We start from the raw sequence: 113,364 nt of genomic DNA, 5'->3' as shown, positions 1-113,364 counted from the left end.
ATTGATACACTAGTCTGATACGGCAATTTCACCAACTGTACTTCCAGTAGGTGAATGTAACTCAGCTGAAAGAAACAACAACCCTGGGAAATTAAGCTCAGTCCCATGCTGGAGCAGGTGGACGCCTGAGAGGGGCCCGTGACCTCATGGGAAGTTCACACTGGAGGAAGGACCTGCAGACCTGCGGAGAAAGGAGCCCATGCTGCAGCAGCTTTCCTGGTAGGACTTGTGACACCGTGGGAGACCCACACTGGATCAGCCTGTCTTTGGAGGACTGCACCCCATGGAAGAGTGACCCACACTGCAGCAGTTCACAGAGAGCGTTGCCCATGGGATGGACTCACGTTGGAGAAGTTCATGGAGAACTGTCTCCCATGGGAGGGACCCCGTATGTTGGAGCAGGGGAAAGATTCCTCTCCATGAGCAGGAACAATTGTGTGAGGAGCTGACCATAACCTCCATTCCCTGTCTCTGTGTGCCACTGGGGGAGGAGGTAGAGCTGGGAAGGAGAGACAGATGTGGGAAAGGTGTTTTTAAGGTCTTATTTTACTTCTCATCCTGCTCTCATTTTTTTAGTGATAAATTCAATTCATATCTCTAATTAGAGCCTGCTTAGCCCATGATGGTATTTCATGAGTGATCTCTTCTGGTCCTTATCTCAACCCATGGACCCTTCATTATATTTTCTCTCCCCTGTGCAGCTGCAGAGCTGAGTGAGAGAGCAGCTTTGGTGGCTGCCTGGCATCCAGCTACGGTCAACACACAATGGAATTGTAAATAAGTAATTTATAGTCACACTATGAGTTTTATTTTTACATTAATACTGGCACATCTACAACCTTTCATGACACTAGGAAAACTCTATGACACTTCCTTTTTAAACAAATGCCAAGGCAACTTTTGAGGCTAAGCCAACTAACTTATTTTTTTCAAGCACCTAAGAGTAGCTGACTTTTTGCTATGTAATGCTTATGTAAAAATAGATGTTTTTAAGACACACACAATGACAAGGTAATACTTAGATTCTACACTTTATTGAATCAGAGATACAAACTAAAAAAGGGAGAGGTGTTCACTTTCTAAACAGCAGTTGGCAGACTTACGCTCCCTCAGCTGCTTTTATGTCTTTCCTACTAGAAGTTCCCATGTCTGTCAACAGAACAGCTCATGCTGAATGCTCACTGACCCACTTTGAAAAAGTTGACTGAATCAATTTACAGTCTGAACTAGTCCAGCTGATTTGGTCCAAAGCAGATAAGGGAACACTGACATGAATTCAAATGACAGAGCTGTGGGTACAGTGGCATCTGACAAAGAAACAGATAAGCAGGTAGAGATGGTGTAATCATCCCAGCAATTCTGGAAATAGGAAAGCATATTCTGAACTGAGCTTGGGCATCTAATACATACCATGTATAGATTTGTTTGTTTAAAAAACAAGCAAATCCCCATACAGTTGAACAAGAAAACAGATGCTTCTACAGCAGCCACTTCTTTAAAAGACCTTGCAGTTAAAAAAGCAGTTTATATTTCCTACAGGGCTTGGCATTGTTTGTATAACTTCTAAGAAATATGCTGTTATAATAAATTATTTGTCTGAAAATATTTAATTATAATAAATGCCTTTAAAAATTTGGTGTGAACAGAAAAAATCTCAACAGAGCATTTTAAATATTTGCACTTACATTCCTCTTTCCACATATGCACTACAGAATACACTTTATTCAGAAATACAAAGTAATTTAAAAGAGAAAGATAGCTAAACAATAAGAAGGTTCATTATCTTGTATTTGCACATAATTCATTATTATTGCACCATGAAACCTTTTATTTAGAGTAAATTTAGTGCTACTCACTGGTAACAATTTCAAACTGTAAAGAAGTTTTCAGTCCCTTTGGAAAGGCCAAAGATCAAACAACATTTGTCTGAGTATCCTGGAGGAATCCTTTCAATCAACAGATTTTTAAACATTTTCTAAATAAGTGAAGTCGTTGTTTATCTCACCGCGACGAGTCCTTCAGATCTGGTCAATCAATTCTTACTGAAGTAATTTTCAGTAACAATGAAAGCTTGATAGTGCACTAAGTTCTTGTTCTTATCCTGTGTAACTGCGAGACAAACACATTTTTGTGTCCACTACGAAGACAGACATTAGGTGAAATCAAGCAACTCAAGTCTTCTTTGTTATCACACAGTTAATCTCATAATTTTATTTTTACAATAGGGAAAACGGAAGTTCAGGTGTGGGAAGAGGGCCTTCAGCAAGTACAGTGGGGCACCCTAGCTAATGATTCCTGTGTATTCTAGGGACCTAAATCAAAGTGCTAGCACATTCTGATTCTTGGAAACAAGTGGGGGAAAAAAGTATTATTCTCCAAAGAAAATAAAATAAAGGAAAAGAAAAAACACTTCATTTTACCTCTTCTTCTATCTCAGACATCATGTTGTTGTTACACAGATATGGAATGATTCCAAAATGACAGGTACCTGAATCCAGCCTACTGCCAATGCTAAATTCACTTGCAGTCATAAAACTATGAAATGCTTCATATAGAACATGTTGCTACACAATCATTTAAAAAACATTTTGATTGTATGTTTGGAATTGCTTGACTTGGTTTTTTTTGATACTGACTGTGAAGCTGTTAGTCCAGACCTAGGGTTAAACAAAGGGGGAGGAAAAAAAAAGCCAGTAAGAGGTTAAAATACACAATGCATACCAGCACAGGTTTTATAATGCTGAATATTTTTCTAGACTTCAGTATTTTAAAATAAGTTGATACTCAAACTTCCAAAAAACACTTACCTTTTTGTTCCTTGTGATGGATTTGTGCATACCTGTCCTTTACTTAAACCTCCTTAAAAGTAATTGAAAACAACCAAAATTAGTTACTTAAATAAAGAATGCTTCAGAAATTAAATATAATCTATCTCAAGAAGCAGATAACATTTTATTATCTGCAACTTGAATACTATAGTTTATATTACCATTTTTAAAAAAGAAAACCAAAAAGCCTTTATGTTATTGAATTATAAGGGATTACTTTGAACCTTGTAACCTTGTAATTTCAGAAATATTTCAGCATAACGTAGTTGATTTTCAAGGTGGCAGTTAAAAATCATGGTTTTAATTTTTTTATCCTGCAGGGGGCACAAAAGAAACTTCACCTAACCTAAGTCTTCCATTTAAATTAAAGCATGTTTGCACATGTAATAGCAATATCACTTTGAAAATTTTCTTGCAAAATATTCTTATTTCAAGTCTTAATTGTTTTCTGAAAATGCACTAGCATTTTAATTTCCTTTTATAAGGTTCTCAAAATAGATTAGGGACTACTTTAAGCAGATGCTTTACCACCTGCACATGCAATCTAATCTGGCCGAAGATGAACTCTTTGTTAAAAAGAGAAACTACTTCAGAAAACACGAATAATACTGCTGTGGCATGTTATAGGTGAAGTTACGTGATATATTTTATTAGCTATAAAACAGAATTGGACGTTTCTTCCTTTAGGCTCTAGTTCTCATCTCTATTTTTGCCAGCACATGACATAATGAAGCCACTCTGTTAACTGAATCTGAAACAATAAAGGTTGAAGATGTTTTCATTGATCTTCACTTTAATCTCAGTGGCCTCACAAACACCTTTCTGAATATGGTTGGGTGTAACCATACAATTTCCAGAAATGAGCAGTAATTTCTGTGTCACCTTTGTGGGAAATGGGAGGGCACTGACAAACTAACTTCAGATTCATAAATCTAGTTTGTCATGAAAATAAATTTGATATTTTTAAAATAAAAATTTTCACTCCTATATAGGCCTTACTTAAATAAGCTTGTTGAGAAAAAAATTTCAAAATACCCAGAAGTTCAAAGTACACCATTGCCAAAGTATCTTAATTGCAAAAGCAGACAATTTGAATAATTAAACATATACTAATGCATATACTTACCAGAGAAAACTCTGTTTGAGTTTTCCATATTATAAGTCTTCATAGGAAAATCCTCTTTTTCTGTCAGCTCCTGGATAAGGTCTTTATTTAAGCAGACATCAACATGTCTGTTAAATGACATAAGATTGGTGGTTTTCTGTTCTGAATTACAAACTGGACAAACAAGAACACTATCTTCTTTGGCTTCAAAGAAACAGGATGAACTAGCTCCTTCTGTATCTTCAGTCTTGTCAAAATGGTCTTCATTGTCTTGTGATATTTGTTTGGGGAAGAGACACTGTTTCATACATACGTTTCTAGTAATGTGACTGAGATTGTTAAGCTGTCGTTCTCCGGGAGATTTATCAGGTATTATCTGACCAAATCTTTCGGTGCTATTGTCAGTAGAGCTGTCAGATACACTTGCAGACTGGTCTGTTCCTGATAATTGATCTGTTCTATTTTTTTGACATTTATCAACCCACTCATTTTTAAGTTGTGGAAGAAAGTTAGATGTATTTTCTCTTAAACTGTCATTCTTGGATATTTCCACAGTATCTTTAACACACATTCCACTGAGGCACTCATCAATGTGTCTATTAAGTTCTTCCAAATTATTGCTGCTTTGCTTCTCAAAGCAAACAGGACAGGTGAAGATCTTACAAACATTAGAATCCTGTAAATCTGTGACTTTCTTTGTCTCTTCAAAATTTGCTGATGATTTATCATCATGAAAGAGCTGCTTACCACTGGTTTCATTTGGAGAAATATTCTCACTGTTTAGTTGTCTTGCTGCTCGCTTTTGATCGAAAAAACTCCCTCTATGAGCTTCTGAATTTTTTGTGAAATACTCTTGGTTGGACTTCTCTGGCTGAAGCCTAAGGAAAGCAGTTTCTTTTCCTGATTTTAAGAAACTTGTAATGCTTTTTTGTTGGTATTTCTTTTCTTCTTCAGTTAGAAATCCTGATACTCGTACACCTAATAATGAAAAAGAAACTTATTATAAGAATTCTATGAAACTTGATACTAACTCCTAATTAACATCTTTTGAGGTATACATTCACTCAATAAAGGTAAAATTTATCTCTAAAAAGATGCTAGACTACTTCCAAATGCATCTCAATGTCAATACAATTTTATCAGACCCAAGCATTAGTCCAACAATATTAATTTTAATTTAATTTAATTAAAATTAAATATTAATTAAATTAATATTTTTATTAATTTAAAATAAAAATTTAAAATTTTAAGTTAAAATTTTAAAATTTATTATTAATATAAACAAAATTAATATTAACAATATTTGATTTTAGTAGTCTGAAGTTTTAGCTCATTGCATGATAACACAGAGTTATAAATACTCTTACATAGAATTCAGTCTGAAAGTTTTGCATGAACTCCACCCATCAAAACATATTTTTCTTCAGCACTTTCTAGTACCTTAGACAAGTAAATTTTATATACTGCTCAATGCTTCAAGCAGAACACATAAGCACCTGAAACACATCTCAGGGTCAAAACACAGAGTTTACTGTCAACAGAAATGTTCACGTCTCCGGCAGAACTCTGCACTTTCAGATCTGTAAGCACTTCTGTTGTTGTGGTGCAAAGCAGATTTAAAAGCTCATTTAAAGCAGCAGAATTAAGCGCTGCTATGACTCAAGTTCCTACTGTCATGATGATGTGATAGCTGTTGCATAAAAAAAGTACCACCTCAATTGAAAAACTTCCTAAGTCACCATTCAGCACTCATTAGTAAAACTTCCTAAATTACTCACTCAGCACAGATCTGTTCACTTTGCAAAAATTACCAGGGTAATAGAAAAAAGATTAATGCATTAACACCAGTTTTACTTAAAAATATGGTGTGTTATTTCAAAACACTATCAGATTTCCTAACTCTGAAAAGGAAGAATGAATTTGAAATATCTTACCCATAAGTCTTATCCGTAGAGGGTGAGGAGCAACACTATCAATTTCTGTTCCTAACAAATCTTTAGCAACAGTAAATATTTCCTCCTCAGTAGAAACTGAAGACAGCACAGTCAAAGCTCTTGTTTTAACTTCGAAATTCACATTCTTAAGCTTCAATGTAACAGTTTTACCCTAGAAAAAAATACAATTAAAAAAAGGTTTACACTGTATGTCATATATGGCACAGAAACAATTATTATGTAGCATCTATATAAGAGCTCCTAAGCCATAGTCAAGTATGCTTATAGTCACTGTGTGCTTATCTGTGCACAGCAAGGGGTACTCCCAAGAATTTGTCTGCAAGATTCTGTACTTGCCCCTAAATTCTGTACTTGGCCCTAAACTTCTGCCGAAGTCGAATTCTCTGAACTGGATCATTTGACTGCAGTTCTCAGCAGACCATCTGCCACTAGTGCATGGTCAATTGAGTTCACATTTTGGCTACAGATGCAACTTCTACCCCATCTAAAAAAAATTATTTCCTCATATGGAAATTTTCAGTGCCAGATGTCCTAACTATGAAGAACACAAAAGTGATACTCTATTACAGATTCATAGAAAAATTACTTCCTCCTGCACAGTACTATCACAACCACAGACAGTATTTGTGTTTGGCACTGGTATTTCCCTGGCACCACCTCCCAAACAATTTGTGTGATTGATAATGTCCATCCAAATGTAAGTAACTAGCACTCCCTTTGGTGCTTTTGTAACCTTATCCCTTTGTCCTCCTTAGCTGATCACATCCCTTTCAACCTGTCAACTTTTGAGACAATCTTTTATGGCTGAAGAAGATTAACAACAATTATTTTAGGTCTTAAATATAATCCCTTGCATTACCATAAGACCTTCAAAGCAAATATTTACTCTTTCCAAGTAAAAAACAGGTATCTGGGGAGAAGGAATAAAGTGACTGTTTCTACTGTTGATACCACTGAATGGTCTGAATAACTTGTCAGCAAGTATGGCACAGGTGAAGTTCTTAAACTAAAAAACTGGCTATTGACTGGATCCTGTATGTATACAGGAGAGAAACAGTGTTTTGAATACATTAATATTCCACAATTGACCAAAGCATGGCTTATGGACAATCAGCTCTATTATTCCCTTACAAACATTGCTTTTAGCATAAAATGTTGACATGCCAAACAACTTAATTTTTCATATTTCAAAACTCAATTTAATTTTTATCCTACACACATTGCTAGATAGCCACTTGCACAACAACAAAATGCTGCCTAAGTCATCCTAAACATCTGAGAATTAAAGAATGAAGACTTCTGAAGATAGATTACATGGTATGATGCCGCTGAAAGCATTTATTCTAAAGCTGCATAGAATGATTGGAGTACAAAGTTTCTTTTTGCAAGTAACCTGAATAACATAAATACCTTAAGTCCCTCTTTCTGTAACTCTTGAGCAAGGTCCCTGCAGAGCTCTCGACACAAACTGTACTGGTCTTCTGCTGTGTTTATTTCACTGAATGTTCTAAGACAAAAAGATGATATTTTTCAGTATGAATCCCATAGTATGTTCACTGTCTGCAATCTAGAAGTATTTTTTATACAGTTAAACAATACTATAATCAAAAGAATGTAATATAGGTTAAAATTCTTACTTCAAGGCACAATGATTATTAATAGGAATATTTTGTTTGCAAAATGCTTGAAAGGCCCTTCAAATAATGAAATAATTTGGTTTTAATTTTTCATGCACTATTTGAAGATGATTCAAATTTAACGTCATTAATGCTTAAGTATTTGCAAGACAGAATACTAACAGTAAGTGAATTCATAGAGCCAGCCATGTTATTTGCATTTAATCTCATTTGTACACACTGTATAACATCAGAAGAAAGCCAGGAACTGGAAGTCAACATCAGAGCCAAATATCAGAAATAATGCAGATGCGAAGAAAAAGATGCCAACTAGGACAATTATGTCTAGTCTCAGAGGAGGAAAAGCTATCTTTCTGCCAAAAATTATGCCAATTTCCTTTGCTAGAGCTTCTTGGGACAGAAATTACAGTGTTATCTTTTTGTTGTACATTTGCTTTTCAGTAGTAAGATCACAGGAAAAGCAACCTTCAGTTGTTTCAAGAGAAATGGAAAGCAAAACTTACAGACAACACATGCTTTGGAAAAGTCTCACAGACAGATTGTTCCATGTCAAGCTTTATATTTACAAATGTAAGGTCAATAAAATTATAGTGGATTTTGCATCTCTAAGTTATAATCAGTTTTACCTGATTGTACTGAAAAGATATCCTCTATTATGATTCACGTTTCCCTAAGAATGTTTGCATGCTGTCAAACTAATAGGATGAATATTTCACTGTGGGTCCCATACCGCTATCCAGGGAGTAACTCATACTGTTTAGACAATACTGCAGTGATTGAGAAGTTGTAAAAGTCCAAGGCTTGAAAGGGACAGGATAGAGAGAATGCTATTTCAGGCTTGTCTTTTCCCCCATATAAACTAGTTTCATGATCTCAGAAGCCTGTAGACTTTTCTGGTCTAAAACTGTTCTCTTTGAGGAAAAAAAGAAAGGAAGAAAGCAATACAGAAAGATACTATAAAGATGTCCAAAATATCTGATTGCAAGGCAGCACAGCACTAAAGCCATACATTTTTCAGCTTCAATGGTACCAAAATCATATTGGGCTTATTTAAGCTGCTCACAGTTATTAAGTCACAAAATGACAGGACTAAGCATTTTTTCTTACCACCATTTCTAAGAAAACACATGATGATAGGGATAATTATTACAGTGCTTTATAGATTCTCCTGGCAGAACTAATTTTTAAAAAATTAACTACCTTCCTAAGGAACTTTACTCTTAAGTTAGGAAATACATGTGACTGCAGACTACTACACTGCTATTGACATTAAGCTTAAACAGATAAAAAAATGTTAAGCCCTTATATATTTCCATCTTATCTTACGGTTTAAAGATCACTTTGATGCATTAAAGGCACTAGCAGAATTGGATGATGAGAGACTACTCAAACTGACAAATATACCTTCATGGAGCTCTGGAGCCAAGAACAAAAAATAATGCAAGCTTGAATCTGATTTAGTGAGCTTGTTGTATATGTGCATGTCTAAATAAATACACAATAAAATTATATGACTAATGGAAGTATACATTACTTGGTATTTAGTGCTTCCAATGGTTAATATAATTTTTTCAATATTAAAGAAGCATACCTTTCAGTGCTCATACTTTTTCTTTCTCCATCCCTTTAAAGAGAAAAAAGGTTATTATACTTTCTTGATGTAGAAATGTTATCTTTTCAATAAACTCAGAGTCAAGCAATCATGCTCAAATAACTAACAGCAGTCTTTTCTATGCAGTCTGGATGTTAACTTTTTCTACAAATCTTGTACATCAAGTTTAAGCAAGTGTAAAAAGGACAATTAAAAATACTGTCGATTAAGTAAAGACATGGATCAGACATAGATGTCTTTTTTTAAAAAAAAGTTTAAAAAACCAACCAAAAAAAAGATTCCCTCAGAACTCACCTATTATATCAGAGGGAGTCTGATTCAAAAAGAAAACAAACTGCAAATCCTATGCTGTCTCAGCTATAACTGTGAAGCACAGCTATTAGAATCCCATACATACACGTATATTTGAATATTTCCTTTAACTGAGGAAATATTTTGCTTTCAGTCTAAAAGATTATTCAGCTTATTAAAGTTGATGTGTTAAAGCTTTTTTTGTTTGTTGCTTTCTTTCTTCTTAGTGTTAATTGAGTATCCTTTAACAACTCTTCTGCATATAAGGAGATACCTCAGAGCAATTTCAGGTCATTCTTCTGTTTTTAAGTATTGGAAATAACAAATTTGGTATTGTCAGATTTTCTTAAGAGAAGGTAGTCAGACACAATAACTATAAGATGAACTATTTCCTGAATACACAGGTTTTAATATATTAAGTGCTTGCTTTCTCTACACTAAAGTCACTGAAATCAAGTTGGAGCTGAACAAAAAAAGAAAACAAAAAAATTCTTAGACATTAAAACCATTAAAACTCCTAACCTTTGAAATGCTCCTTTTTTTTTCAAAATGTACTGGGAGATATCCCAGGCTGTAAAACACTGAACTAGGGTAAATAAGAAGAAAGAGTGTAATGATTATTAAAAGACTATCCAAGGTCTGTTTATATATTAACAGAAAAAAATATTTTGAAAACTGTGTTTTATCTTTTATCAAGTCACCTTCACCAAGTCAATCTTACTGCATATTTTCAAAAATATTTTTATACTCTGAATAGAAAAAAAAGAACAACACAAAAATTTGTGCTATCACATTACTAGGCTAGCTACATCTATTATTTTGTAGGCAAATGATAAAAAGAGAAGATTATTGTCAGAGAAGTTACAGATATAATACAGAATAGGTCTTTCAGAAATGCATAAGACACTCTGGAACTTCTAATAAAATCAAACAATTAACAAGCTACTTTAAAATAGAATTTCATTACTGTGGAAAGGAATATATTTTAAAAAAGAATTAATACTTAATTAAGGCTCTTAGTTAAACAAACAGTAAAATGTTACGTTTTCAGTCTTTTTAAAAGAACATGTTTGCCTCCAGGGCAGGCTCAGAAATGACAAATATTGTTGAAAAGATATATGCACTGCTAAGACGGAATTTTCCCATCCTATAAAGGAGGCTAAAAGCCATTAAAGTACAGTCAACCTTAAAAGAACATATATTAAGAAGGATATAATAAACTTGAGTTCTATTCCACCAATAGATGGTGGAATAGAAATTCACATGTTGATATTACAAATACATAATACTGATAAGAGACAAAGAAACTTCCCTGACAATACACCACCAGAGAAAATCAAATACCTTTGTGATTTTCATTATCATCCAATAATCATAAACACTAATGAATGTGCATTGTTTTTGAAGAAAAAGGAGTGTACAACTCTTCTCAGAACATCTCAGTTATGTTCAGCTATTTTTATAATTATAATTATACCTTGATTTCTTGACATACACTTATGTACAACTTCCCTGACAAGATTTTTTGGATTTCATATTTAGATATGGCTGTACAAACCTCTGTTCTCTCATGTTTGGCTACTGCATCTTAGACATAAATATATCAATAACAGGCATCAGACATTTAAAAAAATATATTAAACAAGTGTATTTCCATAATATTTGCCAATTAAATAATATATTCAGTATGTAACATACACAAGGAAACATTCAGAAAAATGTTAACACAGAAGGAAGAAACCCCCATGGCTTACTTTTCCAAATGTGTTGAGCCCAAACCAAGGGAAATATCCAAGAAATTACGCCAAGATACCTCTGAAAAAAGAAGAGAAAGCAGCGCCCTCTGCTTGTAAAGTTCTGAGCAAGTCACAATTCCAAGGGCTTTTAACATCTTCTCTGTTACTTTTCCAATACCTGGCACCTAGAAAAGAGTATTTAACATTACAGTGAAAAATTTCCATTTGTAGATCCATTACTAAGAAAATTTGAATCAAGCACAACATGGAAGATTACCTAGAAAATTCTAACTTTTCAGTAAAAGTCTTGCTTCTAGAACATAAAAACATTACATGACAATAGTAAATGTCCTTGTGTCTCTTACCTTTCTAATGGGCAAATCTTTTAAGAAGTCTAGCACTGCTAGTCTCTCAGGAGAAATTCTGTATTGGCCGTTAGGTTTATTACGATCACTGCACATTTTTGCCAACATTGTATTTGGTGCTATTCCTTAAAAACAAACAAAAAACATGGTAATTTAAAAAAACGTAAGACAAAGTTTAATTTCAACTATCCAATATTTATAAACCAAAGAGTAGCCCTGACACTTGGCAAAGACTAAAATAAGGAAAAGAATTATGATTACTGATAACCACATTTGATACAATTCTGCAAAGAAATTTTGCAACCATCATTAAAGAACATAAACATGTGCAACATAAAATATAACATAAATTAAGTGTACTTCCTATTTTTAGATAGTCAAGAGTAACACAACAAGCACTAGTAAGTCAAGAGGGGTTAAATACCAAATCCTTAAAAATAACATCAGTTACATGAGTCAACATTTATATGATGGTGATTATGGGAAGAAAGAAAATGCTTACAATGGTAGTTACAATGAACTCTTAAGTAAGGAGACCTTTCTTCCTTGTATTTCAGCAAAAAGACTTTTTGAGAGAATTTAACAAATTCTATTATTTTGTGGACTACCACTGGAATGTAGTAATTTATAAATTTATATATATTTCACAGACATCATAGGAATTAGGAGGGATGGCTCTTTTCTATCAAAGTAACTGTTTCTACAAAGTAACTCTGGAATTTGTTTAGCAAAAGAAAGAATAACTTTGTCCTACAGCCCTAGAAGTCTAAGTTTACATTTGCTCACTGATATAACTTATTATTCAAGATGGCAGAAATAACTCTACTTATTATTCATTATCAGTATTTTTTCAGTTACCCTTCTAATAATTTTTAATTTTTGGGCTTAAGAGCCTGTTTGCACATGTAAAAGCTATGCCTGTTTTCTACACACTATCTTATCCTTAAGAAGACAAAACTTCAGTAAACAAAACTGTTATTCTGCTATTATTCATGAGATAACATACATGGGAGGGGGTTTCATCCTGCTTCTTCTTACTAGCTGTTTATCCACCTCTGCTCACATTCCACACCCTGACCCTCTGCAGCTGCTCCATAAAGCTCACCATTGCCTGATGCCTCACTGACCTGGTTCATAAAGCAGTTAGAATGGCATCCAAACTAAGTGGTTAGAGATATACACTGGTTTTAGTCAATCAAAATAGCTGAGATTTAAAAAGTGAGTCGTCTGAAGTCAAGACAAAGAACTTGATTGATAAATATTAAAAAGCTATTGAAGAGTTCATTAACTTCAACATATATTTTCTCTAGGACTAACATTTTCATGAATTTTGGTATTGTTTTAAGCAAGGAACAGTTCGAAGTTAGAAACGCTTAACAGCACACATCTGCTATTCAAATTAAAAGCAGTAGAGAAATCAGTGGTAGATTTCACTATGACACACTGCCTGACAAAAACAATTTGCATATTGCACATGACACAGAATAACCATCTGTGCTAAGATTAGCTCAAGTGCACTGGTCATTCTTCCTCACTGCTTACTCTTATTTCAAGTAGAAAGAAGCAAAAAGATGACATAACTGTTTCAATTATTAAAAAAAGAGCAAAATGAAAATAAACAGTAGTGACTTGGATATTTATGACATCTCTTGGAATAATTAGAAGTCACATTCTTTGCAGACCTTCAAAGACAGCATATTTTTTTGTTGCAGAAGAAGGGTGTGGCAAGGGTACATTTTTAATTAATGACCTCTGAGATGAAAGTAGAAGACATTATGGAAATACAAAGATTAATTATTATTCCTATGTATCTGGATACCTGCACTAGCAGTCAGTTGAGTTTTCTGCTCAATCCTAAAGCGAATTTCCTTCACAACTTCCTCTGCAGAAGTTCCAAAGACAACTGAGTTTTCCACTGACAGACCTCTTTGTTCAAGGTTGACATCCATCAGAGATGTGTTGTCTTCAAACAGTACTGGTGAAGAAGAGACTTCACCTTCATTAAATTTGGCAGACATATAGATACAATCTTTATCTAAGTTAGACAGAAACACAAACAATTAATATGTCCATATAGACTGATTTCCTTCTTCAGTGGCTTCAGTACTCATAAGCAGTTTTATTTCTTTCTATCTTTATTTAGAGAAAGCAGTTACTTGGTTTTTTTTTAAAGATTGGAGAGATGTAACTGCTTTGTTTTTGCTATGATTTAAGCTTGGCTGAGATTGAAGGAATTGACTGGTAGACTGGATAGAACTTCCAGAAAAGCAAAAAGGTAATGGCCTGTTGGTGTAGCAAAACCATTCAGATTTTATAATTATTTTTGTTTTATATCAGATTGAAGGCCAGATGCTCTTTTCCACAGAATTTTTTGTCCATATTCACCATATAAAATTAGGGTTCTGCAATATCTAGTTCTAGAATGATCAGCATGGTGAGCTTCTCATTTTCAACTGCAGTCATAGTAGAACAAGTAATGTCAGCAGCCCTTTATCTGACTCTACAAACATTACTATTACAGTTTCACACTTTGAGCATTTGTTTATGTTTCAGAGGAACAAAGATATCACATAAGTGTGAAGAAGCACATGACTACATATCAGTGACATTGATTTTGTAAAGACTATGCCAGTTTGTTGCTTTCTATTTTATTAATGCTATTCTGTAGCAGTGTATGCTTATCCTCTTAATGACTGTTAGAAATTTTGAATACAGGTAGCATAAATATTCCAGTTTGTGCATCATTCAACTACTTGTATGACTATTTCTCTTCTGTTATTCCCAAGTGGATATACAAGTGAAATCCAGTAATATCTTGAACATTCCTAAAACCCTGCTGTGTTCCTTCTACTAATCTCCAAAATTATCAAGCTGAATTGTAATGCAGACCTAAACCATCCCATCTGGTTTAGAAAATCTACCATCACTTTTCAAACATTTTATTCATATTAAAAGAAATTCTCCAAGTCCAAGTCATTAGCAGTGTACATTTTATTCACAGATGAGCAGTAGAGAAAGTTAATCTGCAAACTAACTAAATTGGATGTAGAGAATATATGAAAAGACAAATTATGGAAGGACTGAAGTATCTACACTTTCAGTGGGTGCAGCTTATCTGAAGCTTATAAGCACATGACTGACAACCCCTGCTCCCAACCCCATGTGGTCAGCATGTCTTATGCCATTTCATAAGGCAAGCAGCCTGCTGCCATGTTCACTCTGCTCCTTGCCCTCCTGCATGTCCCCAACACCTGGCCAGCTCAGTGCTGTGGCCCTGTTGCAGCACTGGGAAGCTGTAGCTCCCAGAGCACTGTCTGCCTGCAGCCCCCAGAGCACTGCCTGCCTCCAGCCCCCCAGAGCATTGCCTACCTGCACCCCCCAGAGCAGTGTCTGCCTGCAGCCCCCCAGAGCACTGCCTGCCTCCAGCCCCCCAGCACTGCCTGCCTCCAGCCCCCCAGCACTGCCTGCCTGCAGCCCCAGAGGCATCTCTCTGTCACCTTTGACAGGTCCTGAAGAGGAACTGGGACCAGAGGTGTCACTGGACAGTGAGACCTGGGACATCCCAATGGCCAGGGACACCTGTGCCTTCATCTGCTTCCACTGAGGATTGAGGGAGTGACTCATGTTCTTTTATATGATTTTTGAGTCTAGATTATGATTGTTATATTGATACAGCAAACTGTGTGCTATTCACACAGTCCAAGTCATATTATATTATAAATTCTTTATTTTGCTACTTACAGATTGCACTGCACTGATTCTGCTTGTAGAAGTCCTGTGCTATTCAAATTATAAATTCTGTATTATTGTAGTAAAGTAATCCTACTAAGGAAAATAAAGCTTAAATTCTAACTGTAATTTAATGCTTTCATGGTTCTGCCTAAGATCTCTAAAAGAAACACTCAGTGTCAGGTGACCTCATGAAAAGTGAGTAATTTGCTTACCTATTCCTGTAGTGCTTTCTCTATTAAAAAAGAACCTTCTTCTATGTTCAGGCCAGTTCAGCCTTTCCTCCAAGTGGTCTGTTATGTTCAAGTAGGCTTCATCTAGGCCCATAGGCATAAAATTGGGATCATATTCAGCCAGTATTTCTCTAACCTTCAAAAACATATAGTAAAAGCTTAAAGTTATGCTGCTGTAAGAGCAGATCTTGACACAAAATTGGGACATGAACAAATGTACTCTGAAACTTCCAGATGATCAATAAATATTAAAGATGCTGACAATACAAATTATTTCTTGATACTGTAAAATTACAGCAATTCTTCTTCAAGTAGTGAGATATTAATAGTAAGTGAGAACTAAACAGATTTTGAGCAGTGTATTTGACAGCAAAGGGCACTAAGATAAGTGAGTAAGGACTGCACAGCCACAGGTTCACTGACACTAGAGCAATCATCTGAATACAACTCTGAGGACCTGGAAACTCAGCAAAGCGGATAAATTGATGCAGTTTTCTCTGCTCAGTGTGTCAGATATCACATATACAAAGGTTAAAGAAATCCACTAGCAACAACAAAATCCTAAAATTACATTGAACTGAAGTTACAGAAAATATTTCAGAGCAGAGGTTAATGCTACAGGCAAAAGCTGTTGGGAAAACCTTAGTTATAAGTCCATTTTCCTAGAAGGAAACATAATAAAATAAACAGTCAAAATAAAAGCTCTACCTTCTCTCTCTTTTTTTTAAACCTGGAGGAAAATCTGACTGTGTTATGTTTTTTGCTACGTTTTTTCCTATCAGTTTGAGTCAAGTTCTTAGGTATTACAACATTTGTCCACACGCACTTCATCTTTCTGAAAGTGAATGAAGATAGGATTCACTATGAACTTCAAAAGACAAAATGAAATAAATTTAAATATTTTCAATCCAAATCCCAAGAGAAAAACATAACTAAAAATCCAGACCAAGCAAAATCTCTAATACTTTAATACTTTACCCTATCAAACAACAAATGAAATACGCATTGTGAAATGCACATCATGAAATCCAAGATCCTTAAGTTCAAACCCATTCTGAAATATGGCATATTTATATACACCTTTTTTATTTTTTTTTCAGAAGTGAAAAAAAATCAACTAATATCTTACTTTATATTTGTATATTTGTTGCTTCATAAAAATAAAGAAGGCCTGATACAATTTTTATAAAGTCAGGAGACTTGTGTCATGCACTAGTTTGATCTAAAATGTACAAAAGACCTCTTATCCTTTTTTTAAACAGGCTTTTATCTACCATAACTATTTCCTCTGACACTAAGTGAAACTACTTCCATTAATGCAAAACATTATTTCTTTTCTCCATATTTCTTTTGCTCTATGAAGTCCCTTTTTCTTAAAAAAAAATCTGCATTTATAATTCACTAATGCTCTTTTGTTTTTCTCTCCAGTAATTAGTATTCAAAAGTATGATTACACATTGCATGAAATTATCATCTCCATGTCTCCTATGTACTTGCAACTTCCTAGTAACTAGATTACATTTCATGATTTTTAACTTTTAAGAATAATAAAACTCAAGTGGTTTTCAAAATTTCTATCAGCAACACTACTAACTTCAGCAGAATTGACAGATTGGGTACGTGCAGTGCTTTTTAATCTCCTTGTCCAAAAGTACCAATATTTTGTTAGACCTACGTTTAAAGCTGCATTACTGAAGAATTTAATATTTAAATTATCACTTTTCATACTATCTAGAACTGATGTAATTGACACAGTCTAAAAACAAATACACTCACTTTTTGTTAGAGACCACTTTCAGACTTACCTCTTTACTCACTTTGCCATACTTTTCAAAGTTTAGTGGTACTATGGTTAGATGAGGACATAGCCTTTTAGCAATAAATCCAGGCATGGCTGCACGCACCCCAAATCTCCTAGCATGGTAATTTGAGGTGGACTTAAGAGAGATTAAGTAAGTTTAGTGTTCAGTAATAAAACTTTTCTTTAAGTTTAGAATTAAATAATAAAGTTCTAATCACATATCTCCATACAAAAAAGACTGACAAAGCCAAGAGTTTATACACATTTTCACTCCCCCTCCTCCTGCCTTTCAATCTGCTTATATACTTTAAATTTTAATTACTACACTTTTTACTGAAAAATCCAGCTTACATGGTCAAGTCTAAGAACTGCTTTATTATTTTGGGGTTTTCCACACTTCATAGGAAACAGTGTCATTATATTTCTGCTATTGTTTTATGGTGTATTAGGCTTAAGATTCATACAGTTGATTTCTGTATTAGTTTAACATTCAGCCTTACCAACATACTCATTGATCCCACTGCTATAGGTTTTTCCTTCAGCTCTGGATTGTCTCTCATTTCCACAGCTGCATAGAAAGCATCCATATCGATGTGTACAATTGTACTGCTAAGGTCACGGTTCTGTTCCAGTTCTACCACAAGTTTGTCCACCTGAACAGAATAAACCAGTAATTGAAATACTACTAACCTGGCAGAAGTGCAAGAGTATAGACGATCCTAAAACTCAAATGAATATTGCATATAGTTAGAGAAAAAAACCTCAACAAATCCAATCCCCACCAAACCAGTACCAACAAAAAAACCCCAACAAAGATTTGGAGGGAACTTGCTCTCAGAGAGAATGCTGCTACAGCAATTGGTGCAAAAAAACCACCCCAAAACCCAGTGGAAAAAACCACAGCTGTTGTGGTTTAGCCCTAGCTAACAATTAAGCTCCTGCAGTCACTCAATCCCTCATAGTGGAAGAGTCTGAAGAATGAGAAAACCCATGGGTTGAAATAAAGACAATTTATCACAGAAAGCAAAAGCTGTGTATGCAAGCAAATCAAAATAAGGAATTCATTCACTGCTTCCCATGGGCAGGCAGGTGTTCAGCCATTTCCAAAAAAACCAGCTTAATCATATGTAGGAGCTAATTGGGCAGACAAATGCCATAGCTGCAAAAGTCTGTCCTTCATTCATCTACACCCCACTTTGTAGGCTAAGCCTGATGCTATATGGTCTGGAATATCCCTATGGTCAGCAGGGGTCAGCTGTCCTGGCTGTGTCCCCTCACAGCCCTTGTGCACCCCCAGCCTCCTAATTGGTGGGGAGGCAAGAGGAGCAGAAAAGGCCTTGGCTCTGTGCAAGTGTTACTCAGCAATGGCTAAGCATCTCTTCATTATCAACACTGCTTTCAGCAGAAAACCAAAATACTGCCCCATACCAGCAGCTGTGAAGAAAATTAACTCTATCCCAGCCAAAATCAGCAGAAAATCCATCCACCAGACAACAAAACTCCACATAACATGACAAAAAAAGGATGTATTTGATTTAAACAAACTCTGTAAGACCCTTGAGTATGAAACTTTACTTAAAGCACTTAATTTTAGAAATGCAAGTTATTTTAAAAAAATGAAAACGTGCTATTAAAGAATTTCCAATATTCCTAAATAAAGCTATCACACTTCAAAAAATTGGCCTAGAATGGTGAAGAGAAGATCAGCAGCTCACAGGACACATCAATCTATTTTGTCTTGCCAGAAATAAGGTCTCAAACACCCACGTTCCAATTACTACAAAGTAAGCTACTGTCAATCCCTCAATAAAAGTCCTTAATTAAAGTCAATAACAGTCCTCAATTTTTGTCACAGGAACCCATACCATATAAGGTTAGATCGCTAGGAACAATGCAAGTTATTTACAGAATAGCCTATACACAAAGTGTGTTTCACTCCAAATGTTAAAGATGTATGTCTATGTGAGCAGTACTGCTTCATCAGCTCCAAGGCAGATTGCTCTACAAAGTACTTTGACTGTGCTTGTGTTTTTACCAAAACACAAGATCATGTGCTTGTTCCTGAAATACTGTTGACCTATGAATGAGCTATGAGTGTGCTGTCATGAAAAATTGTGAAATATTTGACATGGGAGTTTTATGATGACTATGTTGGCACAGCATCACACATCATTCTAGAAGTAATAGAAAATACAGGAAAAAACCCCAAAAGAATGTGCTATCAAAACAAGATTTCCTAACCATACTGATGGCTAGTCAACCTCAATCTACACAATAAAAGGCTGCTACTGCTAGTAAGAAGTCCAGATAGCCTTCACAACAAGATAACACAATAAGAAATGCAATTAGCAAAAAGGAACCAAAGTTCCTTTGCTTGCTGGCCCAAGGACACACACACTCTTTTGACATAAGGGTACCAGTACAGAAATGTCTCTCTGACTATAATACATTTATGGTCCTGGAGAGGAATGTTTACATGCAATTTGCATGGTTCTTCTATTTTTTACTTCCTTCAACAGAACTGCTTAATAAAAAAAGAACTGCTTAATAAAAAAAGAACCGTCTTTGAGCTCAAAACACTTGAACCAAGGCAAGTGAGCTTGAAATGTTCTATTAAAATTGCTGGTTAATGATTTACAAAGCCTTTTCTTTGTTTTTTTTCCAAGTTGCCATGAGGGATGAAATTCTAGACCAGAGCTTTAAACTAGGCTACCCAAAACAGAAGAGCACAGTATGTTCTCTGATGCTGAGGAAACTAGTTCAGACAAATTAAAAGCACAAGTGGGAAGCCATTCAAAGAAACAAACAAAAACCAACCAAACAAACAGAAGTGGGGTATTTATATTATTATATATATATAATTATATAATATATTAAATAAAGGTATATAATTATATATATTTAATATATATATTATATATATTAATTCAAAAGGATTCATGTCACACTTAATTCATCAAAAGCATCCTTATTTTAAATTCTACTTTACAGATAATTTCCAGGTACCTCTCAAATTCAAATTGTTTAATTAATACTATCAAGTGCTGCTCTAGGAGCATAACTTCTGTATTTCAATTTATCACATTTATAACAAAATTCTGTTCTGCTTTTTCTCCCTAAATATATTGCTAACATTATACTTACCGATGAGTTAACATACACATCTAAAGAATGAAGCAAAATTAAAGTAATAGTAAGAAATACAAAAAAATTACTCTTCGAAAGAAACTGATACAAGTAAAACAAAACACAACCAGATCTACTCAGAGAATTCTTGGCACCTACAAAATCTCTCCTTAAAATTTGTGGAGTAATTCCTTACATCCAAGCCAGGCTGACAAGTTTTTAAAAGCTACTTTCAATAAACTTTTGTACAGTAGAGATACTTTTAAATATATACTTCTAAGCTAGATTAAAAAAAAAACAAAACAAAACAAAAACCACCAAACAACCAAAAAATACAAATTATAATCAGAAGTTTAATTTTCCTTATAATCCCTTATCGATAATTTGAAGAGTAACTTCTCATTTTTTTCTTATCCCGCAGTAGAATATATAAGTTTTCAAAGTAAGACCGAAACATCAATAAAAGCAAGACAATGGTAACTATTTACAGAATAAACATCTGGGATAAACCCAACATAGATGAAAAAAACCAGCAAACATCAGTACAGCAGTTTCCAAATCTGGTAGCAGCTGCACACTTTTTAATTTATTACAAATTACTGCTGAACCTCAAGGAGTTCCACACATTCTAATGGCAAAAACAACAGTATTGTGTTGCAGACTGTACATTTTATTCATATTACTGTTCCCACCATGTAACCAGGATTTTGTCCAAAAATCCAAGATGTGGAGACATTTTTGTTTGGTTTTACCTTACAGGACTTAAATCAACTGCCAGCTTAGGAAACCATACCTGAGCCTCTAACCATCCTACAAACAAGATTCATTTGCAGATGAGATGAGCTGAGATGAGATGAGAACATGCAGTGTTCATGGAGGTAGATATACAGATATTTTTCTAATTTCAGAATACGTCCCACTTAAAATTTTAGCATAACAAGTTCTCTTATCAGAAGGCAGTACTAAAAAAAAGAATTAAAAACTCAATAGATAAGAACAATAGAGAAGCTGACAATAAGGACTGACTATATCCATAACTGAATGGAGCTGATTAAACAATACACAACAATTATTAAGAAAACAAAACAAGACAAAGATTTGCAAAGCAAAAGGTGGAGGCCTGGGGAGATGTAGCTGGCAGGTAAGAAACAGAAAAAGGGCAAGGTATTTAGAATATCAAATAGAGAGAAGACTGGCTTCAAGTCCACAAATTTCAATGAGGACTCTGGGACAAGGACTGTTTTGTAAAGCAGACTGATGGTGATCTGTGGATGTGGGACATGAAAGGAAAATTCAGGATATGACAAATTAAAAGAAAGCAGAGGAGAGAGCAAAATGGTGAGAATTTGTGCTGGGAGAATGAGGGCAAAAACAATCATAAACCAGAGTTTATGTGCACACAGAGAATAGAGCAAAAATCCAATGCTTCAAGATGTTTTTACAGCAGCAAAGATCTCAAACTAGCCAGCAAAAAGGTGTGCCTACTCTACCCTTCTAATGACATTTCTCATGCAGTATGACAGTGGACTTTACGGTTTATCTATTGGAAATAAAGATGACTGTTATTTCAGCAAGCAGCATAAAGATTTCAAGCACGGAATTTGAAACTCAGGTCCCAGTAAAACCCACATGAGAGAATTTATCTTCTTAGGTTTCTTTTTTCCTGTAGAACCAGTTTTCATAAGAAACATTAAAAGATTATAAAATTATATTGCAATATCAAGGAATCAATTTACGAAAAGGACAACATGAAAGTAGACAAAGCAATAGAAATTTTTTTGTTTCCACAAAGTGCACTACATATTCTCTCATTACATAACTATACAATAACATTAACATTGCTAAAATTTGTGTTATTCATGTAATTCGTTCTATAAGAAAGACTATTCTCTGTAAAATAAATAGTTCTTTGGTGAAGGTAGGATGGAAATAGAAGCATTTTTCTGTAATTATATTACTTAAAAGCTGCCTTAGTTAACTGAAAAAAACTTGGACAAGTGGAGTCATAACTAATCCATGCTAAAGATTCATTAAAAACAATTGTGATATACAGGCTTACAACAAACTTTTCAGAGGTACTTAGAATGGCGAACTTTTCTTGGAACAAATTTGAAACACTGGCATCTAAAGTGATTTGCAAACCTGAAATGAACAAAAAAGGTTGTACACCAAAAAGAGCTCAACCTCTAATTCTCACACTGGCACTGAAAATTAAAGGATGTGTTTAATCTTCATGTGCTTCAGCTCTCCATCTACAAACAAAAAAAGTATCAGTCTACTTTGCTCAAATATTGCAAGAATTAAGAATTCACAGTATGTGGTGTACAACATAAAAAACACTGTTAGAAAACCAGTAATTTAGCAAACTGGATTAGACTAGAGTTCAACAAATAAAGCTTGGGGCCACCAATCTACATAAAGGACAACAGTAAATATTGAATAATTTACCCCTCAGTGAACACAGTCTGCTATGCGCCGAGAATAAAACAGGAATCCTGTCAAGGAAAACTAGCAATCATTTAAAGACTGAATCACAACAAAAATGAAAATGGAAAGGAATTCAGCTCCTATAAACAATTTTAATTCTGTTGTGCCTAGTGATGTTTGGTGTGCAACCTTTCTTTTAACATTTCATTCACTGTAATACTTTGAAGACTACTATCTACCATTAGCATTTGAAAAGAAAAATAGCATCTTCATCTGTCTAGTTCAGGACACTTGCATTTCTTGTGACTGCTTGCCATTATGATTTTCATTAATTAGCTTAAAAAAGGCATATTATTGACAACTCTGATCTTTCTCAATCCATTGCAGGCCACTGAACACAAATATACGTAAATTCTAAACTCAATAGTGATATGATGCTTATTAGCAAAGTATTTAACAAACTTTTACATAAATCATAACTTCAAACTCATCAGACTTGGAAACATATGAATTGTTTCATTTTACACATTTAGAGAACATTTCAAAGTAATTTTACAAACTATTCTTCTAGCAAGTTTATATTAAGATGACACCATCAAAATATTGTGCGCTTTTTCTTGTACATCTAACATCAAATGATAGTTTAACATTGTGCCTATCGGCAGAATTTAATGCAATAAACAAGAACACACCAAAATGTTTATGATCCAACATTTATTCCAATAAGTCTTTAGAAAATTAGTACCTGCATCTGTGCTTTCAAGAGCTGTTGTGCTGTAATTTTCTCTTTTAGCTGCATCATTTTTTCAATTCGTTGGTTAACTTGTTGATCTTTCTTAAGTTCATTTTCATAAAATTTGGAACCCTGGAAGAAAAAAAAAAATCACAAAAAACATATGTTTTTCTTTTTGTCTTTAAGCAACGACATTTGATCTTTAAATACAGAAAACATCAAACACAGAGATGATTTCTAATGCATGCTTTGGATTTTCATATAAAAATACACAAAAAATACCATTGGTTCTTTACATCTCTTCAAATGATACACATATATTTCTTCAGCACAAAGGAGTTTAGAGATTTTTGTATGTTTATTTAGTCTAACGCCTAACAATAAAATTTTTGAAAGAGTAGATAAAAGTCAAACTATTCTTTGCAATACCTCCAAGATGTGGAGTACAAAACTCTAATAACTATTTATTTTAGCATTTTTTCAGACTTCCACATAGCTCAATAAATATGGAAATATATAATAACGTTGTGTAAGTCAAATTCGCTTGTAATGTTGAGTATTTTGTTGGCCATTTAATCTTGAAGGACACTGCAGAATCAGAAGCTATTTGGAAGAGGATGATGAAAAATAAATGAGTATAAAAAAGCCCTGTTGCTCTCCCATATGCAATTGTCCCTTCAAAAAAAGGCATGAATACAAGGAGATATAATAAAAATACAATAATCATGCACAGAATGTATAATGTGACTTTCACTCCTGACTCAGAACAAAGAAAGGAGGACATATAATGAAGTAGAAAAGATAAAAATTCTAAACTAGGAAATAAAATATTTTTCTTGCAACATGTCTTAGCTTATCAGTGAAATAATATTTGCAAGAAAAGGCTTTTGTTGAACTACTTGGTAAAATCTGCAAAAATGAACACATCTTTTAGGTCAAAGTGTCTGACCACCAAAATGTCTTGATACCAAGAATTCAGCCATAGCCAAGTCAGATTCAAGCATTTATATAAAAGCAAAAATATCCACTTTCATAATAACTATAAAAAGGATGATGGCAGAGCTGTAATATGTCATATTTCATTAGAAGAAATATCTAATTAGAAAAAATTAGGGTGTGTTTTCTTTGAATGTCAGACGTGCCCTTTATCTTTTCTCCCCTATGCCATCAAATATGACTTGCTGAGGCTCACTGAAAGAAATGAATACCAAAATGTAGGTGTAGAAAGCAACACAATTCTTGAGATTATTAGTAAGTTTTTAAATTTTTTTTTTCCATTTCTTGCAGTGTTTCACAGTTGAAATGCCATAAACCTTCTTGCAGTAGAGCTGTGGGTAGTGTCTGTAGGTGTCATTTTAAAGATTAGAGAAAGGATTAAGGAAAAGAATCAATGCTTCTTTTCAGGTTTCTTGATGTGTATCTGGCAATTATAAACTCTTGCACTTTTTGGACAGAAATATATTGTAGTAGTTAGATGCCTGTATGTCAGTTTTGAAAGCCTTTTTTACAGTTTATTCTATGTCATACCAGGAAATGAAACAGTAATTGCTATAACAAAATAATTTATGTAAATATCATTATCTAGGATATGTCTGACAAAGCCCTGTTTTCCAGAAAGAGTGAACAAAATATATAGAGGAAACAACTTATCAATAACAAGCTTGATAGCATATAAAGTACCATCAATGTGAAACTGCAAGCAAAAAAAGGAAAAACCTTGCTACATAAGAACTGTTTGCAGCATGTTTTCTCTCTTTCTCCTCCTTTCTCCCTCTGCCCCACCACTGCAGATCACTACAGAGCAATATTAGTCAATACAGAATGCATGAGGAAAATATCAAAACACAATCTCAGGCCATGGTGACACCAAATAAAATACACACTTGTGCAAGGAAAAGTAAGAAAACCCTGAGTTTCTCAGATAAAGTGTTATCCCTATATTGTTCTATTGGAACTCTCCAATAACAACTAGGATGACAAATATTTCAACGGTTTGAAGAATTGTGAGGGCATCTGCAGATCTTTAGTATAAAGCTGCACACTACTGGCCACTCTCTTGAATACTGAGAAGACAGTCACAAAGACAGACAGTAAAAACTAGATTATAGAAAAACTCGATTACCTCGAATTCATCAGTTAAAGGAAGGTGACCAAAAGAAGCAAATTTGCATGGCTGGTTAATGATGGGTTGGACAAAAGGAATGGAAAGGGGGAGAAAAACAGGAAGCTGCAGCCTTCACAATTACATCTGGAAAATGCTGTAGTATTTATGTACTGCTTTGGACAAAAAGGGAACAATTAAGCATATACTCAGTTGTCCTCCTAGATGTCCTTGTGGATGAATTCAACTATACTCTAAAGTGCACTAAACTTTTGCCCCTCTCCCTCCTCCCCACATATGAATTTCTTCTAAGATACTATCTATGTACACATGTGAGGGATAAACCTTCAGGAAGGGAGGAAAAGGGTCTTAAAATACTGGACAACAAATAAAGCATCAGGAAAAAAGTAACCAAACCAACCTTGGTAGCTTCCATGATGATTTTATTGATTTTCTCCTTATCCAAACCCTGCATTCCAGCTTTGTTATCATTAAGGCCCATTCTAAGTAGAACTCCATCACTGGAAGAGTTGTTAGAAACTTTTTTCATGTCATCCATTGTTATTTCTTGAAAACAAGTACCTGTTTTATGACTTAATATCTGAAAAAAAGTAATCAAATATTTATGTTTCAGCTGAACAATAATTAGATTTTGTAATTAGTTTTATTTATCATAAATATGAAGACTTATATTCCTACAAAGTGACTGACTTGTCACACACACCACATCAAACTACCTATAACTCTATCAGTGTTTGGAGACAGTAAGACTCTCTTTTCTTATTAAATTAAAACAATTTTCCTTTAAAACTCCCCTTACAGAAATTGAGCACAAACCAGCCTCAGGTAAAGGCTAGTACCTTTATATGAAGTGGATTATATACCTTTATATGAATGGACATTCACTATACCTTACATATGAACATGACATTTGTGCCCGTACATTATCCTGTCAGATGAAACATTACCACGTTAAACACAAAATACTGCTCACTATTACATTAAAAGAAAAAAAAATTGCAATATCTTGAAATGGAAGAAAACCAGCACTCATTTGGTCATCATCCCTGCTTGATTCAACCTCTAAAATACTTCCCAGTAATTTCTAGCTCAAATTCAGAACCTTGTTTGTATCAAAACTCGTATTTTAAAAACAGATGGCTTCGATTAAAAGTTTTAAATAAAACCCTAATTCAGGATAAAACTGGTGCATTTTTTTTTTTTTGCCATTAATGTGTTGAGCCATGATATCCAACTAGTGGAACTTACCAAGCCCTTACTACTCAACTACAGTCATCTGTAATTTCTTATACACGCAGATACTTCTCGTATGTGAACTTCTGACATCTTCCCTTGTTCTTTATGAAAGTGAATTGCTGAATCCTCAATAGGCTCTTATTATACGGTGAACTGTTTAGTTACTACTTGCCATCAGATGTTTCCAGCAAAGGGGCCTCCACCACTTCTCTGGGCAACCTGTCCCAGTGTTGCACCACTCTCACTTGTGGTAGTCTGTGTTTCTATGTTTCATGCGTTTTTACAATTGCTTAGTTAGTTATGTAATGTTAGTCGGTTCAGTTGGTTTGTTCCATGTACCCCTAGTCTTGTCCCGCACAGCTGGTTTCTCCCAAGATGTTTTCCCCAAAGCTTCCTGCCTTTGCCTGTCCCTCAACCTGCCAATCTCCCCGCTCCTCCCCAGTTATCCTCATATAATTATGCCAATCTGAGTAGTACAACCCACCTCCTATGTCAATCAGTATTCCCCTCTTCCAGTTTTTTCGAGAATGTTCCCTGTCAGTTACCCTTTACCCTACAGGTGATTTGTCACTGAAACCTTGTCCCTCCCTTGTTTATTCCCCATTGGCTGTTATGAGCTCTGCACTCCTCCCCAAGTTTTCCCTCATTGGTTGTTCTTAGTGTACTCCTATGTACACCCACACTCTTTATAAGTTACTGCCAAGGATTGGTTAGCTGACACTTGTCCCTGGAAGGGACAAAGTTTGCTTGGCAAACCAGACAAGTATCCTCTCCCTTGTTTTTTTCGTTTTGGGATTCCTCATCATTCCTACAGGCAGCTTAACCCACACAGCTTCCCACACCACTACCAGTTGGTCTTGCCCAAGACTCTTGAGTGGCCACTCCTGTGGCTCTCCCCGGCCACTGAAGGAGATTTCCTAGCTGGTGTCATACCATCTCCACAGCTGCATCCACGGAGACTGTCCTTCTAACTATCTGCTCAACTCTGCTTAGCCACATGGGTTTGATTTTTACTAGAGGCTTGGCTTCTGAATAGCCCTGAGAAGACACCTGTCAGTTCTAATCCTGTAGTGATGTACAAGAGAAGGACTGGCAGAAGGAACTGCACAACAGTGTTGTCAGCATTTAATACATATACACTTAACATACATGGTGTTAACCACATAGATTTCTAGCTAGTCTGTTCAAAACTACTGTTTCACTATTCTCCCTCTCTCAAAATATAACACAAACAAGTTCCTTAGAAAAAAGAATCTTCCAGTAAAGATGTAGTATCTTTACAAATATAATAAGCCAGAGCATATGATTAATACTGAGCAGAAAACAGCCAGAATTCATGGAAGTAAAAATTCCAAGTGCTCAAGCTGACACATATGAGACAGCTTTTACAGTAGCAGATGACTTGGCATTTTACAAAAATGTAGATCCCATACAAGCACCTGGAATTAGCCCTGAAAAAACTAGAATTATGTCTTCTGTATAATCACTGACTTTAAGATGCAACAAATTATAGGCAAATCCATATTTTTAAACATTAAATAATTCACACTTTAAATAAACAGTTAATAGAGACTGCTTCTGACAATGTTAAAAAATAAATGTCAAAATATTTTACACCAATCACTAAACTCTCTGAATAATTCTTTGCTAATGTAAAGAGTGACACAAGTAAAACAAGTGGAATACTCACACCCTATCAATTTTCTGTAGGGAAGATGCAAAGCAATTCTGTTCTAAATTCTGCTTTCAGTTTATCTGTCAAAAAATCCTCATGTCTTTAGAACATCTAAGTTTATTTGAAGGGTAAAGAACCATGGTATCTTCTTCTGCCTCTGTTCAATATTTAAAAGGACCTTTTCAACTCAAAGATTTATCTCGAGTCTTTAACTAAGTTTTCCTCGCACTTCTAGACTACTGAAAACAACGGTTTTGTAGTTTAATCCATAAAGAAAATAATGAAGGAACTGAACACTCAGCAGTAAAAACTACACTAGAGGTAGTGCAGTTATCTGCAACCTGGCTTCTACAGACATATTTAGTGCCAACAGATTCATATATGGTTGGTTGTTTGTTTTTTTTACTTCGAAACAAAAGCCTAATACAGTTATTCACTGAGAGCAAAACTGTTTTAGGATAAAGTGTCTGAATCATTATGAGCCTATGCTATTAGGCAATATGCTGTGGCATAACAAAGCTCCTTTAAGGATCCTCCTAAGAAAAATAGTCTTAAATTTCAGAACAAACATAATGGTAAGCATGAACACACTAGAAAATGATGGAGATTCTGTTCTAAAAACATAATATGAACACCCTAAAATAGAAGGTATGGGAGTGTAAAAAAGATACATAAAAAGGGAGAAGAAAAAAAATAAAGGCATTTATAAAGTTACCCACTTGACAGTGCTTATTATCACTGACATTCCAAGCAGCAAAACTCAACACTCTCAATTTTTGTACCACAAGTAGGATACTCAACAGTAATACAGAACACTGTACCGCTGTTCTAAAAAAGGTGAGGACTATTTCCACTTAAAACAGTAGCTTGCAAACTTCTTGCAATCCCTAAGACTCAAGAAGGGGTACAGACTGAGTACAGGGACACTTGATATTAAAGAACAAACACAGCAATAAATCTCAAAACAAAGGTTAAGTAGAAAAGGTATAGAAGGAGGTAAAGAGAAGCGAGTGCATCTGGATACCAGTATGATTTTCTACATTTCCTATGCTTTGGTTTGCATCCTACATTGGCTTTGGTTTGCACCCTACATTGGTCTTGGCACAGGCAAACCTGATTCTTTTCAAATGATACATAACTGGAAGACTGCTCTTCCAGAGCACACCTGCTAAACCACAATCGTTAATGTAGTGCTGTCCAAGGGATCAAACTACTATAGTCTGAAAAAAACACCTTTCAAAACATGTGTAAGAAGAACTTAAAGTCCTCAGCACTAAACCTTTCCTTTACAAATCTACTCCCACTGTACCCATGGTTGCTGAAAAGGATATGGCCTTATCTCAGTAACAGACAGTACGTTATGTTTCTAAAAAAAACGGTCAGAACATTGGAAAGAAAGGGTAATTTACATAAGGTATTCACAATTGCAATACAACTTTTGGAAGAACATAAGCTGGTGACACGGTGTTGAAAAACAAGATACACTGGGAGCATGTGGCAGATGTAAACAAAATTCTATTACCTAGCACAGCCAATGCATTCTATGAAAAGCTGAAAATGCAAACCTTTAAGCATTCAGTATTTTTTCACTTAAAGTTTGCAAAATGCTAGCCACAATTAATAAACAAAACAATTACTCTCTCTAAAAAGGATGGGCATGTTTGTTGAACAACCTGAAGAAATATCTACCCAATGCATTTTTAGTATGTAACACTTTATTGATTCAATGTTCTGGAGGGGAAAAAGAAAAAGCAAGCTTCCTCTGTAACTAAGTGAATAGTTTCAGATCAAAAGCATGACAGTAAATGTCTGTGTACATGCTACTGCCATTGCTAAAAGGACTTGCTCAGACATGTCTCTTCAGCTCCTGCTCCTGAAAAGAAGTTCATTCATAATTTAATTGGGAAAACACAAGTAGCTTTACAGGTAATGCCAACTAACTTCAACAGCATATTGCAGAGAAGAACTTTAAATTATTCTCATACATATCAATACTTACAAAGCCTGCTTGACAAATACAAAACATTGAAACCAACACTAAGGAGAAAAAAATGCACTTGGTTTCTTCCTAAACATGTAGTGAATCAAAAAATATTGTTTTTTGGCAAATTATCTAAAGTAGCACTCACAGTAGACTTCTGTAAAAGTTTTTTCCTGTACATTGCAGTGATTAAACAAATATTAAGATGTCTATGACTATTTTTTACTTCTAATAATTTAGGACAATGATGCTGCCTTTTGAATCATCCTCAGTTCTGCATTCATTGTAAATATCTTTATATCCGTGAAAAATGCATATTTTATGATTGGCTTTTCGCAAATATTAAATTGAATACTATATGTATTATGTTATATTGATTAGAAGTGATATATTGACATTTTAATAGTATGGTAAATGTAGTTTTGTAGTTAAAATAGAAACTATGTGTGTGTTTTTTTTTTTTTTTAATGAAATACTTGCTTCAAGATAACAGTCACAGAATACCTAAATCTTCCAGAGAAGATGAAATTATGGTTTTTTTTATCAGAAGAAGCTAATTTCTTCAGGCCTTGCTCAGACTCGAAGATGCCGTGGGGATTAAAAGAAGGAGCTGACATATTCCAGACAGAGTTTCTTATTTTAAATAGAATGTATGTATAACCATGAAGTACGTATGACTGTGCAACAGTGTGTGGTTTTTAAGGGTTATTCCTTTGTTCACAAAACATGCTTGTCAGGACTTAAGTGCCCAAGAGCATCCGGACGTCCATAATTCTTTGCTTTTTATTGTCTTGTAATTGTCCTAACTCTAAATTTTTATTACTCTAATTGTATTACTATTTTTATAACCATTTTATTATTATTAAAATTTAAAAATTTTAAAAACGAAGTGATTGGCGTTTTTCACATATCTGAGACTTTGAGCAGGTATGAATATTATTTAACTGTTAGCTGCTATATATAGAGAATGCATATAAGTAGATGTGTCAATGTTCTTTCAAAAAAAAAAAAACAACCCTCAATGGAAACTTTCAAACAGCCTAACAAGGGAAAATTGCACAATGATTTATCATAAGGAAAAAGTCAGAGGAAACAGAATTGTGCACCACTGCTCTTACAACAATAATAGAAGTGTATTTCCCAACCCGAAATTTACTCAATCAACATTCTTTAACACGCTTTTCCCCCGCCCAAGAAATCAAGAGAAAGGACATGAGTTAGTACAAACCTTAAGTCTTTCCCAAACCACTATATTCGATGTTCACAAGCTGTGAATTGACAGGTACAATAGGGTGTTGTTTTTTTTTTTTCCCATTCTACAAATATGTATCTCCACACATAAATATCGACGAAGACACGTATTTCAGACTAAGTCTAAGAAAAAAAAAAAATCACCGTTTCTTTCCCTAAACTACGAAAGCAGTTTAATAAATGGAAGACAGGACACGCGTAGTACCTGGCAGCCGAAGCGGAACGCTGACCCATCACTGCCTGCTCTGCTCACCCCACGCCTTTGCGCGCCGCTGGAGAAGCAGAACCCGGACGCGTCCTAACGACTCACCCTCCCCTCTCGTTTCACTCAGAGCCGGCACCATCTCCCGCCCCTTCCCGCTGCCTCCACCATATTTGATGAGGGAAAAATTTGGAGCTCAACCCCTTCAGTTGTCCTCCCGAGTCCCGCCGGTTTGAGGCGAGGAATAAAGGCTACAGCTCCTCGCCCTTGAAAGCAAGCAGAGCCGGAGAGACGCTTCGCCTCGCTAAAGATAAAGCGAATACCTCTGCACAAAAGACAAAGCAAACATCGCCGCCCCGGGCAGCACCGTCGCCCTTGGTACCGGAGTTCCCCTCAGCCGGGGTCACTGAGGCGATACCCGCCGGCGCAGGAACGACGAAACCAAGATGGCGGCCGTGCTCCGTCAGAGTGAGACTACATCTCCCAGCACGTCCTGCGGCATGAGCGAGGGGTAATGGCGCTCGGACTCACGGCCGTGTGGGGCAGGACTACAGCTCCCGCGGGGCGGGGTGCTTATCGATGGTGGCATTGAGCGCCCGCCTCACCTAAAATGGCGGCGGCGGGAGCGCGCTGAGCGGGTGCCCGGCTGGCGGACGCGCGCTCGCCCCTCCTCCCCTCGCTGTCCCGGTGTTGTGGCTCTGGCCACGGGCGGGGTCTGAGGGGCCGCGGCGAGGGGATCCCGGGGCTGCGAGCCTGGTTGCCGGCCGGTCGCTGGCAGGGGCGGGCGGCGCTCGGCGGCGGCACCCGCTCGAGTAGAGCCCGGCGCTCCAGTCCCTTCGGCAAAAGGCTGCTGTGGGCGGGGGCCGCTCCGGCTCTTTCCCAGCTCGGCGGTGGCTGCGGCTCCGGTCTCCATGTCGGACAACCAGAGCTGGAATTCCTCCGGCTCCGAGGAGGACCCTGAGACGGAGCTCGGACTGCCTGTTGAGCTCTGCGGGGTGCTCAGCAAGGTAAGCCGCCTCTACCCCATTCCTGCGCCCTGCCGCCCCCCACCCTCCTCGCTGTCAGGCCCGACCGCCCCGGGGGCACGGGCCGAGGGGCCCGGTGGCGGGTGGGGCCGGGCGGCTCCACGGGCGGCGCTGGCACGGCCGGGGCACCGCCACCTGACGGCGGAGCCGCTGCCAGGCAGAGCCGCGGCGGAACGAGGCGCCCCCTTCGTCAGCCCCGCCGCCCCCTGCGGCCGGGGGGAGCCTTTCTTCGAGCAGAGTCGCGGTCCCCGCCGCCCCCCGAGCCCGCCGGCCGCACGCCGCGGGCTCCGGCAGCCGCGCAGGGAGGGCGTCTCCCCCGCGCCTCGGGCTCCGGCCGGAGCGGCCCCGGGCCTGGGTGTCGCGGCTACCCGGGAGCTCCCAGAGGCGCCCGCAGCCTCTCCTCGGGAGCAGGCACGGCTTTGAGTGCAAGTATCAAAACAGGGCATTGAAATACTCCTGCGGCAAGAGATAACGGGAGGAGCGGAAAAGGAAAATGGCTATACGGCTTATAAAAAATAACCATAGTTATTTTCTCTTTTTTCGCTGAAAAGAAGGTGGCTTCCGAGCATGTGTCGGTTTATACTGGAAAATTTTATTTTCAGAAGTACTTCAGAGTCGCATATTGAATGACTTAGTTTTCATACGGATATTTTATTTTTTTATTACAGAAAGTATATTCAGAATAATGTTGAAATATCTGTAAGATTAAAGCACTGTGTTTTGAATTTTTTTTTCTTGTCCTACGCAATAAGGCTAGGCACAAGCCAACGTAGGAGGCACGGGATATAGAGATCTTACACTGCCCTGAATGCGTAGAAAACAGCCATGACTGAATTTACACTGTTGCGAGGGACTTTGTGAACTCCTTCCAGCCTGGAAATTTTTCTAACCTCAGAGATAAGAGGAATGGTTAGGAGAAGAGAAGGATCTCTGTTCTCATTTGTAGGATCTTACCTAATAGTGGATGGGGGAAGGGGGGGATGAGATGGATGTGAGATAGTGTTAGAGCAGTTACAGTAAGAGATTTTTGTTTGGCTTATTTTTGGTGTTTTGCTTGCATTTTTTTCACAGCAAAACTTTCCTTGGGTAAGATGCTTCTGTCGTTAGAAGGGAAGTAATTTGTGGGATGTAATTAATTTTTATGTTAGCGAATTGAATACAAAGTCCAGGTGCTGTTTCTCAGTGGTGTAGCAGGTGAAGCTGTAGCTTCCGACATTCTAGCTGAGGTATGTGCAAACTTTTTGCTTTTCTGGATGATTATGCTGAGTGTAGCAGAGAGTGTCTTTCCCATGAGGACCCGGAATTTAATATGAATAGTGAAGTATGGCAAAACCCGTCTTAATGAATATGTTTGAGGGGTAAGGTTACCTGTTGTTAGTTGATACTTCAGTAATTATTAAGGTAAACTAATTAAAATAGAACGGTAGCATACTGAACTTTCTACTAAGGAAATACCTATTTTTAATAACTTACTGTGTATAATTAAGTTCTAAAATCATAGAAGTAGGCTGCAGTTCACTGTGTGAGTAGTAGTTTTAGTAGTTCTTGCCTTCAGTAAAGAGAAAAGCTGTGAAGGTAATGGAGGAATTTGGTAAGAGAAACTTATTAGAAGTATATCCTGCTGGTCTTTTGAAATGTTTTGTAACCATAGGCTTTTTTCCATTGTATTTCCTGCTAATGATTTTAAGGTGGATACAAAGAAAGAACTTCAGTGGAAGAGGCTTTCAGGAAGCATGAAAATCTAGATGCTTGGAAAAACACTGGTCTTTTCTCTGCCAAAACCTCGTGCCTACCTAAATATACTTTAAGAATTCTCTTAATTCATGGCACATTTCGATTGCAACAGCAGATGCAATTGCAAGCTTTGATTGCAACAGCAGATGCAAGATTCACTGCTGTATATATTTCTGTTAACTTTTTCAGAGAAGGAAAGGTCGTTTTCTTTGTTTTTTTTTTTCCCCCCAAGATAACTTTGGACTCTGCCTTGCACATCTTGGGAGGAGTTGGGAACATGAGAGATAGGAAAAGAGGAAGGCAGGAAATAATACACCTCTGACTGCTTGTGCTACCACTTCATGCGCTAAGCACACTTGAGGCTTTCTTTAAGTAATGTTGTATTTAGCAATTAGATGTATTAAGAGATGAAAAAAGGCTTTATATGTTAAGAGCAAATCAAGGTCTTGCCTACATTTGAAAATTGTTAAGAATTTCTTAGTTGTAATTTTTTTCTTTAGACCTCATCATCTTATTACTAAAGTTAATATGTAATTATGGAATGTGTGTTAATTAATGTATGTAGTATGAAGTGGTAACGAGACTGTTAGTTGACCTTTCCCCTTCATTTTTTAGACTACAAAGTAATGAATGATGGATAGACCTCAATGTTAACCAGAGTTTTTCATCAAAGAACATTTGTCAAAATCAAATAAATGCTTTCATGATAAGATTTATTTCAATGCTTTTGTTTCTGTTTTTATCAAATGTATGACATTTGCACCATGATTGATTAATAAATATTAGTGTACTGTCAGAATTATAGGGTAGTCCTGATTTTCTGTTAGTGTCAGATGATTCTATGAATTTCATATGATTCTACAAAGTGCAGTCAGAAAAAATGTAGCAAATGTAGGAATAGTAATCAGAACTTTTGGTCACGTCTTACTAGATGCCTCAAGAATTAATTTGGAATTTGTTCACAGAATATTGTTTTTATTCAGTATGTGAATGTGGAATCCCTAAAAAAATCTGAATAGCAAAAACATGATTGGATGTCTGCTGATAACCAAGTATTGTCTTAGTGAAAGTAGTTAGAATTAAAGCAGTATCTATGGGCAATATTAAATCATTAAAGCACTGAGTCCCCTAGGCACTGCAATAGTTATTTACTGGGATAATGGCATGTTTGTATTTATATGAAGATAACTTTATATCATATTTTATATAAAATAAATATTCCATGTTCTGTCCACTTGAGTCGTTTGGCCTAGCTCCAGATTTTAAATCAGGTGCCTAGTCATTAATGTTTGATTTTTTTTTCCCCTCCCCTGTTTTCCTCAATTTGTGTCAGTATGTTTATTGCCTTTATTGTGACTGGCCTTGGCAGTGCAGTTGGAGTCCAGACATCTGTTGTCTTATTGGCCCTTCAAAACAACTGCTTTTTGGTTGTTTTGGGAGTTTGTAAAATTATTCTAGGAGCTCTGAGGAGAAAAGTAGTTTTCATTTAGGAAGTACTTGTAAAAATAAGTTGCCTTTTTCTTCAGGTGCTCAAAAGCCTAGAAAATATCCATCATTATTTTATTCTTGTCTTTCCATTGGCTGATATCAGGACATTTTTTTTACAGTGGACCAACTACATTCATGGATGGCAGGATCGATGGGTAGTTCTGAAAAGCAACACACTCAGTTATTACAAGTCTGAGGATGAAACAGAGTATGGCTGCAGAGGCTCTATCTGTCTGAGCAAGGCTGAGATTACAGTAAGTGCAATTTTATTATTGACATCATTCATGTTTTGAGGTGCTATATATTTGTGTGTGGTGAAAGTAAACATGGGTATGGCAAATTCTTTAAGGTCATCTACTTATGACAGTGGCATCAATGGAACACTGTGGAGCAGGGCAAGGAATTCGAAATGCTAAACCAAGCTCTTTTAATTTGTGTCTTCGGCAAGCAACTTTTCATTCCTTACATTAGAGAGTTTTGTGGGTGAAAAGACTGTCTGCCTCTGAAGGGTGCAAAGTTTTTTCCATGGGTCAATTTAAGACCCCAGACCAACTTCCCAGAGGAGATACCATCCTTCACAGTCTTTGCTCTACAAAGAATATAGTGTTTCTTTGACTGTAGTTCTTGACTTTCTGAACACAACTCTGTAGGTTTCCAAAATAAAATGTTCTTCTCTGTGCTTCTTTATCTGAACAAGTTAGTGTGTTGCTGTTTTTGTCAAATGCTAAAAGAAGGTTTGGAATAGACTGGTAAGAATAAAGAACCTATATATAAATGAGCATAAGTGTTATGAGGAGTGGGTGAGGGGGCTGGGGTTGCTTAGGCTGGAAAAGAGGAGGCAGAGGGGGGACCTTATGGCCCTCTTAAACTATCTGAAAGGAGGTTGTAGCAAATTGTATTTCAGTCTCTTCTTCCAGGTAGGAAGTGGACGGATGAGAGTAAATGCCCTCAAGTTGTCTCAGTGAAGGTTTAGATTACACGGTAAAAATGCTTCACAGAAGGGGCTGCAAAACATTGAAACAGGATGCCCAGGGTAGCAGTGGAGTTACCATCCCTGCAAGTGTCCAAAAAAAGCATGGATATGGCACTTGATGGCATAGTTTAATGGTGAATATGGTGGTGCTGGGTTGATGGTTGGACTTGATAACATTAGAGTTTTTTCCCAACCTTTATGACTCCATGAAGAGTTAAAAAGAATAATTGGCCTTAGAAGATAAAGAAAAAAATCTGCTTTTTTGGCTTTCAGAATTACGATACACATGATGACTAATGGTTGTCAAAAAACATGCTGTAGTCTTTCTGCAATACTGTTAAATAGTCTATCCAGTAATGTGATTTAGAGTAAAAATAGCTGGACTTTCATATAGCACACAAATTCCTAAAGTAGCCATGTTAAACCTTAGCATGTATGTTCACAAATTCCTAAAGTAGTAGTGTTAAATATTAGCATGTATGTTCTTATTCCACCAAATATGTATAGTTTTTTCAAGTTAAATTAAGAATGAAGAACGAGAAGTATTCTTTCTTTCTGATAATCAGCTTACAAAGAGAATTTTATTTAGCACTTCTTGGTTAAAGAAAAAAAAGACTGGATTGATTACGTCAACCGGATGTATTTTGGAGAGAAGTTTGTGAAGAAAAGGAGGTTTTTACATTTAGATGTCTGGCAAGTATTGTAGTCATCTAAAAATTTAGACAGATTGTGTAATGTGTTTCATTTTTTTTTTAACTATTTGAGCTTCTAGAACTTCCTCAAGGTGTGGCTTAATCAGGAATTGATTGTATATGACAGTCTCTAGGAGTTCTCGCTGAGGTGTATCTTTGGCATTCTGTTGAGCCTATGATCAGAACTTCCAAAAATCTCTCAAGAGGCAAGAGCCTAGCATGCCAACCAGGCAGCGACAGGAAGGTGCTGGCAAGGATGTAGTCAAACGGCATCTGCAGGCATGCTGTACAGCACATCTCAGCCGCCTGAATTACAGCTGTGGTGGTGGAGTGAGAAGTTATAGGGATACCACCATTGCTGCTGGAATGTTTTGATTCATTGCAGTTTACAAAGGGAAGCTGGCAAGCATGTCTTCAGACTAGGATGTATGTAACACTGGAACTTCTTACAGGTACCTTTTTTCTTTTTCTCTCTGGCGCTTGTTAGATCTGGTAACTTGGAGTTGAATTGATGCATCTATTTTTAAGTTCTTGAACTTCTTGAATATATGGAAAAAGCATTAAAAGCATCCACAGTTCTAAAGGTTAATCGGATATTGTAGTTCCATTTTTGTTCAGGCTCGTGCTTTGCAAATGGTATTTGACAGTTCAGTTGGTAGATGGTATTCCTGAGAGCTAGTAAGTTCCAGTTAGTTATATCTAGCTTCAATTAAAGTTATTGTTGTGGAAATTTTAGAAGTTGAGGAATACTACTGTATCATTAATGTCTCTAGAATATAGAAATATACTTTTGAAAGTGTCTTGTAATTATTCTCTGTTTTTCAGAGGTTGTAGTTTAAAGCCAGAGTTTTAGCATTGATGCTTCTGTTGCTTCTGCAACATCAATAGTTGTTTAGTAGCAAATTGAATATTGTATTTTTTTAACTTAAGTTTTCAATTGAAAATGGATTATGCGCAAAGATAAATGTTTAAGATAGTCTTCCTGAGGTACATAGTTGATCTTTACTACTGTATCCTCATAACGTCTTCAGTACTTATAAGCTTTCCAGCATGTATTTAAATGCATAGGAAAACACCAATAGCTGATAAAATAAGTGTTGAAATGATAATGTGTGGAAACTACCTTTGCTCTCAGTGGATCTTACTATTTACTGAATGATTGGTAATTAATTTGGTAAGTAGGGGATGTCAGGTTTCTTACTGTCTTAATTCAGTTGCACTGATTCGATATAGTTGACATCTTTAATATTTTTAAACAGTCTTTCACTATACTCTTAAGTTCAGTTTCCCTTGATCTTGCTGATCCAGAGTCAGATGCATTAACTACTTCTATCTTAACCTGTTGTATTTCAGTGAAGTTTTCTGTAGTGTGAGATGGTGTTGATAACTGTAATGTTCCCTTCTAGGAAAGGGTAGCTGGATTTTCATAAAGCTTTCTTGTAGACATTTGAATTAGATATGCATGTTTGAATCCAATGGGGAATGTAATGATTTTTTATGCATAATTAATTCTACTGTTCCTGTAGAATGACCACATTTTGTTAATATATAAGCATGAATTTGGAAGGTTGCTGTCACGGAGTAGTATTACTATACTTCCAGCAATGAGGATGAGTCCAGTTATAAGTCATAGTATTAATTGAGACATGATATTGTATGCAGAAACCCACAGTTGCTTCCACTCTTGTTATATGATTTGTATTGCACTGGGTAGGGATTGATAAATAATTTTACAGGAATATTTTGTAAGATACTCATCTCTTCCCTTTATTTGGTGATAGAATACTAGTTAAATTTATGCTTATTAGCACAGCTTTTTTGTGTGTTTCAAGTACAGAATTATATTGTCATACATCCAGAATAGGTATGGCTGTGTGACAGTAATCTTTCATTGGATGAAAACTATGGGATCTGGGTAGACTACTGGGACTGAAAAGAGATGATTTCTCTGGAATAGATGAATAAAGGATGAATATTTATTGAATACTCACTGGATTACATCAAGTAATGAACTGGCCATATGAATTAAGCTTAGGGAAGGATGATGAAAGTCATTATATGATGCTAGGTGACTTGCTTTTAGCCGCATAAGACAAAACACCTCAAAGATGTTTAATTGGTTTATAACAAGCTGGAGGCTGAAACTGAAGATGAAAGTTCTGCTGTGTGGTCAGTGGATGAAATTTTGCATATTATAAGAAGTTCATATATGGACAAACTTAAGCTTTGTTATATTAATCTAGCCTGTGCATACTAAATTACTGCTGTTGATGGTAGTCAGTGCTAGTTGGTCTTTATTAAGAATACCCTTCTTTATCTTAAAGCTATATAGTTAATTCATTCTTGAAGTCAAACTTCCAGTGGGGAATTCTGTGTACGAGGTTAAGAATGGATGTTCATGCCAGTTGTGTATATGTGGATCCCTGGAGCGTGGTTTTGGAGTTGGAAGGTCTAGGGTCTGTTATTAAAAGAACAAAAAGAAAATGCCCTGTAGATCTGGAAGTCCAACTTTCAGGCAGCCTGGTCCATGAGCTTGTACTGTCTCTGCTTTGATGGCTGTTCCTGTTCTTACAGTGCCATCACCACTGTTGTACAGAGTGACTTGCACTAATTCATGTAGTCATAGCATGATAAATCAAGAGTAACATGGGCTCTGCCCCCACTTCAGGCAATCTAAGACATAGGCCAACATTAATTTGATCATGGTAAGAATTTAATAGAGTCTAAAATCTCTTTATAGAATTCTTAATATCAAAGTGTTTATCTGATGAATTCTAGGGGATTTTGCCTGGGAAGAGTAGCTCTTCTTCATGGATCTATATGGAGGATATTAAAAAATGTTTAGAGAAATGTAATGCTTGGTAAGATTTTAAGAATGCTTAAACTCAGCTATGTGTGAACTTTGTATTTTCTGTCCCTAGAGGTGACTACCTACACAGGAAGAGTTCCAGAAGCTTATGTTCCAACTTAAAACTTCAGCTTTTCTACTGATAGAATCTATATTTGCCATGTTACTTTAATCCAGTATTGATATTCATCTTCTTTCCTGTGTATATTATTTATGTAGAAAAACCTTTTGGTTTTAGTTGCTTAAACCAGATGCAACAGCTGTGATGCAATGGTTTTCCTTGGCTTTGGTTATATTGCAATGATGTATATGCATACCAAAACTTTTATGGAAACTTGCTATTGGTTTCTAGTTTGGGGTTTTTGGAGTACTTTGTTTTTTTATTGTGCTGTAAAGAGGTAAGTAGACAGCTTTGTGGAAATGCCTGAACTAGAACTGCGCAATAAATTCAGTTTGCATAATGGAGATACTTTCAAGTAAACACATTTGTTGGGGATTTTTTCTTCCAGAAACAGCAATTGGAAAGCACAGTTGCTTAATGAAGGCAGTAATGACATTTTATATTAATAGAAAATTGCAAGTCAGCCATTTAGCTTTAGAATGAACTTCTAAAAAGTGTGGGGGTTGAGCATCTATTGTGAATATCTGGAGCTCAGGAAAAGCAAGAAGATAGAAAATGGAAGTCTGTCTGAGGGACAGCTTAGTGAGTTGTCTTAGCTTTTTTCCTTCCTAAGTAGTAGCAAATTGTTGTTGTAAAGAACTTCATAAATATTCATTTTATAAATTAGGAGGTATGTTACTTTCAGTTTACAGAATTAACAAGAACATTGTACATGAAAGAGCTAAACTGGCAGTTTTCAATTTTAAATTTCTTATTTCCTTATATATAGTCTGAAGGGAGACTGACATGTTTGTATCCAGTAATCAACCACTAAAAATAAAAATCTTACTCCACTTTTCAAAGATATGGTTAGTTGAACAGCCACCTTTCTTCAGTCTAGTAGTATTTCTGTTTTATTTATAGAGTGATACTGACCATTGTTAATGGGTACTTGTGAGAGGAAATACAGACTGACATTTTTTCAAGTAGATTGGCTGGTTAACAGAAAATGCTTCATGAGTTTATCAATTAAAACACATTTCCACAGAAACGTCAAACCCTACGAATCTCTAAGTTTTATAATAAAGATGTGTATTTTTAATTGAAGGAGATGTCAGTGCTAGAGAAATGTTCTTAGTCATGTCTTGCAAAACAGACTTTCAAAATGTGATCTTGACATTAAGAATATACTGATGTGTTTCTTTCACACTTTATACAATGTGAAATCTAACAGTATTTTGGACTTAGTTGATGTGGTAGTGTGTAGAAGTGGTATAGAGGAAATAAAGTTTGGATTTACTTTTTTTTCTAGCTACTACATCAAAATTTGATCTTGCTAAGATACCTGCTTATGATAAAAGAATGCTGTAATTGCAGTTTGTATCTATTGTTAGGTTTGCTTGAGTTTGTTGCTAATTAAGTTGAATGGGAACTGATAGGTTTTAGTTTGTGGAAGTTTTTATTAAAAAGGCTAAGCCATAAGACCATGCCCTGGGCAGAAATGCTAGCAGTAAATTTGTAGTAATTACTAATTGCTTGGGTAAATATTGTTTCCACTGTCTGAGGCTGCAAAACAATCTGGTGTAGCATGACATGATGGGCATTTAATTGAATAATTAATTTTCTGTAATTTGATAAAGTGCCTTCTCAGCCTTAGTTGCTACTAAAAAAATGACCTGAGTAAACTAAGACTTGTAATACAAGCCCTAACTAGGCTGGGGTTTATTTAGGCCATGTGGCAGTTAGTACTCTTTGGCTTTGGTGTGTGTCTCAATCAAGTAGTTAGATCAAGACTGGTGGGAGATTTTGGCTAAATAGGAAATGGACATTCTAAAGAGTGGCGAATGTGTTTAGGAATACTTACTTATATGTGGAAGGCCTGAGGTGATTTTGTTTTGGAGAGGAAAATGCCAAAGGGCAACAGGATAGGGAAGAAGGGAAAGGGAGAAATGCCTAGGAGATAATGACACTGGGCTGCTGCTGGTGCGGTACGTGGAAATGCCTTGAAATACAGGATTTTCCTGGACAATTAGTTTTGGCACTCATGTCCTATATACAAATTTATGTATGCCTCTGAGTTATCTGAACCAGCCATTGATGGGTTGATCTGAAATGAAAATGTGTGTATATATCAAACTTTTATAAAGGGCTAATATCCTGGTCAAGCAAAAAAGAATTATTTGGCATGGTGGAGAAATGAATGATTTCTTCTGTAGTGTGTATTGAAGAAATTAAGTCAGAAATGGAAAAATACACATCCAGATCAGCTCAGTGAGGCTGTTCTTTGTACTATGATGCAGGTTCTAAAATGAGTAATACGTAAAAAACCATCTACAATATACATTAAACAAATATCCTACCCTTACTTAATATTGCTGAAGAATTAGTTTTTAGTATTTGAATGCAATCATGTGTTACCACACTCTTGAACCTAGGGCTGTAATCCAGCAGTATTTCTGTTGTTTTATTATCAGTGAGAATATAGTTCCCCAACATGACTTTTTTTATTAAGATAATTAATTTTTAACACTGTTCATTATTTGACATACACTTCAGGGTCATAATTCTTGCCTGTGGAGCAGTATATTGGAGCAGTTTCATGCTGTGGAGTATTTCTTGCAGATGTATACCAAGTTTTGAATAATTTCAGTGTTTAGGTATTAAAGCTATGATTTTGTAGCTCAGCAAATTTTTCTGTGCTATTTGTAATCCTTATTCTTGCTCAATCTGAATTTCTATGCATTTTTGTAAGATTGATTTATAGTTGATTTCTTGTTCACTTATATGGTTGGTTTGTATGTCACCCCATCCAGGGCTGTACTGTTGCTCAACAGTCCTCGACTTGCTGTTTATTATCTGATGTGTTTTGTGATAGCTGTTAATGACATTTTCAACAGCTCTGTTGAGGTTTTGTACAATATTAGACCTCACTTTTGGATATGCATTCACAGAATACTAAGTCATAAAACTTTTCATCTAGTAATATGCAGCTGCAGCTGGCCATCTCTTTTTTAGATGCTTCCTGAATCTTAACTGTGCTTTCTGTTCATACAACCAAAATAGTTTCTTAGATGACTGCTTGAGTGTTGTTTTCTCCCAGTTCATCTTCTTGCCTCTTCCTTTAGCTGTATACTTTAGTTGCTATTTTCCCATATTCATGTTGAATTCTAGTTAGGGGGAAATCGGTCAAATAGTGTGGCCAACTTCACCAATTTTTAAATCTATTTGATGTGTTTTTCCTCTCAAATGAAGCCCATCATTCCTTAATTAAGAGGACTAGTTGGAATAGAACTTACTACTGCAGGTCTCCAGGTATTTTACTGAGGTTGTACTGTAACTGGTGTCTAATATGTTCTTAAGGCTTGTTAAGTTGCTGTCTTTTAAGGACAAGTATTGCTCCTTTTTAAGCTCTCTTTTACAGCTCTTTCAAAACTAATGATGTGTTCATATATAGATCTATATGTATGCACATGCAAATATATATAAAAAATAATAAGAGATAGCTGTGATGGCAGACTTTAGACTGACAATTCAGATCAATTTTAAACTTTAAAATGAAAGCTTTTAGACTGACATTCATTAGAAACATACCTTGTCCTTTTAATTAGTGTTTATAAATTGTTAATTATTGCTATACGTTACTTATTACACAGTAACCATTATCATCTTGTATTCAAAGCAGCCACTTATATCTGACTTACATCCTAAATAATCTGTAACTGTGCAGTACCATGGAGCCACTCCCATATTTCTAGCCTGATATCTTTGTTCTTGATGATCCTCATTGCTAAGGTAAAGGTAACCTAACTGGAGAACTCCTCAGTGAGGGATGGGGAGGGTTGGATGACAGGACAGATATCGAACTGCAGCATGCATCTTTTGCCAAAACACACAGGGGTCCAAATTAGGATCTTTTGTAAGCATCTTTTAATATATGTTTGGGGCACTGCGATTCTGGAGAGGTGGTCCTTTTCCAGGCTGCAGCCTGGTGGCTTCCTTGCCCTGTTGCTCAGCTGTTTGGGTTTTTTTTCTTTTAAGTAGCTACTGCTATAGAGAGCAAAAACAGCCTTCCCAGCTGTGGAGGTTGTATGTTTTCACTAACTGGTATTTGACCATTAAGAAATTGTTTATGGATCTGGGGCTGTGGCTTTTCATCTGTGTCCATAGTTTCAGGGTCTGTGATACCTCATGCTTAAATTTTGTATCATAACAAGAGACACCTGGTTTCAAGGTCTAATTGATAGAGCCATTTTTCATAACAAGTTAATGAGATGAGCTCAGGACTGGGAATTGCGTAGTTATCATAAGTTCTGTTGCTAATAATGTTCATACTGCATTTATAGAAATGCTTATACAGTTGTACTGTGTTAAGTTGCTTATGTTTGGATTCAAACCAAGCTAATCTTCCACAGGTACATCAGGCCCCTATTCTAGCTGGAATGCCACTGATTTCCCAGAACCAGAATTTCCATTCCCATCACCATGACTCTAAGTCCAGAATGTTCTACTCTATATGTCAGCTCAATACAGTTCTGTGAAGCATGGCTTTTCTCTTAGGATAGAGTACCTTCTCTGGATATTGACTCATTATTTCTTGTGAAATTCATACTGTTCTCTTGCCACTGATGTATGTAAGAGTGTTCATGTGCCACACTGCAGTACACTGTGTGAGGTACAACTAAATCAATATATTAATACTTAGGAGTGCAGCAGTGTGAATGTGATTCCTGCTCCTATATTTGGCTGTCCAATAAAATTAACCTTTAAAAAAAGTGGCTCAGACAGTGTTTTCTGCATTTTCTAAAGTTGATACAAAATTGCTTGGCTTTGTTCCTGATTAATAACTCTAGTTTCTTGCTGTATATTATGTGGTTCCTAAGAAGTTTAACATGGTAATTTGTAATCAATTCTACATTTATGTTTTTCTATAGTATAATTCTCTTGGGGTTTTTTTCCTGTGGCTGATGCATGTTGTTGGTGGATAATGCAAATATTTTATTCCAACTGGAAACCTGAGGAGTATCATATGAATTTGTTTTCAGGGGATTCACTTAGACTTGGTTCTCACCAAAGCAATAACATGTATGTTTCCATTTCCATAGCTTACAGTTAGCTCTAAAGGTAAGTTTTATGAGTTAGACCAAGTTTAAAGTTCTTCAGACTGTGTTTAAACAGGACAGGCCCATTAGTTATATCCTGATTTCTCTCTCTGTGTCCCTAAATCTGTCAATACCAATTTGCTAATCCACTGAGCTTTTACATGTATCTGTAGTCGCTAGTAGATCACTTTAGGTGACAGCTGCAAGCACACGCTGGTTTACAACTATTTCAGCCTTGCCCTCTTTCTTCTAGTAACACAGTGCCATTCCATGTCTTTGACTAATTTTTAGCTGACATTTCAAATACACGTTTGTTATACTCTAGGTGTTGCTATTAAGTAATTGTTTTTTCAGTAGGCGCTTGAGAATAGCAGTGTCAGGGTTATGTTTACATATAAACCAATACAGCATGACTACCTAATTCCACTTCATTAACACAGAAATATTTTATAAAATACTAATCTAAAAAATTATATACTGTAAGATGCTGTCCTGTAGGATAGATTAATTCCTCACAAATAAATATGAAAATTGTTTTTATAGGATCAATTTCTGCATCCGAATCTATTCGGCAGGTGTGCAGAAAACCAGATTGACCAGGTTTACACCTGAGATCTGTAATTTCAAATTTTAAGTGTGGTTTCAATGCTTAAGTAACACACTGTATACTTGATCCAGACTTTAAAGGACAGTTTCCCATGAGAGAGCTTCTTTGCAACAGATCAAACCAAGCTAATTTTAAATTTGCATGCTGTGCTAACAAACTAATTTTAAATTCTGCTTACATGCTTCTGCTTTCACTGGCCTCTACTTTAGCTAGGTTTTGAAAAGATAAGATCATTATTTAAAAGAAAATTTAGTGTTTAAAGGCATTTTGAGAAGAAAATATCCTGACTCAAGGTCTGAAGTGGGATATTTGGGTAGTAGCAAATAATGTAAAAACATTTAATAGGCTTTTGTATTTTTAAGCCTATTTTCTTTGAGGTTTTTTTCCTACGTGTGCAAATATGCCGTTATGAGAAAGTTTTCTTTTTAATGTGCTAATGAGCAAGAAGTTAGATATCCCATATTTTGCCCCTAAAGGTTTATCACTTTCAATAGGCATAGAACTACCTTATTTACTTGCTTGTTTGTAGTAAGGTTTTCCTATACTGTAGTAAAAAAAAATACAGTACAAATAAATGTAAAAAGAATACAGCTGGTCAATGTAACTAAAACGTGGGTTCTTATTGCTTAAGAATAACAATAAGGAAAGGCAAGACATTGTAGTCCAGTGTTTCTATGAGGTTTTGACTGGATTTTAGAACTAAGAAAGGGAAACCAGAATTTTGTGTTGTGACTCTTTTAGACCGTAATTCACCAGATTTGTGGATCTGCTTGGCTTTTCTCAAGGGGCAAATATTGCAAATATAAAAAATTAGAACTTGTAATGTCTTTTGGGACTTCAGTACATTATTAATAAAATGTATTATAAGCAATGAAATATAATGCTTTCCTTAAGTTTTTCCCTCCTGAGACTTAGATCCAGGATAGATATTGATATTAAAAAAGTCCTTGCAAAATTAATTACTTTAATGTTTGTAGTTCTAAAGCCAAGTGTCTTCAAAAATAAGTCATAGTGACAGAAGGATCTTGATGAGCTTTTATGATTGCACTGAGTGGATCATAAAAGATGATCCACTTTTTTGGATGAGGTCCATCCATAAAAGTCGTGGGGTTGGGGTCTGGGGTCATGGGGCTGGGGTCTGCAGTGCAGCCTCTGTGAGGAGACTTCTGGTTGTCCTGCACAGAACCTGGTCAACTTCAGTGGACACAATGCAGGGCACAGCTGAGCCTCACAGCCACTGTGTGATATCTCAAGGTAAACAGAGTTAAATGGCAAAAATGCTGCTCAGCAGTGGGTAAGAAAGAGAGGAGTGAGGAAAAGGTGTGAGAAACAGCTGTCTGGGCAGGAAGAGATGCTCCAGCCACAGAATGAGATCCCCTGCAGCCTGTAGAGGAGAGCATTGTGCAGGCATTTTTGATGTAACCTGTGCAGAGAATCACACCAGACCACACAACCACACTGCAACCTGTTTAGAACCCAACTGTGGCTGTGGGATGTCTTAGCAGGGGCTGCAGCCTCCAAAGAGCCCATGCTGTAACAGGCTTAGCCTGAAGAATTGCAGTGATGGATACAATCCTTGCTGGAGCATGTGAAACATGAGGAAGGAGTGGCAGAACTGAAGTGTTAGACCATAGCCCTCATTCCCAATCCTCCTGTACTTCTCTTACTTCTCACCATCCAGCTCTACTTTGCAATAAATGAAGTCAGTTTTCCCTAAGTCAGACCATGTTGTTAGACCATGCTGGCAGTAGGTCAGTGGTCTCTCTGTCTTTATCTTGACCCATGAGCTTTTCAGTGACTCTGGAGAGAAATACACTAACTTGAAAAATACTGCTGTTTAGTATTTAATGAGGCACAAATGACAATGTTTTGACTGATTTTGTCTGGTAGAATCTTAACCATGTTATAATATTCATAATCTTCATGTCATAATCTTTACCATATTATTTGGTGAAATACATATTGTGATTCAGCTGATAGGATTTTTCCATTAACGACTTTTAAGTAATATTCACCATATAGAATACAACTTTAAAATCATGTGAGTGGTACCTAATTTCACTACCTTTCTGTTCACAGTTTTTTCAAAAGTTAGCATGTTTTCAGCCATTTTACATTTTGGAAGCAGGGGACAAGTTCTTCACAGTTTGGCTCTCCTGAATTAAATACTTTCAAAAATAATTTTAAGACGTGCACTTTTTCAAACTTATCTGAGATTTTTCAAATGAAAAATCTTTTCATTTGAAAGCTTTTTTCTAGTTAACTAATGGTAGCCTTTGCCAGTTCCAAACTGGTTTTACATGGGAGCTGAAATACAGTTTTCATGTCTGCTTTTAGAACTAATTCCTTCAGTCACACAGCACAGATCTTAAAGTAAACTTTTTATTTTTAGGGTTTTGTTAGCACCTCAACATAGGTACATGTACAATGTGTTCATATAACTTTTTTTTTCCTGGTATCAAATAGGTTCTTTTTTTCCTTTATTCTCATAGTCAAAGTATGTACTTCAGTGTTAGCCTCAATTCCCAGTAACTGCAATGTTTTTCTTGCTTTGATACATGCTGCTTAATGAGAATCATGGAATGATTTTTTAGTTTTCTATATTTAATGCTGTTACCTGCTATATTGCATTGCTTTCCCTTTTTCTATTCCATCAGGTTAACTAATTTTTAAGGTGCTCATTATCTTATTTCTATAGCTCATCATCTTGTGCCTTCTCTTTTTTTAACATTGGATACTGGTGTTGTCCATTGCATCCTAAATTATCACATGCACATCTCTCCCTTTGACCAGTTTACTGATGTGAGTTTTCCTTGCTTATGGGTGAATACAGTGTTCTTTTGAACTTCTGGCCGTTTCAAAAGTAGTACCACGTTACAGATGCAATTTATTTTATTCTGATCATGGCTTGTGCCCCCTGTCCTTTCTTGTCCTATCCATATTATCCTGGAGTGATCTGCTGAATTTCCTGTTGAAAACTTGAGAGGATAGAGGTGGTTTTGGCATTTGAGTGAATACATCCAGGTCCAGAACATATTGAATGATCTGTGAAAACAAATAAGCAAATCTGTAGGTTGATGGTAACTGCTCTGAACATTTGGGTTTTTTGTGGAGGAGGTGGTAGTTTGTTCAGGTACTGGTAGTTTGTTCAGGTACTTTGTAACTGGAGGATTTTAGGAAGTTGAAGAACAGTGCAAAAAGGATGCTTTTTCCTGAATGCCATGGGAATTATAAAAAGCTAACCAGTAGATAAATTGTACCTTGCATGGTAGGACAGTGACGCTGTTCACATGGGAAAAGTTGTGTGTTCAGCTCTCTTGAGCTGGAAAAGTTGTTTATGAATAGTTATAGTCTGGCTTGTATCTCATTTTCCAGGGTATAACTTCTCATGTCTACTTTTATAAGAGCTATTTAAGTTGAAACTGGTGAAGTTTGCTATCTTAAAAAAGATTTACGGGCCTATTAACAGGAAGATGCTTGCCTATAGACGTCAGAGTTGCAGTCTGGTGTTTCAGGATTTCCTCATCAGATGAAGCAAAGGGCAGAATGCACCAAGCTGTATTCCAAGTGGAAAATAAGTGATTGCTGGGTGGTTTGTCTCTATACACATGCTACATGCAAAAAAAAAAAATCTGCAGGCATGAGTTACAGCATTTGCATCAGTGAAATATATGCAAAATACTTACGTCAGTTGTACTTGATAAGGCTCTTTTTTTGTTTCTTAAAAGCTGAGTATTTGATTTTAATGGCTTCAGGTACTCTGATATAAGGCATATATGTGTAGGTTGTTTTTCAAAGAAAAAACCTGAAGTTTGATTACCAGAACTTGGATTTGTTTTCTCGATTTTCAGTTAAGTAACTTCTGATTGACACCATACTCAAACCCACTCAGAAAAAAGAATGTGAAGTTCTCTTAACTTGCTTTGAGTTGCACTAAAAGAAGCAAAGGGGGAATATCAGGTTTCGTGTCTTATGTTAGGCTAGATGACAGCCTCTGTTGAATTTATGCTAGTGACATTCACGTCTGAGATCTAAGGAATTGTAGTTTTCATTTTCTGTAGGCTTCTGTTGTTTGTCTTATGTCCTAATTCCCAGCTTGGGATTTTCTTAATAAGAAAAACCTTCAAAATTTTAAAATAATCTCATCTTAGGTAAGTTTTAGTTCTGCAATGAGAATAGCGGCGCAAGCACACTTTAATAATAGTAATATGCAGGCTTGAGTTGTATCTGCTATGAACCACCCTGGCTTTCCTCTGTAAGGAAAGGACAAAATGCCATTAACACCATTTGGAGTAATGAGAGAGGTCAAGCAAAAGTTTTTTCATTCAAGGTTTGGTTTTGGGTTTTTTTTTTCTGATATGGAGTACTCTTGAAGGTTATAAAGTATATAAAAACACTTAATCTTTCCTGTGTAATTTGCCTTAAGCACCTGAGCCAGTATTTTTCAAGCAGATACTGCTCTGAAGTTTGTTTTATGAATACCTCAGGCTTGACAGCTGTATAGCAGGAAGGATTTTGTGGCAGTGCAGTCAGCTATGACTCATGAGGCCTGAGCTGGCTACCGACTTCCTCAGTAACTGTAGCCAAGTGAGTGTTTTTTTCATGTAAACTCTTCTTGCTTAGAAATGTTCAGAATTTATGAACTAGTGTCCATTGGTATTGGGAATATCTAGGATGCTCGAATACCTGGAATTGTCTTTGTTTCTGCAGGATTCTCTGCAGGTGCCTTGAGAAAAAGCTTAGAAGTTCTACAGAAAGGGTGTTTGTGGATCCTGGAGGCATATTTCTTGCAGCATGTTCTTAAATGGAATTATGATATAGCTGTGGGGGCTTTTTGTTGGTTTTGTTTATTTTTTAATGTGGGCTCTCGAAGGCTCCCTTGGTGTACACAGAGATTACCTCTGCCACAGACGCTTAAAACTCAGCTTTGAAAATGCTGTAAATGTTTTCAGGTGCCCCCATTCAGTGTCTTGATGTGGGTTTTACTCCCCAGTGCTCTCTCAATTTATGTATGTTGCTTCAGACTGCTGCAGGTTGGGAAAAAGCAGCTGAAGTTCTCCAAGGTGCTTTAAATACAGAGGATAGATAGTGAACTCCTACTTGCTTCCAGTTCACTGCATAACATTCCTCTTTCTAGCCCTATCTTTCTTGTGAAAGGTCATTAGGACATATCCTGGCCTCAGCACATGTCCTGAGCTTGTTACAGATGAAAATCCCTGTTTATCCTTCAAGGTCCTGTCATGTGATGCTAGGAACTGTACCATTTTAAAACAGCTTCTGAGTGTAAAAAAGGGAAAAGCAGCACAAGGCTAGAAATAGTGAACCTCAGAAAGAAATGAGACCTAAATTAAATTAGTTGTGGTCTACAGGAAAAAAAGTGTAGAGAAACAGAAAAACTTCCAGGAAGCATAAAGGAATCAAACTAGTCTTATGAGAATGTTAGAAGAATAAAGGACAGACCTGAGAAGTTGTGAATAACACTTTGTGGTCTTTGCTAGATGCAGGTACAGAAAATAATATAAGCAGTTGTAGCCAGAGATAAACCAAGGAAGTTTGTCTGTAGCTTGGGGGGGAGGAGAATGTAACAGGTGCTGCCTATTACATACGGTTACATACAGAATATGTAAAGTAACATACAGAAGTCTGCCAAGTTATCAGTGAAAATGAAATATGAGCTCCATACTGGTGGAGAAGGGGGTTAATTGACAACAACCTGATTTGTTCTATGTTAAGAAAAGAGCACATCACATGATTCAGGTGATTTGTCTTTTGTGTTCAGTTAATTCAGGGTTCTTCCAATGAAGCATGTTTTCCAAACAAACAAACAAACAAAACAAAAGCCAAAAAAAAAACAGAGGAGGAGGAGATAAACAATTATTTCAGTTGCCAAAAATATGGAAAATAGGCAAATGATACATACTATTAAAATAGGTAAATAGCAGATCATGTATCACCTGCCTAATTTCCTTTTGAAGCATATTTAACCTTGTTAGTGGTTATTTCTTTTCTTTAAGCAACTTTGTTTAACAGGATCACCTGATCAGCTGTACTTTTTTATAACATGGAACTGCATGGTGAGTTGAGTATAACCCTAAACCTGATTTACAGAATCACAGAATATGCTGAGTTGTAAGGGATGCACTAGGGTCACTGAGTCGAGCTGTTGGTCCTGTGCAGGAGAGCTTCAAGAGTCCCACCATGTCCCTGAGGGCATTGTCCAAACGCTTCTTGAACTCTTATCAGGCTTGGTGTTGTGACCACTTCTCTGGGGAGCCTCTTCCAGTGCTCAGCAACTCTCTGGGTGAAAAACTTACTCTCCATATCCAAACTAAACCTCCCCTGACTCAGCTTCGTTCCTCAGGTTCTATCGCTGGTCATGAGAGTGAAGAGATCAGTGCCTGCTCCACTACTTCTTGTAAGGATGTTGAAGATCCACAGTGAATTCTCCCCTCAGTCTCCTCCAGGCTGAAATGATCAAGTGACCTCAGCCTTTCATAAGGCTTCCCTTTCAGACCCTTTACCATCTTTGTGGCCCTCCTTTGGATGCTGTCTAGTAGCTTTATGTCTTTCTTATATTTCTATGCCTAAACCTGTACACAGTGCTCAAGGTGAGGGCACCTCAGTGCAGACCAGATCGGGACAATCCCTTCCTTTGACTGACTGGTCAATTTTATATATATGTGTGTGTATATACACACACACACGCGCGCATATATATAGATATCTTAGTCTCTTAATTACACGTAATACAGAATTACGTACACAGTAAATGGTGGAGAAAGGTGTTTAAAGTATTCTCTAGACCTCGGAAAAAACATCTTTCCTTGTCTTCACAACAAGGCATGAATTTTCAAACATATTAGAAGCTGTTTTGGAAAGAAGGGGAGTACAGAAACGTGTCTTTTGAAAAGAAGAGAGGTAATAGTCTTAAGTTGCATTAGAAGATGTTTGGGTTAGATATGAGATGTGGGGGAAAGCAAGGATGATGGTGAACTGAAGTAAGTGCACCATATGGAAGTGTGAGATGAGTAGCGCTGCAGGCTTTTAAGATGAATTTTGGGAAGTTTTTCTATTCGCATACAATATAATTGCCTGTAACTCTTCCCAAAAGACTTCAAGAATGAGAGATCAAGCTGAGGAATGGTGTCATGTCAGGAAAAAGCCTTGATAGCTAATCTTTCTAGATTTTCTGTTTGGGTGATTTTTTGGAGTATCCCTGGTTGTTGTAGATCATCACATGACTAAATGAGGGCCTGTCAGAAGAGTGGCTGGGAACAGGCATATAAGCATGACACATTGCCTTGACAAGTTTGCTGTTCTAAAGCAGATAAACTTCTTTCACATATATAATAATAATACTAGTAATAGAAAATTCAGCTTGAAGAGGGATCTGGACTAGAAGACTTGTATTGTCCTGTGTTGGGTCTGTGTGGCAAGTTTTGATTGTGGCGGCTACAGATGTGGCTTCTCTGTGCAGATGCAGAAGTTGCCTCTATATCTCACAAACCCATCTCTATCTGGATCCAAGATGGACCTACCAAAACTGAGTTCATCAGAGATGATGGTATACTGGCTCTATGATAACATACCTAAGAAAGTGTAAAAACTGCTGTGCAACATGTATTGGGAGAGAGGGCTGAGAGTATTTGAGAGTGACAACTCTGCAGACACAGAGATCCATGAGGAAGGAAGGGGAACACATGAGCAAGTGCTGGAGCATAGATTCCCCTGCAGCCCTTAGGGGAACCCATGGTAGAGCAGATTGTCTCCCTGTACCCACGAGCATCCATGGGGTGTGGGAAACCCGTGCTGGACCAGCCTTCTAGCAGGACCTGTGGCCCCATGGAGACAGGAGCCTATGGTGTAGAAGGTTTGCTGGCAGGACTTGTGGCCCCCTGGGAAACCTACGCTGGAGCAGGCTGTGTCTGAAGGACTGTGCCCTGTGGAAAGGACCCACACTGGAGCAGTTAAGGAAGAGCTGCAGCCCCTGGAAAGGACACATGTTGGAGAAGATCACAGAGGTCTCTGTGCCATGAGAAAGTTCTTACGCTGAACAGGGAAAGAACATGAGGAAGGAGTGACAGAAAATGTTTGAACTGACTGCAGCTCCTATTCCCTGTTGCCCTGCAGTGTTTGGAGGGATGAAGTAGAGGAAAATAGGTAGTGGAGTTGAGCCTAGTAAGGAGGAGTGGGGTGCCTTTAAAATTTTTATTATCCTACTCTGATTTAACTGGTAATAAATTAAAACTATTTTCCCTGAGTCAAGTCTGTTTCACTTGTGGCAGTAACTGGTGAGTGATCTCCCTGTCCTTATCTCAGTTCATGACTCTTCCAACATAATCTCTCTCCCCTATCTGGTTGAGGAGGGTAGTGACTAAGACTTTGGTGGGCACCTGGCATCCAGCCAGGGTCAAACAACCTCATGTCCCTTTTTACACCCTTTTGTCTGGTTCAGTGAAGGCAAGGGAGTGTATAGAACCAGTTTTGAAAGTTGGTTGAATTTAATTAACTTGAGATGGTCAGGTATTAGGTAATTAGTAGCTGTAGTTGTTTGACTTGATTTTCAATTCTTACAGTTACTGGAAATTTTTCCTATGGGAAGTTTAAATTTCTTTAACACTGAACACTCAGATGCCTGGCAAAGTATATGAAGCTTTAAGCTTACACTTTGGTTTTTTTATGTACTTTTGTTAAACTCTTTCTAGTTCATTCTTTTATTTGTAATTTCTATTCTGTTACACTTTTCTTCTTCCTTAGTATATTAAAAACAGAAAAAGAGAAAGTAATTTGCTTGTTTATGTGTAAGTAGCTTCTGGTTTCCAAATTCTTTGAAAAAAAAATTCTCACACTTGAATGGTGTGCATGACAACAAATGAGACTTACTTCTAGGTTTTCTTTTGTGGAGTGTTTAGTCAGTGATTAGCAGTGTTTTAGTTTGCAAGATAAATGTATTAGCAGTATGGTCCTTGTGTTGTAAAGAATATTCATAACACTTGTCTTCAGCATCTGAAGCAATATTTGTGGTCCTTCAGACTGTGTCACTAGCCTTTATCCTGGAGCCTGTTAGCCTCCTGCAGTTATTTTCATATATATTTTTTCTTCGTATTCAATTTCAAAAAGGTGTTCAGCTACATCTGTATTACATGTCTTTAAAAATGGCTTTCAAAGATGAAGGGTGTGGGGGAATATTGGGCTCAGTTGGATGTTTGCTAAGGAGTAACTTTGACTTGACAATGTCAGGGTACAGGGCAGATTAGATCATTGTTTTCTTTCCTGTACTTTCCTTAACAGCTTTATTGTTGCGTTAGTAAAAGCTTACTAGTATTTAAGGCATGTGAACTGAAAGTTAGATATAGTTGAGTGGAGATGTGTGAAAGGATTGCATGTAGCTTCCAATTATCTGTGAAATATTCATGGTGAAAATAGTTGAGGCAGAACATGTTACAGCTTGTAAGTTCCAGCTCTGACCTGTCATTTAGATATAGTCTGCTTTTATGGTTCTATTCTGGTATTTTTTTTGCTATGATGTGTGTATTTAATCTAAAATTAATACTGGTAGCAGTAATGTTATGGAGTTCTTGTCCTGTTTTGAAATTAAAATGTATATGTAGGAATATTTTCCGGTATGGTAGATATTTTGCTGAAGGATTTGTTTCAAAGTATTGAAAATATGGAACTTATTATGTATGGAATTTATTTATGAAAAATTTATTTAATAAGAATATATTACACAGGCTTTCCTATTCCAGAAGACCAGAATCTTTCCTTATGACAATATATGTTCATTATTAGAGACAGCTACACAATACAGAATTTAGAATCTAGGATGAGTTTAAGACAATATAGACAGGTTTTCTAATTAGTGTTTGAGTGTCAAAATAATCTGTGAGGTAACTTTGATCATGTTGCTAATTTTAACTACTCTTACACTCTCTTCTGTCACAGCCCCATGACTTTGATGAATGCAGATTTGATATCAGCGTGAATGATAGTGTTTGGTACCTCCGGGCTCAGGATCCAGACCACAGACAACAATGGGTAGATGCAATAGAACAACATAAGGTATGTAATTCTCCATTTTCTAATTTCCATTCTCATTCCCTCATTAGATCAAGCATAGTGCTTGCAGAGAGTTTAAGCTTCCCTGTTCCGTCATTAAAATACTCATGGTATTTATGACAGGTAAAAGCTCAAGATTGAAGCGCTGTGTTAAATATGTTTCAAAGGAATTGACTTGTTCTTCACAGATAAGACTTTACTAGGGGCTAACAACTGTAAGCCTTTCTTGAGCTCTCTAGCTTGAAACAAAAAAAGCTTTTATTATGTTTGAGTGATGTTTTCAAGGTTTTGTCCATCCTCTCCCTGATCATTGAATTGCTTCTTATCTGTCTTGTTAGTCTTAGAGTCAGTTCTCTAGGTTATCAATTCTGGTTTTGGGCTCCTTTTTTTCATCATTTGACCACTTTTACTGTATCTGACTTCTGTCTCTTTGTCTTTTAAGGCATTATTCTTTGTATTTTGGTTCAGCTTTCTTGATCTGTTCTGTATATCTTCCAATGAACTCAATTAATTTCATTTAAAAATACAAGCCCTTTAGGTCAGGTAGAAGGTACACAAAACATGCATTATGTTTTCAGGTACAAGATAGGCACTGTCCCAAGGTATAGCATTAAACTACAATACCTAGCCCAATGCAGCCTCTCAATCTGGGACACAGGTATTACAGGAATACAAATTGAAATAGATACCCAAGTAGGTATGAATTTTTACCTTGAGCTTCTTGTCTGTATACATACTGTGTGTAATTAAGAGATTTTACCTTTTATTGGCCATTCCTTGCACTAAGCAGTACATGTTCTTAAATTTAAAGTGCTGCCTTTGGATAATGCTTCTCTAGAAAAAAATCATCTCAACTGGACTATTCAACCCTTTGTAGCTTGGCATTTTGCCTTCATTTTGATACAGAGGTAATATTAAAGCATAAGAAATTAAGTTGCAAAGCCAGGATTCTTTCCTGTACTCTAAAGAAAAAACATAAAGTTAACAGTGGCGTGTCCTTGAGACAACAATACCGCAATTTACTCCTAGTGCAATACCTGAGAGAAGTTTCTCATGAGGATACACTGGAGAAGTTACTGGATTGCATATCTGTAGAACTGGCATTTCAGAAACTGGTAGGCTTGGGGGGTCTTCAGATGTGGTTTAGTGTAGTCATGGAACTTGCTAGCCCTAGGCTAAAATTTAGACTTAAGTTTCATGAATGATTTAGCTGGTGAAATGCAGAACTTTAACCTGAAGCTGAATAAGCTGAAATGCAGTCTGTGTCATTGAATGCTGCCCTGTAGGAATGAGTGATGAAAAAACCCAGATCCTGTCTTAAACTCTGCCCATCACTACCTCAAACCTTTTTCATGCTATTTTTCTATTCCCTTTTGTAAGACTCATCTTAACTGTTGCTGAGTTCTGAGCTGCAACTTTATGGTATCCCCAACTCATAATACAAAATTATTGAATGGTAGAAGTTTGCCATTGGAAGTGTTGATTTGGCATTGTTTCTCTGTACTACTTAAAAAAAAATCTTGTGTTTTTCAACACTGATTTTTTATCTGCATTAGTACTCAGCCCCTATCAAGAGGTATCTGTTTTTCTTTGTCTGTCTGGTATTATTGGTAAGCTTAAGTTGCCTTATTCAACCTCCTTTTCAGATCATGAATGAATATTGAGGGGTACAAATTCTAGCATTCCAAAAGTGATCTCTCTTTATAAAGAAGCCTGATTAATTGTACAGTTTTCAGCTTTAAAAATAATCTTTTTATATAATTTAGGTTTAGATAGTTTAGACTTCCATTCTTTGCAAGAATTTGGTAGTTATTTAAATAAATAAATTGTACCAGTTCTCTGCCTTTATGCTTAAATAAGAAGAATGAAGGGTTGATTATTTACACTTCTCATTTTTTTCTGGTATTTAGAATTAGTATAGAAATAGGGATAAGACAGTGTTTTTCATTATTTAATAAAGTTACTTTTCAGTTTCTTTTTTAAAGAATGAGGGCATTCTGGAATATTGTAAAAACAGAAGAAAAGTATGTCCACAAGTAGGAAGTGGTAATAAGTCCTTCTGCATATGCTGAACTGGCAAGAAACAGTTCAGTTTGCATCTTGCTATCCTAAGGCAATAACACTGGACTTGACTGTTCTGAATCTTACAGCTTTTACAGTATGTGCAGTTTGCAGTTTCATGGCTATTTGACATTTCTCAGTTTCTTTCATACTCCTTTTTACTCTCTAGTGTTAACAGTATTTAAAGCAAATAGCAGTTGTTTTCATTCTTAAATGGAGTTGAAAATACTATGGCACATGACTTCTAAATAAGCTATCAAAACATTTAATATGTTAAAGTAATACATTATTTTACATACATATTTACAGTACATATTTTTATTTTAAAACATTCATTTTGTATTATACAACTAAATATCAAGAATATCATGATCAAAACATAGCAAGGAAAACAGCAGAAGTTACTGCAGTCTAGTAATAATAGCTTAGACTAAGTTGAAAGTATATAATGAAATATCAGAATTACTAATGTCTTCTTTGCAGTGCAATATTCTGTTGTCTTCATAGCAGAGTAGGAGTTTTGTGTGATAAATGTAGATGTACAGGTGCATCTGTTGCTTCTAATGATTTTAGAAAAATAAACAGTAATCTTATGACCAGAAACCTTGGAAATTTTGACCAGCACTTGGAAATGTGGTGTATTTACATAAATAGGTGTTTGGTAGAATTAAACACAACACGCAAGTGTCCAAATCCAGTCTTCAGTCTGATAATTATTAGTGCTTCTTAAGGAATATGTCTCCAAATGTCTTGTTTCTGTACTTTTATTGAGGGGTTAGTGCTATATTATATTTTAATATAAGTTTGTATGGAAAATATTTAAGAAACAGTACATTTATCCAATGTAACTTTGATAGGAAACTTTGAAAGAAAGTATTTTTATGGAATCTGGAAGTCAATCCCATATTTTGTTCAAATTTGTATGAACAACATTTAAGTGAACCTTGGAGTAACTCTTCATTCATCGTTTAATTCACTTCAGCTCATGCTTGACTTGGAGTAGGGGAAGATGGGCAAAATATGTCATTGCACTGAAAAGTTCAGATTTCTGTCAGCTTACTCTGACATTTTCTGAAGGAGCTTTCTGGTCAGGTTACCAAACCTCATGCAAAAGTTCCTTCTGGGTAAAAAACATTTTTGTTTGAGAAACAGGTTCTTCAAATGGCACATAATAATTTGAGTAAAATCAAGAGAGGAAATTATTTCCTGTACTGAACAGTCATTTTTCTTAACATCAGTCTACTGCTGCATAAAGTGCTTTTTTGTTTGTTTTTGAAGTTCTTTGTTGCTTACTGAGTGGGTAGGTAGTTCTGGTAGGCTGCTGAAGCTATTTGCTAACAAAAGTGTGTTTGTGAGACTTAATGGAGCATGTCACAAGGTTGTTGATCTTTAGAGTAAGAAAAACAGACAGAAACTTTGACTGTGTTTCATTGTGCTCCAAACAAAGAGAGCACTGATTTAAAATTAACTTTATATTAAATAGGAGTATAAGCAGATATAGAAAAACTTAGCAGAACCAATGAGTAGCTGATGGCTGAGAAATGTAAAATAGCTTATGCTCAGGCATAAAAACCATTAGATTTTCAGAGGGGTTTATAATTTTACTTTTTTTCTTATATTGAGGTTCCTGAATCCTTACCACATTAAGTGTTTCAAGTATAGCTCAAAATGTTCATTCATTGTCCTGAACTGGAGAAGGGATAAATCTAAAACTACTATAAAGCCATTAGTGAGGCAAATGAGGAAGTAGTTCATGTGTAACCAGGAGTCCATCCTTCTACTCAAATGTTTCATTAGATGTATTGATCAGGCATTTCTCTGGTGTCAAAATATTGATGGTCCTTGAGCACCACAGTGCTGGTCTGTTTGGAAAGTTACTCTCTTCTTAATAATAATTTGAAAGACTGCCTCCTCCAGGTCTCTCCCATGGTTTCAAAATGGAATATGGAATTCTAACCTAATACTAGATAAACTGGCTTAAATGTTGTTAGTTCAGTGCTGTGAGAAAATGAGAGTGAATTGCTGTTTGTTGTGAGAAACATCTGTATAAGTAAACTTATTTTGAGCAAATGAACTCCTGAGATCAAGACAATGATTTCTTGTAATGTTAATCTACCACCTGAGTTGAGAACTTCATGAGAATTTATTTAGAAATGAATACTTTATGAGAAATTTTGCATCAGTTTAGGTCTGTCCCATTTTGTTCCATCGTAGTTTTTGTTTTCTGCCCATAGACTCGTAATGTCTTCATTATTGACTTTATGACTCTTCAGCAATATAAATTGATAGGTTTTTTTGTTTTGTATTCACAAAATCTTTTGTTTGTTAAATTGAAATAAGGCTTCCTGAACTTCTTACAATATCTGATTTTGCTGTTTCAGACTTGAAAATGTAATTTTTCAGAGGAGTACCTAGATACCCAGCAAATTGGCATGTAGGGAGTGGGTAGGCTTTCTTTTTAATTTTGAAGTGATGATGTACAAGGTGTTCATATCTAGAGTAGGAGGCATGAATCTCAAAGTTTGACTGTGAAAAGCATCAGGTGGCTATTTCCAAACCTAATTGACATGTCCCTTTTTTGGGGATGAAGGGACCTATCCCCTTACTGTCTCCCTCAGTAAAAATTTTCCTTGAAGGAGTGGCTACTGCTTGTTGTTTTCACTCTTGATTAGGCACTGTGGAAGGAGTTAGCTGGTTAGAACAGGGTTATACAGAAACATCAAGAAGAGTAAAACTTACATCTCCTGTTTTTTAGCGATTTCTCCCCAAATGGGGAGAAGACATGGCAACCTGGGGGTCAAAGATAATTTAGCTTTTAAGTAATTCTAATTTGTGCAATTTTTGTTTTGTATACTACAACTTGTTCCTTAAAATACCAGTTGTCAAACGAAGTAAGATGCTTTAGATACCATTTTTGCATTGTTTAAGTGCAGATCTAGTTTAAATGGTCTGAAAAGCTGAAAAAAAAGTGTTAAGAATCATTAATTTCATTTTTAAGGTAATCTGCCTGTTTTGTTTTCCCTTGTCAATGTACTGTTCTAAAAGACTTACTGAATATGCTGTTACACATTGAAAAATATTGCTAGAACAGTAATGGTGGTGTTGAAGCAGGAAGTCAGGTGGAGAGGACAAGGGGTAGAGGTGGGCTTTTTGCTAGTCTAACATGACTGCAAAACCATTCAAAAGCAAAAGTCCCAATGGATGAAACCAGAGCATCAGAAGATTTTGCACTTGAGAAGCATCTTAATAACAAAAGCAACCCGTAGAGTACCTACCCAGAGCTAACAGATCCCCCCTCTGCCTGCTCTAATTGTTCCTGTTCTGAATGGTTGAGCTAGTTGCTTAAATCTGTTGGTAATACAAATCAGCTTCTGGACTGAGGCGAAGGACTTCAGGTAAAATATTGCAGTATTTATAAATTAAAATAGCTTTCTATCTTTGTGTTAGTTCTCTTATGAACTTAAGTATAAGAGGTTATGCATGAGTAATTTTTATTAAACTCAGAGGAAGCCTTAAATTTAACTTCAGACTTGACTATAAGCATCTGGAGTTTCTCAGTTCCTAGTTTTTGTTCTGTAATTGGAATGTGTCACCTTCAGACTGAGATCCAAGTGCATCCAAGTTCCTTCAACCTACAATGCCTTAAGAAATTTCACATTAACCATACTTAAAGTCAAGCTTTTGTTTGAATACTGTATGTAAATATTGATCTATGAGATTATTTTTATTTAGCTGTTATATGAAAACATTGAAAAATGCAAATAGAGGTAACTTTCTCATAGTAATATTTTACTAGCAGTGGATGTCAGAGCAAAAAAATTAATCAGGTCAGAAACCAATATTAGAGTTTCAATTCATAAAATAATGAGCTCGGGTTGTCAACAAGAAGGGGTGAGTACAGAAAGGTAGCACATGTCTAACTTGTCCACAGGCTTTCAGCAATTTTAAGCAATGTTAAGCTGTAACATTCCGTGAAGACAGGGTAGTTTTCTCCTTTTTTGCACATGTCTAACTCTGCCCTTGAATGGGTTTAATATACGGATAATGGCAATAAAGACGTACCAGTAAATCATTCCAAATCTGTTGCCAGTGTGGGCTGAAATTAGTAAGATAATTTAAAATGAATGGTATATGCAGAGAAATGATACAGAAATATTTTCACTCAGCATACTAATGTAACAAACTTTTAAAATAGGTACTAAATGAGAAGTATAAATTTCTGCCATCAGTAAATAGTTTTGTACATTAAATTTAGTGTTCCTGTTTTCTGGCAGACCATCGAGGAGCTGCTAGACCAAGTAGTTTAGATGTTTGTGTAGACTGTATTTAAATGCATATAGAAGTGCTGCAAATAGTCTTCAGAAGTCTATTTTGATGTTGCAACCTTTATAAATATATTTCTTTCATCAGCTTACTATATTACTGACAGCTAGTCACTGTCAATTTCTAGCAATGGTATATATTCTGATGAGTGAATGTTAATTATAAATACAGTCTTCTTAATTATTTTAAAATAAAAACTTTGCAGTAGTGTGACTTCAGGTACATCATATAGCAGGGAGTAACAGGAAGAGTGTCCGTTGCCATTTCTCCCTCTACTTCCTCTCCTGAAATTCGGCTGTTTCAATAATGTGTGGTGTTTAAAGTATGTGCTTCCTCAGCATTTATTGCTGAGGTCTGAAAAGAACTGTGGCTCCCTAACGTTTTAATTTTTTAGCATTTCATAGTAATAAAGGTTCCTCTGGCCATACTTCTACCTGTACCCATTCACAAGTAAGACTGACACAAGTGGAAGCAACAGTGCAGATGAAGGAAAGCATGGGATATATGGGAGTAGATATATATTGTTCAACTTTGGTTTTATTCATCAAGTTCATAAAGAGGATTGTAGGAGTGTGATGATGAGACCTCCTTTTGCCTATGTTAGTATCCATGTCCTTCATGTTGGATCAAGTTTCTTAAGTAATCTTGATGTCAACTATTGTTTCTTATTAAGCTGATTTGGATTTCCTTGTTCTTTTGTCTGGTGCTCTGCAGCATGCAACAAACTCTAAATAGTTCTGTTCGATGCTTACATGGATTGTATAACACACACTCTTACTGGTTTTGTGGTAATGCATTTTGCTTCAGAAGACAATGACCCACTCTCCCACTGTGGCATTGTGAGGCTCTGGCTTGCAGCAGTAGTGCAGTTTGCCTGAGGAGGCTGAGGACAGCATTCAGATACCTATATTATTAACCTGTAAAAAGCTGTTTTAAAAGCCTGTTTACCTGTTTAAAAGACTGAAATGTTTAGGCAAGTCACTGATGAGTGGCAGAGACATTCTTCAAGGTGTTACAAAAGTACCGTGTACTATTTTGAAACTAAAAACTTACGAGCTGTTGCTCAAGCTTATGCAGGAGCATAGATGTGGTTTTGTTGCTGTTTCTGTCAGTGTTGTGTGTTGATGTTAAAAATGTAACTTAAGTTCTTGTGTATTTGCATTTGACATCTCCCAGCAAAGCTGAATTTTAAGTGTTTGCAAAACTACTCCTTGGTAACTAAATCACAAAATATGTTCAAGCAGAGACTTCTGAACTTGACAATAATAAGCTTACTTATTTTGGATTTTGACCAGAACCTTAGGTAGAGTGGGAAATACATAGGAGAAGGATGTAGCTGTCTCCAGTCTGAGCACCCTGTCTTACTTTACAAATTAATTTGTCCTTCAGTTGTGAATACTGTCTTTTTCTTTTTGGTCTTCAGTGACATATGAATGGTACAGAGATTAGCAAAGAAATAAACTGAAGTAGTGTCCTGAAGGAAGACTTAAAAAGTTAATTGTAATTTTTCCCCTAATGTGAACTAAAGTAATCCTTACTAGGTGCTATGTTTCACTATAGGCTAGATTGAGAAGTGTTATAACAGTAAAGGTTTGTGGAATCATTTTAGTCTGTTTCTGCCATCAGAGATTTCTTGCCATTCTCATAAAATACGAGTTCGCCTTTATTAAGTAGTCCTACAGTAAATCTAGAGAGATTATTCCATTCATTTTTGAAAGACTTAATGTTTCTTGTCTTTTTCTGTTAGAACAGTCCCTATTCCTCAATTGTTGTTCACGTGGATGTCTTTTACAGGTTTCTTATACCTGGCATGGTTGTCTTCCAAACTCAGTCTTCATCTTTCCGTGAAGTATAGCATCAAAATAGAGCTCAGTATTCCCACTAGGATCCTGTATGTGTTGTATAGAATGTGGGATTATTTTGTGGATCTTGTATGCTACCATTTTACAACACCATGAGTTTAACTTATTCAGCTTGCAAACCACTAAACGTGATTCATCTCTAGAACTATCCGCAGATTGTTACCTGTCCTGTACGTGTACAGTACAGTATTTCCTATAACCAAGTAGACTTTGAACTCCATTTTTCTCATCTGTACATAAGTGTTAAGTTTGTGTTGCTCTTCTGTCAACTTAAGTCTTTCCAGCTCAGCTACCTTAGGTAATAATTATTGTTCTGTGTAGGTTTGGTTCCCTTCCTTAAGTAATTATGCTTCTTCTAGTACTTTGTAAAGTATGGGGTCTGTCTACATGAAGAAACTGCTAATTAATCTAACCTATCTCAGTTCACAACTGAGCTTGCCTGTTACTCTTTTGGGAGCTGCTTAGCTGAATCTGAAGCTGTACATATTATGCACTTAAGATAATTTAAAATCTTTGTATCCATGAAAGCTGTGATCACCTATACATTCCTAATTAAAAAGTGTTCTTTCCTATCTTGTCAGAGCATTAACAGATAGTCTTCACAATCTTATTAGAGGTCTGGAGCTCTCCTCTCAAGCCCCTGCCCCCAAAAGGTAGTGAACTTATTTGAGATGGCTTACTTCTATCTTTCCCTTAAATTAGCTAAATATACTAATTGATTCAAGATTCAAATGCACAGAACGGTTAAAGTAAATTTTTGATCACTGCTTAGCCAGGCTGATGAACCAGGGTGTTCTGAAATAGCTGATGAATGTCTGAAAATTACAGTTCAGATTGCAAATTAGCAGAGTGTTGCCTTTTGGGTGCAATACTGTGTGAAGGAAAACACTTGTAAAAGGGCTAACTCTGTATCAAATAATGAAAGGCTTGTGACACTAAGCTGTTGAGTATGTCAGTCAACATTTTTGCAGTGCTATTTAACAAAGAGTGATGTACATGGCTAAAGTAAACTTGGTCTCAATACTAATGCTCAGTCTTGAGGCGATCAGAGCTCTAGAAGAGTCAACTTGCAGCTGGCTGTGCAGTAAATAATCAGTCTCATTGCTAAAAACAAGTGGGATTCCAGTATTAAACTGCGAAGTGTTATTAATTCACTTTGTAAATCATTTGGATAGTGTATATTTTCATTTAATAGAAGTAAGGGGAATGTCATGGTTTGTCACCAGCAGAGTGACATGCAGTTATCTCTAGGAGTCTGAGTTTTCCATGGCAAAGTGGTAGCGTGTTTTACAAGGTCTCCCTGAAAACAGTATTGTTCATTGAGAGAGACCTGTGTCAAGCTTGACTTCAGTGATAAATGCCCCTTCAAATTCAGGTAAGCTCTCAGTATCAAGAATAGAAAGTGGAAAGCTGCAATGTAAATGTAGTGAGTGGTTAAACAGTTAAAAGTTGTCACTTGCCAATACTGTATGCTATTTACTCAGAATTACTACTCATCACCTCAAAAAATACTGTGCATCAACAGCTTAATAGGAAAATCTTGGATTCTCTGTATGTCTCACCCTACCAAAGGTGGTTTTTTTAGCTTTCTCAAAGAACTTTTTAGGAGGTGGCTTTTCTTCAATGAGCTTTCATTACAGTGAAACTCAATGAGGTGATATTAATAGATGATAGTTAATCCCCTTGCTATAGGGAAGAGTGTTCAACCACATGGGTGAGGTGCGCAAGTACCAATGAGTCATAGTAACATTGAACATTTGGCTCTTTTGAGAGACACACACACCACCACTATAGAGGGAAACTCCTGAAAAAGAGAGTAACTCCAGAACCTAACATGACTCAGAAGAGTTGGAGGAATTCTTTTGGAAACACATCATGGCTTGGGGCACCTGCTCTTTTAATTTATGTCCTTGCCATTGATCAGAACCTCTTAAGGTAATTCTTCCAGTATAATTTTCACTGTAGGTCAACAAAAAGATTTTTTTTTCTCTCAAAGCAGATCAAGCATGAAAATACGCATTTGCTGTTATTTTAATGTTGTCTATGTATAGACTGACTGCAGAGGAAAAAGTCATGCTCTTGAGCATACCTATTTTAAATAGTATCTGAGAAAGAAGGGGTTTAATATTTAACTGCTACTGTTTAAATATTCCATATTGCTTGGTATGAACCTAGGCATCAGAAAACTGGGGGAATGGAGGGTCAAATAGAGAAAGGTGCCCATCTTTCTACAGGATTTGTGTATTACTGTAAAATTGCTTGTTTAAGCAAACAGATACACTTCAGGATGCTCAGCTGATAAGAATTACTTACCCTGATGTATGGTATGATGGTGGTACTGAAATTTTGTATGAAGCTGCGCTTTCAGGGAAAGATTAGGGTTATTCAAGTTATCATTCCTTTGCTGTCAATAACAGAGTTCTTTCTTTAAATTGAATTAAATATTCATTAAATTTCAATGAGGGAAACTAAACTTGGGTATGTCTTGTACGTTCCATTATTTTAGCTCCAGTATCAGCAGTGACTCTGATACATATGATAGTGCATGTCATTTGATGCTGCTAAATTTGCTAAGTGCACTTATTGCTGAAAACTCTGTATTTCCTGAAAGAAGACTAGGGGAATGCCAGTGAATCAGCAGTTTCAGTTGACTACACAAGCGTGTTTGCTGCAGCAAACCTAAATGTTTTCACTTCCAAATTGTTGAAACTTCCCTTTCAGGACTGAAAACAATAGTTCTTTGTCTGTCTTGGCACCCTTTTGACATTCTTGGGCCCATGATCGAAGAGCAGCTGTTAAATTGCAGCTTTATTAATAAGTAGTTACAGTTAGTACTGTCTAAAGCTGGACTAAAGCTTTGTCCATTCCAGCCCAACACACTTGATTAATTATAAACAAAGCAAATCGTTTCACTTTGACCAACCCAGTCTTTCTTTGCCTGTGTGTTCCAGTTATGTTTCATAACAATTGCTTTGGCTTTGAAAATAGATAATATAATTCTCTAAAGAATGCCTCCTTGTGAAGTGTAGGCCTGAGCACGTAACTGGACATGCTCTGATCAGGAGGTGGTACTAGAGATCTTGCATCCTAGTCATTCTGATTCTATGGTAAAAAGGTTAACTGCTTCTTAGATAGCAGTTAACTATTCCTTTCTTGTGTTACAGTATTTTCTGCTTCCAGCAAAAGAATTCCTCTGTCTTGAAACAGTTCTTTTTTAACAAGATGAAGTTTTTTTGCCTCAATTTGCTGGTTCTCAGACTTCTAGGTGTAAATAAAAGGTTTGGTTAAATTCTGTCTCCTTAAAGTTTTGCTTTATTCTTGTGCAGTTCAAAAAGTGCAGCATCTACTTATTTCCATTCTTGTTTCTACCTGTCTCCAAATATGCTAAGCAAGGTTAAGCAGAAAACGTATAATTCCTGTGCTTAGTGATATTTAGTGGATTTGAGGAAATCTGTTAAGTAAACCTGCCAATTTTGCAAAGTACGAAGAAAGGGCAAAGATAATAGCTACTTAGACTATAGCTCCCATAATCTAATCAAACACGACACACAGAATCACTAGGTTGGAAGAGACTTCAAGATCACGGAGTCTAACCCATGCCCTAATATCGCAACTAGACCATGGCACTGCGTGCCATATCCAGTCTTTTTTTAACACATCCAGGGGTAGTGACTCCACCATCTCCCCGGGCAGACCATTGCAGTACTTGATCACTCTTTCCGTATAGAATATCCAACCTGTATTTCCCTTGGCACAGTTTGAGACTGTGTCCTCTTGTTCTGTCAGTTGCTGCCTGGAGAAAGAGACCAACCCCTGCCTGGCTACAACCGGCTTCCAGGGAGTTGTAGGGAGTGATAAAGTCACATCTGAGTCTCCTTTTCTCCAGGCTAAACAAGCTGGAGAAAAGGAGACTCAGCTTCTCCCCAGCTCCCTCAGCAGTTCCTCACAGGGTTTGTGTTCCAAGCCCCTCACCAGCCTCGTTGCCTCCTTTGGACGCACTCAAGCGTCTCAATGTCCTTCCTAAACTGAGGGACCAGAACTGGACACAGCAGTCAAGGTGTGGCCTCACCAGTGCCAAGTACAGGAGAAGAATGACCTCCCTGCTCCTGCTGGTCACACTATTCCTGACACAGGCCAGGATGCCCTTGGCCTTCTTGGCCACCAGGGCACACTGCTGGCTCATGTCCAGTCAGCTGTCACCAGTACCCCCATGTCCCTTTCCAGCCACACCGTCCCCAGCCTATAACATTGCAGGGGGTTATTGTGGCCAAATGCAGGACTCGGCACTTGGACTCATTAAATGTCACCTTATTGGACTCTGCCCATCCATCCAACCATTCCAGGTTTCTCTGCAGAGCCCTCCTACCTTCCAACAGATCGACACACGTTCCCACCTTAGTGTCATCTGCAAATTTACTAATGAAAGACTCAATCCATGTCATCAATAAAAATACTGAACAGAACTGGTCCCAGCACAGAGCCCTGAGGAGCACCACTGGTGACTGGCCCCAGCTGGATGCAGCACCGTTCACCACCACCCTCTGGGCCCGGCCATCCAGCCAGTTCTGAACCCAGCAAAGCGTGGCCATCCTGTAAGTTCTGTGTGATGAGACTCAGTATAAACTGTTCCATAACCTTACCAGGTACTGAGGTCAGGATAACTGGCGTATACCTACCAGGATCCTCCTTCCCACCCTTTTTGTGAATGGGTGTCACATTGGCCAGTTTCCAGTCCTCTGGAACCTCACCAGTGAGCCGGGACTGTTGGTAAATGATGGAGAGTGGCTTCAGAAGCTCATCTGACAGGTCCCTCATCACCCTGGGATGGATCCCATCTGGTCCCATGGATTTATGAACATCTAAACGGCTCAGCGGTTCTCTGACTGCCTCCTCTTGGATAATGGGGGGACCATTCTGTTCCCTAATACCACCTACCAACCCAAGAGAACAGTTGTCCTGGGGACAAGCCATCTTCTCACTAAAAACTGAGGCAAAGAAGATGTTAAGCACTTCTGCCTTCTCCTCATCTGCAGTTCCCTCCCTCATCCAATAGAGAGCAAGGTTGGTCTTATCCTTCCTTTTGCCATTAATATATTTATAAAAACATTTTTTATTTTCCTTTACAAAAGTTGCCAAATTAAGTTTGAACCAAACTTTGGCTTGCCTAGTGTTTTTCCTACATGCCCTAGCAACTCCCTTGAATACTTCCTGAGAGATCTGACCCTCCTTCGAAAGATGATACATCCTCTTTTTATTCCTAAGTTCCTTCAAAATCTCCTTGCCCATCCAGGCTGGACATTTGCCTCATCGACTTGTCTTTCGGCACGCAGGGACAGCCTATTCCTGTGCCCTCAAGATTTCTGTTTTGAAGCATGCCTACCTTCCCTGGACTCCTTTGTTTTCAAGGGCTGCTTCCCAAGGAACTCTCTGAATAAGTTTCCTAAGTAGGCCAAAGTCTGCCCTCCAGAAGTCCATTGTAAAAGTCTTAGTGATGTTCCTCCTGATTTCACCAAGTATCAAGAACTCCGTAATTGATACTTGATCACTATGACCCAAGTGGCCTCCAACACCACATCACCCACCAGCCCATCTCTATTTGAGAACAACAGTATAACATAGTTCCTCCCCTGGTAGGCTTACTCACCAGCTGTGTCCTCCACTTAACTCTAAAAACTTCCTGGACTGCCTCTTTTCTGTGGTATTAAGTTCCCAGCAGATGTCTGGTAGGTTAAAGTCACCTACAAGAGCAAGGGCTGGTGATCCTGAAACATTCTCCAGCTGCTTATAAAATAAGTTGTCCACCTCTTCTTCGTGGTTGGGTGGATGATAAAAGTAGGATATCAGCCTTGTTGGCCTTCCCCTTACTTCTTACCCATAGGCATTTAACTTCATCATCATTAGTTTCAATACCCATGGCATCAAAAGCCTCCGTAATATAAAGGGCTACCACTCCACCTCTTCTCCCTTTCCTGTCTCTCCTGAAGAGCCCTTAGCCATCCAGTGCAGCACTCCAGCTATGTGAGTTGTCCCACCACATTTCCATTATGGTGACTATATGTTGCACCGTGGCTTCCAGCTCTTGTTAGTTACCCATGCTGCATACATTAGTGCACATGCACCTCAGCTGGGCTGCTGATTTCACACCTAACTCAGGCTTACCACCCTTGGACCTGCTTCCAGAGAGCTCAGCTGCATCCTCTTCCCCCTAGTTTAAAGCCTACTCAATGAATTCTGCTAGTTAATGAGCTGAAATTCTTCTACCCTTAACAGAGAGATGCAGCCCATCCAGTTCCAGCAGGCCAGGTACTGAAAAAGTTGGCCCGTGATCAAAGAACCCAAAATTTTGATGGCTGATGACACCAAACCTTGAGCCACCTCTTGACAATGTGGGCTCTCCCTTTCATCCTTTTTGTCTGCTACCTAAGGGACTGAACAGAACACTACCTGTGTCCTGCCCTATCACCACTTGACCCAGTGCTCTAAAGTCCCTTTTTATTGACCTGACACACCTCTTTTCAATCTCATCACTGCCAGCCTAGAGTATCAGCAGTGGGTAATAATCAGAGGGCTGAATCAGCCCAGGAAGTCTCTCAGTGATATTTTGTACCTGGGCCCCAGGGAGGCAGCAGACCTCCTTGTTGGATGGGTCCAGTCCACATGTCAGGCGCTCTGTTCCCCTCAGAAGGGAGTCACCCACTACAACTACCCTTCTTTTCTTTTTTATGTCAAAGGCGGTGATCCCTCTGATAGATGAAGTGTAATTGGAAGGCCCACTGGGCAGATAATTTTCTTCTGTATCATCTGTCTTACCCTCTGGATTTAGGGCCTCATACCTATTCTGAAGTGGCACCTGTGTAGGTGATGGGGGTCAGGAGAAACTTCTCTTACCTCCCTGAGTAGGAACCCATTTCCAATCCCCTTCATCCACCAAGTGTCTTCCTATTGCATGGGAGGCATGGGAGTCCTCTGACTCCTGGTGTGCCTCCCTCAAGGATGGAAGGGCAGAACTCAGCCAGTCTATTTCCCTTTCACTTTCCCTAATACTCATTAGTCTTTCAACTTCCTCTCTAAGCTTAGCCACCAGCAAAAGGAGATCATTTACCAATTCACACTGCAGGCAGGCTTCTTCTGCAATGCCCCCTGGTACCACTGATAAATTCAAATACTCTGCACAGGAATGGGTCTGAACAGATAAATCCATTTTGGAGAGTTCCATCTGATTACATACACTTGTAGTAACTGCAGTTTTTGACTGTGTAAAAACCATTGCTAACAAAAAAAACCCCAAAACCAACTAACCAACAGAAACACAATAAACAACAAACTAAAAACCCCACTAGAAGGAGGAAACCTGCAACCCTGCCTGCATGAACTGCCAGGTGAGCTGCTGTGCCATGCCCCTGTTTGCCCACTCACCTCGCTCCCTAGAGCTCTCTTTTAATCACCCCGCCTCCTCCCTAAGCCTGCATGGCTAATGAGAATGAGGAACTGACCTGCTCAGTGCTCTTTTAATCACCCAATACATAGGACTTAAGGTTTGTGCAAGTATATCTAACTGATCTTCAGAGGGTGACTGGACTGGTTTGTGCTTTAATTCTTGAAAAGAGGCCATCATGCTGACTAGACACGTCTTCAACAGATGGACAGTGTTTAGCTGACAGTACTAGTCATATGTAATCTCTCTCAGATACCTACCTGAGTAGACAGAAGTAAAAAGCATGCTCCATTTTGGGTTTGCACTTGGTCATATGGGAAGAAAGTCTGAAACGTGGATCTGAGGCTGCATTTAGGAGAAAAACTTTTGTTTCACTTGACTGGAAAGGTTCTTTGCCGTCTTTATTGATTGATATTGTCTTGATATAAGAGCCCTGTGTTAAACATCAAATCTGCTGTTTTTCTTAACTGTTCTCAACTGTGAGGCAGATTTGAGTCTGGACTACTTTTGGATGTAGATACTGTAGCTTCACTTCCATCATTTTTATGGCTGCTGCTTTTTCAATGCCTGAATTGGAGTATACACAGATCTGTCAGAATTGAAAAATCTGGTAACAGAATTTGTATTTTGTCACTGCCACACAGAATGGTCAGGAAACACCTTACCTACCATCAGGTAGGAGTTTCTCTCTCCTCACTTCACAAGGGGATAAAGTCAGCTTTTAGTGTGTTGCGGTTCAAAGCAGTCAACAGCAAGAATATCACCATTCTCCTGAAGTCTTAATGTCACCCATATGTACACTGGGATTTCTGCAGGCAATAGCATCAGTTTCAGTTTGCCAGCTCTTAACATATGTGCGGCTTTCTCACAATGAATTATTCAGGGGTACACTTCTGTAAGAGAACCAACAACGGGATTGGACTTCAGCAGTATGTAGAAAATACGAGTCTACAAAATAATTGATTATGTAGATGCTGAATGTGTTTCTGCAGTTGCCTGGGTTTTTCATAGTACAATGGGCAATTAAGGCAGAAGTTCTTACAGATGGGGCTCTACAAAAGCCCTTTTTGTACAGCTTGTACAAAACAGACATGCTGTCATGAAATAAGATAATTTACTTACTATAGAAGACAAGTTAAAATAGGCACTAAACTGCTTGTTTTATTATACTATTCTCTAGCTAATGCTTATAGCAGGGAGGTTTTTGTGTTGGTACCAGCTCTGTTTTGGCACTCTTTATCTTGTTTATACTTTTTACCTCTCTGGAAAGCAAAGTAAGACCCAAAATGGTGTCCCAAAACTTAGTGGATAGCCTCATAAGGACCAACAGTATTACAGTTCTGTGTAGAACTCATGATAATATTTATCTTCAAAGTCCTGAACATTTTAGGGCCTAGATCCTTTGATTTGCTTTCCTCTAATGTACTAGAAGCAGCCTTTTGTGAGCTGTTTTCCAAACAGTTTCCAGATTTTCCTTCAAGGGCAGGGTAGATCAGCTTATTGTAGAGACCTGTGCTGTGCTTGAAGTTGTTTTTCCTATTACACAGAGGGTGTTTGATTTCAGCAAATAAAAGCAGTCTGTTTCTTTTTGCATCAATGATTAAGGAGGTTGTTTTTGTATTGGCAAGTGAGTTTAATGTCTTTACTGATATGTTTGTTTATATTGTATGAAATATATTGTAACTTAAATATTAATATTTTAGTTTTCAAAGATGAGTTTTCTGAAAGTTGCATTTCATAAAATGGTTTTACAAGCTCCCAAATAAGCCTGTATAAACTTAAGTGTTATGAATACAGTAAATAAATAACTTATTTCAAATTAAATATGTCTGTATCATTACTTTATGACTTTAAATGGGTTTGGTAGGCTTTAACTAAAACTTTGTTTCTTCTAATGCTTCTCAAAGTGAGCATACGTACAGGGAAAACTAGTTTGGTGAGGGCCTACTTAATGTATAACCTGTATATGAAAAAAACCTGTGCCTATTTGTCTAGCTGGTATATAAAAGTGATTTTAATGATGAACTGTGTGTTTGCAGACTAATAACAGAGCAGCTGAATGTAAAGAAAAATCTTCTACTTGGGCATGGTGCTTGAGATACGTGCCAAATTTTCTCTGAGTCAAGTATTAAACTTTTTTTGAAGCTGAATTATATTGAGCCTAACTACTTCTTGTCAGATGAAGTTCTAAAAATCTGAGCCAGAACATTTGTCACATTGATTTGGTACTATGTCTTTGGACAGTTTTAACTGAAAATGAATGTGTTCTTAGTTGGTTCACTGTTTTGAACTGGCTGAGAAGTCTGACTTCAGAATAATTTCTTTAATCTCTATTACTTTATCCTCTCTAAGCAATGTGTCTCAAATGTAATTATAAAGGCTAAAGGTAAAACTGCTCTGGTTTTAATTGTCTACCAAGAAAAAGAGGTTTCTATGCCCAGGGAAGCAGAAACAGGGTAAGGGTTACTACTGGTCGAAGACCACTAGTAACCTCCAGCGGTGTCTGTTTCCTTTTCGCTATTTCCCTCTAGTGGTCACACACAATACTGACCTGGGGAGATTAAACGGATGAACTGGTACTAACCAAAAAGTAATATGAGGTGTGTGGCAACTTAATTTTCCCAGTCCTGACCTGTTAGACCACAGAGTACTGTGTCTGTAGTCAGACCCTGTGACAGAAGGACATACTCTCAATGTTTTGAATTGGTGATTCACCAAGATTTTGGAAATTATCTGAATTTTTATCCTTTTAGATATCCAAACATGTCTTTTACATTAAACATACAAAGCTTTTAAGTTAGATAAAACTCATAATCAGAGTTTGCTTATAAAGTTTTTTGATATGACGTCTGCTTTATATGTATATCTTTGCCCTTCTGTATCTGTGGCTATGTGTTACATCTATACATTAGAAATATTCAGATAGTTTATCACTTTAGCATTATGTTGGACTTGTTCTTAACTCATAAACTAAAATGAGATTTCTAGAATCATGTGGTTTTATTCTTTACAACAATTAATATTCTTTTATTCTTGGTAAAACAGTTAATGTTTTCATGTAACTTTTTTAGGTCTTGGTAAGCCATCGTGTATCAAGTATTTCATAGAATTGCTAAGATTGAAAAAGACCTTTAATATTTCCACATTCAGTTGTCAACCCAGCACCACTACCATGTTCACCACTAAACCATGTTATGAAATGCCATATCCACACATTTTTTTAACACTTTCAGGTGTGGTGACTCTACCACTTCTCTGAGCAGTATATTCCAGTGCTTTACAACCCTTTCCATGAAAAAAAATTCATAATGTCTAAACTAAACCTCCATTGCTGCAACTTGAGGCCATTTCCACTTGTTCTGACACTTGCTACTTAGAATAAGAGACTGACACCCATCTCACTACAGCTTCCTTTCTGTAGAGAGTGATAAGGTCTCCTCTGAGCCTCCTTTTTTCCAGGCTGAGCTACCCCAACTCCCTCAGCTACTCCTCATCAGACTTGTGTTCCAGACCCTTCACCAGCTTCATTTGACTTAAGATCTTGCAAATGTTGCTTCCTATGCAGGTTGTGGCAGGCACCTCAGGAAGAGTACAAGGATGTTGGTAAGTCATGTAGAGAAAAAATCAGGGGAAACCTTAGCTAGAACTCAGTCTGGTCACTGCTGTATAAGATAAGATGTTTTTCCAAATGCATTAACAACAAAAGGAGGGCCAAGGAAAATCTCCATCCTTCAGTGGGCATGTGGATGGGGAGCACTGTCACCGAGGATGAGGAAAAGACTGAGGTATTTAATGCTTTCTTTGCCTTAGTCTTTAACAGAGAGATCAAATATCCTCAGGGCAAGCAGCTCCCTGAGCTGCTCAAAAGGACTGGGGATCAGAATAGACTTCCTGTAACCCAGGAGAAGTGACCTCCCATGTTACTTAGCTACTCACAAGTCTATGAGGCCAAATGAAATTTACCCAAGAGGACTGAGGGAGCTGATGATACACCTTTCCAAGCCACTCTGCATCACTTATGGTCAATTCTAGTTTAACCAGGGACACCCCAGATAACTGGAGATTTCCAAGTGTGGTGCCCACCTACAAGAAGGGTCAGAAGCAGGATCTGGGGAACTACAGCCTGTCAGCCTGACCTTGGTGACCTCAGTGCTGGGGGAGGTTGTGGAACAGAGTATCTTGAGTGTGATGACTGGCACATATAGGACAACCAGGGCATCAGGCCCAGTCAGCATGGATTTATGAAAGGCAGGTGCTGCATGACCAACCTGATCTCCTTTTATGACAGGGTGACCTGCTTAGTGGATGAGGGAAAGGCTGCGGATGTTTTCTGTCTAGACTTCACTAAAGCCTTTGACACCATTTTTGATACCGTTATCCTAGAGAAACTGTCAGCCCATGGCTTGGACAAGTGCACTGTTCATTGGGTAAAAAGCCAGCTGGATAGTCAAGACCAAAGAGCGGCAGTAGATGGAATTATATCCAGCTGGTGGCCGGTCACCTGTGCTGTTCCCCAGAGCTCAGCATTGGGTCCAGTTCTGTGTCGTGTCCTTACAGACAATCTGCATGAGGGGATCAAGGGCACCTCAGTCAGTTTGCAGGTGTCAAGTTAGGTGGGAGTGTTGATCTCCCACTCAGTGGAGGGTAGGAAGGCTCTGCAGGTTGGACATGGGGAAGAATTTTTTCACTGAAAGGGTGATCAGATATTGGAATGGGCTGCCCAGGAAAATAATGGAGCCTCTGGAGGTGTACAGTAAAAGTCTGTATATGGCACTTAGTGTTGTGGTCTATTTGGCACGGTGGTATTGGGTCAAAGGTTGGACTCAGTGATCTAGGAAGTCTTTTCCAGTTTTAATGATTCTGATTATTTTCTGCCTGTCATGCAGAATGGTAGAGTTTGTCCTTAGATAATTATGCCTTCAGAAATATCCTTTATATCCAGTATGCTCATCTGTTGTTTGAAAGTAAAATTACCTTTGGACAGAATTATTGCCTAGATAGTTTGAGCTTAATATATGGAATCTTTATGTTGTCAAGTTGATGTATGATTAGAAATGCATGTAAAGCTCCTACAGATGGCAGAGTGCTGTTGCATAAAGAGCTTTTAAACCAGACTGGAATTTGTTTTTAAACAAACATGGTTTTGACTCAATAGTAGTACTGGTTTTTATGAATCTTCAACCCTGGACAACTTGAGCAATCTGAAGCTGTATCAGGAATATGACAAAAAGTTGCATGTCTTGGAGTCCCTTATTTCATAGAACTTTTTTGGTTCAGATGTGTAACATGTCAGTGAGCTTCTGTTGTTTTTGAAGGAAGTAGGTGTTGAGAGCTGACAAAGGCTACAGCAAGAAGGAAATAAGAGTAGATAATAGGTTTTGAAAGTAAAGAAAATTGTGTTTTAATAGGGTGTTTGTTTTAATGCAAAACAAGAAATGTATTAAACCCTTTCCCCACCCCACCCCCCCACACACTTTTTCCCAAATTTATGTTAGGAGATGGCAATTTAAACAGCATGTGTTTGCATGTATTTCTGTAGGGTGTGAGATAGTTTTCCTTAAATTCTTTGTCAAATATGTTCTGGAATTCAACAATTCCAACTTTTTTATCCTCCAGTGCTTCCTATATATTACATTATGCCAGCCATTTGATAGAGGTATCTATTCTGATGGCTAAATGTTTAAAGATTAGAGGGAAAAACAATTCATTTCTGAATTTAGCAGTGCCAAGGTAACTGCTAATTGCTCTAGATGAACAAGAGACTTTGTGGGTTTTGCAGGAGCATTTGTTTTGGCAGGTTTTTTTCTTATTGATAAGAAACATAGCTAAGACTATATATCTGCTGATAGGTTTGTTCTATGTGACTGTAAAGCTTTTTGTAGTCCATTGCTTTTAGTGCAAGTAAGAACCTTGCCTGCACCTAGTGTTTCCTAGTTAGGATTCACCTAGTGAATCCTAGTGTTTCTTGTTAGGAAAATGTTTATTCTGATTAAACAAAATGTAGGCCTCTCAAGTCCATATCCAAAACCGGATCAGGCTTGCAACAAATACCTCTTCACAAAGGTGAATAAACCCCCATTGCTATTTAACTATACTCTTTGGATATTTCATTGTGGTGTATAGCCCAAGATTCTTCCCCATAATACTGATGGTGGATACATTTTTCTGATTCTACAGAGGTGATATCATTGTAATACTTAACTATCATCAGTTAAAAATTAAAACCAAACCAACAATTGGAGTAAGAGACAATCACTCCTTCCCTGCCGTTTTGAAGGATAAGTAAGATTGCCTAAGTGCCTGTTAACTGTGAATACTGTGTGTGCCTTAGTCTCCATGCTCTGTCCCCCTGTTGAGACAGGCTGGGTTATCCCTACGTGCTCAGTTCCTGCAAGGCACGGGCTTTCCCTCCACCTAGTGGATGCTCCATGGGAGAGCCGGTTCTCAAACTCCTGCAGCAGCTTATCCTACTGCTCATCTGCCTGGCTCATCTGTCTTAGTTAGCACTTAATCCTGGCAACACTCTATTTTGAATTTTATACATTGTGATGATGTAATAATATTTAATATTTAATATAACTATTATGCAATTTTGTATAACTGCTAAAAAGACTACTGCTTTCACTTGGGATCATAGCTGTTCTTTTTTTTTAAAGGCACAGTTGCACTAGTGCTAGCCTTAAACCAAGATCTGACAATATGTAATGGAATGAATTAATTCTTTAAAACCCAGTAGCTTTCAGAGCATGAAAACAAGTAACAACACTTCCTTTAGTGCATTGGGAACTGACACCAAAACATCAGTGCTTTTTCTGATGGTGTCTAATAGAATGGAATTTATTAATTCTTGTATTACAATACAGACCCTTTCCTGACAACCCAGATTCACAGAAGGGATAAATGTAGCCTCTCCCAGACTTTCTTATATTCCCATGACCCAGGAGTACAAGCTGCTTTAGTTCTATTACTAAGTACACTAAATGTTGCAGTTACTGTCAGCTTGGGTTTTGGTACTTTTACTCAGTGAAGAGTTTTATTTTTATATGTGTTTTTCAACTTGGAATTCCTGAGGATTCCTCCTGTGCACATAACCTGGGTGTTTACTATGGAATTGCAACATATGTCGCTGCTGGAGGAAGGTTAAGTCTATGTGTCTTTCCTTGTTTTTGCAGTTGCAAAAAAGGGTCAGATTAGAAGCTCTTTCCTTTTAAATAGTCATCTGCACTCGGCTTGGGAGGGCTGTGGGTGGGAAATCACTATCACTATCCAGCTGCCCTGACCTGGATTGTGGAATTTCTATCTCTGCCTTCCTGCTAACAACCACCTTAGTTTTGCAACCTTAAATTTCCATTGTCAGCAGCTTCAGAACAATTGAAAAATCAGACCTACAGTCACATAATAATTATATCTTTTTTTTCAGTCCACAGAAATGCATCCTGCATTGTTCAAAGTGTAGTGTCTGTTGTGTTCTTACTGTCTGCAATAATTTCCTAGGGTAGCCCTGTCTTGGCTCATCCTTGCACTAAAACCCATCTTTCTGAAGCATTTGCAGCAAGTCTAAAAATTGCCTTTGGAACATAGTTGTTTTACAGAGCTTATCTGCATATTTTCCACCAAGCCTTTCATAGTACCTTTCAGCTCTTTTGTGTTACTACCTTTTCTATCTTTTTTTTTTTTTTTTCATAAGATATTGTGGCTTGATCTCTTGGATCTTTGAGTGGGATTGAGTGTATTTTTACAAACACTGTAGAGAATGAGGTTAGAGTCACTGTGTCTTAATATCTGTTCCATCATCTTCTGAGTGAGCTGTATGCCTTAGAGGGAGGAGCTGCCTGCTGGTTGTGTTATATAAAATAATAAATAATTTATAATGCTAACTGAATATATCTGCCTTGGTGAACAAACATATATTGAAGCGCTTCACAGGTGCAAATTGAGACATAATCAAAAGAATTCCTTGAAGACGTGAGAATAATTTATTTGATTTTTTAACTGGGAGAACTTTGCTGTGAATCTGTGGTTTATTCAAGGGTATTATTTACCACCTAAGGATCAATGTGAGCAGCAAGAGAGATCTGCAATATGATTCTGCAAATACTTAGCTTTTTTTATTGAAAGCAGCTTTTCTGACGTACTGCATTGTTGCTGATACTAGCATCTGCTCCAGTTAAAGGATCACATGAAGCTTTGGATCATGTGGCTCTTTCCTCTTATCTGTAACAAAAGGATTAATGGATTTCATGCATTGGCTTAGAAAGCTGAAGGTGTTGCAATTACTATCAAATGCCAATTTTAATGTAGCTTTGAAGCTGTGGTGTATGCATGGAATTTCAAAGAAGTGCATCTTTTCACCAAGCATGGCAATTTGGCATTAGTGCTTGATGGTATGAATTGATACAACTTCTAGAAGTAATTTTTTTTTCAAGCAGAGACTGTTGATTTCTATCATATGAACTCTTATCAGCTTTTCCAGTTTTTATCTTGGGAAATTAAAATTCTTATAAACAGAAGAAACTTTGTCTACATTCCTTTTCTCAATGTAAATGATTATTTCTGCAGTGATTAGTTAACGATGATCTGCTTTGCAAGACATAAATGCGGCAGTGACCTGCTCTCGTTTAGATGTTGCGGTAGTAGAATGGTGGGGCTTTGCATGACTCATGCTTTCTTTGTGTTCATCTGCCTACATGTGTCTGCTGTGAGCAGGTTGGCTTGTCTGTGCATCAGTTAGAAATGAGTACTTATTTCTGGTTCTTGTGAAAAATAAGTATTCTCAATGTAATTTTATTTTTTTTTCCTCTTGGCTATTTGAACATAATTGTCTGACACAGTTTTGTGAACATGGTCTGTAAATGTACGTGCTTTTGATTCGTGATGTGTGCTGTTCAGTCTGCTCTTAATGCCTGCTGAACTTGCTTCTTGATAACAAATAGTTAATAATTGCACCTTTTTGTTGGTAGACTTTGCAAGCTGATAGCTGTATCCATATAATCGTGTATGCTGTTACATGTACGATTCTGAAGCATGGATAAATTATTTAGGGGAAATAATAATCACAAGCATAAATGGGAGGAACAAATATTCTGCTGAAAAGTTATCTTAAAAAAATCAAGCTTACGTATTGATGTGGAAAGAAGGGTTGGGTTTTTTCTTTCACCTTCAGTTTTTATTTTGTGAACTAAATTAGCTGAGCTTTGACTGTATGTATAATATTGGAAGAAAAGGATTTAATTCAGATGTAGAATATAAAGTATCAGATTTTCTACTTGCAAGTTTACAAGTATTTTTGGAAGTTCTAAAGCAGGACTATATAGGTGGCTTTGACTAAATCTAAAGTAAAGAAATCCAGAAATGTCATTTCCTAAGCTTAAAGCAAGGTCTTGCATAGGTGTGGCTTTTTCACTTTAAGGACAAAATGAGAAAACACTTCCTATCCTTAGTTAAACTACTCTACCCTCAATGAAGTGGATATTTTGTCTACATTTTAAAATTGATATCATATTAAAATGAAGTTTTATCATCTTTCTTACTGTGTACAAGTTACAGAGAAAATTGAATGAATTTTCACTGTCAAACTGACTATAATAAAAACATATTGGATCATCTTAAGATTTGTGGCATATGCTTAAATAAATATTGAAGGTACTGATTAAACAGTGAAGTCTTTTTATATTTGTGTTTTAAGGAAATTCTAAAAGAAATGTTTCAAAGTGTTGGATGATTCTTCCTTTCAGGTTTATGCTTATTTAATGCTTTTGAAACAAAGCAGTCGTATGCCCAAACTCTTACTCGTAACTCAGACGTACATACTTTGTTCCACTTTGCCCAAATTCTTAACTGACACTTCAAAGAAGAACTATTTACCTTTCCCTGCTATTTAACTTATCCACACTCTCCTGCCTTCTCAAAGCCTATAGAGCTCCCAGTTTTTCCATAAAATGTACAATAATTGGAATTTCATAATTGCTTCTTGTTCTATGCCATTTGTTTTGTCTCCCCTCTCCCTGCCCCATTGGAGTACTGGTGCTACTGCAGAATTTATTTCTGTCAAAAGTCCTTCACTGTTGTCTCTGTGTACTGGCTCAAACTCATCTACTAACAGTATTTTATATATTATTCTGAATCATCTGTTTATTTCTTACATTCTCTATCAGGATTTTTTTTATTTCCTTTGCCATGCACATCATTTACATTAACATTTAGAGAAATTTATTTTCCTTCAGTTCCTCAGTATCTCTTTCTGTTTGACTTGTAAGGAGATTTGTGAAACTTTATTTTTGATCTTATAAATGTTATTCTAATCAAGATGTTTTTCTTTTTTCATTGTTTAGTTAGTTACTATTATTGTATCCTCTCTCTCTTAGAGTTCTTCTTTTATGTAGACTTTTGTTCTCATGAAATATTAATTTCAGTCTACTATAAATAATTTTGCCAAAGAAGCCTGAAACAGGAAGAAATTTTGATAAAAGTAATTGTCTGATTTTCTTTGATTTCTATTTTGTTGCTTTTAAAAAGAAGATGGTACTATTTGTATAATTGGATGGATTGACTGAAACTGATTGTCTTGAGACTTAACCTGTTTAATTCCCCAGTTAATTGTACAGTAATGTAAGTTTTTTTAATAAGCTGTGTGAAAGTTACTTCTTAGGAATTGCATAAACCAAAATAATGAAACACCGTCCCTTTTTTAAACCATTAAATATATATGTTGCTGTGTCCTTTTGGGGACACATAATTCATTTAGGTGACAAATTACTTTACAAATTGATTTGATACTAAAAAATAAAGTTTATAGTAACTTCACAGATACTACATCAGTATCTTAGATGCAGGTACAGTTTGAGTTATTTAAACCTCTACTGCAAAAAATAAATGGGTGGGTTTCAGAGAAAATTACATTAATCTTGTTTTCATTATTTCTGTTTAATCAAAAACCTCAGCACTCTAGTTTTTTGTGTGGTTTGATTTTTAGACTGAATCCGGCTATGGATCAGAGTCAAGTTTGCGCCGTCATGGCTCCATGGTGTCTCTTGTCTCTGGAGCAAGTGGATACTCTGCAACATCCACCTCTTCATTCAAGGTTGGTGCAAAAAGTTTTCCTAGTATTAGTGCACAAATAACATGCAACTGGAAAAGAAGTAACATATGAAGACTCATTCACATAATTATAGAAAAAACTCAAAGTATTTAGTTTAAATGTCAGTAGTCCATCATAAAAATGGTACGTGAAGCTGTCTTATGCCTCTCATGCAATCATCCCTTTTAAATTGTGGTATCGTCTTCTGTGGCAAGAAAATCAGACTTGTGAGTGTGTTCATTAACTTCTTCTAGTTTACTTACCAGAATATCCTGGACTCCAACTGAAAACAAACACTATCTCTGTAGCTTAATAAGTGTGATATAGCCCTGCCTGACAAATTATGGCTTTCCTTATGTCATGCATATGAATATTCAATATATGAACTGGGTGTGCTGTACTTCTGGGAGAGCAGAACAGGAACAACACAAGAAAAGGGAATAAGGATTGGAATGAAGATCTTAAGCTGGAGGTGACTGCTTTCAGGCAAATATGTATAAAGCTGGTAGCATGCAAGTTCACATTTTTAATAATGTTTTGTGGAGTGCTCTGAATTAGGAGGTGCAGTAAAGAGAAAACATTGAGACCAGTAGCAAAACGAGTAAGGAATACTTGGATATGGTTTCTTCTGACATTAACAGTATTTCATAATTGCTAATATCTAAAATGCCCTTAGTGTACTTCAGTTGCTTCTTCATAGCTGCAGAAATATATTTTTTAAAATTGAATTGTAGCTATACTGCATCAAGCTATTGTTGAGTATGTAGAAACATTTCAGGCTTTTTTTCGTTTGTGTTTTCAGAAGGGCCATAGCTTACGTGAGAAGCTTGCAGAAATGGAAACCTTTAGAGACATCTTGTGTAGACAAGTTGATACTTTACAGAAATACTTTGATGCTTGTGCAGATGCAGTTTCCAAAGACGAACTCCAGAGGGATAAAGGTAACACTGTAGCTGAAAACTCTTCCCTCCATAGAATGTAGCTTTTTACCGAGTGAACCTCTGGATATTGTTGCAATGCAATTTAATGTCTTGTGAATAAGGTATATATCCTAAATTTAGTTTAGAAAAGCATCAATAATTTGCATAAATACATAAATATATTAATTATTTTTACTTTGGAATTCAGATTTGCTTTAAAATCTGCTTGATGATTACCTGTAGCTGTCAACTGTACAAAAGCAATGCTCTTTTTAAGTGTTTTGTTTTAGAATACCAATTGCTAACTCTCAAGAACTCAATTTATTGCTGTCTCTTACCTATTATTTTGAAAAATAAATGGGATATTAGTTTTGATAGAAACAATACACTGTTTTTAAAAGTCAAAAGTGCTGCATTAAGTAATGCTTCTAAGGGGTATTGGCTGGAAATAGAGCACTAAATGCACACTTCAGACCATACTGGACTACAGTGTGGATGTCTACATATCTCTGAATTGCTTATACCAGAGCACAGCTTGTCACTATATCTTGCACTCTACTAAGGCATTTATATTCATCCCTGTGTTTGTTCTGGCAGCGTGAAACTTTCTGCAGCAATGAAACACCAGAGAAGCGTAATTCCACTTTTTTTAAAACTTTCCAGTGTAGAAGATTAGATAGGTACTGAATCATGGCTCCTGCTTATCCACTTGTAACATCAAAGTATGTTGCTCTCACCAGAGAATTGAATGCTAAACTTCAATGCTGAGCAATGTTAGACTCTGCTGTTAACTAACATTTACACTGGTAGCGGTCTTGGGTCAAAAAAATAAAACAAACCAAACACAAAAGGGAGGGAGGGGTCATGACTGTTGTTATAGGAAAAAGTGCTGGCTGACCATGAAGACAGTCTTTATTCTTTCTTGCACACCAAAGAACTAGAAAAGCTTTCTCACTCCCATAATACATTCTCTCTCAAATCTAGTGGTAGAAGATGATGAAGATGATTTCCCTACAGTACGTCCTGATGGAGATTTTGTACATAGCAGTAGCAGCAGTAAAGAAAAACGTAAGTGCGTCCCAGTTTTTTTCAGTGATGAAAATTAGAATGAATGGTATGGCGATATGTCTGATACAAGACAGGTGTATTATGCTCTTTCCTAAGCAGAAAATAGCAAGAATAGCTATTTAAGTGTATGTGAATGGAAGTTCTTAGTCACGTTATAATTCTTCAGCAACTTCTAGTGATCCTCTGAGTTATTCTTGATTCACACAAATATAAATGCAAATTTGTCAAGCTGGAATTTCCTATTCTGTGTCTAAAATAATTGTTGCTACAAAATTCTGTTGAAACAGCTGCATTATTCAAATATTAGGAACTGAGATTTTTAACAGGTTATTGCAAGTGTTACCTGCTTTAGGAGTTTGGTGGAATCCAGTGCTTTTCCACTTAGGGGTGTCCCCCTGTGGTTTCAGAAGTACTATGGCTATCAAATGGTTAAGACAACACTCTTTGTGATTCTCATTTATCATAATTTTAGAGCTTTTTTGCTGTCCTTTTCATTGTTATAATGAATAGAATACTGATTTTTATTCTTATCATAAATGAACTAGTTATTTTACTCACTGTACCCATGCAGCAAATGTGAAGAACTCATGCAAGTCTTGGTGTTTGAGAAATCTGATAGTTCTGGCCTGGAGGAAGTTGTGTATGCAATTAAATTGTATTTGCATTTTTCTTAGACCTTCTCATGTTTTCTGACTGAAATATTCACTCTACTTTTTGGCAATTCAGTTAGTCCTAAGGTATTTCTTAGAGTTGATTCACAAAGCTTTGAAGTTGCACCTCCAGTTTCAAGTGTAATGGAATCTCCCAAAGTACTCACCAGAAATGTTTCGAAAAATGTAAATACTTCCTTGAAGAACCTAGAAAATATACGGCAAAACAAGCCATTTCTGTGTCTTCTGTTTTCTTTTTAATTGGCTGTTGTTCCTATGTATTACATATTTCCTTCTTGTATTTAAGTATTCTTGTATTTGGATATGCTTTTTCTAAAGCATATCCAAAACTGTTGTGATGGAAGAGGAAAGGAAAGGGAATAGAAGGAGCTTTTCAGATTACTTCCAGAATTCATCACATAAGTAGATTTTTCTACTGAGGAGTAATTGTAATGCTGATTTCAGAGGCTAAGTAGGATAACACAGAAGGTTTGAAGCAAAAGTAAGCAGGTGTATTGTTCCACTAACCCTGTTGTCTGTATGAAACTGTACTTTTTTTTTTTTCTTTTGGATAACTGTTACGTTAGATTTCAGAAAACAGAAAAAGCCTTCTTTGACAAATGCTAAGTACGAGTTTAATTTTACTGCATGATTCATTTTGGAATAGATGTCTTTGTCAAACTCAATTTTTGTACAGTCGTGTAGGAGTTTCAGCTTAATTTACCTGTAGAAAATTTTTTCATATCTGTGTTGTTCTGGCACATCTGCAATATGTATGCATATACTATGGGGAATGTCATTAGGAAAGTCTGTATTTTAATGCAGCTGGTCATCAAGCTTTTGGGAACTTACATGCTAAAAAATTGATACTTGGTGTTATGGATACCTGTATAAACTCACTCACTATAGCTCACTACAGGAAATAATTCTGCAACCCCTTGCATTTTGCAGAACTTCTAATTCCACTTGAGTCCTGTATTCCATTAAATTTACTTTCCATCAATTATTTCTATGAAAATATTTATTCCCATTTCAGTTTTTCTATGCCTCAGTCTGATTTCTAATGGCTAAATTAATTAAATATTTAGTAGCTGAGTGCTAATCAAGCAAAGCTTGATTAGAAATTAATAATTAGACTCTCTGTCTTAAAGTGGAATTATAAGTGATATCTCAGGTTGAGACAATCATGCTCATGTATTGGGCACAAAAAAAAAGGTCAGACATAACTGGCAATGAAAGATTTATCTTGAACTTCACCTTTTTTAAAGCTTAGCCTCAGAGCAGCTGTTAAGATTTGGTCTCTCAAATTTCAGGTTTTCTTGAAATTTCTATCTTGTCCTGGAAGGACTTTAACAATCTTCTTAACTGTAGCTTACAAGTGGTTGCCTGTTTATTCTAAGATGGTTCTTCACTCAGTGGTTCAGGAAGTGAGGCATAGGTTCAACCTCTTAATTTACCTTACTATGATAGGATGGAGTGTTTAAGCCTGCTGTTCAAACTACTAGTGCACCAATCTAAAGCTCAAATTGTTATATTTAAGACTGACTTAAAGGGCCATATTCATACTGACCTCTGCAATTTGTTCTCTGGGTGGGAGGAGAAAGTTAATGTAAGTATGGACATTTGTGTACTTCTCTGAAGGTGATTTGGATAGAGAGGCTTTCTCTTTTCTGTGTTCTATGGGATCTTTAGGTGAAGAGGTAGGTAGAGGACTATAAAGTTTAAATATACTGGCCACTTTCCAATTACAATGTCTAGTAATTGGAACTGTAATAATTTATATAAAACACCAAGATAAGGTATCTGGCTGATGCATATTTGCCCATTGCAAATATTCAGGAATGTAGAGTCTAGATCTCTTAAGTGTTTCCATTCATCCTCTCAGGAAAGAGAATGTGTTTAGATTTAAATTTTCTAAGAATAGGAAGAAGTAACCTACTTAAGGAACCACATTGAATATGGAAGATGTCTTTTGTACTGGAACTATAAAGATGGAAGTGGTGCAAAGGCTGAAGGAGAGAAAATTGATGTAAATTACAGCGGAGATTTATGTTGGATTTTTGTGCTTTGAATGGAGGAAAAATATTTGCTAAAATACTGCTGAAAAACTGGGGTTGTTCTTGGAGGAAAACTAATCATACTGACCCTGTTGCAATCCACAGAAGATAACAGCAGTAGGCATCAAGAAATGGATCATGGACGCAAATGTTTTTCACTTAGAATTACTTTAGTGATATAATATGTTATTTTTTATATATATATATAAGGGAGCATAAAATGGAAAAAATGGAAGAACATCTTTCTACTTACTCTCTTTAGAATACTTTCCTGTTTCTCTGGAAAACAGATTTGATCAAACAGTGGGAAGGTGTTACGAGCAGAATCTTGGGAACAAGAAGGGAAACACCTATCCTAACAGACACAGAGGTCTAGGAGAGAAAAGCTAAAGAACTATTGAAAGATAAAGAATGGTATGAAGAATTCCTTGTATGAAACAAAAGAGAAAGCAAGTCATAAATAGAGCCTAGATAAGATAATGAAAAATGAACTGCTTGGAAGATGTTGAAATTGAAGTTAGAGTGGGAGATAAAATTATTTTGCCTTTTTCAGTTGACGGCATGCAGTTTGATAACTAGAGAGCAATTGCAACAGTAAGAACCCTTTCCTATTAGTCTTTACCTTTAAACACAGATCTCCAAATGCCTGATTTAATTTTGAAATAATGGATTTGTAGCTGATATGAAAAAAAGTGTAGAAAAGGAATCAGAAATATGTTTGGTCTCTCCAAATAGAAAATCTTATCACAAGTACTTGTAAAATGCTGAAGCTCAGTGGTTCCTGAAGTGAGGGTTAAGATCATCTCCCAGCATGCTTCAGAAAAACAGATATTTCCTGTGATTAGGAATGAATCAAAATACTTGGTATCCATCATAAGGAACATGTTGAGTGGCCATCTCTTTAAAGAAACAGGTTTTACATCCTTCTGCAAGACGTTCATTTTTGCCCATAATGGTAATGACTGAAAAACTTTGGGCACTGACTGTCTGTCAGAGTCTGCAACTCTGCATCTATCACACCTACTCTGAGACTAGTCATTAAGGAATGGCTTAGAACTGTGGCCGAGACCTAGAAAGGGACAAAAGTTCTCTCTTTTCTAGAAAATTAAACTGTGTTGCTATATTTCCCTTAAATTCTACTGCAGAGATTTCTGAAATTATTTGTTGCAGCTAGTGGCAGTTTCTTCAGCATGTCTACGTATTTCCTAAGTGAGAGAGAAAAATCACATCTGCGAGCATTACAGCTGTGCTGTTAAGCCTGGATGTGAACATAGCCTACACCAACAGGAGGAATGATTAGTGTGAAACATCTTTTTCAGTTGTGAAGTATTACGTGCAAAGTTCTTGTATAATTTTAATTATTTTCAGTGGAAACACTGCATCACCTCCTTGCCAGCTTATGCCACTGTCAATCTCAGCCTCCTCTTGTGTTCCCTCTCCAGCTGTTGGGGAGGGAGAGCTGCTTTGCTCATTATCATTTCTGAAACAGGTTTTTTGTTCTCTTGCCTTTTTTTTTTTTCCCTCCAGCCCCCATCATTTTTACCTTTTAGGGAATGTTTCTGATATTAAAAAAAAAAAAAAAAAAAAGTTGTATTCTACCATAGTATGTGTGCTTTTTTAGGTATTTGAAGTTGTGTGTAGTCTGTAATTACTTATTTGAAAAAGAGTTTGATTCCTTCTGACAGGGGGGCATAAAAAACCTCTAGAGACTTAAACCACTGCTGAAGACCATGTGATGATTACTTTCTGTTCCCAAAGTGTAGACACTGTGCTCTCTCATTACAGAATGGAAGTGCTTGAAAGTTCTGCTTTGCTCTTGCAGACAAATAAACTTACTCAAAAATTAATTTTACTTTTTAAACTGTAAAAGTCATATGTTGACAAACTGACAGACTGGAGAAAAAAAATTATGTCAGTCCAGGTGATAAGTCATGAACTTGCTCTTTGGCACTAACAGGAGTTACTTTAACTTGCTGGGCTCAGTCAGCTTCAACTTGAGTGTTACTTCTGCTTTGTAATATTTTCTGACATTCATGTGCAGTGCTTGATATGTTATTATGTCAACCTACGTACCAGTGTGACATATAATAGGTACTTTTTTTGCACACATTTTAAACTACTTGTTTAAATAGCCTCAGCAACAGATGGCCTGGTTGACAGCATGAGCAGTTCTTGGAACTGTAAAACTCACAGTACTTGGAAAATTCAGCACATTTGATGCTTTTATCTTATACCTTTTTACTTCTGTAAAATCTGTAATTATATGCTTAAAAGAACCTTGAATTATACATTTTGGATTTGATGACATTTTGAAATTGTTCCTTTCTTAGTGCTGAGTCTGATATGTTTTAAGGTTGCTCTGTGTTAATTAGGCCCCATTTCAAGCTGTCAAACTGCTATTGTTACAAACTATTACCACTCCCTCCACCCACATGATTTGCCGAGTGCAGAGTAATACAGGATTACAAGCAGGCTTGAAATACAGTGTAAAAAGATGAAGCTGCAAGGATCTGTTTCGCCTTTTGAATATTTTTCTTTATCCTGGGGATAACTGTGGACATTATTATCACTTTAGATTTTTATTTTAAAATTAATTTTGTAGCTAGTCTGTTGTCTTCAAATATAACACATACATGTGAAGTACTTGTTTGATTAAGGGCAGCTATCAGTGATCTTATATATGTGTTTTTAGTGTTTCCACATGTGACACCCAAAGGCATTAATGGCATAGACTTTAAAGGAGAAGCTATAACATTCAAGGCAACTACTGCTGGAATCCTTGCTACACTCTCTCATTGTATTGAACTCATGGTAAAACGTGAAGAAAGCTGGCAAAAAAGGCTAGATAAGGTAAGATCATTTTCCTTTTACTTTTGTTGAAAAAAACTTTCTTTAGCTTGAAATAGAATTTTCAAAGAAGCTGTTACTAAGTTCTGTACTCAAACAACTGGTTTTATTTTTATGTACACCATTTATTAATTTCAGGTGCTTAAATTATTAACCCTATAAAATGTTAAGGAGCCTTGTTCTGACTGGTGATGTAGTAGCTCTTTGCATCATAGTCTTTTTTCCACAGCACTTATTCAGATAGTAGTCCTATATTCTTTATATCTGTAAAGAACCTGAAATTATCTCATAGTAGTAAGTGTATTGCTTACAGCCTTCTGACATAGACCTAATTATCTGCGCAAGCAAAATGATGTGTAAGTCTCTGAAATGTTTTAGTATGATAAGTGGTGGTGACAGCATTGGAGAGAACAATCAGTTCTAACTTTATATGTCTCCTCAAGATAAAATTATTTCACTGTCCTCTAAGAGATTGCTGAGATTAAATTATGCTTTATACTAATCAGTTAAATCTTTTGTGTCATGTGAGAGTATCTGTTATTCTAGGCAGTGATAGTTCATTCTGAGCCTACTCAAACATGTAACAGCTCTAAAGGAGCAGTGTCTTCTTGTCTGAGATCTGTTGTTGGAGGTATGGCAGGTTGGACTTCAGGCTTTAATTTCTAGAATTTTGCCATTGCTGGCTGGTGTACACTGTAGCTGTCCTTCTGTTCTCCTTCCATGTTTAGATGTGGAATATACCATGTATCAAATCTTACTCTATTTAGTGATACACTAAAGAATTCAAAGAATGAACATATCAGACAAAATATATCCATATTTGAATCCTTGACCCTGTCTTTTGTATTGTTTGTGCATATGTCAAAGGCCTGGCCCTGTGTCACTGTATTGTGACTTATGTCAACAATTCTTTACTGATTCAGCTGAGCGTTGGAAGAATTACAGTAGGTCCAAGACTTGAAGCCTGTTTGTAGGATCATAGAGGAGTTCAGGTTGGATGGAGACCTCAAGAGCTTTCTCTTGCTCTAACCTTCATCTTAAAGTAAGGACAGTTTGAGTCAGACAGTTTGAGTCAGGGCTTTATCAAGGCTGTAGATAGCCCAGCTCTTCTAAGCAAGTCTGCTCCTCACCTGTTGTTAGAGTTTTGCCTTATATCCTGTTGGAGTAACTTTTATTCGAGTATCTGATGCTTATTTTTCAGCCTTGTCCTGTAAACTGTGAGGAGACTGGCTCAGTTTGTTAGTTTATTGAACATATTGGAAGGCTACTGTTAGATACCACAGCAAAAGCCTTCCCTGTGCTGACAAACACTCTTCATTTGTGTTGATGAGACTTTCCTCAGAGCATGTTTTCCTTGCCTGTAGTTCAGTATATTTTAATAAAGGATAATATGTTAAAATTTAATTCGAAATTATTTTAGGTTTGGGTTTTGTCACTTTTTTGTTGTCTTGTAACCTAGCTTTAAAGCACTTGTGGATGATGCAAGTGGTTACCAAATTCAAGCCTAAATTTCACTTGGGGTCTCATGGGACTAATATCTCATACAGCATGAGTAAATACATTTTAAAGGGGCTCACAAACTTCTTCTCCCAGGAATTAAAAGGAGCAAAAAGGAGCAAAAGCTCCTGAAACCTTAGAGTTTTCAACTTGCTCTGCTTTGGCAGACTTGAAACTTTCAAAAAGGCTCATTTGTCAATGACATTTTCCAGGGTTTAGAGGACAGTCATGGTATTAAGTACCTTAATTAGTATATAAAGTCATTACTTTGTATTCCTCTCTTTGCTCACCTTGTGGAAGAGGAAATTTTTTTCTTGAATGAAATAACTAGACTTGTGGTGGGATAGCCTTGGCAGAGAGTGAAATGCCCACCACCTATTCAGCAGGATTAGAGAGAAAAGTAGAATGAGAAAGCTCATGGATCAAGGGAAAGACAGGAAGATTGCTCCCTGGTTTATATCACAGCAGAACATTCTTGACATGTGGAAAATCCATTTGTTGCTGATTTAAAATAATGAGAAGTTAATGGGAAACAGAAGGACAAACAGTAAAATAAGTTTTCTTGCCCCTTTTCCCGAGCTCATCTTCATTCCTTCCCTGTAGGCTCCTCCACCTAGAATCATAAAATCATTAAGGTTGGAAAAGACCTCAAACCTTATCAAGTCCAATGGTTAACCTAACCCTTCCGGGTCCACCAGTATACCATGTCCTTGATTGCCACATCTACACCTTTTTTAACATTGCCAGGGTCGGTGATACCAGAACTTGCCAGAGCAGGGCAGTCTGTTCCAATGCTTGTCTGCCCTGTCAGTGAAGAACTTCCTCCTAATATCCAGTCTAGCCCTCCCCTGCTGCAGCTTGAGACTCTTTCCTCTTCTGCTTGTGCTTGTTACCTGGGAGAAAAGACCAACCTCACCTGGCTACAGCCTCCTTCCAGGCAGTTGTAGAGAGCCATGACATCGTCCTTGAGCCTCCTTTTTTTCCAGACTAGACACCCCCAGCTCCCTCAGCCACTCCTCACAGGAGTTGTGCTCCAGACCCTTCATCAGCTCCATTGCTCTTCTCTTGACATCATCTCGACATCCTTACTGAAGTGAGGGTCCCAAAACTGAGCACAGGATTTGAGGTGTGGCCTCATCCATTCTGAGTACAGGGGGACAATCCCTTCCTGCTCCTGCTAGCCACACTATTGCTGGTACAGGCCAGGATGCATTGGCCTTCTTGGCCACTTGGGCACACCCTGGCTGACGTCCACCTGCTGTCAGTCAGCATCCCCAGGTCCTTTCCAGCCACTCTGCCCCAGCCTGTGGAGTTGCCTGGGGTTGTTGTGACCCAGGGGCAGGACCCAGCACTGGGCCTTGTTGAACCTCACACCACTGGCCTCAGCCCATGATTCAGGCTGTCCAGATCCCTCTGCCGAGCCTTCCTGCCCTCCAGCAGATCAGGACTCCCACCCAGCTTGGTGTCATCTGTGAACTGCCTGACAGTGCACTTGATCCCCTTGTCCTGATCAGCCGTAAAGATAGGAACCATGACTTGCCCAAATATTGAGCCCTGCCAACAGCACTGGTGACCGGCCACCAGCTGGATGTAACTCCATTCAACACCACTGTTTGGGCCCAGCCATCCAAGCAGATGTTTTTTAACTAGCGAAGAGTATGCTCAGCCAAACCATGGGCTGCCATTTTCTCCAGGATAATGCAGTGGGAAATAGTGTCAAAGGCTTTACTGAAGTCTAGACAGATGGCATCTACAGCCTTTCCCTCATCCACTAATCAGGTCACCCTGTCACAGAAGCTCGGGTTGGTAAGGCAGGACCTGCCTTTCACAAACCCCTGCTGGCTGGGCTGATTGTCCAGTATGTGCTGTGTGCTCTAGCTTGACGTTGTTTGTTCCATAACCTTACTGCCTGCTAGCAGCAGACAGTGCAGGGTGAGGAATGGAGTGTTGGCAATTAGTCCAAAACTTCATCTTTGCCATTTCTTCCTCCTCATACTTTTTACCAGCTCTAGTGCAAGTAGCTCTAGTGCCTCCATTGGTGACAGCCCTATGGGAAAAAAATCTGTTGCAGTGTGGATGTCTCATGGGATGTGATTACTTCAGGAAATACCCCTGCAGTTTGGACCTATATGTTCTCTGCCCTGGAGCTGCACCTCCTCATCTTCTTGGTCATGGCATCTCCTCTGTGATTTCTCACTTTTTCTTACAATACTTCTCTCCACAGAGTGTTTTTTACTCCTTTTCTTTTACCCTTAGAAAAGTGTCACATACATGGTGGATAGGCTAAGCTGCGTGTTGCAATGAGTCTGTTTTGGAGCTGGCAAGAGCCACCTGTGTCTGCCACAAGGCAGCCTCAGTCTCCTCCCACAAATGCTACCCATGCGAGCAGCGCCTTGAAGCTTACACGCTTAATTACAGCAATTGACTGTATTCAGACCTCTGCTACCATTATTCCACAGTGGTAGAGCTGCTTTTGGTTTAGTTTTTAATCTTTTCATTTTAGAGCTTAAACATCACTTTTTAAGAGTAACTTCTATATCTATGGGCCTGATCAAAAGACATTGTTTTCCATATGATAGATGAGGGATAAGAATGGTGCAGATCTTTGTACTTCCTATTTTCTTGAATCTGTCTGTAAACTTCTCTAAAAAAGAAATAAATATTGTGAGATGATAGAAGCATAGATTTTGTGGTTAATTTTCTTTCACTACCAGAATAGTCAAATGTCCAGAATGAAATTTATGTGAAACATGTAGTATTATCTAAAGTTATTGTAGTTACAGCTTTTCTTTCCACCTTTTATACTTAGCTCTTAGGATCTTGAGCTTGACTTTTTGTTTCCAGTGCAGTATATAATACATTGAATGTATTTTAAAACAGACTTTTCTTAAAATGTATATACATTGTGTACACAAAGGATTTTGTTATTAGTATTTGATCCACTGTTCTACTTGCAACAAAGTCTTTGTGATAATGATTTCCATGTTGTCTTGACTGCTGCAGCATTTTTCTCTTCTTGTTTCTGCCTTCTCTAATATTATTGCCAAGGGAAGCTGGCAGATTTGGAGAGTAATGTTTTGACACATGTGAATTGTAACTAATTTGCAGATTGAATTACAGAAAGTGTGGGGATTTGGGGTGAGTGGGAGAAGGAGTTGTGTTTTAGGTGGGGTCTGTTTTGTTTTCCATTCCAAGTCTGGTAAATTCTGTACTTTCTCAGTGACTTATACTCAAGTCATGCTTTATGTATCTTCAGGACTCTCCAGTTCCTTTCAAAAAGGATAAACATGCAAAATTTTGTGAAATCTGTTAGCAGGTACTGCCTCTTGATTGTTTCAGAATGGGAAAGCCTTCAATCACAGTTAAGGACAATATTGTCTCCATCAAAGTGCTTTTTTTTTTTTTTTTTTTTTGGTTGGTGTGTGTGGAAAACTATACTACCTTGTTCTACATCAAAGTATTACCTAACTGGAAAATGTGTTTGAGGGAGTGTTCCCAGCAAATTCCCAGTTAGTAAACTCAGCTTTTCAGTATTGTTTTGGGGTTTTCCACTGAATCTTTAAATTTTGATTTGGGTTGCTGAGTAATTATACCCATCTGCAAGAAGTGTATGATAAAGTCCACCTATTAGACATAACTTGCTTTCATCTGAAGTGATTTTGAAAGAGGACAGAGAAACATCTTGCAAAAAAAGCTGATTTTTGCAAGAATTTCAGAAGTGTTTGTAGCTTTTTCATGGAAAGTATCTGGCAGTATGCAGAATTTGTAAAGGCAATATTAGACTTAGTCTGATTTTGGCATTACAATTGTTTTATTCAAAATAGACAATGATATAGTCAATACAAGGTTTGTACATAGACTGGCTCCTGTTACAGTCACAACCTGTTACAGGAGAAGGCTATGAAGTTGCACTCTCTGCATGGAGTCCTCAAAATTATTCACATTACCCTAATTCTAGATACAAACTTGTTAGTGTATCACTACATTCAGCATGTTAGCTTTTTACCAGTTTTAGTTTTTACCCTTTGTTATCCCTGCCCAAGTATCTGTGTCAAGGAAGTTTATATGAAATGTTAGATAAAAAGTATGACTCCCAATGAAGCATGAACAACTGTGCTTAAACTAGAAACCAGTTTTTGCTTGCTGGTCTGGTTTCTTCCACATGACTTCGAAGGTATCCTCAAGGTAGCTAGTTCCCCAAACTTTCTATTATATATGCATGTATATTGGCACATAGAATGCATACATGCAAATAAATTCAGAAACTCATCAGCTTTGCAGTTGCTGCTTGGAAAAAACACTACCCTGGCCATTCCATTTCCATTCCATTATTGGCATGTTGACAATTAATTTTTGCTGCATCAAATGGTCATGTAATTTTACAGGAGACAGAGAAAAGGAGAAGAATTGAAGAAGCATACAAAAATGCTGTGACAGAACTGAAGAAGAAGTCCCACTTTGGGGGGCCAGACTATGAGGTATGAATTCTACTTTACAAATTTTTTATAACACTATGACTTTTTCTGGTGGGTTGACCCTAGTTACCAGATGCCCACTAAGCCACTCTACAACTCCCCTCAGGTGGACAGGGGAGAGAGAATATAATGAAAGTCTTCTGGGTTGAGATATGGACAGGGAAAGGTTACTCACCAAATGCTGAGGCAAAACAGACTCAATTTGGGGAAATACCACTTAATTACTAATCAGATTTTAAAACCACACTTCTCCTACCCCTCTCTTCTTCCTGGGTTTAACTTCACATCCAAATTTTCTGCCTTCTACCCCTCAGCTGTGCAGACAGAAAAGGACTGGCGGTTGTGGTCAGTTCCTGTCACATTGTCTCTACCCCTCTTTCCTCATCATAGGGAGCACTCATTACACTCTTACCCTTCTCCAGTGTGGGATTCCATCCCACAGGAGACAATTCTCCATGAACTCTTCCAACATGAGTCCTTCCCATGGACTGCAGTTCTTCATGAACTGCTCTGCATGAGTCTTCCCCACAGGATGCAGTCTTCCTAGGACCAAGCTGTTCCAGCATGGGTTCACAGTCCTGCCAGTAAACTTGCTCCAGCATGAGCTTCTTTTCATGGGGTCACAGGTCCTGCCAGAAGGCTGCTTCTATGTGGGCTTCCCACAGGATCACATCATTCTTTGGGCATCCACCTGCTCCAGTGTGGGCTCCTCAGTGGGCTACAGGTGGATCTCTGCTCCTCCATGGACCCTCCATGGGCTGCAGGGGAACAGCTGCTTCACTGTAGTCTTTACCAGCAGCTGCAGGGAAATCTCAGCATGTGGAACACCTCCTACCCCTCCTTCTTCACTGATCTGGTACCTACTGAGCTCTTTCTCTCACATACTCTCACTCCACTCTTCTCCAGCTGCAGTTTTTTTTTTCCCTTGTTAAATACATTATCCCAGAGATGCTACTATAGTCACTGATGGGCATGGCCTTGGGCAGTGGCAAGAGCAGGTCCATCCTAGAGCCAGCTCACACTGTCTCAGTTGGACGTGGGGGAAGCTTCTATCAGCTTCCCACAGAAGCCACCCCTGTAGCCACTTCAGCTACCAAAACCTTGCTACAGTAACACAATACACTTTTAAAATTGGGTTGTTTCCTAAAGAGGGAAAGTGAAGTTTCACAAGCCAGTGCAAGTGTAATTTACAAGTGTGTTCATGCCAAACTTACTTTTTCACCTAGGAAACTGAAACTGCATGAAGAATCTCAGTCCTTAATTTCTTGAGTGGAAGTATATCTTAACCTTTGATGTTTTGCTTTTGTCTGAAGTATGCTTCTTACAGATATTTCTGGTGGTTTTTTCTTACTTTCTTGTACATTTGATACCACTTATATGTAATTGTACTTTACCCTTTTATTTGTTCAGCTGTAGAGATAAATAAAACAAAAATATGAAAACTCTGACAGCAGAGACTGACTTAGAAGATGACGTTTAATTTTAACTGATTTTTAATTTGCCACTGCCACTTGAAATACTATGTTTTCAAATTCAGATTTTAAGTTCCTTGCTTCTGTTAAATTGCATTTCAGCAGCATTCTCCTCAGTGAGGTATTTAGTTCTATCCTAAGATGCATAAACCAACCTTTGAAGAGTAATAGTAGAATGGTTTAGGTTGGAAGGGACATTAAAGATCATCTAGTTCCAATATTCCTACCATGGTCAGGAACTCATCCTACTAGACCAGGTTGCTTAATGCCCATCGAGCCTGGCCTTGAACACTTCCACAGATGAGGCATCCACACTAATGTAAGCTAGTTCACCTGTAATACAGTAAGCTTGACCCTTTCATGTACATTAATGAAACACGTTTCTACTTTCAAGTCATAGCCTGAGAAATAGCAATAGTACTGTACAGCTATTTAAGATACTTGACATTAGATTAATTGTTGTCACTGAGACATTCACTGTAAAAGAATTAAATAAATAGGAAGTTGAACTTTGTCTACTTGGTTATTAAGAAGCACCAGCTGCTTCCAGGTGTCACTGCTGATACAAAACTTGGGTTTTTTTTTTTAATTTGCAGGACTAGGTTGTTTTACAACACAGTAAAAGCAGTAAACCTAACCATTTTAATTAGACTAGAGTTTTCAATCCTTGACTTAACTCTACCTGCTCTTTAGTGTTAAACTGTTGTTTCCAAGAATGTTCAATAGAGATCCCCAAAATTATGTCTTCCCTAGTTCTCTTTTTGAACACACATGAATATCAGTGCCTTTAGGCACTGAAATACTTGTAAGGAGTCTAACTACATGGTTATGTTAATAGATGTACTTTACTGACACTGTAAGCATTTTCAAGAGAAGACATTTATTAATTAAGTCCTAAATTTGGAGTCAAAGCATACTGACACTATTACTCACTTTCCTGGGGTTTTTTCTTCTTTATGTAACTATCATTAAATTGTTGTCAGAGGAAGACACTTCCTTTAACAAGTAAAGGTTTTCAGAGAACTTGTAATCTAAGAATATTGGTGAAAATATTTGAGATCTGTAGAAGAAATTTGCTTCCATCAGTTACATATAAAATATAAATACGTATTTTGAATGTTAAATTGAAATGGAATTTTTATATCTCCAGGATTTTTACCTAGTTTTTTTCTTATGCTCTAGGAGGGTCCTAATAGTCTGATTAATGAAGAAGAATTCTTTGATGCTGTTGAAGCTGCTCTTGACAGACAGGATAAAATGGAAGAACAGGTACTAAAACTTGAAAAATGTCTTAATGATGAGCACTTCCTGAGAGACTTCTGTGTTTTACAGTCTGTCCTGAAGTGTATCTCTTGAAGCTCCAGTTAATTTATTCTGACACTGATCAGGAAATTCCCCTTACTATTTTTACATTAAAATATTGTTGCTTAATGCTAATTTTGAGAAAGTAACTTCATAGCTTGTCTAGAAAAGAATAGTATATGTGTTAAGTTTATTGAATGTCTCTAGTTTCTAATTCCTAAATAAATGTCCTGTATGAAAATTATCTATATGTGATTATAGATAATCATTATAGATAATCACATATAAGATTGTTATAATCACATATAAGATTGTTAAGATAAAAATATCAAATACTACTGTCTCTCAAAATCTCAGCTGTCTCTCAAAATCTAATAATTGATCTGAAGTTTCTTTTTATTTCAGTGATATATGGAATAGGAAAGACATTGTTCTGCCTGGCTACTTCACTAACTCATTTTTTAATACACTTCAGTGACAAGTATCAAAAAGGGATAAGGTGCATTCTAGAAAATAGAGTATGAGAAAGTATAGTAGCATATAAAACAAGAGGTAATAACAAAGTCTTGCATCCTTTGTTGTAAAAGACTTTATTCTTAGGAATGTAGTGAATAACAATGACTTGAGAATGAAATAATTTTCTAGTGGACCTGTAGTATCCAACAGAGTTTACCCTATGTTGGGATCTCTTAACAAAGAGTAAAGGTTTTGAGTGACTGTGATAGTACTACAGGAATCTTTAGTGCTGCCAGTGTGTTTTCCTTAACTCAGAAATATACCTTGAAGTTTAGATGAATTCAGTCTTCAGGCCCACTCACTTAGAATTCCAGTGGGATGACAGCTTCATGCCTGTCATGGACAGCATTAGTTGTTGTAGTGACTATATAGATGGAGCATGACTCACTTTGTTTCACAGTCCACCCTGTAGCAGCTGACTAATAATAATTAAACCTATGTTGTTGCAGTCCCAAAGCGAAAAGGTTAGATTACACTGGCCAACATCCTTACCTTCTGGAGATGCATATTCTGCTGTGGGGACTCATCGATTTGTGCAAACGGTAATATATTTATCCTGATCTTCTCAGAATAATGGGCTGGTCTGTGCTGTTTCTATATAATATTTTGTATGAGTAGCTGAGATTTTTTTCAGTGTTTCTAGTAACTTCCAGTGGCCTACTCATTTTCAAAAAAAAGTAGCTGGAGCTGAAGAAGGACTGCTTTTTGTCTTGGCTCAAAAATACTGATTTAAGAACCTGTTTGGAATATTCTTTACTTGTATCAGGCTTGTCAGTTAGAAAATATGAAATATCCCTATTGGCTAATGTCACTAGAGGACGCAAGGAAAAAAGACACACCACAGCTATGGTCACGATGAAGAGGCTTATTTATTTCCTCTGACTCTAATATTTTACAGTTTTTAAAAGGTGTCAGTGGATTGGAGGGTGAACGTGCCACCTCTCTAATGACACTGGACAAACTACTAGTACATCAAATTTCTCTGCCTCTATGAAGCAATGTAAAACAATAGGTTGTTTACAGAAAGTTGTGTGAGAAAGTTTTCTACAAGAATGTAAACTCAGAAGGCTTTAGAAAATCTTAAAAAACCAGGGCGACAGGCTAACTTCAGTATTTTCAAGATACCTTCACCCAGATTCATTGAATTTATTTTATTTTTAAAAAATAATAATCCAGTTGGTTGTATCAGGATTGGTTGACTTGTTTTTGAATGTAACTGGAACCACCATGCTTCTGTCAGGGCTACACTGGGAGCATAATATATAATAGGTGCATGAAATCAGCATTTGCTGCTGTGCTTGCTGCTTATGGTGCTTTTGTTTTCCTTTTCTTCATTATCTTGTGCTTGCAAGTTGGTACTGAATGCTCTGTTGTGCCCTTGTTCTGATTACTTGGTTTTTTCTTTGTCTGTCTCTGGTAGCCCTATAGTCGCTCTTCCTCCATGTCTTCCATTGATCTAGTCAGTGCCTCTGATGATGTTCACAGATTCAGCGCCCAGGTACTGTATTGATGTGTCAAGTGGGGGTTGCATATCTTTGCTTTATATCATCCTTTTCTCTCGAACCTGTTTTTTAGTTTTTTGTTACATCAATCACTGCTTGCTTTAAACTAGTACATTGAGGCAGACAAAGGAGTTCTCTATTCCTGTACTAAATGGTTGTCTTTCTTTACATCCAGCTTGCATGCATACCACTTGTGCAGAGGCCCAAATCCTGTGAAACTATTTGGTTTACTTCAGTAGCTTTAATAAAAAGGTCTATAGTTTGAAAATTTTGTATCTCTAATTATAATGAAAGTAGAATAACATGTTTTACAGGGGCTAGAGATGGTCTTTGCTTCAGATTGAATAGTTTTTCTTGCTTTTAAATCAAAGGTTTGACTTTTGTCTGAAGTGTTAATTTGTAATGATGTTAATACATTGAGTCTTATGGTTCACTATTACCATTTTTTACCCCTGTGATTAGTTTGATTACCACCAGAAGGCCATTAAACATGTTGACCAACAAGACTGCATGTATGAGAAATCATATTGAAGTGTTCATGTATATTCACTTGTCCTTCAAAAATTAAGTCTGACATCCTGAATATGTCAATGTTGCCATAATGATATATTCCAGTAATGTGCACAATTACTTTAGATACTTACTAGGAAGGTGATAGTTTAGAGTAGAATTAGATAAGTATTTGCTTTTTAATCTCCAAAACAGTAGTTCAGATGTTACTCATGCTGTTTCTTTCCTTCTGTGGTCCGTATGTGATGGTGAATATGGAGCTTCCTTCTGGGATCTCCTCTTCTGCAGGTTTTTTAAAAGCTCCAACCAATCTTTTTTTTCCAAATGAATGGAATTTATTTTTGTTTTTAACAGAGCCTGGAATTTTATTACCTGCAGACCTTACTACCAGCTCCATGAGCAGAACCAACACTTAAGGACTTGCCTAGTGGACAAAAATTCCAAGACCTTTTGCAGTCAGTTTATTTCTGAAATCTGAACATACTGCAAGGGAAAAAGTATGCAACAACTATTGCACAACAGTGATAGGCTCATCACTGGTACTCCAGTAGTTGAGTTAGTTTTCTAAGTTGTTTTTCTTTGGGAAGAGGGGTAATAAAGTGAGGGGATAATAAGGGAGTAATAAGTAATAGAAAGCAAGTTTGATTGCCAAGAGAGGAACTAGTACTTTGTCAAGTTGTAGGTGCAGAGATCATTCAGCATAAGGGGAACTCATATTTTCCAAGATATGCAGATGTCCTCATTTTCACCTGTTTAATGCCTGTGATAACATTTCTGTATTCATATGGTAAGCCTGAGTTGTAGAGCACCACTGTGACTGCAGAGCTGATCACTTACAAACGCACCTGAGGTGGACCAGATCCTTATCAAAATGATGCAAATTATGGTTAAGTATCAGGATCAAATGGACTAGAGTAAAGTTGCTCTTTTTGCCTGCTGCACAGATTGTACTACATGAAAGTTACTATGGAGTGCCTCCTAATTCAGTTTCAAGTTAATGGACTCACTACAGAAAGTATGAATATCCCCACATGCAGTTCCAGCCTCCAAGTATTTTCCCTAAAACAAATTTTTGCCAGACTAACAAGTCACTCCACCTACTCTGGAGTTTCAGTTCTACTGAACAAGACAACAGGGAGTATGATGAGAATAGCAGACCTTTTCATTCTACCTGCTGTGGACTTTATTAAAAATTTATTAAAAATTGGCCTTTGTTCCCAGGCTGACAATTTGCTTTAGGAAGGCAAACTAGTATCTTGGTTCTTAATAAATGTGATTTTTTTTCCTACACTTCATGTGAATGAAGGGAATATTGGTATTAGTAAAAGGTCAAGTAGCAATTTGCAGCCCTGTTTTTAAGACTGAGAAGTGTAAACATGTGTTCTGATTGGAGCTGTTTCTTCAGTGTGTCTCTAGAAAGGCGTTGTTGTTTCTGCCAGCTGAGTGGGAGTTCAGATCACTTTCTTTTAAAGATCTGTCAGCTTTATAATAGGTTCTGAGTTGTTCTTAGGCCCTTTAAAGGGAAAAACTTGCCACTCAAAGTTCAGCTCAAGGCTGTATGGCATACAGGTTGCAAATATTTTTGCAGTAGCCAACTAGGAACCCAGAGGTAAGAGTGAGCCTCTCAGGTGGGAGAGAATCTTTGGATCTTGACTGTGCCTCTGAAATTGGTGCAAGTTTGTCAGATGGTGACCAGTGGCATAGACTAAATACAGTTTGTACAGACAATGTGCACAAGCAGGTTGTATAAATACTGCATTTCCTGGTGAAGCAGGAGTGTGTTTAGATTGCATTCCTGTGGATGCCTCGTTCTCTTCTTTCCTTGATATTTCCTTCATTCCTTTGCATCTAGCACGTAAAGCAAAAAGTATCAAAAGACAAAAGTAAATGTATAAAGCATAGCTTTTTCCTTAATAAATTAAGAGATGGGATAGAAAATATGTAAGGGCCTGAAGGTATGGGAAGTATGTGCTGAGAGCATAGCAAGAATTCCTTTCTTAAAGCAGTGTGACCTAGAGCTAAATAATTGAATATTTAAATAGTCCACATTCTTATCTGGTTTGTATTGTACTGTCATTGTTTCACTGGAAAAAAAAGGGAAGAAACTTTTGTAGGAAACCTGCTGGTAACTGGCAGCAAAAGTTGGCTTTTCTAGAAGCTGAAACATAAGTCTTGGTGGTGCTTTTTGTTCACTGAAGCTCAGAACCAGAGCACCCAAAAGCTGGATTGATAACTTTGCCTTGTCTAGAGAAGTCTATGCTTAGTTAAACTAAGACGAGTTAGGATTTCCATTCAGTGGATTTTGTTTATTCATGTTATGCTTCTAGAGTTTTATTTGATTCAGTTACCTTTTTTCTTTCTGGTCTTAAGTGTATTGCATGTTGAGTACATAGTACACTCAAAATTACTGCCTTGAATTAAAAGCAAAACATGTTTCAGTTCTGTATCATATTTTAAAAAAAGATTAATATTATTTTTGCTTTTTACTTGTTTTCATACTTGCTCAAATATGTTTTACATATTTTACTGCACACTAGACTTCATATTTTTGTAAGATGTGCAAAAGCATCTTGGGGTTCAGACTGTTCATTTTGTGATTGTGCACTTCTTCAGCTAATCTTTGTGTTGGTCAATTAACTAATTTTGTTTGTAGTGCTTTTCCTTTTGGAAAAAAAAAGGTATTTCTAATAGTTTAGGAAAATGCTGTGAATTGTGTGGACTTGCTTTCTGTGACAGGTTTTAGTAGTCATCTGTCTTTTGGGTGGAAAAAAGTTATTAAAGTGTTTCAAATATTTGAAACATTACACAGCAATGGATACCCTATGATTTTGCTTCTGTTTTTATTTGGGACATTAGGACAAGGGTGGGGAACCAAAGAAACAGAATAACATGTTAGATCTAAAATAAACATCATCTTCCTGTCCCAGTACCCATTTTCATGCAAATTGTATGGAATAAAAAATGAGATATTCACATAGCTTGATAAAAATACGGCAAATATTTGGCTGTAAAAAAAAAAGGCACAGCTTCTAGCAAAATAAGTTTTAAATGAGCATTTTGTAATTATAGCATCTCTGTACCATCATAATCCTTTGAGTGTAGGCATTTCTAGTTTTTTTTTCTAGCTGTCAGCTGTGCAAAGATGCCTCTGAAACAGAGGAGGCATGCTTTGCTTGTGATTCTTTTCTTCACTGCTCTTCCAATATGACTTTTGATGTGCATTTGCTTTTTAGAGCTTGTCAGTTTTCCTCCCTAATCCCCTGCCTTTGCTGAGCTTTTAAAATGCTCTTCAGTGAATATCTTACAGTGTATTGCAGTTCCATTTGGAGATACTTGTAGTTCCTATCTGCTGAAATAAAGAACTGTTTTAGGTAGAAATGATGAGGTTTGACAGTTTAAAGGCACAAAGGCAGGCTAGGAAGTACCCACAAAGGATGAAGTTGGAATTTGAATCAAGATTTTGGCTTTTGTTTCCAAAGGCCAGCATTATTTGTTTGTTCCTGACCTAACACAGAACTCTCTCATTCAAATTCAGCTCCTGCACAGGAATTGAAGTATTAACTCTTGTGACTTCCAATGCTGTACAATATCTCCCCAAAAACATGGAAGGAATGAGTTAAAAATTACTGGTTTTTTTCTTTTACAGGTGGAAGAGATGGTACAAAACCACATGACGTATTCCTTGCAAGATGTAGGAGGAGATGCCAATTGGCAGCTAGTGGTAGAAGAAGGAGAAATGAAGGTAAATGTTTCAGGTTTGGTTAATTCATAAAAGATGATACACCGTGAAGACAGATACTTCCAGTGTACATTTAGCATTGTTATCTTTTCTGCTGGACTCCATGATTTTAAGGGTCTTTGCCAATCTAAATCATTCTATGATTTTTGAAAATATTATCAATCAGCAAGTTATGCTGTTGTAACTTCTCTCTGGGAATAGCACGGTTCAGGTTGGGACTGGGGTCCATGAGAACTGTGGCTTCTAATCTATTTATTAATACAAAATTCTGTGTAACTCTTGCAATAGATTCATCTTTGCAAATTCCTTTCTCATTCTCTCCTACTTAAAGCTTGGTATCAAAATAATGTGTAAATTCTATGTACAAAAATAACAAGAGTAACAAACTACAGTGTTGGCTGCTCCCCCATGATTATAAATCCATGTCAGTAGTAATAAATAAGCTAGCTTAATCATTTTTGGAGTAGAAACCTTAAAGTACTGGTATTTTAATGTGAATTGCCACATAAGAATGTCTTCAATGGATGTTACCAGAGAACACTTTCAGGGCAAATTATTCGCATGGTAAGTTTCTAGGTAGGTTTGTTAGTTCAGGTTTTTTTAGACTGATTAAATTTAAACAATTAAAACATGAACAGTTTCAACAGATTCTGCTCTACATATCTTTCTTTGTGTTTGGCTATAGGTATACAGACGAGAAGTGGAAGAGAATGGAATAGTTCTAGATCCTTTGAAAGCAACCCATGCTGTTAAAGGGGTAACAGGGCATGAAGTTTGCCACTACTTCTGGAATGTTGATGTTCGTAATGACTGGGAAAGTAAGGCATTTGTTCTTCAGCTTTGAAGGTTTATCAACAAGAATAGTATTTATAGCATTGTCATATTTTCTGTGACTGTTCACTAATGTATTTCTTTTCCTTCCCCCTGCCCCCCCTCCCTTTTTAGCAACAATTGAAAATTTCCATGTCGTGGAAAATTTAGCTGATAACGCAATCATCATTTACCAGACACATAAGGTAATAACACTTCATTTACATACCTTACTGAGACATCTGAAGCATGCATGTTCCAGTATTCTGAATACTTTACTGGTCTAACAACTTAAAATACTGTTCTGGACAATATTCCAGAACAAGTTCTCTATTAAACTGCAACTTCCATCAATTTTTCAAACTCTTCTTGAGACCATAATTGGTTATGCATTTGTCTGATAGAGCTTGTAGTGGCAAGTGAGGCCTGCTTTTCATGTCATGATTATATCACTGCCAGCAAGGTCAGAGTCATCCAAAGCAAACAGAAAGAATAAATCACCAGTAACTACAAGGAAGAAACCTACGCCACAGTATCATATGTTTTTTTTTTTTTTTTTAATGCAGGTTACTGTTCACCACAATTAGTTGACATACCGTCTCATAATGCAAGTCTTTTTAATTGTTGCTGCAACATTTTTTCTTGTACCTTAATTGTTTTTCCCCCAAAATGGTTTTGGTGTCAATTTATAAAAATGTTCATTTGATTACAACCCAACAACTGAAATGTAAATATCTAAAAAATTTATAGGAATAAAATCTACCTTAGTCTTGTATGTTTCCAAATATTAGTATATTCAAATATTAAAACAAAGGTTTTTCTCTGACAATTTTACCAGTAGTGCAGTTACATTAAAACTTCTTTAATAGAGGACTCTCATTTGAGTAAGATAGTTGTGTCATCTGTATTGTGTCATCTGTATTCTGGTAAAAGCCAGAACTTTTTTCTCCTGATGAATGTCAGGAAAATAAGTTCTGTATATTTTCTTATTTTGTCACACATTTCATTTCTGAAACTTTCTCTTGGATAGTATCAGTTTGCTATATCTGTCACTGAAGTAGTAGCTTTTTAAGGTAATTTTTAAATCCATCCCCCCTGTCTCTTCTCTGGAGATGTAAGTAACTACAGATGCATCCCTATACACCTAACCCTTAGTTCAGTTTGTAGCTTGCAAGTATTAACTAAAACACAAACCTGAGGTTCAGGGTACAGGAGGGTAACTGCTTAGTCCTATTTTTTTAACTGAAAAATTCATTGCCATTTAGTGCTCTGCATTTCAAAGGCCTTAAAGTTTTGCCTTTTTTTTTTTTTTTTTTTTCATATGAAGTGTAGCCAACCTGGAATTTCTGTTCCCTATTTAGAACAGCTATGTTCTCTTTCAGTTTTCAGAATGAAATTACTAACTTGAAGATACTTTAACTTAATAATATAACTGATCTGGTTTGCCTTGCTTGGTTTTTAATTTTAACTAAGGCTAGTAGTTAAACCTGGAAAAGCTTATGTTCAGGTATTTCTCTGCAGAGAGTGTGGCCAGCCTCTCAAAGGGATGTGCTGTATTTGTCTGCCATCAGAAAGATACCAGCATTCAGTGAAAATGATCCGGAAACATGGATTGTGTGCAATTTCTCTGTAGAACATGACAGTGCTCCTGTAAGTATTATTTTGATTCTGTGAAGTTCTGTAGTTTTTCTGTTATGTGGTAATGCATTTGCAGTGCTAGTGTGAGGGAGATGGAGGGTTTTTACAAAAATACCGTTGATTTAAACCAGGTGGTAACATGACTTGATGAAGGCATTCCTAGCCAAAAGCTTTCTTGTCTTATCTCTCATTTGCATGATCTTAAGGTGTTACAGCAGAATGGAAGCAAAATTTCTGGAGATGTGAAAACTTTTTAAATAATTGAGGTCATTTTGTATGGAATCAAATCAGTATCTCTTCAGCATTGTCAAATATATAAGAGTAGGCTTGTATAATTATAGATAGGATTAAGTCTCCATTTTACACAATTTTGCCTTGGTTCTACGAGAAAATAACAATGGTTGTTTTCCTTTGATTGCTATTCCATAGCATGCTTTCAAGGGAAAAGTTAACTGATATTTGTAAATGCTGATACATTATTCTTGAAATGTTTCTTTATTGAGTTGTCACAACAGTTGAAGTAATTAACTTATAGTTTGTTTAGCAAGCAGAAGGTTAAGATTCAGACATTTTAGATCTTTCCCTATCTACCATGTATCTTTAATTTTACTCACTTTCATGTTACATCCATGTAAGTGCTAGAAAGCAGACTTTCAGAAACACAGCTTCTAGAGTGTCTTAGACTTCATGATGAAAAGATGTTCATGCTCAAGTATGCTGAAACAAATTTAGTTTAAAGCTTACAATGTTTTATATTTTTGGCAGCTGAACAATCGCTGTGTCCGTGCCAAAATAAATATTGCAATGATTTGTCAGACTTTAGTAAGCCCACCAGAGGGCAACAAGGAAATAAGCAGGGACAACATTCTGTGCAAGATTACATATGTAGCTAATGGTAAGTATAAAATTTTTCAGTATGACATTGATGATAGATTTTAATTTTGGGGAGTTGAATACTGGCACAAAAGAGAAAAAAAGGCTTGATGCCTTATATCTATATATAGCATCACCTTTGTGTTCATCATGATCAAAAGATCTCAGATTAAGGTGCTACATGAACTGGTGAATGGGATCATTCATTATATGGTACTCTGGGAAGAATAAATGGAAGAGCTGTGTAGCTCAGTCCTAAGTATATAACCTTGGGGTGGAGGAAGGTGGGCAGAAATGTCTGTAACTGGAATGAGTTGGCATAGCTTTTAGTTTCAGTAATGGTATGTTGGGTCTTTTCATGTACCACTGTAATTTTTTTTTCTCCCAGTTCATGTCATTAGGCTGAAAAGCTGCTGATACTAAAGATACAGCTCTTATCCCCTGATGCCAAGAAGGAGTAAATACATTTTGTATGAAGATGCTTGCAAGCTGTACAATTTAGTCTACATTTCTTAATTATTTTTTAGCTGATAGATCCTTGGTATTGACTGAAAAATTGTCAAAGCTAAATTGTATTGTTGCTGTACCCAGTATTTAGAAATGTATTATAGTACTGGAGATATATGCTTACTATCTTCTCTCCCAGAGCCACAAAACACTTCAAGGGTAGCTCACTCTGCTTTTTATTTTTTTTTAAGTTTTTGAATTATTTAAAAAGTATATTTTCACTGCTAAATTCTGAACTGTGACTATATGGGAAGTGATAGCTTTTTCAGCAACATATTTTCCCTGTGAATGAAAATGTAATTTAAAATAATTTCAAATTTTGTTTAAATGCTTTATAATCATTTGCAGGGTGTTGCCTTTGTGGCAGTTCTGCAGGCAAATACAGAATTATTGAAAAGTTAAGACTGACTCTGCTTTCTTTGAAATAGGAAGTTGCTCAAGTCTCTTTCTCTTTGTTTCTTGGAAGCCCATAGAGAATATCCTCTTCTATTCAGGCATTTTCCCAAGACTTACCATACAGCATATTTAATGTTTTCTAAATAATGGCATCATAGATCTGGACTGAGCTTGTTGGCAGGCATCACAAATAGAAAGTGCTAAACATAAGCCTAGGGACATAAAAAAAATATGCTGATGGTTATTCTTTCTTGTTACTTCAGGAAGAGTTGCAGGAGTAATTAACTAAAATTTACTTTTTCAACATTTAGTGGAGTTGCTTTATTTCAATGTCCTTCTTCCTGTTTACTTCTAGTGAACCCGGGAGGATGGGCACCAGCATCAGTGTTACGGGCAGTGGCTAAACGAGAATATCCAAAGTTTTTAAAGCGTTTTACATCGTATGTGCAAGAGAAAACAGCAGGAAAGCCTATTCTATTCTAGTACTAGCAGGTATAAATACTTCTTAAATTCTTGATTCACCATTTTAAAGGCCAAATTGAAGTATGCAATCTAGGAGTGTCTTACATTATTAGCATGGCTTCAGTGCTTGCTTTAGCATGCAATATACTTTTTTAAAACCATCATGTAATTCATGTGTACAGGCTACACAAGTTAGCCAGCATTAGTTTTCATAGACTTCTATTGGCTCATCTTGCAAGTTTTTGCATACATGTCCAATTTATATAGGAGTAAAACAGGATGAAGTACTGGTTTTTTTCACAGGCATTTTACACTTGTTCTGAAAAATACATACTGAACTTACTCTAGAGCCTCATGAGGTTTTTATAATTTAAATTCTACTTAAAATTGCATATTTCATGGACTATGCATACATTTCAGTTTTCTTTTATATTAACAGAATAGTTTTGACCTAGGATGTTTTTTTAATAGAACTTCACTGAGAGACCAACATGAATTACTAGAGTATTTAGAAGACTGTGACTTAAGTTTTTAGTCTCTCTGATGAACCTAGGAAAGAAAAGGGATTTCCAGGTGCTTTCTGAAGTCAATGGATATATTCTTAATGGTATATGCTATTGGCTAATCTAAAGTTGTTTGAACAGGTGATGATACGACATTAGAAGAGGATTTCTTGATCACTTTAAGGATATCTAAGCCCCTTAGTGTTAAATAAGGCTTAACTCATTTTTGCTACTTTCAACACCTGCTATGTATTTCATTTTCTATAACTGTCATGTCAAGCCACAGAATTCTGTTTAGTTGTGCTAGTGCTATATAGCATCATTCAGTCACATCTGAAGATGAGTCTCTATTACTTTTTCTATGTGTGACATAGGTTACTTCTATTTTTGGGTTCTCTTTACTGTGTCAGACTCCAAAAGTCTTAGTTGTTTCATTCTTCTGTGACAGTTATCCTTGTAATGATTCACAATTTTAAATGTGAATTGTTAGAGAAGCAGTGTAAGTAAAGCATTAAGAACATGGCATCACAAGCCAACAGTTAACACATAATCATAGTGGTCCTGATGATATTTAAGGTGTTTAACAAGTTCATTTTGCTAGCAGTATACAAACTATTCAGTGCTGTATTTTTTTATTTTTTTTTTATTTTTTTTGCTTACCTGCAGCAATCAGAACAAGACTGGGTGAGCATTCCACACTGGAGAAGTGACCATGCATAGAGCACTCCACGCTGGAACGAAGGATCTACAGTCTTTTTATGGCCCAGGTTCTAGGCTTTATATACTGAAGTGAAGAAGTGTTGCAACACCATGGGGCTGAATATTTAACAATAGCTCTCTCCTGCTAACTTTCTTGCTGAGTCAGTGTGTAATTATAAATACATGTATTGATAACATGTATATGGCTCTATTTTTATTTGCTTGCTTTAGAAGAAGAAAAGCGCATACAACTTTGAATCACCAACATGGGCTACTGTGTTAATTTTAAACAAGTTGTAGAATTTCATTGTCAACCTTCCTAAGATACTTGTGCAGTTTTTGTGCATGTGTAAAAAGCACAAGAGACAAATGCACATATAGCATACTGTATGTGCTTTATATGCACAAAAATGTGTGTGGTATGTTGGGGGTGTTGAAATGAGTGGCTTCAGTAAAACCTAGGTAACTTGTTGGCAGGTTTTGTTTTGCTTTGTATAATCACAGTTCATTGCTGCTGGTTTCTATAATGAATCATCTTGTTACATAAAATGCCAGTTAATATCTGAGGGCTGTCGATATCCTTATGACTTTGCCTTTTCTATTGTCTTACTCTTATGACGATCTTTAGTTCTGAAGGAGTAAGAGTGTGAAAAGCTTTATTTTTCCAGATATCTTTATATTTCTATTGTATTTTTTAGTTATGTAATATCTGCTGCAGAATTTTTGTCTTTAAACATGATCCAGAAATACCTAGAAAGATTCTGTATGAGAGGGCAAGAGACTGCCTAAAAGCTCCTAAAACCTAGGAGACATCGGTCCATGCTTTCTGTGGACTGCCTTCTTGGATGATATCTGGAGCTTTCCCAAAGCTGTGAGAAGGTACACTATAATATTTATTGAAAAAATTTGGATTACATAAAACAACATTCCCAGTCTAGATTGAGGATGAGTACATTATTTTCAGATCCTGCATGTGTTTTCCTCATCTCAATAAAGCTGTGCTATGAGGTTCACATAGAAAATTATTTGCCTCTTGATCAAAAACCCATCAGAGCTATAAGAATGCATAGTTCTTACTGGAAAGTTTCCTTTAGCTGCTGTGAAAATTTAATGTCAGATGTTTGCCTGCCTTTGATTCTGGAGATACTTGTTAGGAGAGGAATGTGTTGGGCTAGTACTGACTGTGAGGTCTTTTATCCATGTCCTATAGTTGGAAACTCTTCAGAGACTGCTTGGTGTTTCACTAAACTGTGTATCTTGAGGAAAAAAGTTGCAGATATATTTTCTTTAAAAAAGAAAGCTGAAAGTCAAATTTATTTGATAAAGTGTGCTAGATGCCTGAAAAGAGATATAATACAGTAACTTAGTGAAGATTTGGTAAATGAGTAAATGTGATCTGCACAGTGTTGAAAAACTTCTCTGTTCATCTGCTCTGTAGAGATGAAACCGTACCTAACACATGATTGCACACGCATGCAGATTTCATGCTCCAT

The 113,364-nt window shown here is 36.9% G+C and overlaps 2 protein-coding genes across 9 annotated transcripts; one reads left to right on the top strand and one right to left on the bottom strand.

The window, feature by feature from the left end:
• Positions 1-1,015: 1,015 nt before the first annotated feature.
• POLK (DNA polymerase kappa) lies at positions 1,016-32,551 on the bottom strand. Of its 7 annotated transcripts, none has more exons than XR_008441424.1 (16): positions 32,049-32,539; positions 26,101-26,280; positions 23,591-23,710; positions 17,793-17,945; positions 17,297-17,428; positions 15,474-15,627; positions 13,349-13,564; positions 11,530-11,654; positions 11,183-11,349; positions 9,117-9,149; positions 7,299-7,395; positions 5,868-6,039; positions 3,955-4,911; positions 2,808-2,859; positions 2,421-2,657; positions 1,016-2,109 (listed from the first exon to the last, which is right to left on the bottom strand). XR_008441424.1 is itself a non-coding variant. In XM_054003931.1 (16 exons), exons 3-16 carry the CDS (start codon positions 26,236-26,238, stop codon positions 2,573-2,575), a joined length of 2,601 nt encoding a protein of 866 aa, XP_053859906.1. In that variant the 5' UTR covers positions 26,239-26,280; positions 31,821-31,966; positions 32,369-32,539; the 3' UTR covers positions 1,016-2,572. The 7 variants fall into 7 exon arrangements, 6 of the variants coding, with proteins under 6 accessions (XP_053859906.1, XP_053859903.1, XP_053859907.1 ...); XM_054003931.1 differs by adding an exon at positions 31,821-31,966 and having other exon boundaries at positions 1,016-2,657; positions 32,369-32,539; XM_054003928.1 differs by having other exon boundaries at positions 1,016-2,657.
• Positions 32,552-32,829: 278 nt separating this feature from the next.
• CERT1 (ceramide transporter 1) lies at positions 32,830-112,068 on the top strand. Of its 2 annotated transcripts, XM_054003935.1 has the most exons (18): positions 32,830-33,052; positions 36,412-36,546; positions 56,557-56,673; positions 83,324-83,431; positions 84,231-84,369; positions 85,333-85,416; positions 90,816-90,973; positions 96,853-96,945; positions 99,597-99,683; positions 100,682-100,774; positions 101,653-101,730; positions 105,891-105,986; positions 106,669-106,801; positions 106,929-106,999; positions 108,315-108,443; positions 109,197-109,326; positions 110,563-110,699; positions 111,839-112,068. In XM_054003935.1, the coding sequence occupies exons 1-17, from the start codon at positions 32,957-32,959 to the stop codon at positions 110,688-110,690; spliced, it is 1,875 nt and encodes a 624-aa protein (XP_053859910.1). In that variant the 5' UTR covers positions 32,830-32,956; the 3' UTR covers positions 110,691-110,699; positions 111,839-112,068. The 2 variants fall into 2 exon arrangements, with proteins under 2 accessions (XP_053859910.1, XP_053859911.1); XM_054003936.1 differs by lacking the exon at positions 101,653-101,730.
• Positions 112,069-113,364: the final 1,296 nt, after the last annotated feature.

The sequence above is a fragment of the Vidua macroura genome, chromosome Z, assembly GCF_024509145.1.
Source record: "Vidua macroura isolate BioBank_ID:100142 chromosome Z, ASM2450914v1, whole genome shotgun sequence".
Taxonomy (NCBI): domain Eukaryota; kingdom Metazoa; phylum Chordata; class Aves; order Passeriformes; family Viduidae; genus Vidua; species Vidua macroura.
The sequence above is the reverse complement of the archived record's forward strand: the minus strand, read 5'-3'. Positions and strand labels throughout refer to the sequence as shown.

Excerpts from the sequence above, each read along its gene's own strand:
- POLK (XM_054003928.1), bottom strand. The coding sequence starts at position 26,238 with ATGGATGACATGAAAAAAGTTTCTAACAACTCTTCCAGTGATGGAGTT. Across the intron at positions 23,711-26,100 it reads TCATCATGGAAGCTACCAAG|GGTTCCAAATTTTATGAAAA; the intron begins GTTGGTTTGGTT and ends TTTTTCTTCCAG. Across the intron at positions 6,040-7,298 it reads TACAGAAAGAGGGACTTAAG|GGTAAAACTGTTACATTGAA; the intron begins GTATTTATGTTA and ends ATTTTTTTCTAG.
- CERT1 (XM_054003935.1), top strand. The coding sequence starts at position 32,957 with ATGTCGGACAACCAGAGCTGGAATTCCTCCGGCTCCGAGGAGGACCCT. Across the intron at positions 84,370-85,332 it reads CGAACTCCAGAGGGATAAAG|TGGTAGAAGATGATGAAGAT; the intron begins GTAACACTGTAG and ends TCTCAAATCTAG. Across the intron at positions 96,946-99,596 it reads TTGGGGGGCCAGACTATGAG|GAGGGTCCTAATAGTCTGAT; the intron begins GTATGAATTCTA and ends CTTATGCTCTAG.